This window comes from Dendrobates tinctorius, unplaced genomic scaffold (assembly GCF_039654945.1).
Source record: "Dendrobates tinctorius isolate UK_male_01 unplaced genomic scaffold, ASM3965494v1 ptg000351l, whole genome shotgun sequence".
Taxonomy (NCBI): Eukaryota; Metazoa; Chordata; class Amphibia; order Anura; family Dendrobatidae; genus Dendrobates; species Dendrobates tinctorius.
In genome coordinates this window covers 3771843-3881515 of record NW_027362017.1, presented here as the reverse complement: position 1 = coordinate 3881515, position 109673 = coordinate 3771843, and the positions used below count along the sequence as shown (strand labels likewise).

General features: G+C 46.3%; 3 protein-coding genes across 9 annotated transcripts; 1 reads left to right on the top strand and 2 right to left on the bottom strand.

Annotated features, from left to right (window-relative positions):
* Positions 1 to 22782: 22782 nt before the first annotated feature.
* Positions 22783 to 51075, bottom strand: SLC25A23 (solute carrier family 25 member 23). 2 transcript variants are annotated; one of them, XM_073562467.1, is made up of 10 exons: positions 50965 to 51075; positions 29681 to 29807; positions 29155 to 29242; positions 27842 to 27953; positions 27070 to 27228; positions 26849 to 27001; positions 26297 to 26404; positions 26020 to 26187; positions 25779 to 25932; positions 22783 to 25624 (listed from the first exon to the last, which is right to left on the bottom strand). In XM_073562467.1, the coding sequence occupies exons 1-10, from the start codon at positions 50974 to 50976 to the stop codon at positions 25440 to 25442; spliced, it is 1266 nt and encodes a 421-aa protein (XP_073418568.1). In that variant the 5' UTR covers positions 50977 to 51075; the 3' UTR covers positions 22783 to 25439. The 2 variants fall into 2 exon arrangements, with proteins under 2 accessions (XP_073418568.1, XP_073418567.1); XM_073562466.1 differs by lacking the exon at positions 50965 to 51075 and adding an exon at positions 36542 to 36837.
* CRB3 (crumbs cell polarity complex component 3) lies at positions 40125 to 63847 on the top strand. Of its 3 annotated transcripts, none has more exons than XM_073562468.1 (4): positions 40125 to 40527; positions 51706 to 51789; positions 61128 to 61171; positions 61434 to 63847. In XM_073562468.1, the coding sequence occupies exons 1-4, from the start codon at positions 40182 to 40184 to the stop codon at positions 61635 to 61637; spliced, it is 678 nt and encodes a 225-aa protein (XP_073418569.1). In that variant the 5' UTR covers positions 40125 to 40181; the 3' UTR covers positions 61638 to 63847. The 3 variants fall into 3 exon arrangements, with proteins under 3 accessions (XP_073418569.1, XP_073418571.1, XP_073418570.1); XM_073562470.1 differs by lacking the exon at positions 40125 to 40527 and adding an exon at positions 51074 to 51212; XM_073562469.1 differs by lacking the exon at positions 40125 to 40527 and adding an exon at positions 51227 to 51384.
* An 8778-nt stretch (positions 63848 to 72625) lies between these two features.
* LOC141075428 (DENN domain-containing protein 1B-like) lies at positions 72626 to 109248 on the bottom strand. Of its 4 annotated transcripts, none has more exons than XM_073562463.1 (22): positions 109119 to 109241; positions 99838 to 99902; positions 93538 to 93581; positions 92767 to 92816; positions 92551 to 92667; positions 92306 to 92375; positions 92147 to 92227; positions 91303 to 91356; positions 90920 to 91030; positions 90694 to 90794; positions 90561 to 90606; positions 90375 to 90476; positions 85573 to 85698; positions 84745 to 84846; positions 83639 to 83726; positions 83444 to 83484; positions 81286 to 81357; positions 81151 to 81207; positions 80324 to 80428; positions 79938 to 79996; positions 75537 to 75729; positions 72632 to 75443 (listed from the first exon to the last, which is right to left on the bottom strand). In XM_073562463.1, the coding sequence occupies exons 1-22, from the start codon at positions 109154 to 109156 to the stop codon at positions 74562 to 74564; spliced, it is 2604 nt and encodes an 867-aa protein (XP_073418564.1). In that variant the 5' UTR covers positions 109157 to 109241; the 3' UTR covers positions 72632 to 74561. The 4 variants fall into 4 exon arrangements, with proteins under 4 accessions (XP_073418562.1, XP_073418563.1, XP_073418564.1 ...); XM_073562464.1 differs by lacking the exon at positions 109119 to 109241 and adding an exon at positions 104022 to 104238; XM_073562461.1 differs by lacking the exon at positions 83639 to 83726 and having other exon boundaries at positions 72626 to 75443; positions 83444 to 83608; positions 109119 to 109248.
* Positions 109249 to 109673: the final 425 nt, after the last annotated feature.

Here is a 109673-nt window from a genome sequence, read left to right as displayed (position 1 = left end):
GACTGGAGTTTGGGAAACACTGGTTTAGACCAACAGAACAGAGGAACAAGCCAAGTGTGAATAGAGCCGAGCATGAGATGAACCCCGCACCCATCACAAGGGCTGGACGATATAACTTGTTCATTACATCAATTCCTACATGGTAAAAAATCACTAAAATAATCACAAAACAACAACCAGCCATGAAGACACACGACCCTGTGACAGATGGTAAAAGAACATGAAACCAACATGGAAAAAATGGAGGGCTAATAACTAATGGATGGCAGCCACCAGGCACTATGTGCGTCAACAGGCAGATATGGAGGCACTCCATTGATTATTGTCAGTGGTCGGCACTGTTGCTGTGCAGAGTCGGAGTGTAACATCTGCACATGTTTCCTACCAGGCTACAATGGGTACAAGCTCCCGGACAGAACTCGTATGTGACAAACGTACGTATGGGCCTGAAGCTATGCCGGAAGCCATGATGGCTAATGGGTCCAAGCAGGGAAATCTGCAGCACGTGGGCATCACAAGGCGCGGCTCACTGTCATTACCCGTCATATTAGCACCATTGCTGCCAATGATTTCCTGCCATGTCATCGGGTTATTGTGACAGCAGGATCTGGTGGGATGATGCGACACTTTTGACCTCTTCAGCCGCTTAGACGTCTTTTTAGAGGCTCTGGAAACCATTTGATGGGCATGAGATGTAAGCTGGGGGGGGGGGTACCATCCAACATGCAGTAACATCTGACTGCTGCGGGTTGGACACTGTGGATGTAAGCAGCGTCCATACCCTCAGGCCACATTCAGTATTTGGTCAGTATTTTTAAGCCAAAACCAGGATTGGAACAAAGAATAGTATAATGGTCTGTGCACACGTTGCGGATTCTTCCAATCAATGTAAAACAAAAAACGCTGTGCACATACTGCAAATTTTTCCACGCAGATTTGCTGCGGTTTTGAATCCGCAGCATGTCAATTCTTTATGTGGAATCCGCAGCATTTTTACACCTGTTCCATTATAGAAATCTGCAGGTGTAAAAACGCAGGGGAAATCCACAGGTAAAACGCAGGTCATTTTACCTGCGGATTTAGCAAAATCCGCGCTGAAAAATCCGCAACGTGTGCACATACCCTAATAGAAACATGTCACCACTTCTGTATTTATCACCCACTTCTGATTATGGCTTACAAATACTGAGGCAAAATATTGACCAAATACTGAACGTGTGAATGTGGCCTAAATGTGTAGAATGCTTATTTAGTGGCGTATTTCATTCTATACATTGAAAAGTGCCAAAATGTGTAAGGAAGAGCGAGCCGATTACAGAGTCCTAACGGCATCCCTGGCTCTTCTATTGATTAGTCGGCCTGGCGCAACGTTGTGCAATGCCAACTACTGAAAAGAGCAGCGTACACTCACAGGAAGCAGGCGGCTCTCAGGGCTCCTGCTGGCCACCACTGCACAAGCAGTTCTCTACTGGAAGAAGTTGACAGACGCCCCCTAACCACTCAGAATAACCCTGGATACTAACGTTGTGTACAGCGCCCCCCAGTTATGGTGCTCCTGGTATGCTATATCATATCAAAGGAAACCTAAGGCTAAGTGACCACATTGCAGAAATGCTGCGGAAATGTCCGCAGCATATCCGCAACTCCCTGTCGCAGGTAAAACGTACCTGCAAAACACAAGCGTTTTAGCTTGCAGAATGCTTGCGCTTTCCAAGCGATTTGAAGCATAGCTTGGAAAGTGATTGACAGTTTGGTCACACTTGTCAAGCATAGCGCTTGACAAGTGTGACCAACTTTTCACTATTAATTCTGCCTATGCAGCATCAGTATTAAATGATAGGATGTTTAAAAAAAAAATATAAATAAAAAAATTCAGGATATACTCACCTTCTGATGACCCCCAGAGCGCTCCCGCCTCTCAGCCACACTGCTGGCATCTTTCGTTCCCAGGGATGCCTTGCGACAATGACACCTGATGACGTAGCATCTCGCGAGACCGCTACGTCAGAGGTAATTCACGCAATGCATCCTTCAGAACGGAAGATGCTGGCAGCGTGGCTGAGAGGCGGGAGCTCTCTGGGGGCCATCAGAAGGTTAGTATATCCCGATTTTTATTTTAATGCTATTTTTTTCTCCTCCAGACCCTGGGTACCATCCGCACATGAAGCACTCACTTTACGCATGGTGGGCATAGCCACATGCGTAAAGTGAGCGTTTCAATGCAATCCTATGGCAGTGGAATCGCAGCGATTCCGCAGAAATAATGGCATGCTGCGAATTTTACCGCTATGCGATTCTGCAGCGGTAAAATCAGCAACATGGGCACAGCAAAATCCCATAGGATTGCATGGGGATGCATTTTTGAAGCCTTTCCGCGGCCGCCAAAACGCAGCGTAAACACGTAAAAAAACCGCAACGTGGGCACACAGCCTAAGTGTATTTATATATGGAACTATTGGTGATATATGGCTGCATAGGAGCAAGGCTCACTCTCCACATTATCACAGGGGCTCTTCTCGTCCAACTACATTGCACCACCGACCCCATGAACACATGCGGAATCACTGAGAGTCCAAAGCCGGCAGCGCTTTGGACGGAACGGGCCATGTGCTGCGTCCAAAGCGCTGCCGTTTCCTGACCATGGAAATATACCCTGAAACTGTAAAGCACTGCAGAATATGTTGGCACTATATAAATAAAGATTACTTTTATTATTAGGTGACAGTTATGAGGAATCTAGAGTAGAAGGCGTATGCAAATTAGGCTGCAGGTGCACGGTTGTGTCCACGCACATGGAAGAAGCAGTCTAGTGCAGAACGCAGATAGCTGTGTACCTGACCGAGACTGATGCACTCAGTTCCCATTGGTAGGTAAGAAGACTATACCATCCCGGTCGCTGCCTGGTACAAGACGGTCAATAGGACCTGCCAAACTTCAGGTGCCACATGACCGATCTCAAGGCTGCAGCAAGGTAGACCCTGCTAGGTAATAATTGGCACAGCTGCCCCCTCCCCCAATACGCCAGCCATTCTCTGGTCCCTACACATGCGACCCATCATCATAAATGGCCACTGCAGCCAGTCACATCACCACTGTGGACTGGGTGTAGAGACATCTGTGGAGGACCAGAGAAGTGTTCTCACGGAGCTCCAGGGAAGGTGAGGACAGTGGGGATTCAGCCGCAGATTATGGGTGACCTGCAGGAAAGAGCTCAACATATGAAGATTGTGATCAATTCGGACAGAGAGCTCGGGGGTAAAAATCCACAACAAAACCGCGTAGTAATAATACGAAGGGTCTACAGCGGTCAGGAGCGCCCTCGACAGCAACCACCCCGACCCTGCACCTTGTCAGCACCGAGTCACAAGACCACTGACTGGGGCTGAGGTATGTATGCAACCTGAGAGTCAAGCCGGAAATATCACTGCCAGCAGGTAGTGACACATCGGCAAGTGCCTCCATGCATACTCAGCGCCGACGTGCGTGGGGTGCCCCCTCTATCCAGGCCAACGCAGCTCTGATGAGCTGCGGGGGGGGTTGATGGGAGTTTGGGGGTGAGACCCTCTATTCATGCAAACGCAGTGCTGATGCACACTGTGCCGACACAGGGGGAGAGGTGCCCCTCTACCCAGGCATACAAAGTGCCAAAGTACAGAAAGGTGTGCCCCTCTATCCATACATACGCAGAGCCGGCGTGCTGGAGGGTGCCCCTCTATCCAGGCATGCTCCACAGCAGAGAGCATGGGGGTGCAGGCAAATGCTAGTGATGCGCGGAGGTAGGATGCCCACTACCCAGGCATACGCTGCAGCGACACGCGTGTGGGGTGCAGGCATGCGATACATCCCCCTCCATCCACACATACAGTGGGGAGACACATAGCGCTGCCCCTCCATCCACACACCCCGGATATATGACCCGGGGAGGACAGAGAGAGGAGGCACTATGGGCCCCTGCAGCTCCCCGCGCTCTTCCTGCTTTGGAGCCGGCAGTGGCCCCTTTACCTGTGGCCCCTGTGCAGCTGCCGGGTCCCACCAATGTTGTGTCCGCCCTGTATGTAGCGGGGATACACAGGACTCCGGCACAGGCGCTCCGCTCACCACCAGCGCCGGCCGGATGCACAATACGCTGCCGGCCTGTGTCCCCTCCTCCGCCCCTCAGGGGTCGCCACAGCCCCGGCCCACTCCGCCCTGTTCTCCTCACCTGCCTAGCCCTCTGCACAGCATCTGCAAACGCGTCCTTGCGATTCCCGGTCTGGGCTCCGGGATAGTCGGACATGGCGGTGGCAGCAGCGGCTCCTCCGCGGGCTGAAGGCGCGAACAAGGCCGCGACGCGCAGGGCAAACTGGGAAACGGGGAGGCAAGCAGCTCGTTGACGGACATCTCAGCCAGCCAATCACCTTTCGGATTGACGTTTCGTCCTGCCAATAACAATAAGGGGTTGGACACGGAGTTTGTGATTGGCAAAGGTTTCTAACCAGTGGTGAGCGAGCATAGGGACAAAGACAAGTAGGAGGAACTAACATTATTACAGGACGCCTCGACCAATGAGTGAGGAACACGCTTAGTAACGGACAGGAAAAACAACCAGTGACGAAGAGTTTATAATAGAAGGGCGGGGATTGTACGGGTTTTATTCACTGAATTGGGTCCAGAGATTATGATTGACGTCTTAAGGAGCCAATCAGGATTCGGCCTGCAGAGTGACGCCAGGGCTCGGTGTAATATTATCACAGGCTTTGTAGTGAGCAGGTGCAGTCGGCTCGGAGGCCGTGTGTGATAGGTTGCACTGCTGGCCGCGGCTCTCTACCCTGCGAGTACAATGACGGCCCTACATGCGGCCAGTCACCTGTAGCTGGGAGGCCACTAATGGCGTAATAAACGCACACTTTAAAGGGAATGTTTGCCTGAGGACAATTTTTTTTTTCTACGTTAAGTGCATATACACTGCTCAAATAATAAAGGGAATCTAAAGTCCCACAGCCTAGATATCAGTGAACGAAATATTCCAGCTGCGGAGCTTTATTCATTACATAGCAGAATGCACCGAGAACAATGAAACATAAGAAGATCATTGTATATTACACTGTCCCATGGGGGTCTGGATATGGAATGATGCACAAGATCAAAGTGGAAAATCAAATTACAGGCTGATCCAACTTCAGTGGAAATGCCTCAAGACAAGTAAATGATGCTCAGTATTGTGTGTGGCCTCCACGTGCCTGTATGACCTCCCTACAACGCCTTGGGCATGCTCCTGATGAGGCGGCGGATGGTCGCCTGAGGGATCTCCAAGACCTGGACTAAAGCATCCGCCAACTCCTGGACAGTCTGTGGTGCAACATGACGTTGGTGGATGGAGCGAGACATGATGTCCCAGATGTGCTCAATCGGATTCAGGTCTGGGGAACAGTCGGGCCAGTCCATAGCTTTAATGCCTTCATCTTGCAGGAACTGCTGACACACTCCAGCGACATGAGGTCTGGCATTATCCTGCATTAGGAGGAACCCAGGGCCAACCGCACCAGCATATGGTCTCACAAGGGGTCTGAGGATCTCATCTCGGTACCTAATGGCAGTCAGGCTACCTCTGGCGAGCACATGGAGGGTTGTGCGGCCCTCCAAAGAAATGCCACCCCACACCATTACTGACCCACTGCCAAACCCATGGGCGGACATACCACCGGTTCAACCGATGCGTTGCATCGGGGCCAAGAGGCTCCAGAGGGGCCCCTGCAGGCCGGCTAATGATGAAGGCAATCTGGCCGGTTTCTCTGGGCCCGAGGCGCTGGGGGGCCCCTGGCCAGATTGCCCTCATGTGTAGCGGTGGGCAGGGAGAGATCCCAACAGCTCCGCTGCCTGCAAGGATCCTTCCTGCCCGGCGCCAGCGCTTCCTGTGTCTCTGGCACAGTGGCCGCGCCGCTGAATGACGTCATCATTCAGCGGCGCGGCCGCTGTGCCAGAGACACAGGAAGCGGACGGAGGCGGTGATGCTGCAGAGCGGACATGTGAGGTACTGTGCTGCCTGTCAACTGTGCTGCCTGTTACTGCTGCTGCTGTGTGTGTGAGACTGTCTATGTGTGTGTATGTATGATGATGGGAGTGATGGGGAGAAGGCAATGATGTAGTATGTGTGGAGTGGATGTGTATGTATGTATGTGTCGTGTGTGTATCGATGTGTATGTATGTGTGTGTTTAGGTGGAGAAGGCCTTGATGGGGTGATGGGGAGAAAGCCATGATGGGGAGAACGCCATGATGGGGTGATGGGGAGAAAGCCATGATGGGGTGATGGGGAGGAGGCCATGATGGGGAGAAGGCCATGATGGGGTGATGGGGAGAAAGCCATGATGGGGTGATGGTCGAGAAGGCTGTGATGGGGAGGAGACCATGGTGGGGTGATGGGGAGAAGGCCATGATGGGGTGATTGGGAGAAAGCCATGATTGGGTGATGGGGAGAAGGCCATGATGGAGGTGATGGGGAGAATGCCATGATGGAGGTGATGGGGGAAAAGGCCATGATGGAGGTGATGGGGGAAAAGGCCATGATGGAGGTGATGGGGGAAAAGACCATGATGGAGGTGATGGGGAGAAGGCCATGATGGGGGTGATGGAGAGGGCAATGATGGGGATGGTGAGGGAAGAGGAAATGATGGAAGTGGTAGAAAGGGCAATGATGGTGGTAGTGGAAAAGACAATGATGGGGTGATGGGGAGAAAGCCGTGATGGGGAGGAGGCCATGATGGGTTGATGGGGAGGAAGCCATGATGGAGTGATGGGGAGAAGGCCATGATGGGGAGAAGGCCATTATGGGGTGATTGGGAGAAGGCCATGATGGGGTGATGGGGAGAAGGCCATGATGGGGAGTAGGCTATGATAGGGTGATGGGGAAAAGGCCATGATGGGGAGAAAGCCATGATTGGGTGATGGGGAGAAGGCCATGATGGAGGTGATGGGGAGAAGGCCATGATGGAGGTGATGGGGGAAAAGGCCATGATGGAGGTGATGGGGGAAAAGGCTATGATGGAGGTGATGGGGAAAAGGCCATGATGGAGGTGATGGGGAAAAGGCCATGATGGAGGTGATGGGGAAAATACCATTTTGGAGGTGATGGGGAGAATTATGATGGAGGTGATGTGAGAAGGCCATGATGGGGAGAAGGCCATGATGGGGGTGATGGAGAGGGCAATGATGGGGATGGTGGGGGAAGAGGAAATGATGGAAGTGGTAGAAAGGGCAATGATGGTGGTAGTGGAAGACAATGATGGGAGTGATGGGGAAGGAGGCAATGATGGGGGTGATGGAGAAGGAAATGATGGAGGTGGTGGAAAGGGCAATGATGGGGTGGCAGGGGAGAAAGCAATGATGGAGGTGGGAAAGAGGGCAATGATGGGTGGGGGAGAGGACAATAATGGGATGCGGGGAGAGGAGGACAATGAGGGGTGCAGGGGATTGGGATGGGAGGAAGGGGGACTTATAATGGACTTAGGAACAGGGGGAGGATGAAGACATTATTATCGCTTATGTCTAACACAGTCCCTTAGTATATAGTGTACTCACTTATTATGTCTAACGCAGTCCCTTAGCATATAGTATACATACTTATTATGTATAACACAGTCCCTTAGCATATAGTGTACTCACTAATTCTGTATAACACCATCCTTAGTTAGTTTCCTCTTTTATTATGTATAACACCGTCCCTTATTACGTACCATCCTCTCTAGTTATATATGGTGCCGTCCCTTATTATATAGCTTCCTCTGCTGCTATGTACAGTGCTGCCTCTTACATAGTGTATTCTTGTTAATTTTGTTATTAACAGCGCCCTCTTTTATTACATAGTCCCCTCTCTTTTTAGATATAAAATGACTGCTGATGGAGGAGCCGGTGACCAGACGACCAGTCCATCATCTCTCCATTAGAAAGGAAGCTTTCCTAGCCATCATTGCATTATACAGCTAACAAGACAGGACGGTATGTAATAAAAACAGGGCTCTATATAATCCAATATGTAGGGGACGGTGCTGTACATAGCAAGAGAGGGCACTACATAATAAGGGACGGCAATATACATAATAAAGGAGACTCTGTAATATATACATGTACACTCACTGGCCACTTTATTAGGTACACCATGCTAGTAACGGGTTGGACCCCCTTTTGCCTTCAGAACTGCCTCAATTCTTCGTGGCAGAGATTCAACAAGGTGCTGGAAGCATTCCTCAGAGATTTTGGACCATATTGACATGATGGCATCACACAGTTGGCGCAGATTTGTCGGCTGCACATCCCTGATGCGAATCTCCCGTTCCACCACATCCCAAAGATGCTCTATTGGATTGAGATCTGGTGACTGAGGAGGCCATTTGAGTACAGTAAACTCATTGTCATGTTCAAGAAACCAATCTGAGATGATTCGAGCTTTATGACATGGCGCATTATCCTGCTGAAAGTAGCCATCAGATGTTGGGTACATTGTGGTCATAAAGGGATGGACATGGTCAGCAACAATACTCAGGTAGGCTGTGGCGTTGCAACGATGCTCAATTGGTACCAAGGGGCCCAAAGAGTGCCAAGAAAAAATTCCCCACACCATGACACCACCACCACCAGCCTGAACCGTTGATACAAGGCTGGATGGATCCATGCTTTCATGTTGTTTACGCCAAATTCTGACCCTACCTTCCGAATGTCGCAGCAGAAATCGAGACTCATCAGACCAGGCAACGTTTTTCCAATCTTCTACTGTCCAATTTCGATGAGCTTGTGCAAATTGTAGCCTCAGTTTCCTGTTCTTAGCTGAGAGGAGTGGTACCCGGTGTGGTCTTCTGCTGCTGTAGCCCATCTGCCTCAAAGTTCGACGCACTGTGCGTTCAGAGATGCTCTTCTGCCTACCTTGGTTGTAACGGGTGGCAATTTGAGTCACTGTTGCCTTTCTATCAGCTCGAACCAGTATGCCCATTCTCCTCTGACCTCTGGCATCAACAAGGCATTTCCGGCCACAGAACTGCCGCTCACTGGATTTTTTTTCTTTTTCGGACCATTCTCTGTAAACCCTAGAGATGGTTGTGCGTGAAAATCCCAGTAGATCAGCAGTTTCTGAAATACTCAGACCAGCCCTTCTGGCACCAACAATCATGCCACGTTCAAAGGCACTCAAATCACCTTTCTTCCCCATACTGATGCTCGGTTTGAACTGCAGGAGATTGTCTTGACCATGTCTACATGCCTAAATGCACTGAGTTGCCGCCATGTGATTGGCTGATTAGAAATTAAGTCTTAACACACAGTTGGACAGGTGTACCTAATAAAGTGGCCAGTGAGTGTATGTGTGTGGCGCAATATATATATATATATATATATATATATATATATATACACACTCACTGGCCACTTTATTAGGTACACCTGTCCAACTGTGTGTTAAGACTTAATTTCTAATCAGCCAATCACATGGCGGCAACTCAGTGCATTTAGGCATGTAGACATGGTCAAGACAATCTCCTGCAGTTCAAACCGAGCATCAGTATGGGGAAGAAAGGTGATTTGAGTGCCTTTGAACGTGGCATGATTGTTGGTGCCAGAAGGGCTGGTCTGAGTATTTCAGAAACTGCTGATCTACTGGGATTTTCACGCACAACCATCTCTAGGGTTTACAGAGAATGGTCCGAAAAAGAAAAAAAATCCAGTGAGCGGCAGTTCTGTGGCCGGAAATGCCTTGTTGATGCCAGAGGTCAGAGGAGAATGGGCAGACTGGTTCGAGCTGATAGAAAGGCAACAGTGACTCAAATTGCCACCCGTTACAACCAAGGTAGGCAGAAGAGCATCTCTGAACGCACAGTGCGTCGAACTTTGAGGCAGATGGGCTACAGCAGCAGAAGACCACACTGGGTACCACTCCTCTCAGCTAAGAACAGGAAACTGAGGCTACAATTTGCACAAGCTCATCGAAATTGGACAGTAGAAGATTGGAAAAACGTTGCCTGGTCTGATGAGTCTCGATTTCTGCTGCGACATTCGGATGGTAGGGTCAGAATTTGGCGTAAACAACATGAAAGCATGGATCCATCCTGCCTTGTATCAACGGTTCAGGCTGGTGGTGGTGGTGTCATGGTGTGGGGAATTTTTTCTTGGCACTCTTTGGGCCCCTTGGTACCAATTGAGCATCGTTGCAACGCCACAGCCTACCTGAGTATTGTTGCTGACCATGTCCATCCCTTTATGACCACAATGTACCCAACATCTGATGGCTACTTTCAGCAGGATAATGCGCCATGTCATAAAGCTCGAATCATCTCAGATTGGTTTCTTGAACATGACAATGAGTTCACTGTACTCAAATGGCCTCCTCAGTCACCAGATCTCAATCCAATAGAGCATCTTTGGGATGTGGTGGAACGGGAGATTCGCATCAGGGATGTGCAGCCGACAAATCTGCGCCAACTGTGTGATGCCATCATGTCAATATGGTCTAAAATCTCTGAGGAATGCTTCCAGCACCTTGTTGAATCTCTGCCACGAAGAATTGAGGCAGTTCTGAAGGCAAAAGGGGGTCCAACCCGTTACTAGCATGGTGTACCTAATAAAGTGGCCAGTGAGTGTATATATATATATAGAAATATAAGAGAATTGGGATCAAGCAAAAAGATGAAAGTTCACCAGAATTATAAAATCTTCTTTATTTATCCATTAAATCATATAAAAAATATATGAGGAACTCCAATCAATTGGTAACTAATAGGACCGTGAAGAAGGCACATAGTGCTGAAACATGTAGTCCCATGCTGGAATGTTACCAATTGATTGTAGTTCCTCATATATTTTTTATATGATTTAATGGATAAATAAAGAAGAAGATTTTATAATTCTGGTGAACTTTCATCTTTTTGCTGGATCCCAATTCTCTTATATTTCTATTTGTTGGGGCATACTCCCTGCCTGGATCCGTGCAGAATATAAGGTGAACACCGACTATTGCATTAAGAGGAACTCCTTTATGGTGAGCTGGCTATATGTTTTTTACATTGTTTGAATATATATATATATATATATATATATATATATATATATATATATATATATCTTTGTCGCCTTAAAAGGAAGGGGGCCCAGACACATTTCTTGCACAGGGGCAAACCAGTCATGCTGAAGGATGTTGCAGGTAGCAGATCACTCTCCACGGCGTCTCCAGACTCTGTCACGTCTGTCACATGTGCTCAATGTGAACCTGCTCTCATCCGTGAAGAGCACAGGGTACCAATGTCGAATCTGCCAATCTTGGTTTTCTCTAGCCAATGCTGATCGCCCTGCACAGTGTTGGGCTGTATGCACAAGACCCACTTGTGGACGTCTGGCCCTCATACCAACCTCATGGAGTTTGTTTCTGACTGAGCAGACACATAAATGTTAGTGGCCTGCTGGAGGTCATTTTGCAGGGCTCTGGCACTGCTCCTCCTTGCACCAAGGAGGATGTAGCTTTCCTGCTGCTGGGTTGTTGCCCTCCTATGGCCCCCTCCACGTCTCCTGGTATCTGTTCCAGCCTCTGGACACTGTGCTAATAGACACAGTTACCCTTCTTGCCACAGCTCACACAGCGCCGGAGTCCTGGGTTCGAATCCCACCAAGGACAACATCTGCAAGGAGTATGTATGTTCTCCCCGTTTGCGTGGGTTTCTTCCGGGTTCTCCAGTTTCCTCCCACATTTCAAAGACATACTGATAGGGATTTTAGTTTGTGAGACCCATCAGGGACAGTGATGATCATGTGTGCAAACTGTAAAGCGCTGCAGAATATGTTAGCGCTATATAAAAATAAAGATTATTATTGATGTGATATCCTGGATGAGCTGCACTACCTGAGCAACTTCTGTGGGTTGTAGACACCGCCTCATTCTACTGTACCTATAGGGGTGAGAGCAATGACAAAATCCAAAAGCCACCAAAGCAATAGCCAAAAAGGATGAGAACAGAGATTTCTGCGGTCTGCGGTCACCCCCTGCAGAATAACTCCTTTATAGGGCTTGTCTTACTAATTTCTTATCATTTCTAACTGTTGATATAACCAAATCTTACACAAAAATAGTGCAAGAAAGAAGGAATAGACCAAAAAATAATAAAATCTCAATTTTTTATTAGAAAAAATTATTTAAAAATTGTAATAAAGCAAGGAAATTTCCAAAAAAACATGCCAAGGTAAGTGCTTACACCAGGAAAAAATACCTCAATAGCAATACCTTTTTTTATCTATCCCATATATGCACTTAAGTAGCGTGGGCACATTTGCATATATTTTGGGAAGGAAATTATGCACAAAGCAAATTATTAGTTTGCCCCGTCCTTGTTTTTTAATAAGTCAGCATGTAGCCTCTTTTTGTATCATATTCTATATGTAATGATTATATGTATTATATGCTTGTGCTGTATGTGATCAATCATTTGTATGCATTTTTTGCATCACATATATATACATTTTTGTGAGGTGCTATAGAAATTTTTATGCATTAGATGGACTTTGTTGCAATCAATATACTATATACTAAATTTTGCTATTATTGATTCATTTGGGATCAGAATTGAGTGCTCTACGTGAATATGTAATTGTTGAGAGCTTTAAATTTGTTCTGTAGACATTGTATCACTTTGCTATTGAGGTATTTTTTCCTGGTGTAAGCACTTACCTTGGCATGTTTTTTGGAAATTTCCTTGCTTTATTACAATTTTTAAATAATTTTTTCTAATAAAAAAAATTGAGATTTTATTATTTTTTGGTTTATTCCTTCTTTCTTCTTGCATTATTTTTGTGTAAGATTTGGTTATATCTATGGTTTTTGAAGGCGTTATTATATTGTGGATGAATTGATATGTATACATTTCTAACTGTTGTCTGTTCCATTTGCAGAACAGCAGGAGAAATTGATTCACATTCTGTGTTGCTTCATAACTGGACAGGTTGAATTCACAGTAATGAGATTGACTTAGTTACATTATGTTGTGTTCCATTTATTTTTCTGAGCAGTGTATTTGGGGCTAAAAATCGCTTTTGTAATTGGATTTCATGAAACATTTACACTGTTTATCTTATGTAGCCGCTATACTGCTGGCTGCAAAGGGATTTAACTGAGCATCTGTCAGTGAGCTCATCTGATAGGGTGTCTGTAACTCATCTTTTTCTGCGCTCCTTTCAGTTCATTTGTGGCCACAAAGGAAAACAGTGCAGGGAAACAGTGGCTATAGGTGCAAAGTTTATACTGAAACTCAATTACAAACATTATTTTTAGCCCCAAATAAATGCATTCATGTTAAAAAAAAATATCCCTAAAGATGGACAACACCTTTAATAGAAGGTAATCAATAAATTATTTTTTCTCTCCAGTTCATCCTGCATGAAGGAAGAAAGGGGGCACGTGCGCTCTCCTGAACCGCTCCCTGACATTTAATGTTTCTAGGTTATTATTAAAGGGATTGCACCCAAGTAAAATAAGCAGGGAGTGTGATAAAGTAACCTGGAAAATCTCCCGCTGCTTCTCTGAGACTGATTACAGGATGTATTTCTCTGGTCCTGCTCAATGATAGCTAGGAAGAGAGGGGAAGGCAGTTCCAGCACCTATAATGCTGGCAGAATGCAGATGAACAGGACACATTCACTCAGGCTGCATTCTACATTCTAGAACAGGAGAATCAGGAACAATCCCAGGTAACATTAGAAAAGCACTTTTTAAAGGAATATTCTTTTATGGGAATATCTGCCTGTATGCAGTGACTACTAATGGATTTGGCTATGGGATCATCCACGTGATGGAGCATTGTTGTAGAGAAACATTTAAATCCATAAAGACATGAGGGGACTTATCACCCTCACATTTAACATATGGGATTAGTGAATTGAAAAAGTGCTGACACTTCAACTTTCATTAAAGTAGGGGCCTCCTGCAGTGACCGTGTAATTACATCAGGAGAACTGCTCTGAGAACCAGACAGTAAGCTTGGTATTTGTTTATGCACTGGCGGAGTACACTTCCAAGGCAAGAGCTTCCGCTGATTAAAGCATGGGTCACAGACCTTTTAGAGACAGTGGTCACTGATGAATATTGGGGTTTGTGTCAATCCAACATTTATGGGAGAAATATTTTTGATGTCATAATGAAAGGTGGAAATAATGCATTCACTCATATTACCGTAAGGCCATTCAAACGCCTCTAACTCAATATCGGTAGATGGATGATGCTATCCATGCCATGTTTCACTTCTATAGAAATAACATGACGACAATCTCTACCACCTGGGACCTTCAGGGACGAAGATATCCTGTAAGTTGGGGGATCTCATATACTTCTAAAAGACTTAACACATCCAACAACCAGCCCTCAGATAAGCTAACCAGGGGGAGGTATGTGGGCATAACCTTAATCTAATGAAGAGCAGAGTTTGGGTTTTTGTCATTTGTTCATTTCTGGAAGTTATAAACTCGTGAGAGTGTCTCATTTTCCTAATTGTAGTGCTCTCCTTCATAAAAGGTAAAAGTCATTCCTGTAACATCAAGTTTAGTACTTCTCTTTCACTATTCCTTTTTATGTTATGTGATAGTATGTACCGTATTGTTTGTTCCCATTTTGCATGATCTTTGTATATTTTTTATAAACACTGCCTGCCTTTCCGGATTTATATATATATAAATTAAATACCTATGCTCCTCTCGCTCTGTAAACTGCACCCCTGAAGCCATGCGCTACCTGTCACGGGTGTCCAGTCGACCTGTAGAAACGATTGGTGGTGGTGGCAGCGTGTAGTTCCTTTATTATTGTAGAGTTGGTGGTGACCGTACCAGGATATACATATATATATTCAATGTGTTGGGAATGGAGGTCTATGTACCATACGCTCACTGTGAGTTCCTCAATAACCAGCCTAGTAGTGGAAACATCCACAGTCTCGTCCATCACTCGGGAGTCAATTGCCTAATTGTCCTGACGATTGGATGCAACATTGTTGTGTTCCGTGACAAACTGATGGCAGCGGTGGGATCTATGTGACCTACCCGGTGTCATCTGTGATGATCATGGAGATATTTGTTACGCTATTGGAGACGGGAGCAAGAGTGGACCCACTGGACCGTGACGTCGAACCCTCCCTGAGCGAGCGCACCAGGTGGACCGACCCCTATACAGGGACCGTTTGGGAGCAGGCTCAAGGAGTTCAAACGTCACGGCAGCCAGGACCAGGGGTCGGCTCGAGAAGAGGAGCAGCAGAGGAGAACCTAGTGAGACGTCCAGGGGAACCAGGGTCCGGGGACTGGTGAGAGTGAAGCTGGCGGAGGAAGGAGGACAACGGGACCAGGCGGAGGCAGGGTACAGCGGACCGAAACAAAAGGAGAACACAGGAGTTAGCGGGGAACCAGAGGAGAAGGACACAGGAGACGGAAGAGAGAGCTGGAGCAAGGGGCTAACAATAGGGAGCAGGGCCTAGACAAAGTGAGTAGTAACTCGATAGTCAGGCGCCTCCCAAAGGGGAGGGCGACCTGAAATACCTAATGGTAGCCTCTGATAGGCCAGGCGGAGAGTCCGGGTCAGGTCAGGCTGGGAGGCGTCCATACTGTACGGACGCGTGGTCTGGCACCCCGGCGCGTGCGCAGAGGCACAGTGCGCGCGACCGAGGGCAGAGGAGGAGCGCGCCGGGAAGCCGCCGCTGGAAAGGAGGAAGACGGGAGGCGCGTGCTGGAGCCGAGAGACAGGAGGGACCCTGGCCGTAAGCAGAAGCGGCGGCGGGACCAGCGGTAAGGAGGCAGCAGGGGCAGCGGGGCCAGGAGCGACGGTGCTGACAGTACCCCCTCTCTTACACCCCCCTCTACTGTGTCTGGATAGAAACCTCCTGAGGATGCGTGGAGCATTGATGTTCTCTTGCGGCTCCCAGGATCTCTCCTCGGGCCCGAACCCCCTCCAATCGATGAGAAAAAATGTTTTACTCCTTACCCTTTTGGAGGACAAAATGTCTCTCACCTCAAAAACATCATCAGAGCTGACAGGTGGAGGGGAAGAGTTTGGAGCTGGGTGGAAACGATTCAGGACAACTGGCTTAAGGAGAGAGACGTGGAAGGTGTTGGGAACCAGGAGCGAGGCAGGCAACTCCAACCGGTAGGACACGTTGTTGATGCGTTTGAGAATCTTGATTGGCCCAATGTAGCGAGGTCCTAACTTGTAGGAAGGAAGCTTTAGCCTAATATACCTGGCCGAAAGCCACTCTTGTTGACCCGGGAGATAATTCGGAGAGTCCAAGCATCTCTTGTCAGCGTGTCTCTTCATGCGATCCCCGGACTTCTTGAGAGCCTCTTTAGTCTCGGACCAAACTTTGGAGAACTCTATGGCCAGGGAATCTGCTGCAGGCACTCCGGAGGTAGTGGATATCGGAAGCGGAATACCTGGATGCATCCCAAACACCACAAAAAATGGAGACTTGGCTAAGGACTCGCTGGAATGATTATTGTAAGAGAATTCCGCCCAGGGGAGGAGATGGGCCCAGTTATCCTGGTGAGCATTAGAAAACAGGCGTAAGTATGATGCTAGCACATGATTGACGTGTTCCACTTGCCCGTTGGACTGAGGATGGTATGCGGAAGAAAAGTCCAATCTGACGTCCAGTAGCTTACATAAGGCTCTCCAAAACCGAGAGGTGAATTGCACACCACGATCAGAGACAGTATGCTGTGGGAAGCCGTGAAGGCGGAAGACATGCTGGATAAAGATCTTCGCCAACTCTGGAGCAGAGGGCAGTGCTGGAAGAGGAATAAAGTGGGCCATCTTAGAGAAGCGATCGACTGCGACCAGGATAGTCGTACATCCGGACGAGTTTGGCAGATCGGTGACGAAATCCAAAGCTACATGTTGCCATGGAACCGAGGGGATTGGCAGAAGAAGCAGAAGACCGGAGAGTGGCCGTCTAGGAACCTTGACCTTGGCACAGGAGGGACACGACGCCGTGAAGTCAAATCACATCTTGGCGAAGTGAAGGCCACCAATAAAAACGAGCAATGAGATCCAGTGTCTTCTTGACTCCGACATGCCTAGAGAGTTTAGAGGAATGTCCCCAACGCAGCACCTTCTTTCTGTCTGCCTCAGAAACGTAGGTCTTGCCTGAGGGAGGAGTGATCAGTCTGACAGGATCCACCATGATGATCTTGGCCGGATCGATGATGTAAGTCTGTTCCTCCGCCAAATCAGGAGACTGCAGAGAGCGGGATAATGCATCAGCCTTGACGTTTTTAGGTCCGGGACTAAAACGCAGCTCAAACTCGAACCGGCCAAAAAAGAGAGACCATCTGGCTTGCCGGGGGTTCAGTCTGTGGGCTGACTGGAGGTACGCCAGATTTTTGTGATCGGTAAAGATGGTAAACGGGTGGACCGACCCCTCAAGAAGGTAGCGCCACTCCTCCAGTGCCAATTTTATGGCTAACAACTCGCGGTCCCCGATGGAGTAATTACACTCAGCAGGAGAGAAGGCCTTTGAGAAGAACCCACAGGTAACCAGCCGTCCAGATGGGGATCTCTGAGAGAGAACTGCACCTGCTCCTGTGGATGAGGCATCTACCTCCAAAACGAATGGCTTGTTGGCCTCGGGTCGGTGGAGCACAGGTGCTGTCGCAAAGGCTTGTTTCAAACTGGAAAAGGCCTCTTCAGCCTCTGGAGGCCAGAGCGAGGAGTTGGTGCCCTTGCGAGTAAGACTGGAAATGGGTTTGATGAGAGAGGAAAAATGTGGCACAAATTGACAATAGTAATTGGCGAAGCCGAGGAACCGTTGGATCGCCTTGACCCCCACCGGACAAGGCCATTGAAGAATTGCCGACAATTTTTCAGGATCCATTTCCAGCCCAGAATCCGAAACAATGTAGCCCAAGAAGGGCAACGAAGACTGCTCGAAGAGACACTTCTCAACCTTCGCGTAGAGCTGATTCTCCCATAGGCGCTGCAGTACCAGACGAACACACCTCCTGTGGGACGCCAGATCCGAAGTAAAAATAAGGATGTCGTCTAGATACATGACCACGCAGGAGTACAGCAGGTCTCGGAAGATGTAATTAACGAATTCCTGAAACACCGCGGGAGCATTAGGCTAGTTTCACACTAGCGTTTTTGAGCGCGACTGCCTGCGCACGGCCGCTGCTAAGCCCCGCCCCTGCCGCGCTCCGCCGGTAGCTCCGCCTACCGACGCATGACGCTGCATGCGTCCCCTATCTTTATCACTGGGGGCGCAGGCCGTGCGCAGTATGCGTCTGGCGGCGCATGCGTCCTTTTGACGGTGTGCCGACCTGCGCCAAACGCAACCTGCTGCATTTTGGTTGCGCTCGGCGCACCGTCCAAAGGACGCATGCGCCGCCAAACACATACTGCGCACGGCCTGCGCCCCCAGTGATAAAGATAGGGGACGCAGGACGCATGCAGCGTCATGCGCCGGTAGGCGAAGCTACCGGCGGAGGCGCGGCAGGGGGCGGGGCTTAGCGGCGGCCGTGCGCAGGCCGTCGCTGCGCTCAAAAACGCTAGTGTAAAACTAGCCTTAAAGAGACCGAAGGGCATAACAAGATATTCATAATGCCAGTCCCGGGTGTTAAAGGCCGTTTTCCATTCGTCAATGGAGCGAATGCGGACGAGATTATAGGCTACGCGTAGGTCCAACTTCTTGAAGATACGGGCTCCCCGTAAGCGGTCGAAGAGTTCAGGAATGAGAGGCAAGGGATACTTATTCTTTATCGTAATGTTGTTTAATCCCCGGAAATCAATGCAATGTCGGAGCGAACCGTCCTTTTTTTCACAAAGAAGAACCCGGCACCGGCGGGAGACGAAGACTTCCGTATGAACCCTCTGGCTAAGTTATCACGGATGAAGTCAGACATGGCCGTAGTCTCAGCTGGAGACAGGGGATAAGTTCACCCCGTGGGCGGAGTGGTCCCGGGTCGTAGATCAATAGGACAATCATACGGGCAATGCGGGGGAAGCGTCTCTGCCTCCTTCTTATCGAACACGTCAGAAAACTACCAGTATGCGGCAGGTAAGCCCGCAGGCCCCGAGGAGACTGGGAGAGGAGTGACAGGAAGAACGGCACCTAGGCACCTCTCTTGGCAAGGATGACCCCAGCGGAGGACGTCACCGGAGCGCCAATCCAAAACGGGTTCATGTGTCCTAAGCCAGGGGAGACCAAGTAGCAGGGCGTGAGACAGGTCGGGTAGGACATAGAAGGCGATCAGCTCCTGGTGCAAGGCCCCAGCTTGCAGACGTACCTCCTCCGTAACTAGGGACACGGATACTTGTAAAGGTCTTCCATCAACAGAGGTGATAACACGTGGCGTCTTCAGAGCAATCACAGGAATCTGGTACTTCACCTCCTTCAACCGGATGAAGTTTCCCGCTGCGCCCGAGTCCACATAGGCCACCTCCGAACCACGTCTCTGACCAAAAACCAGCTGTACAGAAATAGTAAGAGGATGAGAGGAGTGAGACACACCTAGGACGGCCTCTCTTACCTGGCCTAGGTAGAGGAGTTTCCCGGCCTCTCAGGACAAGAACGCAGGAAGTGAGACGCGCTGCCACAATAAAGGCACATGCCCTCCGTCACGCTCTCCCTCCGGCGGTGTTCTGCCAACTTGACCCGATCTACTTGCATCGGCTCAGGTGCCGGACTGGAGGACGGCCCAAGAGGACGTGGACTGGATGGCCTGTGAAGAGAAGAAGGTCTAAGCGGTCTCCTCTCCCTAGCGGCCTCACGGGCGCGTTCCTGGAACCGGAGGTCAATCCGTGTGGCCAAAGAAATGAGATCCTCCAAGGTAGCCGGGGTATCCCGTCCCGCCAGTTCATCCTTAATTTTGCCCGAGAGACCACGCCAGAAGGCCCCAACCAAAGCCTCATTATTCCACCCCAACTCAGAGGCCAAGGTACGGAACCGAATGGCGTATTGTCCGACCGTAAGAGAACCCTGAGTGAGGCAGAAAAGGGACTCAGTTGTAGAAGCCAGCCGGCCAGGCTCATCAAAAACTTTACGAAACGTGTCCGTGAAGGTCTGAACACTCGAGACTACGGGATCGTCCCACTCCCACAAGGGATTCACCCACGAGAGGGCCTCTCCTTCTAAATGGGACACAATGAAGGCTACTTTTGTCCCGTCAGTGGGATACTGCTGAGGTAGGAGTTCAAAGTGCAACCTGCACTGATTCAAAAAACCCCTGCACAACTTTGGGTCGCCGCCATACCGTGGCGGTTTCCCAAGCCTAGGTGACGGGACAGGTGCAGGATCTGGGCTGCGAGACGCGTCTCGTGCGGCTGCTGCCTGGAGGGAGAGCAGCCGCTCATTGACCGACGCCATGTAGGATAGAATATGGGCCTGGGTATCTCGTTGCTGACCCAGCTCCTGCTGAAGACTGGCCAATTGGGAGGCGTTGCTAGGATCTGCGGCCTGCAAGGCCGACAGGCGGGAGTCCATGGTCTTCATAAAAGACATTATACGGGTTTGGTTCTCCCGCAAGAACACTAACTCTTTTTGGGCGGCGGCCCCGGCGGGGTCCATGGCCTAACTATTCTGTTACGCTATTGGAGACGGGAGCAAGAGTGGACCCACTGGACCGTGACGTCGAACCCTCCCTGAGCGAGCGCACCAAGTGGACCGACCCCTATACAGGGACCGTTTGGGAGCAGGCTCAAGGAGTTCAAACGTCACGGCAGCCAGGACCAGGGGTCGGCTCGAGAAGAGGAGCAGCAGAGGAGAACCTAGCGAGACGTCCAGGGGAACCAGGGTCCAGGGACTGGAGAGAGTGAAGCTGGCGGAGGAAGGAGGACAACGGGACCAGGCGGAGGCAGGGTACAGCGGACTGAAACAAAAGAACACAGAGAAGGTTAGCGGGGAACCAGAGAAGGACACGGGAGACGGTAAAGAGAGCTGGAGCAAGGGGCTAACAACAGGGAGCAGGGCCTAGACAAAGTGAGTAGTAACTCGATAGTCAGGTATCTCCCAAAGGGGAGGGCGGCCTGAAATACCTAATGGTAGCCTCTGATCGGCCAGGCGGAGAGTCTGGGTCAGGTCAGGCTGGGAGGCGTCCATACTGTACAGACGTGTGGTCTGGCACCCCGGCGCGTGCGCAGAGGCACAGTGCGCAGAGGCACAGTGCACGCGGCCGAGGGCAGAGGAGGAGCGCGCCGGGAAGCCGCCGCTGGAAAGGAGGAAGACGGGAGGCACGTGCTGGAGCCGAGAGACAGGAGGGACTCGGGCCGGAAGCAGTAGCGGCGGCGGGACCAGCGGTGAGTATGGAGGCGGCAGGGGCAGCGGTGCCAGGAGCGACGGTGCTGACAATATTGTTGGATATAAATGGTCACGGTGTGGCGGTATTATTCAGAAAGTGTGTGACTGTATCATAGATAGGCCAGTGATCACACTGCATTCCATGTGGTGGAATCTAGAATGAGTCTACTGCTCCACCCTGTGGCCACCTGTAGGTACTGTGTGATAGTACACGAGGCCCTCTTCATATGTGGTGACAGTTTTCACATGTACCAGTGACACTTACACACGTGAATGGGTCTGTGCACATGTCAGTGTGTTTCCACGGATAGTGTGTCTATGGGCAAAACACGCTGACATGTCCGTTTCTTATCAGCAGCACGGGCCGTAGAACGTCACACATCATCCATGTGTCTTCAGTGTGACACGTACCGGTGTCTGGGAAAAGCCATACATATTGCGCTGTGCCCAGGCGTCGGTGGCTGAAGGCAGCTGTCATCATTGTCGCCTGGTCTCCCTGAGATCAGAGCAACCAAGCGACAATGATGGGAGTTATATTCAACACCCGCTTTGTGCATCGCGTATTAAATAAATTAATTAAAAGAAAAAAACTGCCGTGGGCTCCCATGTAATTTTCATAATCTATTTGTCCCACGAACAGACCAACTCTGCTACATCTGGATTGCATGGCTGAGCGGTGGCATGATGTGACCGTTCAGCTGTGAATCCAGGAGATAACTGAGCCTGAGAACAGCTGGCTGTGACCTGTGGTAACCTCAATGACGTTGCCGCTTGTCACTGAAGCTGCACTCTCGCGCTCAGCTCAGTGTTGCTCTACCCACTTGTCACCGCACCAGGGCAAGTAGGAAGAGCAAGGCTAAGAGCCAGAATTGGCGCATCTTATGGATGCGCCAATTCTGGGGTGGCTGATGTTTAGTCTGGGAGGGGGGGGCCCTTCCTAGTCTATTAATATCAGCCCCCAGCTGTCTGTTTAGCCTTTGCTGGTTAGAAATTATAGGCGGATCCATTCTTTTTTTTTTTCTGGGGTCTGACAAACTAACCAGTAAAGGCTAAGCAAACAGATGTGAGCTTTTATTAATAGCCTGGGAACCTTTTGGGATATTGGACACCTATCCCAGATTAGTAAGATCAGCCCCAGCCAGAAGCTTTCCCTCTGCTGGTTATGAAAATGAAGTGGGAGCCCAGGCCATTTTTTTTAAATATTTATTTAATACACAATTGTACCCAAGCGGATGCTGACTAGCTGCCATCATTGTCATATGGTCGCACTGATCTGAGGGAAACAAGGTGACAATGATGAGAGCTGTCTTCATCACTTGGGAACAGCACGAACTGTACTGCTTTTCCCAGGCGCCTGTATGTGTCACGCTGATATATGGCACACGTATGTTGCACACGGACACTGATATTTCCGGTACTGTTTTTCCAGTACCCAAAATATCAGGACGTGTGAAGGGGGCCTATAGGTTCAGTGATTTCTGTGGCTGCAGTGGAGGCAGGAGATCGCACACGGCGCAAGAATCAGAAACGGTTTTTATTCAGTGTAGAAATTACTGTCAGTAGTGCGGTGGTAACATAGTGGGGTAATCTCAGGAACAGTGCGGGCAATACATGCCGAGCCCTCTAATGCCGCAGAATAATACTCTGCATATACACGTGAACAGAAAACACACAGGCGGCAGTGCAATGTTCTGCAGGCACGCAGTGTAGTACAGAGCTCCGCCAGTAGAGGCACAATGCTCTGCAGCATCACCACAAATCTGCATGTGCCATATTTTCAGGACACTTTCACTTAAATAACCTACAAAAAACAATATAAGGGACGTAATGAAATGCTCTGCAGATGTACAGTACACGTTTAAAATGCAACCAAAATATACAGGCCGCAGAGCATTTCTCTGCATTGAAATATTCATAGAGCTGTGATGCAATGCTCTGCAGAAGCACCGCATCATTCTGCATCTTTACCAACGTTACGTCTGCATCCTCTGAAGATATTAGCCCTGTCTGGAGACTCATAAAACCCCAGGCACAGCACGCAGGTCACGTCGGATTGCTCTGCGTGAGCAGTGTAGATAGCCGGTAGAGTAAAGGGCATGTCACACTAAGCGATATCGCTAGCAATATCGCTATAACAAGTGACGTTATAGCGATATTGCTAGCGATATCGCTGTGTCTGATACTTACCTCCGACCCGCTCCCCCGCTGGTTATCGTTGATCGCGCGAGAACGTCCAGGACTGTTTGGACGCGGGCGGGAGGACGCAGGATCACCTGGTGTGACAGGTAAGTAGCGACCCCCATCCCCAGCGATGTCGCTGGTGAGATCTGCCTGTGTGGCAGCTCACTAGCGACCACTTAGCGATGCACCAGCGATCCTGACCGCGTCATATCACTGGTCAGGATCGCTGGTACATCGCTAAGTGTGACAGTACCTTAATACTCTTTAAATCTTACATGAGATGCAACGGTCTGCACCTCTGCAACAGCAGCTCAGATACAGCACAGATTACTATGAAATGTTCTGCAGATTGACAAAAATAAAAATATTGTGGTGTTCAGTCATATACAAAGGCTGAAGTGCAATGCTCTGCAAGTATTCAGTAGTCAGGTGCCGCGCCATCTCACTGAATGAGACGGACATGTTCTGCAGATGACCACACAATAGTACAATGCTCTGCAGGGACACAGCCTGAATGTGCAGAGAACACACTGCCGGTGGTGCAATGCTCTGCACAGCCACATCTATCATATATATATATATATATATATAGTGCAATGCTCTGCACAGCCACATCTATCTATCTATCTATCTATATATATAGTGCAATGCTCTGCACAGCCACATCTATATCTATATATATATATAGTGCAATGCTCTGCACAGCCACATCTATATCTATATATATATAGTGCAATGCTCTGCACAGCCACATCTATATCTATATATATATATAGTGCAATGCTCTGCACAGCCACATCTATATCTATATATCTATATATATATAGTGCAATGCTCTGCACAGCCACATCTATATCTATATATATATATATATATATATATATATATATATATAGTGCAATGCTCTGCACAGCCACATCTATCTATCTATATATATAGTGCAATGCTCTGCACAGCCACATCTATATCTATATATATATATATAGTGCAATGCTCTGCACAGCCACATCTATATCTATATATATATATAGTGCAATGCTCTGCACAGCCACATCTATATCTATATATATATATAGTGCAATGCTCTGCACAGCCACATCTATATCTATATATCTATATATATATAGTGCAATGCTCTGCACAGCCACATCTATATCTATATCTATATCTATATCTATATCTATATATATATATATATATATATATAGTGCAATGCTCTGCACAGCCACATCTATATATCTATATATATATAGTGCAATGCTCTGCACAGCCACATCTATATATAGTGCAATGCCCTGCAGACATGTATTGTCAGTCTCACGATATCGGTGTGAGCCGGAAAGAACGTGGTCTCATTAGACGCACTGGTTGTGGCTATGCGGACAATATTTGTTCTAAGACCGGGCTAGAAATAAACTCTTTGCTCCACATCTGAACGACACGTTCTGCCTCAGACGCACATCCCTTAAAAAAAAACAAAAAACAACCACGTTCATGATAAGCATTGTCAGAGGCGCAGATAAAATATGGGCGGGTATCAATCATCCCCAGGAGTGTTGGCCTGTACACTACTACTCCCAGCATGGTCCGACAGCACACGGTGCAGACCACTGTCCAGGGCACGGCCCCTGACTGTGCAGTGATCAGTAACATTCGGTGTGCGGAGCGCGGTACATTCAGGTGCGGAGCCCTTTCCCGTCCATTGACCTCAAAATAAAAGTCCAAATCACATGCAAAATATACATTCAGTATAAAATGACCTCATATTCGGGGCGAGGCCGCGATCCTCGCTCCAGGGTCACCGTCCGTGTGGCGCCCCAGAAGTCTCTGTCATGATATGCAGCAAATTCTAAACCCCCTCATCTTATTCAATGCAGTGAAATGCCGCAGTATTACAAAAAATGCTTAAAAAAATAAAAAAATAAAAGGGGGGTCCTTAAACCAGGAAAAATAAAAGTTTTTGATCTTCTGGGGTCCCAGTTTGTGCAGTTTCACCGGCTGGTCACCCCCAGCACGCGCTTCATATTCTCATAGACCACGTAGCTGATGCTGACGGCAGGGATCACTTTCATGAAGTTGGGGGCGATTCCGCGGTACAAGCCGAGGACCCCTTCACGAGCCACGATGTAACGAAACAGGGCCACCATAGAGAGCTGCGGAGACCCCTGGATGGAAGCTGGAAGAAAGATAGTGTCATATATCCGGCACTACATGATCCTGGAAGACAGCACATAAACAGACGCCCAGAGCTGCATTCACAATTCTGCTGTCAGCTAAGCAGTAGCATCCATTCTGGCTCACAGACGGGGGCCTGAATGACATGTCCTCACCTTGCGCCTGCATACGTGTCCTAACCAAGGCCAGAGGATAGCTGGCAATCTGCCCACATGTGCTAGAAATTGTGCCACACGCCAGTAACACCAGCACCCCCGGGTCTGGGCTGGAGCCAGTCTGGTACCTCTGCAGCCACGTGTTCTTCAGGGTCTATATGGGGGCCACAATAATAGAAGCTTATCCAGAGCAGACGCCATGTAGGAAGCACCAGCCCACCCGTCACCGGCTGGAGCTCACCTCATATACTGCCAAGTCAATGCCCGCATACGGCACGATGCCCAGCAGGTTGGGGAGGTAGCCCTTGAAGTACGCTCTGACCCCTTCAGTGCGTAGGATCTGTCGAGCGCAGTCCGTCATCCCTGAGTACTGACCGGTCCGCCGGAGCGCCAGCCTGGTCTTCAGAACCTAGTGAGACATCATGTGCTGAATTGGCAGAATTTCTGGATTTCTAGAGTAAAAAAAAAATACTTTACCCCATTATATCGCCCACCCAAATAAGAAAACGTCATCTCACCTCCATAGGATAGATCACAGTCTGCGCTATAGCGCCGGCCAGGGACCCCGCTACGAATCTCTCTCTGACCCTCAGGGTCTCATCCTGGCCACGGATTAGCTTCTTGATCTGTGAAGTGAGAGCAGACTTGTCAGCTGCCCCCCGTAATTGACGCCAGTGCCTGATGATACCCAGGTGACCAGGGCTGAGCAGTAAAGTGAGGTACTGCAGTAAAGCGAGCTGCTGCGCTATGCAGTTATCGGTGCCGGTGACGCTCATAAACCTACTGAGATGCAGGTACCTCATTAAGGGGTCCGGCAAACCTCAAACAAAGCCCCCCCTGGATTTCGCTTCATCATACATGGGCAATGGAAAGAGCCACATATAACCGACAAGGAGCAGGAGTTTCCTCAGCGTCTGATATCTGCATTAATGTAAGCATACACACCAGCCAATCTTAAAAAGCAAAGCTGCAGTGCAAAGCATGGAGGAGGAAGAATACAAGAGCTGCACATGCCTGTAGACAGGAGGTGGATTTCCCACTGCCTCCGCCTCCTGTACACAGCACCTCACCTGCTCGTACGCCATGAACTTGATAGCAGATTCTGGTGCGATCTTCAAGACGTTGATCCCGTTTCCACGCCAGAGTGACCGGATCCCCCCCTCCTCAATCATTCCCTTCAAACCTCTCAACATCGAGAGACCATCAGCCCTGGTTCCATGGACCTGGGGACAAGGAGCATGGCGGCGTCATTCAGTCATAGTATACGTATATCTCCTCCTCTCCATACTACCTGCATCAGCACTTTCAGTCTGTCCAGAGGGGCCGTCCCGGTCCTGGACACGGCCCCTGCCACTCCTCCGGCCAGAAGCTGCTTCCACCACGTGCCCGAGCGAATCTCCTTCTGAGAAAACTCATCAGGGACGGCGAGCGACTCCCCTATGTCAAGCACCTGGAATCACATCCACACTGCACAGTCATACGGCGTTATGTACTATGCCACCATATTGAGGTTACAGCCTCCCCACAAGATCATCATAGCACTATCCTGAAACTCTCTGTGCTGCTGTTAGTACTTTTCCCCCATACAACTACTATCTTAGATCTCCCACAAGAAAATAAAAGCCATAGGATGTTCCAACAATAGAAGCTGGACTGCTTGCTGGGGTCCTGGGTTCGAATCCCACCAAGGACAACATCTGCAAGGAGTTTGTATGTTCTCCCCGTGTTTGCGTGGGTTTCCTCCGGGTTCTCTGGTTTCCTCCCACATTCCAAAGACATATTGATAGGGAATTTAGATTGTGAGCCCCATCGGGGACAGTGATGATAATGTGTGCAAACTGTAAAGCGCTGCCGAATACGTTAGCACTATATAAAAATAAAGATTATTATTATATTTCTATACTGCACAGACTAAGAACTAAGTAGAAAATACATCATGCAGGTCAGGATTTGCTTTACACCTGATGGCGGGGCAGAATAGCAGACATATCTGCTTACATTACATCCTAGTGCTCATATTTTGGGACCCCCTGAAAACTGTATCTTCTAATGACCGTACTCACAGAAGAATGCTTCCAATAAGTGATCACGTCCTCCATGTTGTGCAGGGGATTCAGTAGGAAATGATCCCTCCATTCCAACCAGTCAATGGTTAATGTGCCATCGCGATCCATGCTGTGCACCAGCAAAAAAAAAAAAGAAAAGATTAGTGTGCAGGACTGAGCAATGACTGCGAGCTCCACTAGGAGGCAGCATTACAGCAGAGCAGTACAGGAGATTAGTGTGCAGGACTGAGCAATGACTACGAGCTCCACTTGGTGGCAGCATTACAGCACAGCAGTACAGGAGATTCGTGTGCAGGACTGAGCAATGACTACGAGCTCCACTAGGTAGCAGCATTACAGCACAGCAGTACAGGAGATTCGTGTGCAGGACTGAGCAATGACTACGAGCTCCACTAGGTGGCAGCATTACAGCACAGCAGTACAGGAGATTCGTGTGCAGGACTGAGCAATGACTACGAGCTCCACTAGGTAGCAGCATTACAGCACAGCAGTACAGGAGATTCGTGTGCAGGACTGAGCAATGACTACGAGCTCCACTAGGTAGCAGCATTACAGCACAGCAGTACAGGAGATTCGTGTGCAGGACTGAGCAATGACTGCGAGCTCCACTAGGTAGCAGCATTACAGCACAGCAGTACAGGAGATTCGTGTGCAGGACTGAGCAATGACTGCGAGCTCCACTAGGTGGCAGCATTACAGCAGAGCAGTACAGGAGATTAGTGTGCAGGACTGAGCAATGACTACGAGCTCCACTAGGTAGCAGCATTACAGCACAGCAGTACAGGAGATTAGTGTGCAGGACTGAGCAATGACTGCGAGCTCCACTAGGTAGCAGCATTACAGCACAGCAGTACAGGAGATTCGTGTGCAGGACTGAGCAATGACTGCGAGCTCCACTAGGTGGCAGCATTACAGCACAGCAGTACAGGAGATTAGTGTGCAGGACTGAGCAATGACTGCGAGCTCCACTAGGTGGCAACATTACAGCTGTGCAGTTGGAGATGTGGTATGCTCAGACCATGTCCCTGTACAGTCAGACACGGCCATTGCACAGAACACAGCGGGGTCACATTTATAAGATTATCTCAGCACAGGAACATTTTATTTAGTCACATCCAATTGTGGAAATTATTATTATTCCAATATCTACTGACCTTTTCAGGGGAAAACACCTTTAAAGAGTTAATGATCTGAATCATAAATTAGTCCTCTCACCCCCCTCTGAGGTAACAGGGGGAAGCAGAGTGACAAGTATGCCAGTACAGAGCAGGTGGAAACTATCAGCAGGGTGAGGTCATTTTCTTACTCACCTTTGCAGAACCTTTTGGGCCTGGGTCAGCGTGATGTGAACCCCAAGACTATGGAAACATTCCTGGATCTCAGATGCATCAATGCGACCTGGGAGAGAGGACAGTGATGAGCTGCCACCCAGCTTTCCCAGGAGCAGACAAGCACAGAGCGGAGCTGGATGTGCAGTATACCCAGACATCTGCCGGCACGCTGCCCTGACATCTGAGGCAGGCACCGGCCCGCACACCGTCGTCTTACCACCTTAGAAATAATGAATTCCCGACCTCGACTCCGGCTGACGTCAGTGGTGCAGCCTCGGGCCCCGGCCTGTGACTCTACAGGAATATTTACTGCAGGCCGTAAAGCAAGAGTCACAGGATGTGGCCGGACATCTGCGGGGGATACATCTTTTGCTATCAGTTACTGTCTGTGTGGTCCGCACTATTACTGGAGGTGGGACGTCACGGCTCGCCTGCCTGTCACTGTCAGTACGTGCCTGTCCCCGGTGGCTAGAATTACGGATGTGTCATGTAGACGTGTACACACCGTCGCTGTTGCGGTCCAGACTGTTGAACATGATCAGGAGTCTCTTCTCTCTGTCCACCAGGTATCGGGTGAACTCCTCAAAATCCAGCTGCCCGTCCTGATCAATGTCCCCGACCCGGAGGATCTCCTGCCCGAGAAGAGGAGGAAGAGACATGGATGACCCATTATATATACAGTATATACACAAATCCCCAGCACAACACGCCACACTATGACCACCGGGGTCTTACTGCAGTATACAGAATTATGGATATCTGCATCTGCTCTGGAGTATCCCCATACCTAGTGCAGGAGGGCTAGCAACATACATATCCTGCAGAAGGATTAGCCCCATACCTAGTGCAGGAGGGCTATCACCATACACAGTATCCCCATACCTGTTGTACAGGAGGGTTATCCCCATAAACATCCTGAGAGAGGACTGTCCCCATACCTATTGAGCAGGAGGGCTGTCCCTGTAGACATACTGGAGGACTATCCATATAACTACTGTGCAGGAGGACTATCCCTGTAGACATACTGGATGAGGGCTATCATACCTATTGTGCAGGAGGACTATCCCTGTAGACATACTGGATGAGGGCTATCATACCTATTGTGCAGGAGGACTATCCCTGTAGACATACTGGATGAGGGCTATCATACCTATTGTGCAGGAGGACTATCCCTGTAGACATACTGGATGAGGGCTATCATACCTATTGTGCAGGAGGACTATCCCTGTAGACATACTGGATGAGGGCTATCATACCTATTGTGCAGGAGGACTATCCCTGTAGACATACTGGATGAGGGCTATCATACCTATTGTGCAGGAGGACTATCCCTGTAGACATACTGGATGAGGGCTATCATACCTATTGTGCAGGAGGACTATCCCTGTAGACATACTGGATGAGGGCTATCATACCTATTGTGCAGGAGGACTATCCCTGTAGACATACTGGATGAGGGCTATCATACCTATTGTGCAGGAGGACTATCCCTGTAGACATACTGGATGAGGGCTATCATACCTATTGTGCAGGACTATCACCATACACAGTATCCCCATACCTGTTGTACAGGAGGGTTATCCCCATAAACATCCTGAGAGAGGACTGTCCCCATACCTATTGAGCAGGAGGGCTGTCCCTGTAGATATACTGGAGGACTATCCATATAACTACTGTGCAGGAGGACTATCCCTGTAGACATACTGGATGAGGGCTATCATACCTATTGTGCAGGAGGACTATCCACATAACCATTGTAGAAATCCATTGAGAAACAAACTGAAATCATTTTGAGGGGGGAAATAAAAACAACAAAACTAAAATAATGTGGTTGCATAAGTGTGAGCACCCTCTTATTATTGGGGTTGTTGCGGTGTTCAGAATTAGCCAGTCACATTTACCCTCATGTTATACAGCAGTCAGTGCCATGTACAGGGATTCTGATTAGCCCCGTGTAAAGTGTCGCTGTTCTAGGAGGATTTTCGTAGTTGCACAACAGCCGACAACACAGCAAAGGGATCTCATAGGCAAAAGTTATCATTCAGGAAAAGGGTAGAAAACATGTCCAGGGCATTAGATATATCATGGAAACTGTGAAGACGTAAAGTGGCTTAAATTAGACAACAGCGACATTACCGAGAGCTGGATGTCCCTCAGAAAAATGCTAAAAAGAAGAAAATTATCCCAGGAGGTTGCAAGAAGCCAACAGCAACATTAAAGGAGCTGCAGGAATTTCTGGCCAGTCCTGGTTGTGTCCTGGTAACAATCTGCAGTATTCTTCATATGTCCGGCCTGTGCGGAAGGGCGGCAAGATGGAAGACTTTCCATAAAAAGGAAAACATCCAAGCCCGGATATGTTTTACCAAAAATTGTATCAAGTCTGATAAAAAGCAGGAAACCTGTTATTTTCTGAGGAGACCAAGGAGGAACTTTATGGCCAAAAATTCCAAAGGGTGCAAAGCCGATACTCACCAGAAGATCATCATCCCCACAGTGAGGCAAGGAGGAGGCTGTGTTGTTCTTTGGGAATGTTTTTCAGCAGCTGAAATTGAGGCTTTACTGAAGGTGAAGGGAATTACGAACAGTCCCAAAATAGCCGTCAATTCTGCAGCAAAACCTTCTGGAGATGAATTTCACCTTTCAGAACAACGACCCAAAGAGCCGAACAAATCATCAAAAGAAAGGCTTCACCAGAAGATCAGAGCTGGGGAATGGCCGATCCAGAGTCCAGACCTGACCCCAAGGGACAATCTGCGGGTGATCTGACGAGGGCGCTGCGCACAGGAGAAGCCTCCACAGTCTGTGGAGCTACTGCAAGGAGGAGTGGGCAAAGATCGTCAATTCTAGATGTGCTGCAATGGCAGACCCCGACCCCAAAACACTGAATGCAGCCAGAGATTCCCAGGGGACTACAACATACGCGTAGTATGCAACCACATTATTTTACTACTTTTTTCATCGAAAAAGACTTCAGGGTTCCCCCCCCCACAATAGATTTGTACAGATTATGGGGGACATTAAAGAGCATTTTAACAGGGGTGTGTAGATTTCTTATATCCACTGTAACATATACATACACTGTCAGTACAGAGTGATATATATATACACACACCCGCATACTCCGTACACCCCGTGCACTGCACACACACATACTCCGTACACCCCGTGCACTGCGCACACACACACTCCGTACACTGCACACACACTCCGTGCACACACACATACTCCGTGCACACACACATACTCCGTGCACACACACATACTCCGTACACTGCACACACGCATACTCCGTACACCCCGTGCACTGCACACACACATACTCCGTACACCCCGTGCACTGCGCACACACACACTCCGTACACTGCACACACACATACTCCGTGCACACACACATACTCCGTACACTGCACACACGCATACTCCGTACACCCCGTGCACTGCACACACGCATACTCCGTACACCCCGTGCACTGCACACACACATACTCCATACACTGCACACACACATACTCCGTGCACACACACATACTCCGTACACTGCACACACGCATACTCCGTACACCCCGTGCACTGCACACACACATACTCCGTGCACCCCGTGCACTGCACACACACATACTCCGTACACTGCACACACACATACTCCGTGCACACACACATACTCCGTACACTGCACACACACATACTCCGTACACCCCGTGCACTGCGCACACACACACACTCCGTACACTGCACACACACATACTCCGTGCACACACATATACTCCGTACACTGCACACACGCATACTCCGTACACCCCGTGCACTGCACACACGCATACTCCGTACACCCCGTGCACTGCACACACACATACTCCATACACTGCACACACACATACTCCGTGCACACACACATACTCCGTACACTGCACACACGCATACTCCGTACACCCCGTGCACTGCACACACACTCCGTACACACACACACACACTCCATACATCCCGTGCACTGCACACACACACTCCGTACACCCCGTGCACTGCACACACACACTCCGTACACACACACACACAATCCGTACACCCCGTGCACTGCACACACACACTCCGTACACACACACACACGCCATACATCCCGTGCACTGCACACACACACTCCGTACACCCCGTGCACTGCACACACACACTCCGTACACCCCGTGCACTGCACACACACACTCCGTACACCCCATGCACTGCACACACACTCCGTACACCCTGTGCACTGCACACACACACCCCGTGCACTGCACACACACACCCCGTGCACACACACACACACACTCCGTACACACACACATACTCCGTACACTGCACACACATACTCCGTACACTGCACACACACATACTCTGTACACCCCGTGCACTGCACACACACTCCGTACACCCCGTGCACTGCACACACACACACCGTACACCCCGTGCACACACACACACTCCGTACACCCCGTACACACACACATACTCCGTACACTGCACACACACATACTCCGTACACCCCGTACACACACACATACTCCGTACACCCCGTACACACACTCCGTACACCCCGTACACACACACATACTCCGTACACTGCACACACACATACTCCGTACACACACACACACACACACCCCGTACACACACACACACCCGCATACTCCGTACACCCCGTACACACACACATACTCCGTACACCCCGTACACACACACACACACTTCGTACACCCCGTACACCCCCACACACACTCCGTACACCCCGTACACACACACACTCCGTACACACACACACACACACTCCGTACACCCCGTACACACACACATACTCCGTACACCCCGTACACACACACATACTCTGTACACCCCGTACACACACTCCGTACACCCCGTACACACACACATACTCCATACACTGCACACACACATACTCCGTACACTGCACACACACATACTCCGTACACACACACACACACACCCCGTACACACACACACATACTCCGTACACCCCGTACACACACACACACTTCGTACACCCCGTACACACACACACACACTCCGTACACACACACACACACACACTCCGTACACCCCGTACACTGTACACACATACTCCGTACACTGTACACACATACTCCGTACACACACACACACTCCGTACACCCCGTACACACACACACACACTCCGTACACACACACACTCCGTACACCCCGTACACACACACACTCCGTACACACACACACACACACACACTCCGTACACCCCGTACACACACACATACTCCGTACACTGCACACACACACACTCCGTACACCCCGTGCACTGCACACACACTCCGTACACACACACACTCTGTACACACACACTCCGTACACCCCGTGCACTGCACACACACTCCGTACACTGCACACACACACACACTCCGTACACACACACTCCGTACACACACACTCCGTACACACACACACTCCGTACACCCCGTGCACTGCACACACTCCGTACACACACACTCCGTACACCTCGTGCACTGCACACACACTCCGTACACACACACACACTCCGTACACACACACACACTCCGTACACACACACACACTCCGTACACACACACACCCGCATACTCCGTACACCCCGTACACACACACATACTCCGTACACTGCACACACATACTCCGTACACCCCGTACACACACACACACACTTCGTACACCCCGTACACACACACACTCCGTACACCCCGTACACCCACACACACTCCGTACACACACACACACACACATACTCCGTACACTGCACACACACATACTCCGTACACCCCGTACACACACACACACTCCGTACACACACACACTCCGTACACCCCGTACACACACACACTCCGTACACCCCGTACACACACACATACTCCGTACACTGCACACACACACACACTCCGTACACCCCGTACACACACACACACTCCGTACACCCCGTACACACACACACACACTCCGTACACCCCGTACACACACACATACTCCGTACACTGCACACACACACACTCCGTACACCCCGTGCACTGCACACACACTCCGTACACACACACTCCGTACACACACACACTCCGTACACCCCGTGCACTGCACACACACTCCGTACACTGCACACACACACATACTCCGTACACTGCACACACACACACTCCGTACACCCCGTGCACTGCACACACACTCCGTACACACACACTCCGTACACACACACTCCGTACACACACACTCCGTACACCCCGTGCACTGCACACACACTCCGTACACACACTCCGTACACCCCGTGCACTGCACACACACTCCGTACACACACACACTCCGTACACACACACTCCGTACACCCCGTGCACTGCACACACACTCCGTACACACACACACACTCCGTACACACACACTCCGTACACACACACACTCCGTACACACACACACACTCCGTACACACACACACACTCCGTACACCCCGTGCACTGCACACACACTCCGTACACACACACTCCGTACACACACACTCCGTACACCCCGTGCACTGCACACACACTCCGTACACACACACACTCCGTACACCCCGTGCACTGCACACACACTCCGTACACACACACACACTCCGTACACACACACACTCCGTACACACACACTCCGTACACACACACTCCGTACACACACACACTCCGTACACCCCGTGCACTGCACACACACTCCGTACACTGCACACACACACACTCCGTACACCCCGTGCACTGCACACACACTCCGTACACACACACTCCGTACACACACACTCCGTACACCCCGTGCACTGCACACACACTCCGTACACACACTCCGTACACCCCGTGCACTGCACACACACTCCGTACACACACACACTCCGTACACACACACTCCGTACACCCCGTGCACTGCACACACACTCCGTACACACACACACACTCCGTACACACACACTCCGTACACACACACACTCCGTACACACACACACACTCCGTACACACACACACACTCCGTACACACACACACACACTCCGTACACCCCGTGCACTGCACACACACTCCGTACACACACACTCCGTACACACACACTCCGTACACCCCGTGCACTGCACACACACTCCGTACACACACACACTCCGTACACCCCGTGCACTGCACACACACTCCGTACACACACACACACTCCGTACACACACACACTCCGTACACACACACACACACTCCGTACACACACACACTCCGTACACCCCGTGCACTGCACACACACTCCGTACACACACACACACTCCATACACACACACACTCCGTACACACACACACACACTCCGTACACCCCGTACACATCACTCACTTGCTCCGCGTTGCCGCAGCCCCTCATGCCCAGCGCCTCCAGTCCCTCCCGCAGCTCGTTGATGTCCACATGTCCGTCCTTGTTGGCGTCCAGCTGACGGAACAGCGCCGCGTACCGCCGCTCTCTCTCAGCCTCCGGGTCCTCCATGTCGGCGGCTGCGAGAGCCCGTGGCCCGGGGGGGCCTGTCCCGGCTGCGGCACGCTCAGCTGTGTAGCTTCAATGTGTGAACAGTGTGTGTGCTGCGCCCTCCCGCGTCTTCCTCCTTCTGGGAGCAGCAGCCGCATCACTGGCTCCGCTCCCCGATGCCAGGACGCTGAGCCCGCTGGGACTTGTAGTCCACTCCCGGCTGCAGGTGACTGCTCTGTCCTGTGGGTGACCGGTCTGGTAACGTCACTGCAGGCTGTGTCTTTTGAGTGATAACGAGGTCGCGGTTTTTTAGTCTTTTTGTGACTCTTCGGCTGTGTGCACACGCTGCGGATTTTGCTGCGGTGTACAGTACAATGATTCCCTATGGGAATCAAAAACCGCAGTGCAGACGGTGCGGAATTTTCCGCGCGGATTATCTGCGGTTTTCAATCCGCAGAAAGAATTGACATGTCAATTCTTTCTGCGGATTCCCCTGCGGTTTGCCATCTCCTCCATTGAGGAGATGAAAAACCGCAGGTAAAACCGCAGAGCAATCCACAGGTAAAACCGCAGAGCAATCCACAGGTAAAACCGCAGAGCAATCCACAGGTAAAACCGCAGAGCAATCCACAGGTAAAACCGCAGAGCAATCCACAGGTAAAACCGCAGAGCAATCCACAGGTAAAACCGCAGAGCAATCCACAGGTAAAACCGCAGAGCAATCCGCAGGTAAAACCGCAGAGCAATCCACAGGTAAAACCGCAGAGCAATCCGCAGGTAAAACCGCAGAGCAATCCGCAGGTCTTTTGACCTGCGGTTTCACCTGCGGATTTTACAAATTCCGCGCGGATGAATCCGCACCTAATCGGCAGCGTGTGCACACAGCCTTCTGCTGCATATAAACCCGGCAATGTGCTGCGTTTTCAGGACTGATCTCGAGGCAGATTTGCCTACAATAAGTTTTAGTCACAAAAAAGTGCTGACATTTTTTTTAACTATTTTTGCAGTTTTCATGGGTGATAAACATTGCAGATTTTTTAAAAACACTTCACAGCTCAAATTCAGTCAGGAAAAAAAAAACCTAAGCGAGCGCAGAGGACGGCAGAAATCGCACCGCTTTAAGGCTACGTGCACACGTTGCGGATTGCGGTGCGGAATTTTCCACACGGAATGCATCTGTTGGCAGATTCTGCAGGTCAAAATCCGCGCTTTTTTCTGCAGATTTTGTGCGGTTTTCACCTGCGTTTTAAGACCTGTGGATTCTTATAATGGAAGAGGTGTAAAAACACTGCGGATCCGCACAAATGCGGCAAATCTGCACAGAATTTTCCGCAGCATGTGCACAGCGGATTTGGTTTTCCATAGGTTTACATGGTACTGTACACCGCATGGAAAACTGCTGCAGATCCGCAGCCCAATCCGCAACGTGTGCACATGCCCTTAGGCTGTGTGCACACGCTGCGGATCCACAGCAGTTTTTGCTGCGGTGTACAGTACCATGTAAACCTATGGAAAAAAAAACCGCAGTGCAGAGGGTGCGGAATTTTCCGCGTGGATTTGCTGCGGTTTCAACACCGCAGAAAGAATTGACATGTGAATTCTTTCTGCGGATTCCGCTGCTGTTTACCATCTCCTCCATTGAGGAGATGAAAAACCGCAGGGCAAAACCGCAGAGCAATCCGCAGGTAAAACCGCGGGTCTTTTGTCCTGCATATTTACCTGCGGATTTTACAAAATCCGCGTAGCCAAATCCACAGCATGTGCACGTAGCCTTACTTTTCCTGAGGTGATTTTGGAAGGTTTTTTTTGCAGCCCTGTGAATGGACGGCACCTGGTTTGGAGCAGATTCCATCAGGACCCGGTGAATATTTCTATCATTCTAGGATCAGTGGGAAGCCGATTCCCCATAATCCGTCCCGGTCCCCTCCGGCTATAGGGACGCTCCGGACAGGACTGGTGGATTGTGAATGAAATATCAGATACCGGCACCAGGCTGCCCTACCGCACGTCTCTGCTAAATGGAGCCATCCGTGACCGCAAGATTTACTCTGTACACACTTCCTAATGAGAGCTGATTGGCTAAAGTCTTGTTTCTGTAAATCTGACGTTGGGCTGTCCCTGCCCCTATACACGGTACACGAGCATCACCGGCCCTATATACAGTACCCGAGTGTCTCTGCCCCTATACACGGTACCCGAGTGTCCCTGCCCCTATATACAGTACCCGAGTGTCTCTGCCCCTATACACGGCGCCCGGATGTCGCTGCCCCTATACACGGTACCCAGGTGTCTCTGCCCCTATACACGGTGCCAGGGTGTCGCTGCCCCTATAAACGGTACCCGAGTGTCTCTGCCCCTATACACGGTACCCGAGTGTCACTGCCCCTATACACGGTACCCGAGTGTCACTGCCCCTATACACGGCACCCAGGTGTCTCTGCCCCTATACACGGCACCCGGATGTCGCTGCCCCTATACACGGCACCCGGATGTCGCTGCCCCTATACACGGCACCCGGATGTCGCTGCCCCTATACACGGCACCCGGATGTCGCTGCCCCTATACACGGCACCCGGATGTCGCTGCCCCTATACACGGCACCCGGATGTCGCTGCCCCTATACACGGCACCCGGATGTCGCTGCCCCTATACACGGCACCCGGGTGTCGCTGCCCCTATACACGGCACCCGGATGTCGCTGCCCCTATACACGGCACCCGGGTGTCGCTGCCCCTATACACGGCACCCGGATGTCGCTGCCCCTATACACGGCACCCGGGTGTCGCTGCCCCTATACACGGCACCCGGGTGTCGCTGCCCCTATACACGGCACCCGGATGTCGCTGCCCTTAAATACTAAAGTAACTTGGCACTCAACTGAATAATCCTTTGCAAATTAGATTTATTTTATAATTTATTGCAGTCCTGGAAACGTTTCGGCCTATTATCGGCCTTCCTCAGTCTGCCGACTGCTATCGCGAAATACTAATCCGGTACCCAAGTAAGGATTCCTATGGAGATTTCAGAATGTCATGTTGATCTAAATGGTATCTCCTATTATTATAAGAGTGGATATACTGATTTAAATGCCTTGCAAAAAGGAATATATAACCATACATAGAGAAATGTATAAATCTCCTTGGAGGTATCATGGACGCTTAATCTGTTTGAAACTAGTGCTGTATAGTCCAGGAGGTAAATGGGTCCATATGAAGCTTGTTTAGATAAGGAGGTGGCATACACAGGTGGGACGCGGTATTCTCCCGCTCGTCAGCTGGGGGGTACACGAGCGGGGGAATACCGCAAGAAACCTCTGGACATATATTTCGTCGCTGGTCTCCCGCTGGCCAGCATGCAAACGGAGAGGTGTCTGCCTTTATATACGGCACAACGAGGAGGCGTCTGCCCTTATATACTGCAAACGGAGGGGCGTCTGCCTTTATATATGGCACATGAGGAGGCGTCTGCCCTTATATACTGCAAACGGAGGGGCGTCTGCCTTTATATATGGCACATGAGGAGGCGTCTGCCCTTGTATACTGCACACGGAGAGGCGTCTGCCCTTGTATACTGCACACGGAGAGGCGTCTGCCCTTGTATACTGCAAATGGAGGGGCGTCTGCCTTTATATACGGCACAACGAGGAGGCGTCTGCCCTTGTATACTGCAAATGGAGGAGCGTCTGCCTTTATATATGGCACACGAGGAGGCGTCTGCCCTTGTATACTGCACACGGAGAGGAATCTGCTCTTATATATGGCACACGGGCAGGCGTCTGCCCTTATATACGGCACATGGGGAGGCATCTGACCTTAAATACGGCACACGAGGAGGCGTCTGCCCTTTTATACTGCACACAGGTAGGCGTCTGCCCTTGTATATTGCACACGGAGAGGCGTCTGCCCTTGTATACTGCACACAGAGGGGCGTCTGCCTTTATATACGGCACACGAGGAGGCGTCTGCCCTTGTATACGGCACACGAGGAGGCGTCTGCCCTTATATACGGCACACGCGGAGGCGTCTGCCCTTATATACGGCACACGGGGAGGCGTCTGCCCTTATATACGGCACGCGCGGAGGCGTCTGCCCTTATATACGGCACGCGCGGAGGCGTCTGCCCTTATATACGGCACGCGCGGAGGCGTCTGCCCTTATATACGGCACGCGCGGAGGCGTCTGCCCTTATATACGGCACGCGCGGAGGCGTCTGCCCTTATATACGGCACGCGGGGAGGCGTCTGCCCTTATATACGGCACGCGGGGAGGCGTCTGCCCTTATATACGGCACGCGGGGAGGCGTCTGCCCTTATATACGGCACGCGGGGAGGCGTCTGCCCTTATATACGGCACGCGGGGAGGCGTCTGCCCTTATATACGGCACGCGGGGAGGCGTCTGCCCTTATATACGGCACGCGGGGAGGCGTCTGCCCTTATATACGGCACGCGGGGAGGCGTCTGCCCTTATATACGGCACGCGGGGAGGCGTCTGCCCTTATATACGGCACGCGGGGAGGCGTCTGCCCTTATATACGGCACGCGGGGAGGCGTCTGCCCTTATATACGGCACGCGGGGAGGCGTCTGCCCTTATATACGGCACGCGGGGAGGCGTCTGCCCTTATATACGGCACGCGGGGAGGCGTCTGCCCTTATATACGGCACGCGGGGAGGCGTCTGCCCTTATATACGGCACGCGGGGAGGCGTCTGCCCTTATATACGGCACGCGGGGAGGCGTCTGCCCTTATATACGGCACGCGGGGAGGCGTCTGCCCTTATATACGGCACGCGGGGAGGCGTCTGCCCTTATATACGGCACGCGGGGAGGCGTCTGCCCTTATATACGGCACGCGGGGAGGCGTCTGCCCTTATATACGGCACGCGGGGAGGCGTCTGCCCTTATATACGGCACACGGGGAGGCGTCTGCCCTTATATACGGCACACGGGGAGGCGTCTGCCCTTATATACGGCACACGGGGAGGCGTCTGCCCTTATATACGGCACACGGGGAGGCGTCTGCCCTTATATACGGCACACGGGGAGGCGTCTGCCCTTATATACGGCACACGGGGAGGCGTCTGCCCTTATATACGGCACACGGGGAGGCGTCTGCCCTTATATACGGCACACGGGGAGGCGTCTGCCCTTATATACGGCACACGGGGAGGCGTCTGCCCTTATATACGGCACACGGGGAGGCGTCTGCCCTTATATACGGCACACGGGGAGGCGTCTGCCCTTATATACGGCACACGGGGAGGCGTCTGCCCTTATATACGGCACACGGGGAGGCGTCTGCCCTTATATACGGCACACGGGGAGGCGTCTGCCCTTATATACGGCACACGGGGAGGCGTCTGCCCTTATATACGGCACACGGGGAGGCGTCTGCCCTTATATACGGCACACGGGGAGGCGTCTGCCCTTATATACGGCACACGGGGAGGCGTCTGCCCTTATATACGGCACACGGGGAGGCGTCTGCCCTTATATACGGCACACGGGGAGGCGTCTGCCCTTATATACGGCACACGGGGAGGCGTCTGCCCTTATATACGGCACACGGGGAGGCGTCTGCCCTTATATACGGCACACGGGGAGGCGTCTGCCCTTATATACGGCACACGGGGAGGCGTCTGCCCTTATATACGGCACACGGGGAGGCGTCTGCCCTTATATACGGCACACGGGGAGGCGTCTGCCCTTATATACGGCACACGGGGAGGCGTCTGCCCTTATATACGGCACACGGGGAGGCGTCTGCCCTTATATACGGCACACGGGGAGGCGTCTGCCCTTATATACGGCACACGGGGAGGCGTCTGCCCTTATATACGGCACACGGGGAGGCGTCTGCCCTTATATACGGCACACGGGGAGGCGTCTGCCCTTATATACGGCACACGGGGAGGCGTCTGCCCCTATATACGGCACACAGTTATGAGGTGTTGATAACGATTAAGGATTTTTACTCCACAATATATTTATCATATCAATCCATATTTTGGGATGTGAATTACTGTCTATCACTTGTATTATTGGTGTATTAGGATATTTTTGTATGCACCATTTAGCTCTGTGATTGGAGGTCCCTTGTGTGGCTCATGCCTATGTCTGACATTCTCCTTTTATAGATATTTTTAATTTTGCCTTAATTGTTTAATATTTTTTTATTACCCTTGGCTAGTGTCTTTATAGTTTTCCTTGATTTAAATAGGAGAGTCATTTATTTTGGTCTATAAGATATTTTTAATGCAGTGCCATAGTGTATGGAAGCCCAAAGGGTAGACGCTCACTTTGTGACTAAATATGACATTAATAAAAGTTAGGTTTGTAGCTGTATGGGAGCAGCTGTGAGTGACCATGAACATGCGACACTTTTCAGCGTATGCCTTAACTGTGTTTATATACATTATACAGTGTCTATCCCCTCTCCTTATATATGGTACACAGTGTCTATCCCCTGTCCTTATATACAGTACACAGTGTCTATCCCCTCTCCTTATATACAGTATAGTGTCTATCCCCTCTCCTTATATACAGTACACAGTGTCTATCCCCTCTCCTTATATACGGTACACAGTGTCTATCCCCTGTCCTTATATTCAGTATACAGTGTCTATCCCCTCTCCTTATATACAGTATAGTGTCTATCCCCTCTCCTTATATACAGTACACAGTGTCTATCCCCTCTCCTTATATACGGTACACAGTGTCTATCCCCTGTCCTTATATTCAGTATACAGTGTCTATCCCCTCTCCTTATATACAGTATAGTGTCTATCCCCTCTCCTTATATACAGTATACAGGGTCTTTCCCCTGTCCTTATATACAGTATACAGGGTCTATCCCCTGTCCTTATATACAGTATACAGGGTCTATCCCCACTCCTTATATACAGTGTCTATCCCCTCTCCTTATATACAGTATACAGGGTCTATCCCCACTCCTTATATACAGTGTCTATCCCCTCTCCTTATATACAGTACACAGGGTCTATCCCCTCTCCTTATATACAGTATACAGTGTCTATCCCCTCTCCTTATATACAGTGTCTATCCCCTCTCCTTATATACAGTATACAGTGTCTATCCCCTCTCCTTATATACAGTGTCTATCCCCTCTCCTTATATACAGTACAGTGTCTATCCCCTCTCCTTATATACAGTACAGTGTCTATCCCCTCTCCTTATATACAGTATACAGTGTCTATCCCCTCTCCTTATATACAGTATACAGTGTCTATCCCCTGTCCTTATATTCAGTATACAGTGTCTATCCCCTCTCCTTATATACAGTATAGTGTCTATCCCCTCTCCTTATATACAGTATAGTGTCTATCCCCTCTCCTTATATACAGTATACAGGGTCTTTCCCCTGTCCTTATATACAGTATACAGGGTCTATCCCCTGTCCTTATATACAGTATACAGGGTCTATCCCCACTCCTTATATAGTGTCTATCCCCTCTCCTTATATACAGTACACAGGGTCTATCCCCTCTCCTTATATACAGTATACAGTGTCTATCCCCTCTCCTTATATACAGTATAGTGTCTATCCCCTCTCCTTATATACAGTATAGTGTCTATCCCCTCTCCTTATCTACAGTATACAGGGTCTTTCCCCTGTCCTTATATACAGTATACAGGGTCTATCCCCACTCCTTATATACAGTGTCTATCCTCTCTCCTTATATACAGTACACAGGGTCTATCCCCTCTCCTTATATACAGAATACAGTGTCTATCCCCTCTCCTTATATACAGTACAGTGTCTATCCCCTCTCCTTATATACAGTATACAGGGTCTATCCTCTCTCCTTATATACAGTATACAGGGTCTTTCCCCTGTCCTTATATACAGTATACAGGGTCTATCCCCTGTCCTTATATACAGTATACAGGGGTCTATCCCCACTCCTTATATACAGTGTCTATCCCCTCTCCTTATATACAGTACACAGGGTCTATCCCCTCTCCTTATATACAGTATACAGTGTCTATCCCCTCTCCTTATATACAGTATACAGTGTCTATCCCCTCTCCTTATATACAGTATACAGTGTCTATCCCCTCTCCTTATATACAGTAGTGTCTATCCCCTCTCCTTATATACAGTACAGTGTCTACCCCCTCTCCTTATATACAGTATACAGTGTCTATCCCCTGTCCTTATATTCAGTATACAGTGTCTATCCCCTCTCCTTATATACAGTATAGTGTCTATCCCCTCTCCTTATATACAGTATAGTGTCTATCCCCTCTCCATATCTACAGTATACAGGGTCTTTCCCCTGTCCTTATATACAGTATACAGGGTCTATCCCCTGTCCTTATATACAGTATACAGGGTCTATCCCCACTTCTTATATACAGTGTCTATCCCCTCTCCTTATATACAGTACACAGGGTCTATCCCCTCTCCTTATATACAGTATACAGTGTCTATCCCCTCTCCTTATGTACAGTATAGTGTCTATCCCCTCTCCTTATATACAGTATAGTGTATCCCCTCTCCTTATCTACAGTATACAGGGTCTTTCCCCTGTCCTTATATACAGTATACAGGGTCTATCCCCACTCCTTATATACAGTGTCTATCCCCTCTCCTTATATACAGAACACAGGGTCTATCCCCTCTCCTTATGTACAGTATACAGTGTCTATCCCCTCTCCTTATATACAGTACAGTGTCTATCCCCTCTCCTTATATACAGTATACAGGGTCTATCCTCTCTCCTTATATACAGTACACAGTGTCTATCCCCTCTCCTTATATACAGTACACAGTGTCTATCCCCTCTCCTTATATACAGTACACAGTGTCTATCCCCTCTCCTTATATACAGTATACAGTGTCTATCCCCTCTCCTTATATGCAGTACAGTGTCTATCCCCTGTCCTTATATACAGTATACAGTGTCTATCCCCTCTCCTTATATACAGTATACAGTGTATCCCCTCTCCTTATATACAGTACAGTGTCTATCCCGTCCTTATATTCAGTATCTATCCTCTCTCCTTATATACAGTATACAGTGTCTATCCCCACTCCTTATATACAGTGCACAGTGTCTATCCCCTCTCCTTATATACAGTATACAGTGTCTATCCCCTCTCCTTATATACAGTATACAGTGTCTATCCCCTCTCCTTATATACAGTACACAGTGTCTATCCCCTCTCCTTATATACAGTACACAGTGTCTATCCCCTCTCCTTATATACAGTACACAGTGTCTATCCCCTCTCCTTATATACAGTACACAGTGTCTATCCCCTCTCCTTATATACAGTACACAGGCTCTATCCTCTCTCCTTATATACAGTACACAGTGTCTATCCCCTCTCCTTATATACAGTACACAGTGTCTATCCCCTCTCCTTATATACAGTACACAGGGTCTATCCTCTCTCCTTATATACAGTATAGTGTCTATCCCCTCTCCTTATATACAGTACACAGTGTCTATCCCCTCTCCTTATATACAGTACACAGTGTCTATCCCCTCTCCTTATATACAGTGCAGTATCTATCCTCTCTCCTTATATACAGTACACAGGGTATATCCTCTCTCCTTATATACAGTACACCGTGTGTATCCTCTCTCCTTATATACAGTACACAGTGTCTATCTCCTCTCCTTATATACAGTACAGTGTCTATCCCCTGTCCTTATATACAGTACAGTGTCTATCCCCTGTCCTTATATACAGTACAGTGTCTATCCCCTGTCCTTATATACAGTATACAGTGTCTATCCTCTCTCCTTATATACAGTATAGTGTCTATCCCCTCTCCTTATATACAGTACACAGTGTCTATCCCCTCTCCTTATATACAGTACACAGTGTCTATCCCCTCTCCTTATATACAGTGCAGTATCTATCCTCTCTCCTTATATACAGTACACAGGGTATATCCTCTCTCCTTATATACAGTACACAGTGTATATCCTCTCTCCTTATATACAGTACACAGTGTCTATCTCCTCTCCTTATATACAGTACACAGTGTCTATCCCCTGTCCTTATATACAGTACACAGTGTCTATCTCCTCTCCTTATATGCAGTACAGTGTCTATCCCCTGTCCTTATATACAGTATACAGTGTCTATCCTCTCTCCTTATATACAGTATACAGCGTCTATCCCCTCTCCTTATATACAGTATACAGCGTCTATCCCCTCTCCTTATATACAGTACACAGTGTCTATCCCCTCTCCTTATATACAGTACAGTGTCTATCCCCCGTCCTTATATACAGTATACAGGGTCTATCTCCTCTCCTTATATACAGTAGTGTCTATCCCCTCTTATATACAGTATACAGGGTATATCCCCTCTCTTTATATACAGTATACAGTGTCTATCCCCTGTCCTTATATACAGTATACAGCGTCTATCCCCTCTCCTTATATACAGTACAGCGTCTATCCCCTCTCCTTATATACAGTACAGTGTCTATCCCCTGTCCTTATATTCAGTCCACAGTGTCTATCCCCTCTCCTTATATACAGTACACAGTGTCTATCCCCTCTCCTTATATACAGTATACAGTGTCTATCCCCTCTCCTTATATACAGTATACAGTGTCTATCCCCTGTCCTTATATACAGTATACAGTGTCTATCCCCTCTCCTTATATACAGTGTCTATCCCCTCTCCTTATATACAGTATACAGTGTATATCCCCTCTCCTTGTATACAGCGTCTATCCCCTCTCCTTATATACAGTATACAGGGTCTATCCTCTCTCCTTATATACAGTATACAGCGTCTATCCCCTCTCCTTATATACAGTGCAGTGTCTATCCCCTCTCCTTATATACAGTATACAGCGTCTATCCCCTCTCCTTATATACAGTGTCTATCCCCTCTCCTTATATACAGTATACAGCGTCTATCCCCTCTCCTTATATACAGTATACAGCGTCTATCCCCTCTCCGTATATACAGTATACAGCGTCTATCCCCTCTCCTTATATACAGTATACAGCGTCTATCCCCTCTCCTTATATACAGTATACAGCGTCTATCCCCTCTCCTTATATACAGTATACAGCGTCTATCCCCTCTCCTTATATACAGTATACAGGGTCTATCCTCTCTCCTTATATACAGTATACAGCGTCTATCCCCTCTCCTTATATGCAGTATACAGCGTCTATCCCCTCTCCTTATATGCAGTATACAGCGTCTATCCCCTCTCCTTATATGCAGTATACAGCGTCTATCCCCTCTCCTTATATGCAGTATACAGCGTCTATCCCCTCTCCTTATATGCAGTATACAGCGTCTATCCCCTCTCCTTATATACAGTATACAGCGTCTATCCCCTCTCCTTATATACAGTATACAGGGTCTATCCTCTCTCCTTATATACAGTATACAGCGTCTATCCCCTCTCCTTATATACAGTGCAGTGTCTATCCCCTCTCCTTATATACAGTATACAGCGTCTATCCCCTCTCCTTATATACAGTGCAGTGTCTATCCCCTCTCCTTATATACAGTATACAGCGTCTATCCCCTCTCCTTATATACAGTATACAGCGTCTATCCCCTCTCCTTATATACAGTATACAGCGTCTATCCCCTCTCCTTATATGCAGTATACAGCGTCTATCCCCTCTCCTTATATGCAGTATACAGCGTCTATCCCCTCTCCTTATATGCAGTATACAGCGTCTATCCCCTCTCCTTATATACAGTATACAGCGTCTATCCCCTCTCCTTATATACAGTATACAGGGTCTATCCTCTCTCCTTATATACAGTATACAGCGTCTATCCCCTCTCCTTATATACAGTATACAGCGTCTATCCCCTCTCCTTATATACAGTGCAGTGTCTATCCCCTCTCCTTATATACAGTATACAGCGTCTATCCCCTCTCCGTATATACAGTATACAGCGTCTATCCCCTCTCCTTATATACAGTATACAGCGTCTATCCCATCTCCTTATATACAGTATACAGCGTCTATCCCATCTCCTTATATACAGTATACAGGGTCTATCTTCTCTCCTTATATACAGTATACAGCGTCTATCCCCTCTCCTTATATGCAGTATACAGCGTCTATCCCCTCTCCTTATATGCAGTATACAGCGTCTATCCCCTCTCCTTATATGCAGTATACAGCGTCTATCCCCTCTCCTTATATACAGTACAGTGTCTATCCCCTCTCCTTATATGCAGTACAGTGTCTATCCCCTCTCCTTATATACAGTATACAGCGTCTATCCCCTCTCCTTATATACAGTACAGTGTCTATCCCCTCTCCTTATATACAGTATACAGCGTCTATCCCCTCTCCTTATATACAGTATGCAGCGTCTATCCCCTCTCCTTATATACAGTATACAGCGTCTATCCCCTCTCCTTATATACAGTATACAGCGTCTATCCCCTCTCCTTATATGCAGTATACAGCGTCTATCCCCTCTCCTTATATGCAGTATACAGCGTCTATCCCCTCTCCTTATATGCAGTATACAGCGTCTATCCCCTCTCCTTATATACAGTACAGTGTCTATCCCCTCTCCTTATATGCAGTACAGTGTCTATCCCCTCTCCTTATATACAGTATACAGTGTCTATCCCCTCTCCTTATATACAGTATACAGTGTCTATCCCCTCTCCTTATATACAGTATACAGCGTCTATCCCCTCTCCTTATATACAGTACAGTGTCTATCCCCTCTCCTTATATACAGTATACAGCGTCTGTCCCCTCTCCTTATATACAGTATACAGCGTCTATCCCCTCTCCTTATATACAGTACAGCGTCTATCCCCTCTCCTTATATACAGTACACAGTGTCTATCCCCTCTCCTTATATACAGTATACAGCGTCTATCCCCTCTCCTTATATACAGTATACAGCATCTATCCCCTCTCCTTATATACAGTATCCAGCGTCTATCCCCTCTCCTTATATACAGTACACATTGTCTATCCCCTCTCCTTATATACAGTACACATTGTCTATCCCCTCTCCTTATATACAGTATACAGCGTCTGTCCGCTCTCCTTATATACAGTATCCAGCGTCTATCCTCTCTCCTTATATACAGTATACAGCGTCTATCCCCTCTCCTTATATACAGTACACAGTGTCTATCCCCTCTCCTTATATACAGTATACAGCGTCTATCCCCTCTCCTTATATACAGTATCCAGCGTCTATCCCCTCTCCTTATATACAGTATCCAGCGTCTATCCCCTCTCCTTATATACAGTACACATTGTCTATCCCCTCTCCTTATATACAGTACACATTGTCTATCCCCTCTCCTTATATACAGTATACAGCGTCTGTCCCCTCTCCTTATATACAGTATCCAGCGTCTATCCCCTCTCCTTATATACAGTACACATTGTCTATCCCCTCTCCTTATATACAGTACACATTGTCTATCCCCTCTCCTTATATACAGTATACAGCGTCTGTCCCCTCTCCTTATATACAGTATACAGCGTCTATCCCCTCTCCTTATATACAGTACACATTGTCTATCCCCTCTCCTTATATACAGTATACAGCGTCTGTCCGCTCTCCTTATATACAGTATCCAGCGTCTATCCCCTCCCCTTATATACAGTATCCAGCGTCTATCCCCTCTCCTTATATACAGTACACATTGTCTATCCCCTCTCCTTATATACAGTATCCAGCGTCTATCCCCTCTCCTTATATACAGTACACATTGTCTATCCCCTCTCCTTATATACAGTACACAGTGTCTATCCCCTCTCCTTATATACAGTATACAGCGTCTATCCCCTCTCCTTATATACAGTATACAGCATCTATCCCCTCTCCTTATATACAGTATCCAGCGTCTATCCCCTCTCCTTATATACAGTACACATTGTCTATCCCCTCTCCTTATATACAGTACACATTGTCTATCCCCTCTCCTTATATACAGTATACAGCGTCTGTCCCCTCTCCTTATATACAGTATACAGCGTCTATCCCCTCTCCTTATATACAGTACACATTGTCTATCCCCTCTCCTTATATACAGTACACATTGTCTATCTCCTCTCCTTATATACAGTATACAGCGTCTGTCCCCTCTCCTTATATACAGTATACAGCGTCTATCCCCTCTCCTTATATACAGTACACATTGTCTATCCCCTCTCCTTATATACAGTACACATTGTCTATCTCCTCTCCTTATATACAGTATACAGCGTCTATCTCCTCTCCTTATATACAGTATACAGCGTCTATCTCCTGTCCTTACATACGGGGCACAAACTATTTATTTACACCTGCTCGCGCATAGGTGAGCTCCCGGAAGTATGGAGCACATCAGTCAGTACAGGTGAGCATCCGGAAGTCCGTACAGGTGAGCATCCGGAAGTCCGTACAGGTGAGCATCCGGAAGTCCTTTCCGTGGTGTACAGGTGACTCCGGAAATGACGGCCGGTTTAGGTTCGGGTGTTCCCGGAAGTTTCTCAGGTGTAAGGGCGGGGTCACGTGTAGCGCCGTGTGGGCGGAGTCTGCGAGTTTCGGGCAGGTGAGCCGCGTCCTGTATATACTATAAGCTGGTCACCTATAGATGAGGACCGTGCGGTGACCGCGGAGCGGCAGGGCTCTCGGTGCCGGGCACAGGTGCAGCCATTCCCAGCAGTCACCCAGAGATCTCCTGCTATCCGGGAGTGCCTCAGACCTGTCGTCTGTGCATGCTGGTACTTGTAGTCCCACCGGTTATGTTCCTGCATTACTGCTCATGACTTTGTTGCTTTATTGCTTTCTTTGCATTGTGGGACTTGTAGTTTTCCAGCCCAGCCTGTCACTTCTGAGACTTTTAGTTCTTTCAGATGCGTTTGTGAAAATTGTAAGGTCTTCAAGTTCTCTAAGTTTCAGGAGGACTGGCTGATTGTGAATGCCCCCTGTAGTTAGTGCATGTTGGGACTTGTAGTGCCCCCAGCCAGTGAGTGCTGGGACTTGTAGTTCCCCTGAGTTATAAGGAATGATTGTCGCCATATTTAATGCACCTTTCTTCTTAGGACCTGCGCCTCCTGGACTGATGGATCTGGTCGTGTCTCCGCTGCGGCTTCTCGCGGGTCTGTGCAGCCTGTGTCTGGTGTTGGGTGAGTGCAGGGTAAATGACAATATGGCGGGCTCTGCTCCTGCCCAGAGTCGGGGGTCTGCATACTGGGGGGTGTCAGGCGGCTGCCGGTCTCCCATGTAGGTTTAGTCCTTGTTAGCCAAATGATCCGGCTGCGGAGCGGCCCCACCTCCGCCCAAATGATCCGGCTGCGGAGCGGACCCGCCTCCGCCCCAAATGATCCGGCTGCGGAGCGGACCCGCCTCCGCCCCAGATGATCCGATGGCTGCGGAGCGGACCCGCCTCCGCCCCAAATGATCCGGCTGCGGAGCGGACCCGCCTCCGCCCCAGATGACCCGGCTGCGGAGCGGACCCGCCTCCGCCCCAGGTGACCCGGCTGCGGAGCGGACCCGCCTCCGCCCCAGGTGATCCGATGGCTGCGGAGCGGACCCGCCTCCGCCCCAGGTGATCCGATGGCTGCGGAGCGGACCTCCTGTTGAAGCCTTCACATGTGATGAGACTCTGTCAGCCATTATCACCCAGTTGATCTCTGGAAGTTTTTTGTGCAGCGCTCCTGTACAGCCGGCCTCATACTGGAGATCGGCCCTGTTGTGACTGTGAATTACAGACGTGACCGGCCCGTGTGCTCATCCCCGTTGCAGATGGGTGTCGGAGCTGTTTACATTGCTTGCATTATTCTGGTCTGTAAAGTGATTGGTTTTCCCCCATGCCCACCATCGTTTAATGGCGCACATGGGCTGAGTATATGCTTGTCTGAACAAGTCCTTCGTTGCAGAAGTAAAGGCCACATTGTGGGGGGGGGAGCAAAGTAAATGACCTGCCGCTACCTGACATGGGTCCCCCATATGATGCCTGTTGGGTGGCGTCACACGGACACCTTATCACACAGCCTCGGGTGGGGGGGGGGGATCCTCGGATTCTGGCTTCAGAGCGCTGCTGTGACTCTTATATTGAGGCAGTGGGAGGCTGGTGCGGCCCCCTGGGGTCCCTGATACTGGATCTACCTAAGATTGATAGTTGGGCACCTCGGGGTTCTCTGGCACGCTGGGTTGTTGGTGATCTAAGGCGTATTCACACAGCACCGTCATATTGCATCTGCTTGTGTCACCCCAGCTCTCATCGTCGGTGACCTCATCGCTTTCAGCCATCCTTCCTCCTCCAGTTTCTGCCTCGTGTAAATCCTATTAGGGTGTGGAGTGTGTATAAGTATGTGACCCCCTGCGCGGACACGTATGTGATGGTTGTTATTCCTGACACGGAGGGAATGTTGGGGAAATGTCTTCACAAGTGTCAGGTAGTTTATTATTAATGAGCTCTGAGCTCTCCAGACCCCCGGCCAAGTCTCCTCGTGTCTCGTGTGAAGCCTTTGTAGCCGCGCCATCAGACATCCCTGCTGTGTATCTGTCTAGAGAGCAGGCAGGTAAATGGCAGAGGTACAGGCGGAGGGCCAAGGGGATGCACGTTGGGGAAGGGGGCTGCAGTGTTTAAAGGAACATACAGCTTTTGATACGGAGTCGTGTCCTGGAGGTGATCTGTCATCAGCGCCATCTTGTAAGATGACCGTAGGCTTTATCCTATTGCTTGTGTGACTTGTACCAGTGATCGCGTGATCGCTTGGTCGCCTATACGTGTATGGTGCATCACGATCACATCATGTAGCTGAGGCGATGGCGGTCGGAACTAGATGTGATCACATCAGCTACAGCAGGCATCTCCTCTGTATGGAGCGGGCTCAGCTCCTGAGCAAGCACCGTACAAAAAGTGTGCACATCCACCATATATGAAAGGCGGCAGATAACGCTAAGGCCTGTTTCACACTTCCATTTTTTGTCGTCAGTCAAAATCCACCAATTTTATTAAAAAAATGGATCCGCCAAAAAAGGGGCGGATCCGTTTTTTTTCTCCATAGACTTACATTAGTGGCGGATCTTGACTGACGGTCGTCCATTCCACCCGTTTTTGACGGATCCGCCAAGATTTTAGCGGCTCCCTTGCGGATGAGACGGACAATGCAACGTTATTTTTCCTTGAGGGTCCGCTAATTTTAAGTGCGCATGCCCGGAAGCTTTACTCCGGGAAGCATTTTAACCATGAAATGCCGTTCCGGGACCAGCTAAAAAAAAATCCCTCTCCTCTCTCTCGGCAAAGCAATGGTCCGGTGGCACCCGTTAGTGTCTCAACGGACACGGATCCGTTCTCCGCCTTTTTCACGGATTGCAACTGACAGAAAATACGTAAATGTGAAACAGGCCTAATCAGTCAGAGGGAAAGTTCAGCGCCGGACTGGTAGCTCTGCGTTCAGCTCTTCCTCCATGTCTGCTCTTAATACTTTAGGTAGGGGTGAGCGTCATGTGTCTCGCCACCACCACACCTCGATGACTTATGACAACACGTTGTGCAATCTCCGCTGCAGAATGCCTTGTACCTGTCCTCATGCTCGTAACGATGCGTCACTGGTAACGACCTGATGAGGAATAATTACATCCCCTAATCTTCTATTGTTGCTTTGTATTTTTGCTGCTGAAGTAACAAGGGGTGAAACTGGAAAAAAAGTGAGCCCTTCTTCTTTTTTTTTTTTTTTTTTCCCCAGCTTTATCTGTTTTTCTCATATTTAGACCAAAAAAAGAAAATGCCGTAAAATACAATAATGGAGCAGACTTTTATGACTCCTGCAGGAGAAGCGGTGATTTCGGAACGTGGCCCCGTAGCCTTTCTGCTTGATCAGCAGCACAGGATCTACACCTGTCACAGGGCACTGAGCTGTCGTGGAGCCGCACAGCGCTGCACCCCCACCGTCCGCTCGTTTTCTGTCTCCAGCTGTTTATTTCGGTCTCTGCTCCCATACATTCAGCGTCTTCCTCCATATGTTGGAGAACCTGCTCTTCTCCGGGCAGGGAGTCATTTTACAAGGTACAGCGATGGGTTAAGTTTTTGGTTTATTGTCTCATCAGTAATACACATCCGGCTCATCTTAAAGGGGAAGTGAATGGCTGAAAAAATTTTTTTCATTAAAGGAATAATCCCTACTGGCTCGGGAGGACGGTACGGGGGTTTGTGAGAGTCATTCAGCCCCTTGATTTGCACCGTGGGTGTTATACATAGTCGGTTCACCTCATGCTGAACGCCTCGTCACATGCTGAGGGCATCACCGCTTTACAGATCTGCTGTACGGTGCAATGATGATACCGGCCCCAGAGATATCTGATCCCTCAGAAGAGGTGTCGCTGTAATGTACAGGCAGTAACCAGGCAACCGGTGTAACCTCTTAGTAACCGCCACCTATTCCTGTTCAGTAGGGATCACTTTTCGGCAATTGCATTATCACAGGACACCTCTATATCCAGTGATAACACAGGATCCACCATTCCCATTAGGTGATATTACAGCTCACCTCCTCCTTCTCCTGTACAATGACTGATAACACCTCTAAATACAGTATCCACCATTCACAATGATTGATGTCACAGCTCACCTCCTCCTCCTGTAGAATGACTGATAACACCTCTATATACAGTAGATAACATAGGATCCACCATTCACAATAGATATCACAGCTCTCCCCCCCCACCATTTCTTAATGATTTCTGCACATTTAACAAAGCATGCCCACAATACTGTGATGGTCACATCTACCCTCTTTCTCCCCTGCTGGAGTCATGTCCACACTCCTATAGATCTGTCAGACTCTGTCTATTATGGTCTGTGGTCTCTGAAGCTTCTGTAAAGCAAACCTGTAACTGCTGCTGACAGCCGCCCCCTTAATCATCGCCAGAACATCTGCAATCAGCACAGAAAAACAGGATCTGTATTAGTCCTTGGTGACTGGTCCCGCGCCGTACAGTGCTGGGGCCGGCTGTATTACACAACCGACTCTCGAGTAATTGACACTATGGGTGCCCACCATTATCGGCCTGGGGTCCCGAGGGCCCACCTGTAACATTGACACTGTTTAGTATCATGCAGATATTACACTGCCCTTCCTCACACATTCTCCTTTGCATATACAGTACAGACCAAAAGTTTGGACACACCTTTTCATTCAGAGTTTTCTTTACTTTCATGACTATGAAAATTGTAGATTCACTCTGAAGGCATCAAAACTATGAATTAGCACATGTGGAATTATATAATTAACAAAAAAGTGTGAAACAACTGAAAATATGTCTTATATTCTGGGTTCTTCAGAGTAGCCACCTTTTGCTTTGATTACTGCTTTGCACACTCTTGGCATTATTTTGATGAGCGTCAAGAGGTAGTCACCGGAAATGGTCTTCCAACAGTCTTGAGGGAGTTCCCAGAGATGCTTAGCACTTGTTGGCCCTTTTGCCTTCACTCTGCGGTCCAGCTCACCCCAAACCATCTCGATTGGGTCCAGGTCTGGTGACTGTGGAGGCCAGGTCATCTGGAGTAGCACCCCATCACTCTCCTTCTTGGTCAAATAGCCCTTACACAGCCTGGAGGTGTGTTTGGGGTCATTGTCCTGTTGAAAAATAAATGATGGTCCAACTAAACGCAAACCGGATGGAATAGCATGCGGCTGCAAGATGCTGTGGTAACCATGCTGGTTCAGTATGCCTTCAATTTTGAATAAATCCCCAACAGTGCCACCAGCAAAGCACCCCCACACCATCACACCTCCTCCATGCTTCATGGTGGGAACCAGGCATGTAGAGTCCATCCGTTCACCTTTTCTGTGTCGCACAAAGACACGGTGGTTGGAACCAAAGATCTCAAATTTAGACTCATCAGACCAAAGCACAGATTTCCACGGGTCTAATGTCCATTCCTTGTGTTCTTTAGCCCAAACAAGTCTCTTCTGCTTGTTGCCTGTCCTTAGCAGTGGTTTCCTAGCAGCTATTTTACCATGAAGGCCTGCTGCACAAAGTCTCCTCTTAACAGTTGTTGTAGAGATGTGTCTGCTGCTAGAACTCTGTGTGGCATTGACCTGGTCTCTAATCTGAGCTGCTGTTATCCTGCGATTTCTGAGGCTGGTGACTCGGATGAACTTATCCTCCGCAGCAGAGGTGACTCTTGGTTTTCCTTTCCTGGGGCGGTCCTCATGTGAGCCAGTTTCTTTGTAGCGCTTGATGGTTTTTGCCACTGCACTTGGGGACACTTTCAAAGTTTTCCCAATTTTTCGGACTGACTGACCTTCATTTCTTAAAGTAATGATGGCCACTCGTTTTTCTTTACTTAGCTGCTTTTTTCTTGCCATAATACAAATTCTAACAGTCTATTCAGTAGGACTATCACCTGTGTATCCACCAGACTTCTGCACAACACAACTGATGGTCCCAACCCCATTTATAAGGCAAGAAATCCCACTTATTAAACCTGACAGGGCACACCAGTGAAGTGAAAACCATTTCCGGTGACTACCTCTTGAAGCTCATCACGAGAATGCCAAGAGTGTGCAAAGCAGTAATCAAAGCAAAAGGTGGCTATTTTGAAGAACCTAGAATATAAGACATATTTTCAGTTGTTTCACACTTTTTTGTTAATTATATAATTCCACATGTGGTCCTTCAGAGTGAATCTACAATTTTCATTGTCATGAAAATAAAGAAAACTCTTTGAATGAGAAGGTGTGTCCAAACTTTTGGTCTGTACTGTGTGTGTGTGTGTGTGTGTGTGTGTGTGTGTGTGTGTGTGTATATATATATATATATATATATATATATATATATATATATATATATATTGAACCCGTTCTATGCCTGGGTAGTGAGAATTCTTAAAGGTCCGATTTTTAATTTTAAGCTTTTTTTTTTTTTTATTTTAAAGACACTGTGAATTCGCTTATACGGAGTCTTCAATAAAATGCCGCAAGAGACCACGGTAGGCGCACACGCTGACTCTGGTGCCATTTTATTGAAGTAACGTACACAGCAGTGATGACGAACCTTTTAGAAACCCAGTGCCAGCATGGCAATATAACCAGAATATTAGTCAAGAAAAAAACATCTCGTACAGTGAGCAGGCATGGGTATAGGCAGGGGGTATCAGAGAGCAGGCGTGGGTATAGGCAGGGGGTATCAGAGAGCAGGCGTGGGTATAGGCGGGGGGGTATCAGAGCAGGCGTGGGTATAGGCGGGGGGGGTATCAGAGAGCAGGCGTGGGTATAGGCGGGGGGGTATCAGAGCAGGCGTGGGTATAGGCGGGGGGGTATCAGAGCAGGCGTGGGTATAGGCGGGGGGGTATCAGAGCAGGTGTGGGTATAGGCGGGGGGGGTACCAGAGCAGGTGTGAGTATAGGCGGGGGGTACCAGAACAGGCGTGGGTATAGGTGGGGGGTACCAGAGCAGGTGTGGGTATAGGCGGGGGGTATCAGAGCAGACAGAGGCAACAAAGTGCAGATAGTATATGCTCCCATCCCCCACCACCACCATCCTGGCACGATGTACACCCTCCTGGCATTTGCACCCCCACCCTGCCTGCGCTGCTGTTCACTACATGAAAAAAACAAACACTCCTCCTCATTTTCCCTCGCTCCCTTGCAGCACATTGCATCATAGCCTTCTGAAGCCAGCAGCTGACTTCATCGTCCAAGTGACGGGGTGCATGACGTCACTACCATATGCCCAGTTTCGTGCACGCAGACGTCAGCTTCTGGCCTATGATTGGCCGACAGCGTGTATGGCGTCACACAGACCTGGTGAGATTGTGTGTTACAATAAACTCCGGCACTGTGTCTTCAATAAAATGGCGCCATACTGCAGTATGTGCACGCACCGACTCCGGCGCTGGATGCCTCGGACCGAAGGGCTCCTCTCCGGTTATATTACAGATGATCTGGGTAGGTTGTGTCCTGTATGGTGACGTGCTGCTGTGTACACAGTGAGCCAAGTGTATGGTGTCAAATGCTGCTCATGTAGGGGAGTGTGGGGGCCCACCAGGGGATTCACCTTTCCACCTATGTGCCAGTCCGAACCTGGAGCCAGCTCAGATTTCAACAGGTTAACCCTTTAATAGTCGATCCAGTTTGACAGCGGCATTTTAAAGACCTTCATTCCAAAGGCCATTGGCCACCCCATGCAACGCCATTGCAAGGTGCCCATTGAGCGGCCTAGCGTCTGGGGGTTTTCTGAAAGCCTCCTTGTTGGCTATGTTTTTTGTTTATTTTGAACATTACATGGTGAAAGTAAAAACTGCAGCTCTTCTTGAAAAAAAAATGTTTGTTTGCTGGAGCCTTCAATGCAGGTGTGAACCTAGCCATAAAGTCTCCGTACACAGAAGGCTAGAGTTGTCTGACCACACTAATATGGGAGCGTTCAGCCAACAGCCGAATGTGTGTGGGGGTCTTCCAACTCCCTGCAGCAGATATGATCTTGGGGGAGAAGGATCCCGCACATTAGATCACCAGCACCCGATCATTTAGTTTTCGGGGATGAGAGGCGGTGCCGGTGGACTCTGAGGCGCCCGGGATCGTACCTCTCCTAGGAGACCCCAGGAGCGATCGGCTGAGCTGGTCATTCCTGTGTATTGGGGAGTCGGGGGAGATGGCTGCCGGCTGGATAATCATTCAGCCTACATCTATGCTTTGGGGGGGCTTTATGCTGCCATACTGTAAGCTCATCGAGGTGTAGAGACCCTTTAGCCTCCTGGATACTAATGATCTACATTTCCCGTACCTGGGCACGAGGGTTGTGCTCCGCTCGCTGGCTCAGGCTGGGGTAGTGACTGAACTTGCCCATGGCAGGAAGCTGACATGTCTGCAGCACCTTGTACAAGCCAGAATAGGCTGACATTGGGGCCACGTTCCTACAGCCGGTGCCTCGTGACTTATGGGATCGGAGTCTGGGATCTCTTGTGGATCTGGGCATTCGGCCCATTATAATTGTGTAACCCTTCATCTTCCGGCATATTGCAGGTTCTCAGTTTTCCTTGAGCCAAAGCTCAAGAAGTTGAATTATAAGCCTCATCCGTCCACCCTGAGGAGCCCTGTAATATTTAACCTGGGTGCGAGGCTGACATATTATCAAAGTTAATAAGTAAGTGCCGAAAGCACAGTGTTCTCAAGAACATGGCTCCGCTCACCGGAGAATACCCAACATTCTATTCCCTGATAAATGATTATTACACAAACATTACCTGCTGGGAATAAGTGTTCTCTGCTCCTACATGCCCGGGACATGGCATTGGCATGTGCCAAGTTTGCCTCCTGTGCCCCATGGCCTGGGTGTGTAAGGGGCCATGTTCATCCAAGCAACGCTCTGTGGGGAAGGTAAAGGATTGTGATAACGTATCCTGACCAAGCCACGTAGTCACTACTGTAATGGTGATATTTATGTGCATGGGAGCAGTATTATAGTAGTTATATTCTTGTACATAGGGGCAGTATTATATTAGTTATATTCTTGTACATAGGGGCAGTATTATAGTAGTTATATTCTTGTACATTGGAGCAGTATTATAGTAGTTATATTCTTGTACATAGGGGCAGTATTATAGTAGTTATATTCTTGTATATAGGAGCAGTATTATAGTAGTTATATTCTTGTATATAGGAGCAGTATTATAGTAGTTATATTCTTGTACATAGGGGCAGTATTATAGTAGTTATATTCTTGTATATAGGGGCAGTATTATAGTAGTTATATTCTTGTACATAGGGGGCAGTATTAGTTATATTCTTGTACATAGGGGACAGTATTATAGTAGTTATATTCTTGTACATAGGGGACAGTATTATAGTAGTTATATTCTTGTACATAGGAGTAGTATTATAGTAGTTATATTCTTGTACATAGGGGGCAGTATTATAGTAGTTATATTCTTGTATATAGGAGCAGTATTATAGTAGTTATATTCTTGTACATAGGGGGCAGTATTAGTTATATTCTTGTACATAGGGGACAGTATTATAGTAGTTATATTCTTGTACATAGGGGACAGTATTATAGTAGTTATATTCTTGTACATAGGGGACAGTATTATAGTAGTTATATTCTTGTACATAGGAGTAGTATTATAGTAGTTATATTCTTGTATATAGGAGCAGTATTATAGTAGTTATATTCTTGTACATAGGGGGCAGTATTAGTTATATTCTTGTACATAGGGGACAGTATTATAGTAGTTATATTCTTGTACATAGGGGACAGTATTATAGTAGTTATATTCTTGTACATAGGAGCAGTATTATAGTAGTTATATTCTTGTACATAGGGAGCAGTATTATAGTAGTTATATTCTTGTACATAGGAGCAGTATTATAGTAGTTATATTCTTGTACATAGGGGGCAGTATTATAGTAGTTATATTCTTGTACATAGGGGGCAGTATTATAGTAGTTATATTGTTGTACATAGTGGCAGTGTTTTCTTAACTACATACATTTTTGTTTTCATTCCCTCTTTAGCCACAAATGAAACAGCCACCACGCCGTCCCCAGGCAGACTCTCGGTGAGTGATGTAGGGCTTTCTGGATGAACCAGTGTCACGTATTATGCACCATCTTGACCTTTTACCATTTTATTGGGAGAACAGGGAAAGCCGCATAGCAGATAAATCTGGCAGGCAACCATTAATGATCTCTGAGGCTTTCCAATAATGCATTATTTAATTTATTTTCATTGGTTTAGTCTTTTGAATAATTTTTTCGTCATCTCCTAGTCATTCGTTGGACCTACTGGAAATCCAACCATTCTCTTCTCTATTGTTCCAGGAATCCGAGCGTCTGGCTGCCATAATTGTCCCGTCCGTAGTTGGCGGTATTATTATAATCGGCATCATTGCATTCTTCGTAGTCAAAGTGAAAGAGAAGCGTCAGACGGAGGGGACGTATCGGCCCAGCAACGAGGAGCAGGCCGGATCTCGAGTAGAGAACAACGCTGCCTTGAAGCTTCCTCCAGAAGAACGGCTAATATAAGGAGACCCTCCGACTCTCCGGACCAGGTGACAGAGACTCCCCCTGAGAGCCTGAGCATCCACCCGACTACTGAGGCCAGTCTAAACCCTGGAGCAAGGGGACAGTGCTGCTTAAGGATGTGCCGCAGGTGGAGTAGACCCTTGTTACAGCGTGACATGGGAGCGCATCCACTACGAAGACCCGTTCAGCGATGGGACACTGCGCTTCTCTCCACCATACCTCGTGTCATATTTTGCTTCTTACCCCTTAAGTCATAACAATAGGTCACGTCCACCATATTTTAACTTTTTTTTTTTAATGAGCATTCACTTTCAAAAGATGGTCACTCGGAATATAACACGGAGCGTTGCATAATTGCGTTTCCTTCCCACATCTAGTCTCAAAAACAGTATTAGATAATTTAAAAAAAAAAAATAAAAAGTTGAAAAAAAAATGGCTGCAGGATTAGAAGGTAACATATGGCCTAATTTTTTTATTTTAATCTGTTAACGCATTTTGTAGATGGCTTAATTATTTTTGTATTTATGCACCCAGGAAATCAGGACGGTGATAACATATTGAGAGGTCTATTTAATAATTTCATTATTTTACTTTGTAATCCACACTTGTAATAATGTGAGGTGAAGGGGGGGCGCTCCAGTGACGGGAGCATCCACTGCTCCGGTGGGTGGACAATAAGGAGACCTCCGATCCAGAGGTGGCTGAGGGCCGCCACTGGCCATGGCAGACGGATGCACCATGCCGGCAAATATGTGGCCTTACAAAACTAATTGTCTTCGTTCACATTTGGCATTAGATCCCAGTCTTATCCATTATCCAGCGCTGTATTCAAAATTCTGATTTTTCTGTGAGCTGCAGGGCCTAGTATCGCTCTCGATAGTCTAATTGTTGGTTTAGACTGGGCCTAGATGGCAACTTTGACCTTGACTTGACACAGAGTATGTGGCCAAAGTTGTCGTGTCGTCCTGGCGTTAAAGTGGTATTCTCTGGTTATTAAATTGGTTTGGTTAGACAGCATTTTTTTTTTTTTTTTTGTAATTCATTTTTTCTCTTCTGTCGTTCTCTTGTGATGACAGCTTTTATCTTTCATGGTGTACAGCTGTTTTCTATGTATCCTGGCCACAAAAGCCTGCCCAAGTGTTGGCAGTAGTTGCATGCCAGGATAGTTAACTGTTAACATACCAGTCTCCTCTCTCCTGCCCATTGACTTGTATACAGCAGTTATCTGCTCACTGCCCTTCTCCTCCCTCTCCGCTCCTGACAAGCTGCTGTTACAAATCTTGCAAAATCACCAGCTCCCACCATGAGCTGCTATCAGAGCAGCTCTTAAGGCCCTCATACAAACTGGACAAATATCGGCTGAACCTGACGATATCAATGGTCTAATGTGCATGGGGCATCGGAGGACTCGTGGTTGGGAGAAATGTTGATCACACATGTCCGATATCGAACTGCCTGTTAAATTGTTCTGCCTGAGATAACTTGCTGACCAATGTGGCCTTCTCATAAAGAACTCTGGAGCACTCGGCCAAGCGAGCGCTCCTGTGTATGGGAGAGTGTGCTGACCTTTCATTCACATAGGAATCCTAAATCTACTAGCCAAACAGCTGGCCTGACATTGCTTTCCTATTTGTTTGTGTGTTTACACACGCAAAAACTTACAATAAGTGCTGAAAATACAAGTGGATTTTAGATGCAGAATTATGAATGCAGCTCTGGGTGTGGATAAAGTATAAGCATCCGCACCAGAACAAGAGTGCTACAAATCATTTTAAACATACAAAATAAGATCAGAGGGAGACATATTCTGATAGCTCTTTTTATATAGTAATTGTCACATAATACAAGTTATCAGTGCCCTCCTTAATAAATTGTATCCGTGCACATAATGGAGATGGAGTAACTCCATACTGGAAACCAGTGGCCTCTCATGGGTACAAGGTACATACCATGTCTGCCTCACCCCAGTGTATGGTAGGTAAGGGCACTATTCCTGGGTTGGGTGGCCACAGTAGTGCTGCTCAACCCCATGTGCCTTACCTGCCTCATACTGAAAATTCTTCCTGCTGTCACCCTGTTACGCCAAATAAAATCGTTTCCTTACTGCTGTTCTGAGAATACTTATAATATACTGTTTTATACTGATCCTGTGATTTTTTTTTTTTTTTTTCTACACATTTTAGATGTAAATAAAAGTATTTTATCATGAATTTCATGTTGTGTTTTTTCAATTAACTGGCATTATATAAGACTAATGATAAATGTGATAAAAAGAATGAAAAATGAATAAAAGTAGTAACTTTGAAATATTAAACCAGGGTCACAGCATGCTGGAAAGTGATACATTGCCTACAAGTTAAAACAAAAGTATTATGACATCTAGTGGTCAATGTGAAAATGGCAAGCGTTTCATAAATTTTTTTGTTTTTAAACTAAGTTGTTTTGTTTTTCTTCACAAAATTGGAGATTAAAAACTACAATTGAAGAATATGAATTAATTCAGCCTCTTCATTGACTGATCCCTCTGTATTATTTGAAATGGGGATCATGTATGTTATATTTTATAATGTCCAAAATTTATAGAGCTAGAATTTGTGTGATCTCCTGTTTTTGCCCCTTAGTGTAAGAATTGGGTATAGCCAACAGAGGATAAGTAGAGGTCTTGCTAATAATAATAAACTTATAGCTGAGGAATGTTATTTAGTAATTACTCCAGTCTCTAACTATTATAAGCTCCTTATGTGTTGGGTATTAATATAGTGGAATGCTTTGACAGTAGTCTACTAAACAATGTACCTAAGTGGGAAATGTGCTTTCAGCAAATGAATAGTACAAGTGAATATATTAGAAACTATATTCTATAAGCTAATTCATCTTCTTTCTCCACTTCTGAGCCAATTCTTATCCTCTCCCTAAACTAATCATCTGCTCTGTTCAAGACCTTCAGAAGGATGGCCAGCTCATTGTGGTGTAAGGTTGCACTTTCTATTATACTCTAGGGAGAAGGGAGGAAAAGTGAGGAGCAGAGTGAGAAAACAGGCAGAGGGAGACACAGAAAAGATTGTGCTGAACTTTCTAACAAATCCTTTACCTAACCTCAAGAGCTGGAATCACAGCCACACAGTTCAGTACCGATGTATACTGTCTACCATGCTACTGCTGTCTGTGTGCAAACTGAGGGATAAGGAATCCCTGTGTCTGTGCTGTGTATGGGAGACATCAGATCAGCTTGTCTCGCCTGCTCAGAATCAATTGCAAATTGAGAGAGAGAGTACAGTGGGGGAAAATGAGTGAAAATGCAGGATATTAGTCATATAATATGCAAAGATATTTGAGAAGTTTTTTTGAAAGTATGGTCATCCTTTAATCCCTTACCGACATTGGAAATTCAATTGCGCCCTACACTGGCACACTTATAGTGATGCAGACTCAGGAACTGAGCCTGAATCTTTTCCAGTAGATGATGTCTGTGATATTCAGACATCTGCCTCTAACATCTCCACTCCACCTGAAACTATTAACTTGTCAAATGCCACAGTCCATGTCAGAGGCATTTACAGCTCACTGACAGGGGCCGCAGCATTCTATGCACCTATTGGCACCCCCATGACTCCATCACGGGACACCAATAGGTTGCCATGTCAAGGGTCTACTGGAGATTCCTGTACCTGTCATGATGGGTCACCTGTGAACACCAGGTGGAAACTGGTTGTTGCTATTTACAGCAGCACTGTAGTGTTGAGCGCTATATATATATATATATATACGCTAAGGGGATTAACAAATACAGTAAAAAAGTTACAAAATATAAAAAACTCAAAGTTCAAATCAACCCCCTCACCATTGAAAATAAAATACATGTGGTGACATTACAAAAGTAAAATCTATCAAAATATGAAGTTAATTAACCCGATCAGTAAGGGTACGTGCACACGCTGCGGAATCCGCTGCGGATTAATCCGCACGGATTTTGCAAAAACCACAGATAATCCGCAGGTCAAAAGACCTGCGGATTATCTGCGGTTTTGCCTGCGGTTTGGTCCTGCGGATTCACTATCTCCACAATGGTGGAGATAGGAACCCGCAGCGGTTTCCGCAGCGTCGGCACAGCGTTTTTTTTTTTCCCATTCATTTGAATGGTACTGTACACCGCAGCTAAAGCTGCTGCGGGTCCGCAGCGGCCAAAACCGCTGCGGAAACGCAGCGGAATCCGCAGCGTGTGCACGTACCCTAAAATGTGTAATGAGAAAAAATCTAAAATTTACAATTTGTTTTTTTTCCCCTCTTTGTAGCAACATTGCAATAAGAGGCGATCAAAACATCGCACCTACACCAAATTAATATCAATGAAAACGTCAGCTCAAAAATAAAAAAATAAACCCTCACAAACCCCTATCAATTCAAACACTGAAATTGTTACATGTGTCAGAAAATGGTGACACAAGAAAGATTTTTTTTTTTTTCGACACTTTAAAAAAAAAAAAAAGAAATATACATGCGTAATCGTACTGACCTGGAGAATCCTCGGTTATTTTTACCGTATAATGAACATGGTAAATAATTTTAAAAAAAAATGTGGAATTGCACTTTTTTTTTTCCTAGCAATTACACATCTGGAATTTTTTCTTTCCTGTTTTCCAGTGCATCACATGATAAAATGAATGGTGTCATTCAAGAGTACAACTCGTTCCGGCAAAATGGTGAAACCGACATATGGCTATGTCGACGGCGGAAGAAGTGGAGGGAAAAAAAAAAACGAAAACGGAAAATAACCATATCGGAAAGGGGTTAATGTAACTGCCTATACAAAAATCGCCAAATGTACTCGCAACTACAGGAATCAAGACCTCTCATGTTTGAAAACGTTGTTTTTAGGCATCTGTATTGTGCCTGCTTTACATATTTCTAGCTCTCTAGCAGGAAAATGTGAGGAACTCCTGGACTCTCAGGAGACCTCTCCTAGGCACTGCCAACACCTTTGTAAAAAGACTGCTGCTTTTCTGCCGTACGTATAAAACATGTTCAATATATGTATTTTTCTAGCAATATTTTTGAACTGAGTTTCAACCATCTACTCGGGTGTTTTTAATTGGTTTGTTTCACTGCTTTTAATTAAGGATCATTTGAATATGTTCCACAAAGGAGGATATATTGTCAGTGTTGGAGCTCAGTTCAAAAAGGACCGTGAAGAAGGCACATAGTGCTGAAACATGTAGTCCCTTTGCTGGAATGTTACCAATTGTTTGGAGTTCCTCATACATTTTTTATATGAATTAATGGATAAATAAAGAAGAAGATTTTATAATTCTGGTGAACTTTCATGTTTTTGCTGGATCCCAATTCTCTCATATTTCTATTTGTTGGGGCATACTCCCTGCCTGGATCCGTGCAGAATATAAGGTGAACACCGATGAGGAACTCCTTTATGGTGAGCTGGCTATATGTTCTTTACATTGTTTGAATATTGACTCTGGGAGTATTAGCCGAGCACCCATAATCAAAGTATTGAACTTGAAACTTTATTACATATGACTGATCTCATTGGTAAAAAATTCTTTGCTACTATGGAAGTGGATTACTGCAACACAAGACGCAATAAACTTGCCTTGATATTTAATGACAATGCCAATGGAGTGGATATAGCACCTGGGGGATTGAATTCCATCATGTAGAATTTGGAACGTATTATGATCAAAGAACAGAAATTATGGTGGGACCACAATTCCCTCAGCTGCTACTGGGAGAGGAAGATGATCCCACGTGGTCTAAGATTGAAAAAAGTGGCTACAACAGCTTATAATGATGAGTTCCAGACCAGGTGGGAAAATGTTCTTAGTGAATGCTCTCTCAGTCTTATAAAATTAAGCATTGAAGAAGAGGAGACTGAACTTAAAAAACTCAGTGATGAAATTAAGATTGTGAAAGATTCTCTGGAAATTTATCAAGGCAATGATTCTTACAAATTATTATATGAAAAAATGCAACAGAAATTAAATAAACTAGAGGATACCATTATTGAGACTAAAAAAAGAAAATACACACGAGACTTGGAGGATTATAACAATAAATGTGTATATAATTGGAGCAAGAATCCGTCATCAATATTAAAAAAACGGAAACCTTGGTTCAGCAAACATAAAGTGACTTTTCAAAAAACTCAAGAAAATATGGACACTACTTTTGGAGATACTTCAGATGATTATTCAGATTCATCAGTGGCTTGTGTATCTAATAAAGGTATGGAAAAAAGAAAAAAATCTTACCAAAGAAATTACAACAAAGAGGGAGCCAAACCAAAAAACGGATTAGAAGGAGAGGAGGAAGACGCCATAAGAGAACAGGCTTATCAGGACAAACTCCGGAAACGGAAGAAGTAACTGTACCAGTCTACAACCTTTCAAGTTATATACTTTCAGCACCGCAACTTTCACTTTTGTCAAAAGGACTTGGTTTTTCCCCGGCATGTAAATTTAATGTATATGACACAGTGTGTGATGTTAATCGTCTAGCACGTAGTTTAACCTTAAAATGTCATTTTGTGGATGATATTGTTACTGATAATTCTTGTTCTGTAGAAAATAGGGATGTTGAAAGGTTACTTACGTTTGAGGAACAGGTGGGTTTGTATAATTTGAGACAACTAGAATCTGAAAGCTCCAAAGAATACCAGGTTAATTTAAATGATTCTTTTCATGTAAAAAATACAAAATTTTACCCACTTAAATCTAGACCTCCGATGCTGGATGTTTTTCAAGAAGCGGTGGAAAGGGATTTGGTGGAATTAAATAACAGAGTGGAACTGACCCATCATAATCTGACATTTCATGAGCATAAAGCTCTTTAGGAGTTGAGTAAAAATAAAGATCTAAAAATTGTCCAGTCGGATAAGGGTGGATCAATTACCATTCTGGATGTTGGTTTATATAAGAAACTCAATTTAACCGCATTGGGAAACTCCAGTGTGTATAGGGAATTAAATGAAAATCCCACTCTCCCTTTTAATAAGGAAATGAAAAAATTTTTGCAGGAAGGTGTATTTACAGGAGCTATTTCAGAGAAATTGAGTGAAGCTCTGTATTGTGACCATCCCATTATACCCATTTACCACTCACTCCCCAAGGTGCACAAAGAAATTTTTCCTCCCCCCACTAAGACCTATCGTTTCAGGGATAGGATCTTTTAGTGAACGCCTTGGGGAGTGGGTGGATCATTATCTACAACCCCTGGTGGCTTTAACTCCTAGTCACTTGAGAGATGGCAAAGCAGCTATTAACATGGTAGAAAAAATAGAATGGGGGAATGATTTTCTGTGGCTTTCATGTGATGTTATTGGATTATATCCATCCATTCCACATTCTGTTGCATTGGAGAGCCTCAGATATTATCTGTCTAAATATAGTGAGTATACATTAGAAATTCAACATTTTTTAGTGCTTGCAACTAATTTTTTGCTCACTCAATTATTTTATTTTTGATGAGAAATATTATTTGCAGATAGAGGGAGTGAGCATGGGGGCCAAATTTTCACCGTCTTTAGCAAATTTAACTATGTCAGTATGGGAGGAGAGGTATATTTTTCATTTCAACAATCCATTTAGACATAACATTTTTTGGTTGGGACGTTTCATTGATGATTTGATTTTTGTGTGGAGGGGGAAGAAGGATTTAGCATCTTCCTTTTTTTCATATTTAAATAACAGTTTTAATCTCAAATTTACATGCCACATGAATGAGCTGTCAATCAATTTTCTTGATTTGACCTTGAAAATAGATTCAAAACGGAAAAAAGTGTTGGTGGAACCTTATCCCAAATCTACAGCTGTAAACAGTATATTGATGGCAAATTCATGTCACGCCAACCATGTTATTAGAAATATACCCACAGGTGAGCTGATTCGAACAAAATGAAACAGTACAGAAAAAGATACCCTATATAAAAGAATCTCAATTTTTGGCAAAAAGATTAAAATCCAGGGGTTATCCAAACTGGTCTCTTAAAAGAGCAAGAGGCATAGTAGATAATTTAAATAGACAGGAATTGTTGGAATATAAAAATATCAAAGAACATAACAATGATTTGGGTATAGTTTTCAGCACTAAATTTAGTCCACAGTATCAAGAAATAGTCTCCATTATTAAAAAACATTTACCCATTTTAGAACAAAGTGGTGAATTGAAAGAAATATTAAAAAAATATTCAATTAAATTTGTTGCGAGGAGAGCTCCTACTATAGGATCTATGTTGACGGCAAGCTTATTTACTGATCCAGACAAAAAATTGAAACAAAATTGGATGAAAAGTGTAGGCTGTTTTGGTTGTGGTGCAAAAATTTGTAAGTGTTGCAAATATATTGTTAAAACAAAAACATTTTCTTCTATAAAAAATGGAAAAAACTTTGAGATTTTTTCTTTTATTAATTGTAATACAGAAAATGTAATATCTTATTGATTGCAATATTTGCGGACTTCAATATGTGGGTTGCACCACCAATTCATTGAAACAGCGTATGCGAAAACATTTGTCGGATGCAGTTAATTTGCCTATTGCAGGAGCCTCTGCGGTTTCCAAACATTTTGCTAATGTGCATAAAGGTGATCTAAAAAGCTTTTCCTTTAGGGGAATAGAGGTGGTTACAAAACCACGAAGGGGTGGTGATCATAAAAGTAAAATCCTCTCTAGAGAAAGTAGGTGGATCTTTTTATTAGAGACTAGAGTTCCTGACGGATTAAACAGTAGAATGGATCTAATTACACAATATTAAGTAATAAAGAGAGATAAGGGGAAGGAAGGAGAGGGAAAGGAAAGAAAAAAGGATAAGGGGAAAAAGGAAAAATTTTTTTTTTTTTTTCCTAGAGAGCCTTTATTAGTTTTCATAAGATTATATCTCTACCTTACACCTACTCCATTATATCTTTCCTTTTGAGAGTTATATTTGTGATTGTCTCTGATATTTAGATCGCGCCTACCACATGATGTTTATATCTTTTTCATATATGTCTAATAATTTTTATTATTTTTTTTTTTTTTTTGTGTGGCGGTTATTCCATAGAATCATAGAATCGTAGAGTTGGAAGGGACCTCCTGGGCCATCTGGTCCAACCCCCTGCTAAAAGCAGGATTCGCTAAATCATCCCAGTCAGATGTCTGTCCAGCCTCTGTTTGAAGACTACCATTGAAGGAGAACTCACCACTTCTCGTGGCAGCCTGTTCCACTCATTGATCACTCTAACTGTCAAAAAGTTTTTTCTAATATCTAATCTGTGTCTCCTCCCATTCAGTTTCATCCCATTGCTCCTAGTCTTTCCTTGTGCAAATGAGAATAAAGTTGAGCCTTCTACAATGTGACAGCCCTTTAGATATTTGTAGACAGCTATTAAGTCTCCTCTCAGTCTTCTCTTTTGCAAACTAAACATTCCCAAATCCTGCAACCTTTCCTCATAAGACAGGGTTTGCAGACCGGTCACCATTCTGGTCGCTCTTTTCTGAACTTGCTCCAGTTTGATGATGTCTTTTTTAAAATGTGGTGCCCAAAACTGGACACAATATTCCAGATGAGGTCTGACCAAAGAGGAGTAGAGGGAAATAATGACTTCACGTGATCTAGACTGTATGCTTCTGTTAATACATCCTAGAATTGCATTTGCCTTTTTTGCTGCTGCATCACACTGTTGACTCATATTCAGTCTGTGATCTATTAGTATACCCAAGTCTTTTTCACATGTGCTGTCACTTAGCTCTATTCCTCCCATTCTATATATGCTTTTTTCATTTTTATTGCCCAGATGTAGTACTTTGCATTTCTCCCTATTAAAAACCATTCTGTTAGTTGCTGCCCACTTCTCCAGTTTATTTAAATCTTTTTGAATCCTCTCTCTCTCTTCTCTAGTATTAGCTATCCCTCCTAGCTTTGTGTCATCAGCAAATTTAATCAGTTTACCCTCAATTCCTTCATCTAAATCGTTGATAAAGATGTTGAACAATACAGGGCCCAGGACAGAGCCCTGTGGTACCCCACTTGAGACATTCTTCCAACTGGATGTGCAGCCATATCACTGTTGATTTATTACCAAATGTTTATTTCATTGGTCTACTTATAAAACATGTTCAATATATGTATTTTTCTAGCAATATTTTTGAACTGAGTTTCAACCATCTACTCAGGTGTTTTTAATTGGTTTGTTTCACTGCTTTTAATTAAGGATCATTTGAATATGTTCCACAAAGGAGGATATATTGTCAGTATTGGAGCTCAGTTCAAAAAAGGCACATAGTGCTGAAACATGTAGTCCCTTTGCTGGAATGTTACCAATTGTTTGGAGTTCCTCATACATTTTTTATATGAATTAATGGATAAATAAAGAAGAAGATTTTATAATTCTGGTGAACTTTCATGTTTTTGCTGGATCCCAATTCTCTCATATTTCTCTCTCTCTCTATATATATATATATATATATATATATATACGCTAAGGGGATTAACAAATACAGTAAAAAAGTTACAAAATATAAAAAACTCAAAGTTCAAATCAACCCCCTCACCATTGAAAATAAAATACATGTGGTGACATTACAAAAGTAAAATCTATCAAAATATGAAGTTAATTAACCCGATCAGTAAGGGTACGTGCACACGCTGCGGAATCCGCTGCGGATTAATCCGCACGGATTTTGCAAAAACCGCAGATAATCCGCAGGTCAAAAGACCTGCGGATTATCTGCGGTTTTGCCTGCGGTTTGGTCCTGCGGATTCACTATCTCCACAATGGTGGAGATAGGAACCCGCAGCGGTTTCCGCAGAAAGAATTGACATGTCAATTCTTTCTGCGGATTCAAAACCGCAGCAAATCCGCGCGGACTTTTCCGCAGCGTCGGCACAGCGGTTTTTTTCCCCATTCATTTGAATGGTACTGTACACCGCAGCTAAAGCTGCTGCGGGTCCGCAGCGGAATCCGCAGCGTGTGCACGTACCCTAAAATGTGTAATGAGAAAAAATCTAAAAGTTACAATTTGTTTTTTTTCCCCTCTTTGTAGCAACATTGCAATAAGAGGCGATCAAAACATCGCACCTACACCAAATTAATATCAATGAAAACGTCAGCTCAAAAATAAAAAAATAAACCCTCACAAACCCCTATCGATTCAAACATTGAAATTGTTACATGTGTCAGAAAGTGGTGACACAAGAAAGATTTTATTTTTTTTCGACACTTTAAAAAAAAAAAAAAGAAATATACATGCGTAATCGTACTGACCTGGAGAATCCTCGGTTATTTTTACCGTATAATGAACATGGTAAATAATTTAAAAAAAAAATGTGGAATTGCACTTTTTTTTTTCCTAGCAATTACACATCTGGAATTTTTTCTTTCCTGTTTTCCAGTGCATCACATGATAAAATGAATGGTGTCATTCAAGAGTACAACTCGTTCCGGCAAAATGGTGAAACCGACATATGGCTATGTCGACGGCGGAAGAAGTGGAGGGAAAAAAAAAAACGAAAAAGTAAAATAACCATATCGGAAAGGGGTTAATGTAACTGCCTATACAAAAATCGCCAAATGTACTCGCAACTACAGGAATCAAGACCTCTCATGTTTGAAAACGTTGTTTTTAGGCATCTGTATTGTGCCTGCTTTACATATTTCTAGCTCTCTAGCGGGAAAATGTGAGGAACTCCTGGACTCTCAGGAGACCTCTCCTAGGCACTGCCAACACCTTTGTAAAAAGACTGCTGCTTTTCTGCCGTACTTGTGCTCTTAATCGTAGTCCAGGGTGACATCACAATTGGGCGCTATTTTTTTACTGAATTCAAAATAAAGTGATTTTATGGATTTATGTGGATCTTCCACAACTTTTTTTTTTTTTTTTTCTTTTTTGCTTCCCACCAAAATCCCGTCTCCCACATGCGTTTTTTTCCCTATACTTTGCATGGGATGCGCTTATGTGCGCATACACATGCGTTTGTATGCGTTTTTCCGCGCATGCGTTTTTTTGCGGTATGCGCTCGGGCGCACAAAATGCATCCTGTTGCATTTTTTGTGCGTCCGACTTGCCTCAAAAAAACGCATGCGCGCGCAATGCGTTTTTTTACAGCAAGACACCCATTATAAGTCTATGGGTGCACATATGTGCACATTGGCATGCTTATGTATGCGTTTTTTTGCGCATGCGTTTTTTTTTTTACCATTAGTTGGACAATGGAATTTAGGGGTTTGGGTTAGAGTTAGGGTTAGTTAAGGGGGTTTAGGGCTAGGGTTAGGGTTAGTATGGTTTGGTTAAGGGTTAGGGTCAGGGTTAGGGTCAGGGTTAGGGTTAGTAAAGTCATGGTTTGGGTTAGTGTGAGGGGCCACCTAATGTTGGAAAAAACGCAAACGCAGTAAAAACGCACAAAACGCATACAAACGCATACAAACGCTGCGTTTTTTTCATGCATGCTCATAAAAATGCTTGAAAAAAACGCAGCAGTTGTATGCTTTTGTATGCGTTTTTCAATGCGTTTTTTTGCGGGAAAAACGCGCTGCAAAAAAAAGCAAGTGTGAAACTAGCCTTAGAGCCTCTTTTTCCAGTCTTCCCATTAGACTTTTAGGCCAAGACTATTACATTTGGATGTTTCTTAATCAAGGCCATTATCTTTTTTTTATCATTGTCTTCCAAGCTCTGAATAACATACACAACAAACTTTTTTTTTTTTTTACGTCTCGTTACAAAATTTTATGTGCGACTTCCTCAACAAGACTTTGGTAAAATTCAAGCAATTAGAAAAAAACATGGCTACTTTCTTTTAGAAACAGCGTCACACCTGTGTGACCTTATGTCTCGGTATTACATCTCAACTCCGTGGAAGGGAAACCAGCCTCATGGCTATCAGCAGATTGTCAGATGGCTTCATAGTGAAGAATTGTTGTCCTTCTGACAGAACCGCTTTAAGTTTCAAACTTTTTCTTCAATTCTGAAACTTTGGGGCAGGACACGCTCAAGCCGATGGGTTGTGGAGGCAGAACTTTGCTTGGTTCTTCTCCCGCCTCGCTATGTAATTGAGGGATGGGTTTAGGGATGTTTGATGTTGGGCTCTTGGGTACAGTTAGCTTTGGCGTGCTCTGAGTCCTTTGGAAAACAGGGCGGATATTATAGGTGGAGGTACATGGTTTTGGACTACCATAAACTTGGGAGATGGGTCTTGTGTTAATTGACCAAGCATGACCTCCTACTCTTTGGACCTCCACTGATTCCTTCTTAGTCCCAGTCCATACCAATCTTGGGTCAATGGGACAAGCCTGAAAACGTGAGATGGCTGAGCGGACACTTGGTCCAGATACAATGAGGGGAGTCCTACATGGGGTGGTTCTAATGCTTGTTGCCTGAGTGGCCTTGCATGGCTGTTCAAGTAACAAATCTTTCTGCACTTTGGACTCTTCATTTAAGCGGAAGTCAGACTCTGTAGCTGGAGAAATCACTTCTTGCTCTGATTTGACCAAACTACCCTGCGGAACCGATGGTGTAACCTCTAAATACTCTGCAGTGCTCTCGGAAATGGTAGAAGACACCTCAGGATCGTGGACAGTTTTCGATATTGAGGACAGTTCAGCATCATTCCTTGATTCTGGAGTGGCTTCTTGAATTGGATATATGACTTCCATGGTCTCTGAAATATTGGTCATGCTCTCAGATGTTGGTGAAGGAACCTCAGATCCTTTGAAGTCTACTGATCCCTCATCTACTTCCTGTAGATACCACAGATTGGAAGTTCTAGGCTGACTCAGACTCAGCTGGAGGTCCTCATCACTAGGGACACATAAAGACTGGAACTATGGGGCAGAAAAATCACATGTGTGTCACTAGTATCTCGGAACATAAATTAAGGTTCATCTTTGCTATTGTATATATCATTACTAACTCACCCGTGTGAAATATCGACTGTCATCTAAATTGAAACAGTCCAAGCTGTGTGCCCCATATAACGCCCGTCCGTCATCCGGAGCTCTTGTATTTAGCGTTTCAAAAATTTCATTCAGCAGATCCATCCCTTCCTCCAGAAGAGGGAAGTCGTCTTCACTAGGTCCAGGAGCCTCCTCTTTTTCTTCTTCATCATATCTGGGAGTAAATTAGATTTAATCAAAATTAAATCTGTGCGGTGCAACACATGGTACCACTAGGAGCAACTTGTTTGCAGGCTGCCAGGAGCTGAAAAAAAAAAGTATGTACAGTCATGGCCAAAAGTTTTGAGAATGACACAAATATTATATTTTCACATGATCTGCTGGCCTCTGGTTTTTATGTGTGTTTGTCAGATGTTTTTATCACATACAGAAATATAATTGCAATCATATTATGAGTAACAAAAGGTTATATTGATAGTTAGAATGAGTTAATGCAGCAAGTCAATATTTGCAGTGTTGACCCTTCTTCTTCAGGACCTCAGCAATTCTCCCTGGCATGCTCTCAATCAACTTCTGGATCAAATCCTGACTGATAGCAGTCCATTCTTGCAAAATCAATGATTTTGTCTGAATTTGAAGGTTTTTGTTTGTCCACCCGTCTCTTGATGATTGACCACAAGTTCTCAATGAGATTAAGATCTGGGGAGTTTCCAGGCCATGGTCCCAAAATCTCTATGTTTTGTTCCCTGAGCCATTTAGTTATCACCTTTGCTTTATGGCAAGGTGCTCCATCATGTTGAAAAAGGCATTGTTGATCGCCAAACTGCTCTTGGACGGTTGGGAGAAGTTGCTCTTGGAGGACATTCTGGTACCATTCTTTATTCATGGCTGTGTTTTTAGGCAAGACTGAGAGAGAGCCCATTCCCTTGGCTGAGAAGCAACCCCACACATGAATGGTTTCAGGATGCTTGACAGTTGGCATGAGACAAGACTGGTGGTAGCGCTCACCTGGTCTTCTCCGAATAAGCCGTTTTCCAGATGTCCCAAACAATCGAAAAGGGGATTCATCAGAGAAAATGACTTTACCCCAGTCCTCAGCAGTCCACTCCCTGTACCTCTTGCAGAATATCAGTCTGTCCATGATGTTTTTCCTGGAGAGAAGTGGCTTCTTTGCTGCCCTCCTTGAGACCAGGCCTTGCTCCAAGAGTCTCTGCCTCACAGTGAGTGCATATGCACTCACACCTGCCTGCTGCCATTCCTGAGCAAGCTCTGCACTGCTGGTAGCCCGATCCCGCAGCTGAAACACTTTTAAGAGACGGTCCTGGCGCTTGCTGGTCTTTCTTGGGCGCCCTGGAGCCTTTTTGGCAACAAGGGAACCTCTCTCCTTGAAGTTCTTGATGATGCGATAGATTGTTGACTGAGGTGCAATCTTTCTAGCTGCGATACTCTTCCCTGTTAGGCCATTTTTGTGCAGTGCAATGATGATTGCACGTGTTTCTTTAGAGATAACCATGGTTAACAGAAGATAAACAATGATGCCAAGCACCAGCCTCCTTTTAAAGTGTCCAGTGGTGTCATTCTTACTTAATCATGACAGATTGATCTCCAGCCCTGTCCTCATCAACACCCACACCTGTGTTAATGGAGCAATCACTGAAACGATGTTAGCTGGTCCTTTTAAGGCAGGGCTGCAATGATGTTGAAATGTGTTTTGGGGGATAAAGTTCATTTTCTAGGCAAATATTGACTTTGCAAGTAATTGCTGTTAAGCTGATCACTCTTTATAACATTCTGGAGTATATGCAAAAATGAAGCAGTAGACTTTGTAAAAATTAATATTTGTGTCATTCTCAAAACTTTTGGCCATGACTGTAATGCTCCATACACTATATATTAGCCATTCTTGAGTACTGCAGCACAGCTCCTATTCACTTCAATGGACAGTAAACATTCACAATCCTCTAAGGGGTGTATCTAGGGTGGTGCAGGCGGGGCAAGCTGCTGGCAAGGGGACACTGTTGGGCCACTTAATTCAGCGGTCTGAGATGTCACCCAGATGGTTGCATTTTGCGGCCTGCAATGAGATTTGACCGTTCTCCAAGTCAGCTGTCAAGCTGGTGGTGGTTTTGAGGATGTATTTCTGTACTGGTGGTGGTTTTGGGGATGTATTTCTGTACTGGTGGTGGTTTTGGTGATGTTTCTGTACTGATGGTGGTACTGGTTATGTATTTCTGCACTGATGGTGGTACTGGTGATGTATTTCTGTACTGATAGTGGTTATGGTGATTATTTATGTACTGATGATGGTTTTGATTATGTATTTCTGTATTGATGGTGGTTCTGGTGATATTTCTGTATTGTTGGTTATGGTGATGTATTTCTATTTTCATGGCGGTTATGGTGCTGTATTTCTGTACTGAGGATTGTTTTAGTTAGTTTATTTTATTACTGATGGTTCTATACTATACTGTATAGTGACTTCAGACTTTCATCACAAACCTGGACAACCCTTTTAATGCTCTTAACATAAATACAAATGTAGTAACCCATAACTTGTCAGACTGCATAATACTTTATTAACATGTAATCTGACAAGTTATGGATTGTTGTATGTGTACAGGATCAAAACCAATAACAACACAAGAATACATCACCAGAACCACCATCAGTACAGGAATATATCCCCAGATATACATACATCACCATATATAAATGTAAGGAACATAGCTTGCCCAATCCTAATGGTATGTAATATGCTCACAATCAGGATTGAATTCTGCTTGCCAGTTCCTGCAGTCATCATGTGACCACGCCTCTGTGATTTGTCATATGCCGGCTTGGCTTAGCTTTCTGCTTCTCTCAATGAAGCCGGGGCTGTGGTATTTCACTGAACATTACATTCTGATGATCAGTATGTTTGCACGTGACTTTAAGTATACAAATCACATATGAGCAATCACAACTGCTTACTCTGTATATAAGAGGGGGCGCCAAACCAAATTCTTGCCACAGGTGCTGGAATACCTAGATCTGCTGCTGTCTATGACTTAGAAAATTGCTATTGACTGCAGAGGGGAATATTTTCGATATTAGGGGTATGAGTGAATAATGAGAATGACTTCCACTTATAACATTGCCAATACGGCGTTGGCGTAGGAGTTTAGTGTGCACCATACTGTGGAGATGCCAGCTGTGTTACACAGACAGCACCTGCCTAGTAGCAGCAACTGGAGCTTTCTCTGTCCGATGTGGTTTAACCATTAATGTCACTATCAATCACTGGCTCCCATTGACCCCCCCACTCGCTGCAATATGGCTTCTGAAGGCCCCCATGGCTGCTGTGTTAGTCCTCCTGTGAAGTCCAGCTTGTCGTTTTCTCTATATACTACAATACATACTGTAAATGACTTTTGGGTTTTCATTAGCTGTAAGCCATAATCATCAACATTAACAAAAATAAACATGTGAAATAGATCACTCTGTGTGTAATGACTCTATAGAATAGAGGAGAGTCACTTTTTGTATTGGAGAGCTGAAATACATTCATTTTTGATGAATTTTTTTAGAAGCACAAGTTCAAGTCCCCTAGGGGAACTAAAAAATAAAGTAAAAAAATATTAAGTTTTAATAATACATAAAAAGCATATTTGTTATTGCCACATCCAGAAAAGTCTGATCTATCAAAAATATAAAACTGAATAACCGGTACAGTACAAACTATAAAGAGAAAAAAAAATGAAATTCCAAAATTGCGGGTTTTTTTGGTTCACCACACCTTCCTAAAAAATGTTCTAAAAAGCGATCAACACATCATATGTACCACAAACTGGTATCAATAAAAATGTCAGCTTGCCACGAAAAAAACAAGCCTCCACTCAGCTCCATCAACAGACCGTGGCTGGCAGACCTTCTAATCTGAAGAGGCACCAGGGATGTCAGCAGGACAGCCGGCAGGTAGCAGGAGGTTCGCAGCGCTCCCATCTGACGGGACCTGGGTCTGACAAATCGATTTGCTAATCTCTACCACTAACCTGGAGAGCCCATGTCGCCTAGTCATTTTTACCGCGCAATGAGCACCATCAAAACAAAACAAAATAGCAGAATTCCAAGTTTGTTCACAATTTCACCCCACTTGTATTTTTTTCTGTTTTTCAGCGCATTATATGGAAAGTAAATGGCGTCCCTCAAAAAACAACAAAAAATAACAAAAGCGCAAAAAAACAAAAACTGGCTACGTCAGAATGGAGTTTTACCGCAACCAAAAGAAATATAAATGGCCTCCTCTCTGATGGCAGGTGACTGCACTACTAACATACTGATACCATGCTGGAGTATTACACGCCCTGGATTATAACACTCAGTGTCATTTATGACTTATGGATCCGCCGCCTCGTTTACTAAATTCCAGGACGATTCGCTCACGTTTGGCCTTCCCAGTTTTCTCCTTCTGTGAACTTCTTTCCTGGTCTCCTTGGACGAGACTGAAACAAAAGTGATAATTAAATGAGGAAATCTAGTGAGCGGACATACAGTACAACCCCATTTGGACGGCCATATATTAGCACATCAAGATCGAGACTACGGGCCCCATAACCCGAACTAGCAGCATCATAGATCCCTACAATCCTGCCATCAAGCAGGCACTAAAATGTGGTGGCCAAATTACGGCTGCCTGAATGAGGCCTAAATCCGGTCCTGCGGCATATGTACACACATACACACACCCATAGTCCAGAAATGCTGATAGTCCAGGATCCAAAACTGAACATCCCTATTACTGAGGTTATACTTTGCCGTCAGCCACTTACCTGTCCAAAGTGCTGTGTAATGGGCAGCCGGTTCTGCAGCTTCTCGTGGTTTAGGGTCGGGGAGTCGTCCTCCTTGAACGAACCCACGCGATGCATTTGATGATCCTGATGTCAAGATGAATTGATCCATAAGAAATCAAATTTGTTCCAAATTTCCCCAAAATTTCCAAATTTTTTTGGATTCGACTTGCACAAATATAGCAAAATGGCAGCCGCCTGTCTCCTTTCGAGGGGTTAAAATAATAATATAAATTACATTCACCAGCCCTCACCTCTCCTCTGTGCCGGTATTGATTCTACCATCGTCTCTTCTCCAACTCTGAGGCCAGTGATTGCTGTTACGTAGACCGCAGTGCCGAATGAACCGAAGACCGGAGCAGAGGCGGCGTAAGACCGGCGATGGCCCAGGACTGAGCGATAAGGGCTCAATTCATTACTGCATTTGCGCCCTTTTTTTGTTTAGTTTTTGGTGTTCCAATTTTTTTTATGTTCACCATTATGGGTGAGGTTCGGAGTTTCCTAATGTTTTTAGGTGATTTATCATTTGCGACTTTTTAAAAAGTCTCAAAATTTGTGCTCACATGCGCTACCTTATTCTTCCCTCCCCGGAGTGATCTTATGTAGTCCTGAAGGTTTTACACAGCTTTTACAATATTTAGTGGAACATGTATCTTTTTTTTTGCACTGAAAAGTGGGAAAAATGGACGCGAAGAATTAAAAAAAGAGCGTTTGGTATAAAATTCACAAACTAAAATTCATGGAAAAATTTGGGGCAAGAAAACAACAACGAATGCCACGAGATGAAAAGTGATGAATCAAGTGCTCACCTGGTGTTTGATGCGCCGCTTCATTCCCTGGAGTCCTGTCCTGGCTTGTCCTTTGGCCTAAAGTATAGAATATAAACACTATATAGATAAGAAAAGACATCACCAGCCATGGCCCTCCAAGATCCAACCGCTTACGTATTTCAGCATGTTCCTAACGGTGGGTTGAGTGCGGTTCTTCATGTTATTGATCAGGGTGCCTCCTCCTTTCTGGGCAGGAAATATAGACAAAAAGACAAAAATCGATTCAATGATCCAGAAATTTACGCTGGGGAGATTTACAATAAAATCAATTAATATGAGTGTAATTGTCGGTGAGGAGGTGAATCAGAGACAATAAGGAAAGGCGACGACAAACCTGCCCCGGGTTCAGTTAAGGAAAGAAGAGCGTGAGGCCCAGGCTGTGAGAAGAGACCCTGCTCCCCTCTCATGTCTGTACTGCATTCAGTTACAACAGCTGGGCTTTCTTGCTGTTGTAACCCGATACAGGAGTGTGGACAAGACAAGATGGAAAATCTGCTCACCATATCTCCCTTTCTCCACTGCTGGGATGTGACAGACCTGCAGGAGCATGAAGTATAGGAATATGTGTGCGTACCATGTGTAAATAGATTTATGTGTGTATAGGCTTTTATATGTAGAGTACAGCAGTGTTATTTATGTTTATGGTATAGGTATAGCAGTAGTATTTGTGAATTTATATGTAAATGATATAGAAGTATTATATGTGTATGGTATGGCAGTACTATTTGTGTAGCTGTACTAATTATGAGAACAGTATAACAGAACAATTTATGTGTACAGCATAGCAGTACTATTTATGTGTATAATATAGCAATACATTTTATGTGTTATCATATTGCTGTACCATTTATGTGTAAAATATAGCAGTACTATTTGTGTGTATAATATAGCAATACAATTTATGCGTAAAGTACAACAGCACTATTTGTCTGAATGTATTGTATGCAGCAGGAGAGGAAAGTATATGACTGTGTGTGTAACATGCGTAAATAAATGTATGTGTGTATAGGCTTTTATATGTATAGTACAGCAGAGTTATTTATGTATATGGTATAAGTAGAGTGTATTTACATGTGAATGGTATAGTTGTGTTATTTGTATGATATATACTATGTGTATGCTATAGAAGTATTATTTGTGTACTTATATGTGAATGGTATAGCAGTATTATTTATGTGTGGTATAGGTGTATTACTTATGTGTATGGTATGGCAATACTATTTATGTGTCTAATAATGTGCCTAATATAGCACTATAAATTGTGTTATTGTATTGCTGTACTATTTATCTGTAAAATATAGCAGTACTATGTCTATGTATCATATAGCTTTACTATTTATGAGTATGGTATCACAGCATTATTTATGTTTATGGTATAGCAGCACTACTTGTATGTATGTATTGAATAGCAGCACTATTTATGTGTCCGGTATAGCAATACTATATATGTGTCTAATAATGTGTCTAATATAGCACCACAATTTGTGTTATTGTATTGCTTTACTATTTATGCGTAAAATATATCCTTACTATTTATATGTATAGAATAGCTTTACTATTTATGTATATGGTACAGCAGCACTATTTGTTGTATGTATTGTATAGCAGCACTATTTATGTATATGGTATAGCAGCACTATTTGTATGTATTGCAGAGCAGCACTATTTATGTGTATGGTTTAGCTGCACTATTTGTATGCATGGTATAGCAGTACTATTTATGTGTATGTCATAGCATTATTATCTTTGTGTATAGTATAATAATACTATTTATGTGGGATATAGCAGTATAATATAGGTGTAAAGTATGGCTACGCTATTTGTGTGTATGTATTGTATAGCAGCACTATTTATGTATATGGTATAGCAGCACTATTTGTATGTATTGCAAAGCAGCACTATTTATGTGTATGGTATAGCAGCACTATTTGTATGTATGCATGGTATAGCAGTACTATTTATGTGTATGTCATAGCATTATTATCTTTGTGTATAGTATAACAATACTATTTATGTGGGATATAGCAGTGTAATATAGGTGTAAAGTATGGCCACACTATTTGTGTGTGTGTGATGTGGCACCAATATTTGTGGTACAGTAAATGATAACTGTGGTCTTGCCTTCGCAAATAGGAACCCATTTTAATACTCATCACTAATGAAATGGTAATCACACTAATTGACATCGATATATATTTTTTGTTAGAAGTCACATTGCGCCCTTTTCATGTAACACATCTCGTTGTCATTGCTGTGACATGTTTAGTTTTACCTTGAGATTTTCCAGCCACATCTGATAAGATCTGGAAGCTCCTGGAAATGAAGATACAACAAATGACACTGCTGCTAGGAGGGATTGCTGTCTCCTTGTCTCTCTGATGGATGGCTCAGACAGGTGCCAGCCGGAAGCGCCGTACAGTATGATGCCCATAGGCTCCTACGGTAAGAAAAGAGACCGCTACAATACCTGACAGGTCGCAGTTTGTCACTTCCTGCTCAAACATGTCTGTAAATGTTTCTCCAGAATTCAGCTTCTCCAGCCGACTGTCAATGAACTAAGAGGAGAAGGTTAGAGGTTGGGGGTTGTCTACCTTGAGGGACATTTTTCTTTTTTTTTGCATGAATTTGAGGCTGAGACGTATTTTTTGCAATTGCGTTTCACTAAAAATGTTGAACCGTTTGGCTTTTACAGGTTATTTGTTTTTCTGCACATTGGACTTTGATGTGGTCTGTAGTCATAAATCAGCTGAGAGGAGCTTACAAAAGGTCAAATAACAAGCTACAAACTAGGATGGTGAGCTCACTGATGGATTCTCAGTTAACTCATTCTGCAGCCAGCAATTGAAAGTGCAAGGCAGAGGCGGTAGAAGGCAAATGGTGCAAAATTATTAATGAAACCCAATGGCAAAAATTATTTGTAGCCCCAAAGCCATGGATTTAAGTAAGGAAAATAATTTTTCCCAATGGTATACAACCGCTACAAAGAGAAAATTCAGGACGGCTGTATTAATAGAAGTCAATACGAGAAGCAAAGAGGTATAATAGAAAGTCATAGCAAAATAGCATTGTGGTCACAGACATGGTTTATCATCAATTGCAATAATAAATAAAAATATTACTACTGCTAATAATGATAATGCTAATAACAATGCTAATATTATGAACAATAATTAATAATATGAATAGTAATAATGCCAATAACATGATTAATAACAATAATAATATCAATAATAATAGCAACTATAATAATTACTATCTATATATAAAGCTGAGTGTGTATGTATGTGTGTGCATGTATCAAGTCACCCCCACTCCACATAGCCTCACCCACTGGCGGCTGGAGAGCGGGGCTGCAGAGGGAGAGTGCGGGGCTGCGGAGGGAGAGAGCGTGAAGGTGGGTGGAGAGTGGGGCAATAAAGGGAGAGAACAGGACCCACAGTTAGTTACTCTGCCCGGGCAACGCCGGGCTCTTCAGCTAATAATAAATAATTATAAAGATAGTGATATTTAAAAAAGTGCTTCAAAAAAAGCAAAAATCACCAGGGTAAATATAATATGGCGCATCCGCCAGACCTGTGAGAAGAGCTGCAGGTGCACGGCGTTCTGCAGGAAGGTCCGCATGGTGCTGCTCTTGTGGTTCAGAAATGAGTCCTGACAGAAAGAAATTGGCTGCTCCTAAACGGGAGAGAAATAGATGCTGATTGGTGCCTTTAATTCGGAAAACAAGATATACCATATGATATGTTTACAAAATAATACTGCCAAGTAGTGCTCAGAAAGTACTGCCAAACAAAACCCACATATTACCGCCAGGCATTTGGTAGCATTATATAGTACTTGCATAACGTAAGATGGCAGTACCTATATTTTACTGCCATACCGAGCTAACATAATACTGATTATTACCATAATCCATTTTGGACTATTGTATTTATATAGTTATAGTGAAACCCAAATTATAAAACAAAAAAAACATGCAAAATTATAACATAATATTTCCATTTTGGGAAATATGCTGCGAGAGTTACTGCGCCTTTAAGAAGCAATGATCACGCCTGATATGATTGGAGATGGTGTTAATAATTCAGGATGTGGTGGCATTATACACATACATGATAAATAAGTAAAGTGCTCGGCAGCTCCCAATGGTGCATACAGATGGGTAATCGTCCCCAACCTCCCATTACAGAGGTTTATGCTGCGGCAATTAGTGCTGGAGGTTACCCAGGGTGCCTGACACGGGGGCTTACACACAGAATAGGGGGCACAGTGTGGTCGTGTACTGACCTCTGTATGCCTTTAATGCCCTCCGCTGTACCCTGACTATGGCAGCACTATGTGTGCGACTGGTGAAATGTCGAGGCCTCATCCATTCCTGGTAAGACCAATGGCAGCACATACCGGGGTACAGATGAGCGCCTCCCTGTAGCTGCCGAACAGAAGAGCCTGGGCTCTCAGAAATGCACGGGACACCCCGTCACCCATCAACGACGACTGTTTTGTCAGACGAAGTTTGAGCGTCGAGACCTGCGGGGGCAACAGAAAATATTTGTCATGGCGCACGTTAGGGTAAGGTAAAGGGTGTCTAGCATTACCGACAGAGGTGTACACGTCTCCATACAAATTATTGCGCGCATAGCGTGTGGTGGCAAATTTTGGCAACGCCCATGACCAGGGGTGGATTAAGGGTAGCCAGGGCCCGGGGCAGTTCAGACTCTGTGGGCACCCCTAGTCACGTGACGGGGGTCACGAATCGTAGAGCCACACTCTACATAGAGAATAATGGAGCCTCCAGCACCGACCTCCACCCGCAGAGCCACACTCCACATAGAGAATAATGGAGCCTCCAGCACCGACCTCCACCCGCAGAGCCACACTCCACATAGAGAATAATGGAACCTCCAGCACCGACCTCCACCCGCAGAGCCGCACTCCACATAGAGAATAATGGAGCCTCCGGCACCGACCTCCACCCGCAGAGCCGCACTCCACATAGAGAATAATGGAGCCTCCAGCACCGACCTCCACCCGCAGAGCAGCACTCCACATAGAGAATAATGGAGCCTCCGGCACCGACCTCCACCCGCAGAGCCGCACTCCACATAGAGAATAATGGAGCCTCCAGCACCGACCTCCACCCGCAGAGCCACACTCCACATAGAGAATAATGGAGCCTCCAGCACCGATCTCCACCCGCAGAGCCGCACTCCACACAGAGAATAATGGAGCCTCCAGCACCTACCTCCACCTGCAGAGCCACACTCCACATAGAGAATAATGGAGCCTCCAGCACCGACCTCCACCCGCAGAGCCCCACTCCACATAGAGAATAATGGAGCCTCCAGCACCGACCTCCACCCGCAGAGCCACACTCCACATAGAGAATAATGGAGCCTCCAGCACCGATCTCCACCCGCAGAGCCGCACTCCACATAGAGAATAATGGAGCCTCCAGCACCGACCTCCACCCGCACTCCACATAGAGAATAATGGGGCCTCCAGCACCGACCTCCACCCGCAGAGCCGCACTCCACATAGAGAATAATGGAGCCTCCGGCACCGACCTCCACCCGCAGAGCCACACTCCACATAGAGAATAATGGGGCCTCCAGCACCGACCTCCACCCGCAGAGCCGCACTCCACACAGAGAATAATGGAGCCTCCGGCACCGACCTCCACCCGCAGAGCCCCACTCCACATAGAGAATAATGGAGCCTCCGGCACTGACCTCCACCCGCAGAGCCACACTCCACATAGAGAATAATGGGGCCTCCAGCACCGACCTCCACCCACAGAGCCGCACTCCACAAAGAGAATAATGGACCCTCCAGCACCGACCTCCACCCGCAGAGCCCCACTCCACATAGAGAATAATGGAGCCTCCAGCACCGATCTCCACCCGCAGAGCCGCACTCCACATAGAGAATAATGGAGCCTCCAGCACCTACCTCCACCCGCAGAGCCGCACTCCACATAGAGAATAATGGAGCCTCCGGCACCGACCTCCACCCGCGGAGCCGCACTCCACATAGAGAATAATGGAACCTCCAGCACCGACCTCCACCCGCAGAGCCCCACTCCACATAGAGAATAATGGAGCCTCCAGCACCGACCTCCACCCGCAGAGCCCCACTCCACATAGAGAATAATGGAGCCTCCAGCACTGACCTCCACCCGCAGAGCCACACTCCACATAGAGAATAATGGAACCTCCAGCACCGACCTCCACCCGCAGAGCCCCACTCCACATAGAGAATAATGGAGCCTCCAGCACTGACCTCCACCCGCAGAGCCGCACTCCACATAGAGAATAATGGAGCCTCCAGCACCTACCTCCACCCGCAGAGCCGCACTCCACATAGAGAATAATGGAGCCTCCGGCACCGACCTCCACCCGCAGAGCCACACTCCACATAGAGAATAATGGAGCCTCCAGCACCTACCTCCACCCGCAGAGCCGCACTCCACATAGAGAATAATGGAGCCTCCGGCACCGACCTCCACCCGCAGAGCCACACTCCACATAGAGAATAATGGAGCCTCCAGCACCTACCTCCACCCGCAGAGCCGCACTCCACATAGAGAATAATGGAGCCTCCAGCACCGACCTCCACCCGCAGAGCCGCACTCCACATAGAGAATAATGGAGCCTCCAGCACCGACCTCCACCCGCAGAGCCGCACTCCACATAGAGAATAATGGAGCCTCCAGCACCGACCTCCACCCGCAGAGCCGCACTCCACATAGAGAATAATGGGGCCTCCAGCACCGACCTCCACCCGCAGAGCCGCACTCCACACAGAGAATAATGGAGCCTCCAGCACCGACCTCCACCCGCAGAGCCGCACTCCACATAGAGAATAATGGAGCCTCCAGCACTGACCTCCACCCGCAGAGCCGCACTCCACATAGAGAATAATGGAGCCTCCAGCACTGACCTCCACCCGCAGAGCCGCACTCCACATAGAGAATAATGGAGCCTCCAGCACCGACCTCCACCCGCAGAGCCGCACTCCACATAGAGAATAATGGAGCCTCCAGCACTGACCTCCACCCGCACTCCACATAGAGAATAATGGAGCCTCCAGCACTGACCTCCACCCGCAGAGCCGCACTCCACATACATGGCTGCTCTCAGTGCTCTGCGCACAGGACCTGTGATGAGGTCACAGGAGGGGAGGAGACAGGGGTCACATGATCGGGGGCCCTGACACCTTACCTCCTGTGATCTCATCACAAGCCTTTGCACGCTACCAGCAGCACCAGCGTTCAGGCTACTTGTAGATGCTGCTGGTAGCAGAGCACATAATGCCGCCCCCACGGTCACTCACTTTTAGGTGGGGAGAAGATGGAGTGCCATTGCAGCAGCCAGCAGGAATGTGGTGGGGGCCCCCTTAGAAGCTCTTGTGGTGGGGGCCCCGGGGCTGAAGCCCCGCCTGCCCTGCCTATAATCCGGCCCTGCGCGGTGGCGGATTATAATGGGGCAATTTACTGGCCTGAGCTGTGGGCCCCTTAACCCCACTGGGCCCGGGGCAACTGCCCAAATTGACCTCATTATAATCCGCCACTGCCCATGACCACACCCTAAACCACACCCATTTACCATGTCTTTCTCCCCCGGCAGGAGGAGATTTCAGAGGGATGGTGGCAGTGAGGGGCATTCAGCAGACGCTCAGGATTGCAGGGCGCGGACCCAAATACGGGACTGTCCACAATATCCAGGACGGTTGGGACTAGAGATGAGCGATCGACTCACGGGACGCTGGTCCGGTGTCCAGGTCAGTGGTATCAGGATGCCGCAAATCTCTTATCATCCGGCGTCCACATCTCGGCTTTTGATCACCCAGAGAGTCCAGTATTTCAGCTGATATTTGTAGGTTTTTCTTTGCATTCTGAACAATTTTCCTGGCAGTTGTGGATGAAATTTTTAAGTTGGTCTACCTGACCATGGATTTGTTTTTACAGAGCCCCTGATTTTCCATTTGTTAATCACAGTTTGAACGCTGCTGACTTGCATTATCAATTCCTTGGATATCTTTTTGTATCCCTTTCCTGTTTTATACAGTTCATCTACCTTTTCCCATAGATCCGTTGACAATTCTTTTGCTTTCCCCATGACTCACAATCCAGAAACGTCAGTGGCTGGATGAAAGATGCAAGAGTCTGTCTGGATCCCAGAAACTCACTCAGCGTTTATGCACGCACACTGATTACAAGCAAACAGGTCACAGGTGAGGATGTTACCATTAGTAGCCATTCAATCCCATTTGTGTCAACTTCTGTGCATGTTATCAGGCCAATATCACCAGGGTATGTAAACTTTTGATCAGGGTCATTTGGATATTTTGGGTTGTCATTATGATTTAAGAAGAGAGAACACAGTAGTTTGACAATAAATGGCTTCACCCAACCAATAACCATGAATGGAGAAAAAGTTTTGGTGTTATCATTCATATTCTTTGAAAAAAGGCCAAAAAAGCAAAAATTCTGCCGAGGTATGTAAACTTTTCAGCACAACTGTAATCTGCTTCTGGGGCCACTGCCTGCAATAAAGGTCAAGATTACCAAATTCTCCTGTCTACATCGTTATAGGCTTTGGATCATAGCTAGAGTTCCTGCCTGCAAATATGGGAATGTGAATTCAAGCCCTCTGGAGACCTGATGACAAGAAAAGTGAATGTTATAAAGCGGAGAAATGTGGTCCAACCTCCTGAGAAAGGAGCTAAAAAGCAATGATGTTGGAGAGAAGTGAGTATTAAAGTTTTGGACAAAGCCCTGATGTGTTGGGACTGAGCCCTCAAATTGGGCTCCTAACCACCCTGCTGCTGAGCTGATGCTCTCCTGTGGCCCTGTCCGGGATTTCTCATGTAGTGTCCTGGTATCTGCACCGTGCTGGGAGACGATGGAAATCTTCTTATAACGGCACGTATGAATGTGCTGTCTTGGAGGAGCCGTACAACCTGAATGGGCTGCAGGTACCACATCATGTTACCAGTAATGACCAAGACATGAGGGAAAGGCAAAACTAGAGAGGAACCAGTCAGGAAGTAGTAGGAGAGAGAAATGGTCTGTGGCCACCACCTGCCCAGTTCCCTTTTGGGGGGGTGTCTCATTGATCCTCTCCAGGGCTCCTGTTGCCAGTGACATTGGTGCATGGTTGGCTATACTGTGACGTGCACTATATACCGTATACGGGTCTTACCACATGTGGAGGCAGATTATCCAGGTCCTGGAATGGCGTCTCCAAGTTGTTGGTGTCAATGTTAAACACTACGACGTCTTCCAGAACTCCGGGGTTCACTTGCTGTAGTGGAGGAAGCAGTAAGAAAATCATAAAATCTACATTTAGGAACTTGTGGCTAATGTTAATGGCACCAGGACGACTTACCTCCATCAAACTGCTGTGGACCCCGATCAGGAAGGGCATGGGGGCACTGGTGGGAAACAGAGGCAAGGGGTTAGATTTAGGTAGATGAGTAAGTGGCAATACAGATGGGCAAAGTACTGAACGGCTGACAGACCCACAATAATCCAGGAGGTGAGGCGGCAGGGAGGGTATGTAGATGTGCTGCCAGTACATGGGATACAGGAGACCCGCGGAGGCATGGACGCAGGCAGTCAGCTGCGCACACAGGAGGAGGATCCACAACAATGTATGTGCAAGAAAAAGAAAAAAAATCAGATACTTAATTAAAAGGTTTCTACACGCGACATTAAAGGCAGCCATGACAGGTGTCTGCTGCTCACCGTACTGAGTTTACTGGATGTGATGAGGATCCGTCTCTCACACAACAAGCTGGCGAACATCTGCAGCATCATGTCCACCTGCACCGCCACCAGGAACTCTGTGAGATTTCTCTGGAAAAGGGACGGACATGATATAAGATGGAAGATTTAATACAGCAGTATTCATGTATTCATTCTGTAATGGGTCACATTAAAGGGAAAAAGTCTGTAAGTACAAGAGGTGTCTTGTCACCCAGGAATGATATCTGCAGTGATGCCCACGTACACCCAACTGTGTAAATAGGCTGTGAAATAATTGTAATAACAGAAGAAATTCCAATATTGGGATAACATAATAATACAGGCCGGGGTGGGCAGGACAATACAACACTAAAATAACTCACGCTTTCTGGTATTGATGGAAGTTTTGTAGGATCAGGAACAACAAAATATGAAAGCTGCGGATAGATAGATAATAATATTCTTTGACTCTGTGTATAAAAACCTCTAAGATTTTGCACATGTTTCTCAGGCATCTACCAACCATACAAAAGATAAGCAGGGTAGAACTCCAAAAATTCTAATGCAAAAATTAGGACATTTTAGTCCATAAAACTTGGATTCCCTTCTTCCTTCTCTTCTCCTCCCTTCTCTCCTTTTTTCCTTTCCTTCCTCTCTCCCTTCCTTTCTCTTTACCTACCTTACTTCCTCCACTCCCTTTTTCCCTTTCTGTCTCTCCCTTCTTCCCAATTTTTCCTTCCCTTCTTCATTGTTTGCTTTCCTTCTTCCCTTTTCTTTCTTTCTTCTCCACTTTCTTCCATTTCCTTCCATCTCTCCTTTCCTGTTTTTCATTTCTTCTTTCCTTTCCTTCTCTCCCTCCTTCACTTTTCTTTCTTCCTTTTGTCCTTTATTTCTTCCCTCCCTTGCTCCTTCCCTTTTCCCTTTCTTCATTCCCACCTCTTTCCCCTTAATTCCCTCTTGCCCTCTCATTCCTACTCTCTCTTTCCATTTCCTTCCCTCCTTACATTTTCTTAATTCCTTCTCTTCCTTCCTTTTTTCCCCCTCATTTCTTATCTTCCTCACTCCTTCCTTCTCTCTCTCTCCTTTTTTCATGTACTCTCTATTTCCACTTCCTTCCTTCCTTCCCCTTTTGTTCCTTCTCTTCTTCCTTCCATAGATTTTCCTAATTATCATATATGGTCTATATATGATCAGCCAGTGCTCCTACCCCATCGATGACCTACTCACCATGTCAATGTTCAGAGGTTTGTTCACCTCAGGTATTCGGTGGTTGTACAGAACCTGTAGGAGGTCCATGACCTCAGTGACCTGTAGAGGAAGACATAGTATCAGAGATGGAGGAGAGCTGTGGTCAGGAACACGTGGAGACATCTCCAGTACCAGTACCTGATCCTTTACTAAGTGCTCTGCGATGTTATTGAGGATTTTGTAGAAGAGCTCAAACCATGGCAGACAGCTGAAAGGAGAGAGTCCTGGTCAATGTCGGACAAAACGTGCACTGGGCTGGTGCGGGCTCTGTTCACATCACACCTAAGCCTTATGTACATGGATGGATGGATGGCTCCGGCATAACTCGTTGTGTTACCAGTGACTCCCATGGGCTTCCTTGGTGTCACCGCTGAGTCACTTACCTGAGGATACAAGTGCAGTTTATGGCGTTTACAGACAGGCGGCAAAACCCAAAACGCTGGTAACCTTGAAGATCGGTGAGAGTAAAGCTGAAGTGCTGGACGGACGAGTTCTGCCATCTGGAATATAGGGGCAAAGATATTACAAGTGATCAGAGAAAAGCGAAGGGGGCTAGAGGTGCTGGGGAAGATATGTGGGGAAATAATTGGGATATTCACCTCTCCACGTGGAAGGGGAAGCAGAACTTTGTCAGAGTCATCACAGAGTCCTAAGACACAAATAAGAAGAGATCATGAGCTCAGTGGCCGCCATTAATAGTCTGCAGCACCGGCGTCCTGGATTCGAACCCAACCAGGAGTAAAAGCTCCATAGAGTTTGCATTTTCTTTATTTTGTGTGGGAACCCTGGCTTTCAATCACATCCAAAAAATAAAGTAAGGCATTAATTGTCTTCTTAAAGAGGTTCATTTACTGTTTACCCCCCAGTTTAAACTGGGAACCTCCTTCAATTGCCACTTCTCCCCTTTTCTGGAGCAGTTTTTCTTTTTCCTCTGTACCTCTCCGTTCCAAAGTTATACACCTGGTAATAAAGACTGACATTCTTCTGTCAACCAATGGGCGTATACAACAGAACTTCTTCGTGGGTGTGGCCGTGTTTTGATAGGCCAGCGTCAAAGAAGAAAAAGAAAACGCCCACAAAGAACCTCTGTGTTATACATCCGATTGGTTGAAAGGAAAATTTGCATCTTTAGTACCGGGGGGGTCTAATTTTGGAATGGGGGGTACAGAATATTAAGAAAAACTGTCACAGAATCAGGAACTGGAGGAGGGATACTAAGGTTTAAAAAAAAAAGAACAGTGAAAAGTCTTATTTAAGAAAAGGGGTGAGACGCAGGAGGGTTCACTCTATGTACAGATGCTTGTAGCTCACACTACACGTGACATACTCACTCACCTGAGATCCATCACACATATTTAGCTCTTTCTCACCTGGTCATCAAAATGTTCTGGGAATTGTCTCTTTAGCTCTGGATCTAAAATGGAGCACAGACATGAGTAAGTAAGAGCGCAGATGATTGGCCTGTGATACAAATACTGGATTTCTTGAGCTGGAATAGACCACCACAGTAAAGTGAACTGTAGTAAAGTGGACAGGAGCTGAATAATGTTTACGGCTGTTCAACTCTCAAACAACCAGATCACACCCCCTTGGTGTTCTCGTAAGCAGCTTCATCAGGTCATCATCGCCTTAAATGGCTTTCAATGAACAGGTATGGCTTGTCAAGAGTTAATTTTTGGAATCACAGGCCTTCAGAAAGCGATAGTGACCATCAGGTGTGATTTGCAGAGGCAGTTTTGGTGCACTGCTCCATACGGTGCTGAGCCCTATTCCACAACTGTTTTAATCCAGGATATGGCAAGAACCACTCAAGGAAGTAAAGAGAAATGACAGTCCGACATTACTTTAAGACATAAAGGTCAGTTAATCTGGAAAATTGCTAGAACCTTGAAGGTATCCTCAAGTGAAGTAAAAAAAAAAAACATCAATAACTGTGACAAAACTGGCTCTTATGGCTGTACATTAAAATTTATGTGTGTGACGACTACTGGAGTGGACCCTCTGGGTCGTCATACCAACCCACCCAGGGCAAGCTGACCTAGTGAGGACCACCCCCTATAGAGGGAGCGTCAGGGGCAGACCCAGGGGAGTAAAGTACCACGACTGCTGGAACCAGGTGGCCAGCTCACAGAAGACGCGAGAGCGTGTCTAGTAAAGTGCAGGCGGGGACGCGCAGGATACAGGAGTGTGCAAAGCGTGGACACGGGGCACGCTGGGTACAGGAGTGTGTAAAGCGTGGACACGGGGGCACGCAGGGTACAGGATAGTGCTAAGTGTATACACGGGGACACGCAGGGTACAGGGTAATGCAGGGCAGGGACACGCAGGGTACAGGGTAGTGCAGGGCGTGTACACGGAGGCACGCTGGGTACAGGAGAGCGTATAGCGTCCACTGACAAGCACGCCCGGGTATGAGGTAAAACAGGGCGCGTGCAGGGAAGCACGCCGATGTACTAGGCAAAGCAGAGCGCGTGATGGGAAGCACACCAGACCACAGAGCAAAGGACCTGAGTACAGAGAGCAGCCAAGCGGAGACCAAGCAGGTCTAGCAAGGAAGCCAGAACTATAATCAGGTGCTGCCTAATGGAAGAGGCAGCCTGATATAGGGCAAGTGTGCTGGGACTTCCGGGTCAGGTCCTCCAGGACCATAGAGACATAAGAGATGGCGCGGCCGTAGTTAGGCTATGGGGGAAGCACATGCACACTCAACAAAGTCCTGGAGTGAGCAGCCACAGATTCAAGCGCGGGAGGTGCGCGTGTGTGCTCGATGAGACTCCTGGACCGGCCGCGATTCCGGAAGTGATGACATCGGGCGCTGAGCCCCGGCTCCGGGAAAATACGGTGAGAGCGGCATGACAATGTGAAGCACCTGAGAGTTCAAAGTGCTCACCACTAGAGATGACCGACTTTGCCTTTTTTAGGGACGAGACTTTTTTTCAAAAGTCGAGTCGAACGAAATCGTCCGACTATCGTGAAAAGTCGAAGGTCCGACTGAAACACGAAACCCAATGCATGTCTATGGGGAAGCAAAGTCGACAGGGAGTGGAGGACAGTAAACACACCTACATGCCAGACCGCTTTTTTAAAGTGTGCGAAAACTCTCTCTCTCGACGCTGCACGTCATCTTGTTGCCCACAGTGTACATCCTTGCTCAGTGAGTGAAAAAAGTCACGTGCAAGCATTCTGGGAAATCCAACTTTGGCGCTCGTTTTGCCGACCGCATAGCCGGCTTCACGCTGTGGTCGGGTTTCGGTCGGCGAAACCCGACTTTGCCATAAGTTGAATCTGGCCGACCTGTTTCACTCAACTCTACTCACCACACATCTAGATAAGTTCCTTAGGGGGTCTAGTTTCCAAAATGGTGTCATTTGTGGAGGGTTTCCACTGTTTAGGCACATCAGGGGCTCTCCAAACACGATATGGCGTCTGATCTTGATTCCAGCCAATTATAAAAGTCAAATGATGCTCCTTTCCTTCTGAGCTCTGTTGTGTGCCCAAGCAGTAGTTTTGCCCCACATATAAAGTATCAATGTGCTCAGGAGAAACTGCACAACATATTTTGAGGTCTATTTTCTCCAGATACCCTTTGTGAAAATAAAAAAAATTTGGGTCTAAAGTAAATTTTTTGTGAAAAAAAAGTTATGGTAAATGCTCATTATTTAATTCCACACTGCTTCAGTTCCTGTGGAAATGGGTTAATAACCTTCTTGAATGTGGTTTTGAGCACCTTGAGGGGTGCAGTTTTTAGAATGGTGTATCAATTTTGGGTATTTTATGTCATATAGACCCCTCAAAAGTCACTTCAAATGTGAGGTGGTCCCTAAAAAAAATGGTTTGGTAAATTTTGTTGGAAAAATGAGAAATCGCTGGTCAACGTTTAACCCTTCTAACAAAAAAAATTACGTTTCAAAAATTGTGCTGATGTAAAGTAGATATGAGGGATATGATATTTATTAAGTTTGTGTGATATAACTCTGTGATTTAAGGGCATAAAAATTGAAAGTTTTAAAAATTGCAACATTTTACACAGGTTTGCAAAATTTTCAGTTTTTTCACAAATAAACATAGGTCATATAGAACAAATTTTACCACTATCATGAAGTACAATATGTCATAAAAAAAAGCTGGTTTCCAAGGTAAACATCGGGTATCTAAGAACCGTGCGACTCCTGGATACCCACTGTTTACCTTGGAAACCGGTGTCCAGCGTCGCTGATCGCTGGTCTCTCGCTGCCACACGCAGCGATGCGCGCTGGCCAGCGGGAGACCGGCGATCGAAAAACGTCCCTGGCCGATGCTGCACGATCAGCGATAACTGGCAGGGGGGCCGGTCGCTGATCCCCGCTAGCGAGATCGCTGTGTGTGACGGGGCCTTATGGCTATGAAAAGGTTACGCAGAGTAGAAATGGTTAACGGGAATTCTTGTAACTTATCAGTCCAGTGAAGTATTGCTTGAAGGGTCCTTTTTTCCAACGTTGGCACCGTCAACAGCGGCACCTGAAGACTCTGTAGTCTCTCCTCTCTTGGGAACCGAGAACTCCGGGGTTAAGTCTCTGCAGTCTGTTCTCAGGGTGATAAAATGAAAACCTGGCGCTCAACTTAATGCTTAGTGGAACAATTTATTGTAGCACCAGAAAATGTTTCGGTCAATGTAGACCTTCATCAGTTACGTGCTAAGATATTGAATGTAGTTTTAATGGTGGGCGCTTTTTAAATGTCCCTGTAAATCCAGTAGTCGATATGCTGCTGAAAAGCAGATGAATCTTAACATATGGCAGGGAGAGCGCCAGCCTGGTCCTCCTGGACGCGGGTTTGCACCGCTTCCTGGTACTACAATAAATTGCTCCACTAAGCATTAAGTTGAGTGCCAGGTTTTCATTTTATCATATATGGTTTGGGAACCTACCTTGGCACCACTACAGACGTGCACACGGTGTTTTCTCCTAGACGTCTTCTCAGGGTGATGCTGGAAGCTGGGTGATGCTGCTGAACTGAGTCTCTCCGGCTCTAAAGGCCCCGTCACACACAGCGAGATCGCTAGCGAGATCGCCGATTTTGTGACGCATCAGCGATCTCGCTAGCGATCTCGCTGTGTGTTGCATGCATCAGCGACCGCCCCCCCCATCGGGTATCGCTGATCGTGCAGGAATGTCCTGAGCCATTTTTTGATCGTTGGTCTCCCGCTGACCAGCGCGCATCGTGTGGCAGCGGGAGAGCAACGATCAGCCAGGTCCCAGCGCTGTAAGCAGACGATGGGAGCAGGTATCCAAGGTAAATATTGGGTAACTAAGCGCACGCTGGGAGCTGGTATCCAAGGTAAACAGCAGGTAACTAAGCGACGCGCGTGCTTAGTTACCCGATATTTACCTTGGATACCAGTGTCCTCGCTGGTCCTGATCGCTGGTGAGAGCTGCCTGTTTGACAGCTCACCAGCGATCATGTAGTGATGCACCAGCGATCCTGACCAGGTCGTATCGTTGTCGGGATCGCTGGTGCATCGTTTGGTGTGACGGGACCCTTAGTCTCTGTATATTAAGCTGACAGTCTCTCTGCAGTAACGATGCTACGCACACTAGGCAGTTTACTTGCTATACTCAGGGGTCTCGGCTTGCCACTGGGGTCACCGGGGCTGCGCACTCAGGTCACTGTCTCTGCACTGTCAGGGGGGAAGTCTCCTCTGGTCATGGAGGCTCCCGAGTCCACATACTCACATACAGCTCTCACTATGTCTTGTATCTCAGTCTCAGTAGCTCTGACGGGGAGTCCTCTCTCTCTGGGAGTGCGGTGCTGCAGCCTGCTTTCTCGCTGGCGCACTCTGCTCAGTGTATGGCGCGCTCTACTTTCGCCCCCTCTGCCTGCCTCTTCCTCTTCCTCTCTGTCCCTTGCAGTCACATGGTCCAGTCCATCCAGGGCAGAATGTCTTCCCCCCCCCGGCAACCCTGCTGTCTGGCTAAGTGGTTTCGGATAAGGAGCAAGGAAGGTAACCTCCTTTGAGCTCTTCTTTATCTTCACCCCCTTACATAACTGTACAGCAGAATGGGGTAAACTACCTGCGATATGGACGTACAATGACATCAATGTGTGGGAAAGGGTTAAAGGGAATCTGTCACCTCATTTTTCTCATATAAGCTGCGGCCACCGCCTCTATCTACAGTATTCTGTAATGCTGTACTGTAGATAAGCCCCCGATGTAACCTGAAAGATAAGAAAAACAAGTTAGATTATACTCACCCAGGGGCGGTCCGGTCCGATGGGTGTCGCGGTCTGGTCCGGAGCCTCCCATTTTCATGCGATGACGTCCTCCTCCTTGCTTCATGTTGCGGCTCCTGCGCAGGCGTACTGCTCTCCCCTGTTGAGGGCAGAGCCAAGTACTGCAGTGCGCAGGCGCCAGGAAAGGTCAGAGAGACCCAGCGCCTGCGCACTGCAGTACTTTGCTCTGCCCTTAACAGGGAAGAGCAGTACGCCTGCGCAGGAGCCGCAACATGAAGCAAGGAAGAGAACGTCATCGCATGTAGATGGGAGGCGCTGCACCCAGACCGCGACACCCATCGGACCGGACCGCACTGGACCACCTCTGTGTGAGTATAGTCTAACTTGTTTTTCTTATCTTATAGGTTACATCGGAGGCTTATCTACAGCATTACAGAATGCTGTAGATAATCCCCTAATGGCGGTGGCCGCAGCTTATATGCGAAAAATGAGGTGACAGATTCCCTTTAATGAGTGACATGATGTTCTCTATTTCTGCAACAGCTAAGTTGTATTATGACATTCTGCAGCAACTGAGGTGTATTATGACGTTCTGCAGCAGCTGAGGTGTATGATGAGGTTCTGCAGCAGCTGAGGTGTATTATGATGTTCTGCAGCAGCTGAGGTGTATGATGAGGTTCTGCAGCAGCTGAGTTATATTATGATGATATGCAGCAGCTAAGGTGTATCATGAGGTTCTGCGGCAGCTGAGATGTATTATGAGGTTCTGCGGCAGCTGAGATGTATTATGAGGTTCTGCAGCAGCTGAGGTGTATTATGAGGTTCTGCAGTAGCTGAGGTGTATTATGACGTTCTGCAGCAGCTGAGGTGTATTATGAGGTTCTGCAGCAGCTGAGGTGTATGATGAGGTTCTGCAGCAGCTGAAGTGTATGATGGGGTTCTGCAGCAGCTGAGGTGTATATTATGAGGTTCTGCAGCAACTTGACCCACAGATGTCAAGAGGTCAAAAAGGTTTCTCAAAGAGCTTCTGCGGCAGCTGCAGTTTGTGTCCTGTGGGGATCTGTCTAGCTGCCACAGTATGTCTATTAAAATAAGACGAGCACCAAGGGTTGTCCAGGCTCGGAGTTCAAGGCTGCAGCCCAGCGCGCACACTACACGCTATCAGGATTCTTGTGATTACATACTTCCGGACACATTCAGACTAGACATTTCCGGTCTCGCCCAACTCACTTGTATGGAGCGAGGAAGCACACGTCTAGTCAGGATGTGACCGCATGTTTGAAAATCACATAGTTACGGTAACGCGCCCGAAACAACACTCCTGGAGGCGGCACTGGAGAGTCCTGACAGCGTGCAGTGTGCGCACTGTAAGGATTCACAGGTCTGCACTGACATAGTGACTGCAGACTAGTACCCCAAGCCTGGACAACCGCTTTAATAACTTCTATATTACATCTCACCTTTATCCTGAGTTGTCGGGCGCAAAACTTCAAAGAATCCTTCAAATATTCTGTCTGGGTTTTCTCTGCAAAAGGAAAATCATTGATATATATTGGATCCACGTTGGCAGGAGGGAAAAAAGGGAAAGGACGAGACAGAAAACCGGACACGCGGTGCCGACACTGATCCGATGGTTCCGATGCTAATCGCAATGTCAATATTTTCCCTATTTTGGCAGTTTTTAGTTCTGTGGTGTCTTCCTGCGCTCTCCTCTGGGCACGGTCTCATGAACCGGCTCGCTGGCCACACTGAGCCTCATAACAGGGGCTGGTGTCGCTTTTTATTCTAACTAGACTAGTAGCGCAATATCAACCGATCACTACATCTCCATATCAGTCACAAAACATCTCCCCTGTATTTCTGTGTATTCCATGTGCCGTGCTTCCATCTGGTGAACCAGCCTCTGATACGCCCCTCACCCAGCGCGACGGTGACGGCTCCAAGAGTTCATTGGTTACTGGTGTATTTCTGTATTATAGCAGATTTACAAATCAAAACGCGCTACAATTTACAAAAAGGAGCAGCATAAAGTGTGTAAAGATGCAGATAAGTTCTCATCCAGCATAAACCATTGTCATAGATATGGCGGATCAAATCTAATTGTAACATCCCTATACTGCTATATGCGGTATGAATAATAGTCACAGCACAGAGAAAATAACAACATAGTAGATCAAGACACAAAAAAATGAGGTAACTACCAATGAGTAAATATGTGGGATCTCAACATAGTATTCTGCATAGGAGCAGTATTATAGTAGTTATATTCTTGTACATAGGAGCAGTATTATAGTAGTTATATTCTTGTTCATAGGGGCAATATTATAGTAGTTATATTCTTGTACATTGGGGCAGTATTATAGTAGTTATATTCTTGTACATTGGGGCAGTATTATAGTAGTTATATTCTTGTTCATAGGGGCAGTATTATAGTAGTTATATTCTTGTACATAGGGGCAGTATTATAGTAGTTATATTCTTGTACATAGGAGCAGTATTATAGTAGTTATATTCTTGTACATAGGGGCAGTATTATAGTAGTTATATTCTTGTTCATAGGGGCAGTATTATAGTAGTTATATTCTTGTACATAGGGGCAGTATTATAGTAGTTATATTCTTGTACATAGGAGCAGTATTATAGTAGTTATATTCTTGTACATAGGGGCAGTATTATAGTAGTTATATTCTTGTTCATAGGGGCAGTATTATAGTAGTTATATTCTTGTACATAGGGGCAGTATTATAGTAGTTATATTCTTGTACATAGGAGCAGTATTATAGTAGTTATATTCTTGTACATTGGGGCAGTATTATAGTAGTTATATTCTTGTTCATAGGGGCAGTATTATAGTAGTTATATTCTTGTACATAGGGGCAGTATTATAGTAGTTATATTCTTGTACATAGGAGCAGTATTATAGTAGTTATATTCTTGTACATAGGGGCAGTATTATAGTAGTTATATTCTTGTACATTGGGGCAGTATTATAGTAGTTATATTCTTGTACATTGGGGCAGTATTATAGTAGTTATATTCTTGTTCATAGGGGCAGTATTATAGTAGTTATATTCTTGTACATAGGGGCAGTATTATAGTAGCTATATTCTTGTACATAGGAGCAGTATTATAGTAGTTATATTCTTGTACATAGGGGCAGTATTATAGTAGTTATATTCTTGTACATAGGAGCAGTATTATAGTAGTTATATTCTTGTACATAGGAGCAGTATTATAGTAGTTATATTCTTGTACATAGGGGCAGTATTATAGTAGTTATATTCTTGTACATTGGGGCAGTATTATAGTAGTTATATTCTTGTACGTTGGGGCAGTATTATAGTAGTTATATTCTTGTTCATAGGGGCAGTATTATAGTAGTTATATTCTCGTACATAGGGGCAGTATTATAGTAGCTATATTCTTGTACATAGGGAGCAGTATTTATGGTAGTTAAAAACTTGTACATAAGGACAGTATTATAGTAGTTATATTCTTGTACATAGGGGGCAGTATTATAGTAGTTATATTCTTGTACATAGGAGCAGTATTATAGTAGTTATATTCTTGTATATAGGAGCAGTATTATAGTAGTTATTTTCTTGTACATAGGAGCAGTATTATAGTAGCTATATTCTTGTACATAGGGGCAGTATTATAGCAGTTATAGTCTTGTATATAGGGGCAGTATTATAGCAGTTATATTCTTGTACATAGGAGCAGTATTATAGTAGCTATATTCTTGTACATAGGAGCAGTATTATAGTAGTTATATTCTTGTATATAGGGGCAGTATTATAGTAGTTATATTCGTGTACATAGGGGCAGTATTATAGCAGTTAAATTCTTGCACATAGGAGCAGTATTGTAGTAGTTATATTCTTGTACATAGGAGCAGTATTATAGTAGTTATATTCTTGTACATAGGAGCAGTATTATAGCAGTTATTGTTGTGAGTTCATTTTTCCCTTCACCATTGAGGTCTGATGAACTCCCTCCTCTGGTGAAGGAAGGTAGTGAGGCTGATTACCAAACACCTGGGCAGCTAGATGATGACTGGGTGGCTGGAATTGAGGACTGGATATAAGGCAGCCGACGCCCTTCTGCCTTGCTGGTGATCCTGCTGGATTCTTGGAGAACAGTCTGATTCTTGCGTCTCAAAGCTAAGTTTTTCTGCTCTGCTTTGTACTCTTCAGTTTTCTTTTTGTTTTGCCTTGTTTTTTTGGGAGTTCTGCCATCCCCAGCCGGGGGTGAGCTGAATTCCATTTTTGTCTCTGATCTGTTGATCTTTTGCTCTGTCTTCAGAATATACCTGAGTGCTGATATAGTCTTTTGAAGCCTAGCGACTTCAGGGCCTGTTTTTCCTATCAGTCGGTTGGCTCATTTTGGATAGGGTTTTTGCGGATGGCAGACAGCAGCTTTCCTATCCTGTCCTATTTAGTTATCTTGGGCCCCATCACTTGCTCAACCTATCTTTCTATCTGTGTTAGTGTTTTCATCTTGCTTCACCGTCATTATATGTTGGGGGCTGCCTATTGCTTTGGGGTCTGCTCTGGGGCAGTTTAGTTTTTCCCCTTTCTGTCTTTAGGCTATGTAGTTCTCCGGCTGTGATCGAGGGGTCTAGGGCAACGTAGGAACCCCCCACGGGTACTGCTAGTTGTTGTGGATAGGTTCAGGGGTCTGCAATCCGATAGCTGCCAACCTCTCTGGTTTTTCTGGACTTAACTAGTATTTTGTTTTTTCCTCCTTCGGTGACTCATCATAACAAGTTATATTCTTGTACATAGGGAGCAGTATTATAGTAGTTATATTCTTGTACATAGGAGCAGTATTATAGTAGTTATATTCTTGTACATGGGGGCAGAATTATAGTAGTTATATTCTTGTACACAGGAGCAGTATTATAGTAGCTATATTCTTGTACATAGGGGGCAGTATTATAGTAGTTATATTCTTGTACATAGGGGGCAGTATTATAGTAGTTATATTCTTGTACATAGGGGGCAGTATTATAGTATTTATATTCTTGTACATAGGGGGCAGTATTATAGTAGTTACATTCTTGTACATAGGGGCAGTATTATAGTACTTATATTCTTGTACATAGGAGCAGTATTATAGTAATTATATTCTTGTACATAGGAGCAGTATTATAGTAGTTACATTCTTGTACATAGGAGCAGTATTATAGTAGCTATATTCTTGTACATAGGAGCAGTATTATAGTAGTTATATTCTTATATATAGGGAGCAGTATTATAGTATATTCTTGTACATAGGAGCAGTATTATAGTAGTTATATTCTTATATATAGGGGCAGTATTATAGTAGTTATATTCTTGTACATAGGGGCAGTATTATAGTAGTTATATTCTTGTACATAGGAGCAGTATTATAGTAGTTATATTCTTATATATAGGGGCAGTATTATAGTAGTCATTATCGTACATTGGTGTTATTTGCTGTTACTTTGGCATGGGCCTTTTTTTGCAGAATTTGACAGAACTTTGGGAATAAGGACACTAAATTCTGTTGCTGTCAATTATGGCTTTTGAGGGCCGTTACTAGAAAGACATGAACGAAAGAGGAAGATGATGAGTTACTAAACGTGGCCTGTATTACAGATATATTATTTGTTTCTTACTTAATGCGGGACCCCATGGCGGTTCTGCACCGGCTACTCTTGTCTTCTGAGTCCTAGAGCTTCATCACCACCACCCCGTGGTCTTCATTGTTTTGGTGACGGACTCATCTCAAAGTGGCAGGAGTGCCAGTCGGTGTCGGTGCCAGGGCTTCTAGAGATTCATTGCTCCCCTCCTGTCTCGGACGCTCCCTGACTTGTGGTCCAGGTTTGCACTTCTTGAGTTTGGAGTGTCTGATGGTTAGCTCAGCTCGTCAGATTTCCTGTGTGGGTTTTGTAGAGGAAGTAGGTCTTGTGTGACAAAAAATTTTTCAATCTATTAACATTTGTTTTTTTAGCAGCAAATATCTGCTGTATATTCAATACTGACGGAGATTCCACATCTCATATAGGAGAAAATCTAGAACTGTACCTGGAGTGCACGGGGGTCCTGGATCCACAAAATGTAATGTATATGTGTCATAGGAGACTCCTCCCTGCATTACTCAACAATATCTATTCCCTCGTCCTCTGTAAAGTCGCATTACTAACGACTTCTGTTATTTCTTAGTGCATATGGCAGTAGACAGGACAAATGTCTGGACACATACTGCGACAAAATATTAAAATATTAATAACTGAGAAAGCATACGTTACTGTTTGTAAAAGTCACAACCATCTCCAAGACTTCTCCCGTGCTGCACCTGTGTAGGAGGAGGGGACCCCGCTGCGTGTCTGGGCCAGAACCAAGGGGACCGTCACCAAGGTTCCTAGGGGAATTGTTTCCGGGGGGGAGAATTAGACGGCAGACCGCAGAGGCTTCCAGAATGGTTGGGGGAGGAGCTTGTATAAAAGGGACGGGAGACGCGATCCAGAGTGAGTCAGCAGACCAGGGGAGAAGAAGCAGGAGACCGAGAGGGCCCCTAAGAGCCAGAACCTCCAACAGCAACCAGAGAGGAGGACCGCGACAGGCGGGACGGAAGGGAGACGGCACCGAGCCGTCCCGCAGAGGAACACCGCCCGACCGCCCGCGGCCTCTTCACTTCAGCCCGCGGCTACGGCCTGTCCGCTGCCGCCCGCGGCCGTTGCCACTTCAGTCCAGCCCGTGGCTGCGGCCTGTCCTCTGCCGCCCGCGGCTGTTGCCGCTTCACCGCAGCCAGCGGCCTACCTGCCGCCACCCAGCATCACCACTGGCCATCCCTGTCCGGGGACTGCGGCCTCCATCCTCCCGCACTCAGGCAGTATCACGCTGCCTCCGCTGGGGGGTAGCCCGCCAACGAACTCTGTTATGCCTGTTATGCTTCCGCCTCGCTTGGGCGTAGAACCGCCCGAAGACTTCGCCAAATCCTCGACAGCTGGGCCCAGCGACTGCAACGCCGAAGCACCATCGAACAGCACGCCGTTGGATGTCAGGAGGGCTAAGTGACACATAGTAATAAAGGACCCGTAGTCGGCCATACCGCGGCCCTATAGTGACCGGCCTTCTCAGTGTATTTCTGTGATTGGTCCCTGCGAGGACAACTGTTGTTATCTTGTTCGGTTGCTCAAGATAGCCCCTTTCGGCATCTATATATATAAAAGTTACACCTTAAAGTTTGAACCGTCTCACTCCTCGTCACTGCATCCCGCGTACCTGCCTTTACCACACCTGCACTCTGGGATAACCATAGATGCACAACCTCTCATTTCTATGTGTTGGCCCTTTATGCTGTAGCACCACAACCTCTGGCTCCATCTACTGGACTTCTTCCCTTTGCAAGTACAAGTATAAGGGAAAAAAGTATTGGGACACACATCTCAATCATTGAATTAAGGTTTATCATTCAGTCCCACTGCCCCTCGGTGTATAACATCTGGTCCCTCACTCCCCCGGTGTATAACTTCTGGACCCTCGCCCCATGGTGTAGAATATCCAGTGCCTTGCCCAAGTGTGTAGCAATCCGACCATTCGCCCCCGGTCTGGTATGTAACATCCAGCCATCACCCCGCAGTGTATAACATCCAGCCCCTCGCCCTCCGTCTGCCTTTACTACCATGTGGCAGAATGGCCGGTGGTGCAGAGCTCACTGATATCAGCGCGGTCCTGAAATAGGAGACACCTAGGTAACAACTCCATTTATTAAATCCCTCCTAAATCTTCCCCCATTTCCTGTGAGGGAGATAATTGAGAAGTGGAAAGAACCGCAGCAACTCAACCATGTAATGGAGACCCCAAAACGTCACCGAGCGGAATCACTGAGTGATTAGGAGCAGAGGGCAGAATAGTCACCAACACTTTGCTGACCCCATAACTGCAGAGTCCAGATCTCCTCTGGTATCAGCACAAACACTGCGCTCCCACCGACAGCTTCAAGGCCGAGGAGCGGCATGCAGCCTTACATCACCAAGCACAATGCCGAGGGGCGGATGGAGTAGTGTAAAGCTGTCACCAGTGGACTCTGGAGGAAACATGTCCTGTGCAGTGAGGGATTACACTTCTCTATTTATGTCTGATGAGGAGTCTGGGTTTGGTGATTCTTGGAGGACGTTGCCCCCTGACTGCATTTTGCCCGCTGTACAGATGGTGGAGGTGGGATAATACTATGGACTTGTTACCAGTCTTAGTGAAGGTAAATCTAAATTCTTCAGCACAAGACATTGTGGACAATTGTAGCCCCCATCTTTGTAGGAACAGTTTGGGAAAGGTCCTTTTCTGTTCCCAATGACTGTGCCCAGTGCACAAGGTCCATAAGGACATAGATAGAGGAGTTTGATGGAAGAATACGACCGTCAGAGCTCAGACCGGATATACAGGCAGATACTTATACAGTCATATGTTAAAGTTTGGGCACCCCTATTAATGTTAACCTTTTTTCTTTATAACAATTTTGGTTTTTGCAACAGCTATTTCAGTTTCATATATCTAATAACTGATGGACTCCGTTATATTTCTGGATTCAAATGAGGTTTATCGTACTAACAGAAAATGTGCAATCTGCATTTTAACAAAATTTGACTGGTGCAAAAGTATGGGCACCTCAACATAAAAGTGACATTAATATTTTGTAGATCCTCCTTTTGCAAAAATAACAGCCTCTAGTCGCTTCCTGTAGCTATTAATGAGTTCCTGGATCCTGGATGAAGGTATTTGTGACCATTCCTGTTTACAAAACAATTCCAGTTCAGTTAAGTTTGATGGTCGCCGAGCATGGACAGCCCGCTTCAAATCATCCCACAGATGTTCAATGATATTCAGGTCTGGGGACTGGGATGGCCATTCCAGAACATTGTAATTGTTCCTCTGCATGAATGCCTGAGTAGATTTGGAGCGGTGTTTTGGATCATTGTCTTGCTGAAATATCCATCCCCTGCGTAACTTCAACTTCGTCACTGATTCTTGCACATTATTGTCAAGAATCTGCTGATACTGAGTTGAATCCATGCGACCTTCAACTTTAACAAGATTCCCGGTGCCGGCATTGGCCACACAGCCCCAAAGCATGATGGAACCTCCACCAAATTTTACTGTGGGTAGCAAGTGTTTTTCTTGGAATGCTGTGTTTTTTAGCCTCCATGCATAACGCCTTTTTGTATGACCAAACAACTCAATCTTTGTTTCATCAGTCCACAGGACCTTCTTCCAAAATGTAACTGGCTTGTCCAAATGTGCTTTTGCAGACCTCAGGCGACTGTTTGTGGCGTGCTTGCAGAAACGGCTTCTTTCGCATCACTCTCCCATACAGCTTCTCCTTGTGCAAAGTGCGCTGTATTGTTGCCCGATGCACAGTGACACCATCTGCAGCGAGATGATGCTGCCGGTCTTTGGAGGTGGTCTGTGGATTGCCCTTGACTGTTCTCACCATTCTTCTTCTCTGCCTTTCTGATATTTTTCTTGGCCTGCCACTTCTGGGCTTAACAAGAACTGTACCTGTGTTCTTCCATTTCCTTACTATGTTCCTCACAGTGGAAACTGACAGGTTAAATCTCTGAGACAACTTTTTGTATCCTTCCCCTGAAAAGCTATGGTGAATAATCTTTGTTTTCAGATCATTTGAGAGTTGTTTTGAGGAGCCCATGATGCCACTCTTCATAGGAGAATCAAATAGGAGAACTACTTGCAAGTGGCCACCTTAAATACCTTTTCTCATGATTTGATACACCTGGCTATGAAGTTCAAAGCTCAATGAGGTTACAAAACCAATTTAGTGCTTCAGGAAGTCAGTAAAAAGTAGTTATGAGTGTTCAAATCAAGAAAATGATAAGGGTGCCCATACTTTTGCACCGGTCAAATTTTGTTTAAATGCAGATTGCACATTTTCTGTTAGTACAATAAACCTCATTTGAATCCAGAAATATAACTGAGTCCATCGGTTATTAGATATATGAAACTGAAATAGCTGTTGCAAAAACCAAAATTGTTATAAAGAAAAAAGGTTAACATTAATAGGGGTGCCCAAACTTTAACATATGACTGTACATCATGTAATACCATCAGGGAGGCGTCTGATTGGCTCCAAGCTACAGCCGATCCGATCTTCATAAAGAAAAACAATCAGTCCTGGAAGTGTTGATCCGGCCCCATAGAGCCCTGATCTCACATAATCCAGTCGGTGTGGGATCACATGAAGAAACAGAAGGATCCACACAAGCCTCATACACAGAAGGCCTGAGGTCAGTTCTCCAAGATATTTGATTGTAGAGTAAGATAGAGTTAATGTTTGGGAGGAGCCCACAGTGGAAGCGGTCCTGCTGAATTCCTTCAAAATTTGTGTATAAGTGACAAGTCCCAAGGTGAAATTACAATGACCAAGGGCGGTCACCAAATATTGATGGGATTTTAGATTTCTCTTTTTGTTCATTCACCTTGCATTTTCTTAATTGATAAAAAATAAACTTTTCACTTCTATTTCTGAAATCTTTACTGTGCAGCATTTGCTCCACTCCTGCCTAAAACTTTTGCACAGTACCGTATGTTCTGCTATGCTTTACTTTAGACCTGGAAAAGGTAGTGGGCACAGCAAAAATAAGTGCAACGTGGTGTGGGACGTTAGCCGTCGGCGAGGCACTCGTCTGGAGCGCCGTGGATCTACCGCTCGGGACCCCAACTAGTCCCCATTATTTAGTCCTACAAAGACCTGTTACCTTCTGTGTTGCAAGTTCTGGGGTTGGGGATTCAGCATCTTCTCCGAGGATCCTTTTACAGACAGCCACTCTGTCTCTTTCTGTCATGTTTTCTTCAGTATCGCACTATACCCCTGTCTTAGTCTCCTCTCACTGTGAGTCACCTTTTTTTGCAGCTCAGCTCACGTTGCATTCCAAAACTCTAACTCCCTAACAGCCAGGAAGCAGTCACTCTTTCCCAACACTAACCCCTTCCTCTGTGGGCTAGTCCCAAACATTACCTCTATCTTACCCTACAATCTATATCCCTATACATTACACTATCATACATTATCACATCCTCCATAATACTCACAATACATAACACCCTCTATACACAATACATTACATGACATGGTATTTACCAAAGACGCATGACACAATACACACACAACGCGATTGGCGTCTTCAGGGGTAGGAACCCAACAGCACAATCCGCTCCGCCACCCTTACAGAAGAACAACAAATAACATAGGGGTGCTTCTAAGCCCTGCATGAATAATATGTGAAAAGGGAAAGAGAAGCTGCATGGAAAAC

Bases quoted from the DNA above. Each gene is read 5' to 3' on its own strand.
- SLC25A23 (XM_073562466.1), bottom strand. From the start codon at position 36,688: ATGGAGGACCCGGAGGCTGAGAGAGAGCGGCGGTACGCGGCGCTGTTC. The intron at 27,954-29,154 runs GTGAGTAAGAAA...GCTGGTGCACAG, and splicing joins GCCCAAAAGGTTCTGCAAAG to CATGGATCGCGATGGCACAT. The intron at 27,002-27,069 runs GTAGTATGGAGA...CCTTGTCCCCAG, and splicing joins GACTGAAAGTGCTGATGCAG to GTCCATGGAACCAGGGCTGA.
- CRB3 (XM_073562468.1), top strand. From the start codon at position 40,182: ATGAGGAGGCGTCTGCCCTTGTATACTGCACACGGAGAGGCGTCTGCC. The intron at 40,528-51,705 runs GTAGGCGTCTGC...CTTTCTTCTTAG, and splicing joins CCCTTTTATACTGCACACAG to GACCTGCGCCTCCTGGACTG. The intron at 51,790-61,127 runs GTGAGTGCAGGG...TTCCCTCTTTAG, and splicing joins CAGCCTGTGTCTGGTGTTGG to CCACAAATGAAACAGCCACC.
- LOC141075428 (XM_073562461.1), bottom strand. From the start codon at position 109,156: ATGCTGAATCCCCAACCCCAGAACTTGCAACACAGAAG. The intron at 81,358-83,443 runs GTAAAACTAAAC...TTTCCTGCCCAG, and splicing joins TGTGGCTGGAAAATCTCAAG to AAAGGAGGAGGCACCCTGAT. The intron at 80,429-81,150 runs GTGAGCACTTGA...TCTTGACATCAG, and splicing joins AGCGGCGCATCAAACACCAG to GATCATCAAATGCATCGCGT.